This window comes from Oncorhynchus kisutch, linkage group LG11 (genome assembly GCF_002021735.2).
Source record: "Oncorhynchus kisutch isolate 150728-3 linkage group LG11, Okis_V2, whole genome shotgun sequence".
Taxonomy (NCBI): domain Eukaryota; kingdom Metazoa; phylum Chordata; class Actinopteri; order Salmoniformes; family Salmonidae; genus Oncorhynchus; species Oncorhynchus kisutch.
This window is the reverse complement of record NC_034184.2, coordinates 90057349-90169848: the sequence shown is the minus strand read 5'-3', so window position 1 is coordinate 90169848 and position 112500 is coordinate 90057349. Positions and strand designations below refer to the sequence as shown.

The 112500-nt window shown below is 45.5% G+C and overlaps 3 protein-coding genes across 3 annotated transcripts in view; 1 reads left to right on the top strand and 2 right to left on the bottom strand.

The window, feature by feature from the left end:
• zbtb47b (zinc finger and BTB domain containing 47b) overlaps window positions 1-11860 on the top strand; it is a 147226-nt gene extending 135366 nt beyond the window's left edge. The window contains 2 exon segments of the mRNA XM_031836471.1: window positions 9514-9873; window positions 9876-11860. Coding sequence (XP_031692331.1) covers window positions 9514-9873; window positions 9876-9934 — 419 coding nt within the window. The 3' untranslated portion in view covers window positions 9935-11860.
• An 18997-nt stretch (window positions 11861-30857) lies between these two features.
• Window positions 30858-52967, bottom strand: klhl40b (kelch-like family member 40b). Its single transcript, XM_031836470.1, has 7 exons — window positions 51784-52967; window positions 51065-51517; window positions 50419-50582; window positions 48787-48894; window positions 47658-47843; window positions 47257-47406; window positions 30858-31768 (listed from the first exon to the last, which is right to left on the bottom strand). Exons 1-7 carry the CDS (start codon window positions 52486-52488, stop codon window positions 31657-31659), a joined length of 1878 nt encoding a protein of 625 aa, XP_031692330.1. The 5' UTR covers window positions 52489-52967; the 3' UTR covers window positions 30858-31656.
• Window positions 52968-58770: 5803 nt separating this feature from the next.
• On the bottom strand, window positions 58771-99708 carry hhatlb (hedgehog acyltransferase like, b). The gene is made up of 12 exons (XM_031836468.1): window positions 99514-99708; window positions 91086-91268; window positions 90728-90795; window positions 90495-90608; window positions 89632-89826; window positions 82347-82556; window positions 81792-81963; window positions 64354-64498; window positions 64232-64267; window positions 63555-63756; window positions 62812-62953; window positions 58771-59188 (listed from the first exon to the last, which is right to left on the bottom strand). The coding sequence occupies exons 2-12, from the start codon at window positions 91189-91191 to the stop codon at window positions 58977-58979; spliced, it is 1602 nt and encodes a 533-aa protein (XP_031692328.1). The 5' UTR covers window positions 91192-91268; window positions 99514-99708; the 3' UTR covers window positions 58771-58976.
• Window positions 99709-112500: the final 12792 nt, after the last annotated feature.

Sequence of the window (112500 nt, the reverse complement as noted above, 5' to 3'; positions counted from 1 at the left end):
CTGCTGTCCTAGCTTACCCCTTACTCTGCTGTCCTAGCTTACCCCTTACTCTTCTGTCCTAGCTTACCCCTTACTCTGCTGTCCTAGCTTACCCCTTACTCTGCTGTCCTAGCTTACCCCTTACTCTGCTGTCCTAGCTTACCCCTTACTCTGCTGTCCTAGCTTACCCTTACTCTGCTGTCCTAGCTTACCCCTTACTCTGCTGTCCTAGCTTACCCCTTCCTCTGCTGTCCTAGCTTACCCCTTACTCTGCTGTCCTAGCTTACCCCTTACTCTGCTGTCCTAGCTTACCCCTTACTCTGCTGTCCTAGCTTACCCCTTACTCTGCTGTCCTAGCTTCAGGGGGAGATGGACAGGGACTCTGCTGTCCTAGCTTACCCCTTACTCTGCTGTCCTAGCTTACCCCTTACTCTGCTGTCCTAGCTTACCCCTTACTCTGCTGTCCTAGCTTACCCCTTACTCTGCTGTCCTAGCTTACCCCTTACTCTGCTGTCCTAGCTTACCCCTTACTCTGCTGTCCTAGCTTACCCCTTACTCTGCTGTCCTAGCTTACCCCTTACTCTGCTGTCCTAGCTTACCCCTTCCTCTGCTGTCCTAGCTTACCCCTTACTCTGCTGTCCTAGCTTACCCCTTACTCTGCTGTCCTAGCTTACCCCTTACTCTGCTGTCCTAGCTTACCCCTTCCTCTGCTGTCCTAGCTTACCCCTTCCTCTGCTGTCCTAGCTTACCCCTTCCTCTGCTGTCCTAGCTTACCCCTTACTCTGCTGTCCTAGCTTACCCCTTACTCTGCTGTCCTAGCATCAGTGGAAAGATGGACAGGGACTCTGCTGTCCTAGCATCAGTGGAAAGATGGACAGGGACTCTGCTGTCCTAGCATCAGTGGAAAGATGGACAGGGACTCTGCTGTCCTAGCATCAGTGGAAAGATGGACAGGGACTCTGCTGTCCTAGCATCAGTGGAAAGATGGACAGGGACTCTGCTGTCCTAGCATCAGTGGAAAGATGGACAGGGACTCTGCTGTCCTAGCTTCAGGGGGAGATGGACAGGGACTCTGCTGTCCTAGCATCAGTGGAAAGATGGACAGGGACTCTGCTGTGCTAGCTACAGGGGGAAGATGAACAGGGACTCTGCTGTCCTAGCATCAGTGGAAAGATGGACAGGGACTCTGTTGTCCTAGCTTCAGTGGGAAAATGGGCAGGGACTCTGCAACTGCCCTCAGAGTAAATATCATCTCCCCTCAACTGCCCTCAGAGTTAATATCAGCTCCCCTCAACTGCCCTCAGAGTATATATCAGCTCCCCTCAACTGCCCTCAGAGTTAATATCAGCTCCCCTCAACTGCCCTCAGAGTTAATATCAGCTCCCCTCAACTGCCCTCAGAGTAAATATCAGCTCCCCTCAACTGCCCTCAGAGTTAATATCAGCTCCCTTCAACTGCCCTCAGAGTAAATATTAGCCTGCACTGAGAAGCACCACATTAAAATTCACTTAACTTTCTAGAGTTTTTCCCCATTAGTTTTCACTATACATTTACTGTGAGAATTGTGGTTGAATCAAAGCAATATTAGCCACTTCCAATGCAACATACCGAAACAAAACAAACTATGCAAGACTTAGTATGCAAAACTAACTATGCAAGACTTAGTATGCAAAACTAACTATGCAAGACTTAGTATGCAAAACTAACTATGCAAGACTTAGTATGCAAAACTATCTATGCAAGATATTTTGTTGTAGGCAGAACGCATCGGAGTAGGATTCTATTGCATTGATATGCATGACTCAGCCCATACTCTACACAGACCAGTGAGATGTAACCAATCAGAGCTGCAGTAGGTCAGGCCTATACTCTACACAGACCAGTGAGATGTAACCAATCAGAGCTGCAGTAGGTCAGGCCTATACTCTACACAGACCAGTGAGATGTAACCAATCAGAGCTGCAGTAGGTCAGGCCTATACTCTACACAGACCAGTGAGATGTAACCAATCAGAGCTGCAGTAGGTCAGGCCTATACTCTACACAGACCAGTGAGATGTAACCAATCAGAGCTGCAGTAGGTCAGGCCTATACTCTACACAGACCGGTGAGGCGTAACCAATCAGAGCTGCAGTAGGTCAGGCCTATACTCTACACAGACCAGTGAGATGTAACCAATCAAAGCTGCAATAGGCCTTTTTGCAAATAGACCATTACCATATATGGATCTGTGTCATTGACTTTGAACTGGACTGTGTTTACAGTATGAGCGGTCGTGAGTAGATGCACTTGTTTGGAGATCAAGCGAGAGCTGCATGTAGCCACGTGTGCACAGTTATAGATCATTTGTCGTCACCAATGGGGGAGTGATTGCTTCCTACGAGAGCACAAAATGTGGACTTTTCTAAGCATCTTTGAAAAGCGAGTTGGATGAAGAGTGTGTTTTTCTTTAGTTTTTTTGGTTGTTGTATAAACTAAGTAGCCAATAGGCAGAGGGTAGCATAATTTGTCTGATTCTCTGTAATAATGGTATGGGAATAATAATGCATTTTATTTTGTAAAGTGGTTTCTTGTCAAACAACATTTTCAATCACATCCTTATCTGGAGGACATGTGGATAAACTGGTTAATGTCAAGCCCTGCATGTTTATTTCCAAAGTCTCATGGAATGTAGGCCTACATTGAACACCACACATTGGCTGTTACTGTAGGCTGAATGATAGAACAGCTATTTCCATGTTAAAATGTTATGAGATGCATTTTCTCCATTCGTTTTTATGGTAGACCACTCTGTTAGACCTACATTGTGATCAAATAGCCACAGTAGCCTAGTTGATGGCTGTCTGAAACTATAGCTTAAAGCGTGTACAGCCTCAGTGTTCACAATAAAAGTGCACTGGAAGTCGCACAGAATTTTCACAACCTTCATGTTTGCACTCAGCAGACCGGAAATTTGCACAGTGCCGAAAAAAATTAGAGGGAACATTGGTGATGAGTACAATTTGTTGTCTTTATCTGCTGTGGTCTAGTACTGTGTTTTGCTAGCTAGGACCATCTACATTAAGTGTTGCCTGTTCCCCCAATGTCCTACTTAGTGTGTGAACTGCTGACTGATCATAATTTGCAGTTAGTTGTTGATACATCACCCAGGATTAAGGAGCAGGGCAATTTGTTACTGTTGTTGTGTTGGTAATCAGAGAATGTATTGGAGGGGAAGTGGTTTCACCTCTCCTAGGCAATCAGTAATTAGTACAGGGAGGTGTGCTGTCCACCTCTGCTAGACAATTAGGAATTATTTTTAGTACTGCAGTCTCCCCCGGTTTCTCAGCGGTGGTCGTGTAAGCGGTGGTCGTGTCAGCAAAACTAAGACCGTCTTCGAGGAAGGTTCCACACCACTCTCTCACTTGAGTATCTTACCTAGTTATTTTCTGATGATCTCATGTCGCTCTTTTGTAGCTTTGTCAACTCTGTGTGTTTTCTAAACCTGTTCACTCTTCTCCCTGTAGGCTTTACAGATGCTCCCCACCCCTTGGCTGCAACTCTTCTAATTTAGTTCACCCCTGGTGCACAACCCTTTTGGGAACTGCCCTTCAGACCTTTGACTTTTTGGCCCTGACGGAGACATGGATCACCCAAGAGAACACTGCTACTTCAGCTGCTCTCTCTTCATCTCACTATGTTTCTCTCATAGTCTGAGAGCATCTGGTCGTCACGGTGATGGCACAGGGCTACTCATTTCTCCTAAGTGGAGATGACCTCTTTTCTGGCTGTGACATGCTGTCACTTACTTGTCCACTCAAACTTAACATTATTGTCATCTATCTCCCACCAGGTGCCCTTGGAGAGTTCCTCAATGACCTTGACACCTTGGAGAGGTGACTTCAACCTCCTGATGTCTGCCTTTGCTAAATTTCTTTGCAACTGTCCTTGTCTTCCCCTACTTTCCTCTTGACCACACCCTTTCCCAGAAGCCTCCAACTCACAAGGACTTCCTCTTTACTAGAGGTCTACTAATCTAACTGCAACCCCCCCCCCCCAGGCTCCTGAGTGGTGCAGCGGTCTAAGCACTGCATCTCAGTGAAAGAGGTGTCACAACAGTCCCTGGTTCGAATCCAGGCTGTATCACATCCAGCTGTGATTGGGATTCCAATAGGGCGGCGCACATTTGGCCACAGTAGGCAGTTATAGTAAATGAGAATTTGTTCTTAACTGACTTGCCTAGTTAAATAACTACTTTGTTTCCTTTTCTCCAACCCTTAGCCCCTAACCAGATGGTCAAGTGCCGTCGCAATCTTTGCTCGCTCTCCCACTACTCTATCCTCTTCTATCCTATGATCTCTGCCTTCTGATAAATTCTTCTCCCTCCTGTCTCCTGATTTTTGCCTCTTTGACTCAACTCCTTTCCTCCTGGCCAGCTCAGCCCTCCCCTCCTGCTCCGTGGCTGAGTGAGGTTGATGACATCGGCTCCTCATTCACTTAGCCTATTGGGACCAGTGGACTCTACACCACCTCTTTCTCCCCTCTCTCCAGATGAAGTCCTGCAACTAGTGAGGTCTGGCCATACAACAACCTGCCAGCTCGACCCCATCCCCTCTGTTCTCCAGACCATCTCTGGAGGCCTTCTCCCTTCAACTCTTCCCTGGCTGCGTGAACTCATCTGACGTCAAACTATAGACCTGTGTCCCTCCTTTTCTTTCTCTGTTCTCATCCTCCTAGATCTATCCGCTGCCTTCGACACCGTGAACCATCAGATCCTCCTCTCCACCCTCTCAGGGCTGGACGTCTCAGGCTCTATCAGATCCTCCTCTCCACCCTCTCAGGGCTGGGTGTCTCAGACTCCATCAGATCCTCCTCTCCACCCTCTCAGGGCTGGGTGTCTCAGACTCCATCAGATCCTCCTCTCCACCCTCTCAGGGCTGGGCGTCTCAGGCTCTATCAGATCCTCCTCTCCACCCTCTCAGGGCTGGGCATCTCAGACTCTATCAGATCCTTCTCTCCACCCTCTCAGGGATGGGCACAGTGTTGCCCTCCCAGAGTACAAATAACCATGGTGTGACCCTGGACAACACCCTGTTCTCTGCAAACATCAAAGCAGTGACCCACTCCTGCAGGTTCATACTCTACAACATCCGTAGAGTACGACCCTACCTCACACAGGAAGTGGTGCAGGTTGTAATCCAGGCACATGTCATCTCCTGTCTGGACTACTGCAACTCGCTGTTGTCAGGGCTCCCTGCTTGTGCCATCAAACCCCTGCAACTTATCCAGAACGCTGCAGCCCACCTGGTTTTCAACCTTCCCAAGTTCTCCAACGTCACCCCGCTCTTCCGCACACCAAGAGGAACTGTCCCTCCCTACCTTCAGGCTATGCTCAAACCCAACACCCCAACCCGAACACTCAGTTCTGCCACCTCTGGTCTCTTGGCCCCCTACGGGAGGGCAGGTCCTGCTCGGCCCAGTCCAAACTCTTCTTGGTTCTCGCACCCCTGCAGTTAGGACATCAGAGTCCAGGCCCATCTTCTGAAAGCATCATAATTAATCCCTCACCTCGACCTCACCTTAACCCCCCCGGTATGTTCTGGACTGGGAGACCGTGAAGAGAGCTCTGGTGGCTCGTCTTGTGGGGTATGCATGGGTGTCTGAGCTGTATGCTAGTAGTTTAAACAGACAGCTTCATGCATTCAACATGTCAATACTTCTCACAAATACAAGTAGTGATGAAGTCAATCTCTGATAATGTGAAAAGTTGCAGTCTAACAAGATGCTCCCACAATCCTTCTATTATACATTTTTCTCAGTCAATTGTTTTAAGTGTCACACATGTTGACTGTCCTTCCCTATAACTGTGCTGAAAATCTATTAATTTGATTTTAAAAAACAAAACAAATTGTTGGTAACAGTGATTAGTCTGCTGTTTGAGTCAGCATCAAGGGTGCTTTGCTATTCTTGGGAATGACTTTTGATTCCCTCCAAATAGGAGTGGCAATATAGTCTGCTGTCTTCCAAGCTGTCAGACCCCGGTGGCATGTAATTTCTGATAGACCTCTTCCACACTCACTTTACAATGGTTGTCTTTCATAATCTGGTCAGTTATGCATGGATGTGTTGGTTCAGAATTAGTTGTTGGCATTTCGTGCCTAAATTTGCTTGTCTTGCCAATGAAAACTCATTTTGTGACGAATGAGCCCCATCTGATTCAGTGAATGTTGGAGTTGCTTTGTGTGCCCAAGGTTTCATTGACGGTGTTTTTTACTGTCATTCTCTTTAATTTATCTTTGTTTCATAGTGTTTCTTCTTTTTGCTTAGTCACATGATTTCTCAATTTGCAGTATGTATGACGATCAGCTGTGTAGCCTTATTTGCCATTCCTTTTGCCTCATCCCTCAAACATGTTTCAATTCCTCATTAATCCAAGGGGATTAAAAAAAATCTGTCATTTTCTTAATGGGTTTATGCTTATTAGTAACTTCAAGAAGCAATTTCATAAATGTGTCAAGTATGGTGTCTGGTTGCTCCTCATTACAGACCAGCAAATATTCTTTACATCTTCAACTTAGGAATCACTACAACACCTTTTATACGCTTGCTGTTCGGGGTTTTAGGTTTCTGTATAAGCACTTTGTGACATCTGCTGATGTAAAAACATGTATTTGATACATTAGGCCTTTAGAACGGTTTTCTAGATATAATAGGTATGATATTATAATCACTACATCCTATGGATCTGGATACTGCTTGTCTTGCCCGACTCATGCCTCTCCCTTGAGATGAATGAGCTAGCCAAGGTTACCCCAGCTTCAGGCCTATTACCTACGGATGTTGCTGTTCCAGCCCGGTCCCAATTCTAGTGACCCGCTGGTACCAACCGCACCACTGGTTTTACACTCTGCAGCCGACAGCTGGGGTGGGAGAAACCTTTATTAAAAAACCACTCAGCGAGATGTCTAGCTCGGGGGTAGGGCGACCCATAGTTCATCAGGCTCTAGACTGTTTCCCCTCGGCAATGGTTATCATTAAATAAATATTCGTTTGACACCTACGGGTACGCATCACCCAACCTTCATCTGTGGACCTGGAGTTACTCAACGTAATGGGACCTAGTGTCCTACAAAAACAAGAAGGTATCGTTACCGTGTCAGCCTTAGCGTAACATCCTAAAACATTTCTACGTTTCCAAAGACAGAGGAACCCTCTAGTTCGGTCAGCCTGACTGGTTAGGGTCAACAAGCTTGTTCTGGGGGAAATCCACTTTCTTTTTGTTATTCAAGCAAAGCCCTTTACACTTTACTGTCTCTTCTAGAGGAAATGTGTTCCTCCTAAAGAAGAATACGAAAGATATGTCCCTCTGTGGGTAAAGAGCCTCTGATGTCTTAGAAGAATTCAGAAGATGTAACAGACTTCAACACCAATGTTCCAAAAGTTGAATGAAAAAACAACAGTAGTAGAAACCGCAAAAATAATAACAAAACGCTCCTCTAAGCAAAACAACCATTCTAACTGTTAAACAATTACTTATATACTGTCAATCAATCAATCAAATGTATTTATAAAGGCCTTTTTCCATCAGCCGATGCCACAAACTGCAAGCAATGCAGGTGTAGAAGCACGGTGGCTAGGAAAAACTCCCTAGAAAGGCAGGAACCTAGGAAGAAACCTAGAGAGGAACCAGGCTCTGTGGGGTGGCCAGTCCTCTTCTGGCTGTGCCAGGTAGAGAGGAACCAGTCTCTAAGGGGTGGCCAGTCCTCTTCTGGTTGTGCCGGGTGGAGATTATAACAGAACATGGCCAAGATGTTCAAACGTTCATAGATGACCAGCAAATAATAATAATCACAGTGGTTGTAGAGGGTGCAACAGGTCAGCACCTCAGGAGTAAATGTCAGTTGGCTTTTCATAGCCGATCATTCAGAGTTAGAGACAGCAGGTGCGGAAGAGAGAGAGTTGAAAACAGCAGGTCTGGGACTGGTAGCACGTCCGGTGAACAGGTCAGGGTTCCATAGCCGCGGGCAGAACAGTTGAAACTGGAGCAGCAGCATGACCAGGTGGACTGGGGACAGCAAGGAGTCATCATGCCAGGTAGTAATAAGACTTGGTCCCAGGGCTCAGGTCCTCCGGGAGGGAGAGGAAGAGAATTAGAGTGAGCATACTTAATTTCACACAAGACACCGGATAAGACAGGAGAAATACTCCAGACATAACAAACTGAACCTAGACCCCTGTCATATTCCCCTACACAACTCCTCCCTCAAAAGCGGTTACATCTGGTCCATACTGGACACCCCCTCCCCAAACCCCCAGTCCTTGTTGCTCACGTTATCTTCCAGAAGGATGTCAAAGAAGGAGGTTGGTAGAAGTTCATGTTTAATCACACTTCTCTCGGCCTCCGTTCTGGTAATTCCCCCGGCTCCACCTTTGACTCTGCTGGTGTCGAAGGCGAAGGTCCTGTTTTACTTTCACAACGACTTCCTGCCTTTATGGCTTCCTTCTCCCTCTGATCCAGAATCAGCTGTATAGACCTCCGAATACAACAGGTGTAGACCTTACAGTGAAATGCTTACTTTCAAGCCCTTAAACAACAATGCAGTCAAATGAAAATACCTATTAAAAAAAAGTAAGCGATAAGAATGACAACTTATTGAAGAGCAGCATTAAATAACAATAGCGGGGAGAAATACAGGGGAGGGTGGGTGGGTGGGTGGGTGGGGCAATGCAAATACTCTGGGTAGCCGTTTGATTAGCTGTTCAGGAGTCTTATGGCTTGGGGGTAGAAGCTGTTGTGGAGCCTCTTGGACCTAGACTTGCTTGCCGTGCGGTAGCAGAGAGAGCAGTCTATGACTAGGGTGGCTGGTGTCTTTGACAATTTTTAGGGCCTTCCTCTGACACCGCCTGGTATAGAGGTCCTGGATGGCAGGAAGCTTGGCCCCGGTGATATACTGGGCTATACGCACTACTCTCTAGTGCCTTGCGGTCGGAGGCCGAGCAATTGCCATACCAGGCGGTGATGCAACCCGTCAGGATACTCTCGATGTTGCAGCTGTAGAACCTTTTGAGGAGCTGAGGACCAATGCCAAATCTTTTTAGTCTCCTGATGGGGAATAGGTTTTGTCGTGCCCTCTTCACGACTGTCTTGGTGTGCTCAGCAGGAGTGAGGGTTACATCCAAACCTCGGGTCACCATGTGATGTCGTGGATGATGTCGTTATTGTGTTGTTTGTAACTACCCTGGTAGGTTGACTGATAACCTGAACCAGGTTGCAGGAACTGGTTACAGTTGGAAGATTTTTCGTTGAGTGGGCAGCTTGATGAAAGCCAGTCAATATTTAAATCACCCAGAAAATATACATCTCTGTTGATATCACAAACATTATCAAGCATTTCACACATATTATCCAGATACTGACTGTTAGAACTAGCTTGCTGTCTTTTGTGATTTGTGGTTGTGTTGACTTGTATTTCCGTCAGCTTCAACTTAGTGTCTAATTCTAGTGCTTTTTTTCTTTGTTGTGCTAGTCCATAATGTGTGTCTCCCTCCTTCCTAGGAGAGAAGCCGTATATCTGTGAGATCTGTGGGAAGAGTTTCACCAGTCGTCCCAACATGAAGCGTCACCGCCGGACCCATACGGGGGAGAAGCCGTACCCTTGCGAGGTGTGTGGTCAGAGGTTCCGTTTCTCCAACATGCTCAAAGCGCACAAGGAGAAGTGCATCCGGGTCAGCAACCCCATGGTAACTGACAACAACGACTCGCTGGGCGTCGACCCCCCCTCCCCAACTGTTTCTGCGGACCCTGCTGCGATTGGTCAGGTGGTTTTAGGGGCGGTGCTCCCGGGGGCAATGCACCACCATGCCACGCCCCTCTCCCTCCCCCTGATCCACTCCCTGGGGGGGCTGCCCCACACCCCCGCCCCCCACCTCCCCCTTTTCCACCCTTCTTCTCTGGCAGGATGGGCTCCAACATCTAGCTAACGCACTCCGCTCTGCTAACAGACCAGACCGCTAGCATCCATCTACTCTACAACGCTCTGCTAACAGACTGCTAGCATCCATCTACTCTACAACGCTCTGCTAACAGACCGCTAGCATCCATCTACTCTACAACGCTCTGCTAACAGACTGCTAGCATCCATCTACTCCACAACACTCTGCTAACAGACCAGACTGCTAGCATCCATCTACTCCACAAAGCTCTGCTAACAGACTGCTAGCATCCATCTACTCTACAACACTCTGCTAACAGACCAGACTGCTAGCATCCATCTACTCCACAACGCTTTGCTAACAGACGGCTAGCATCCATCTACTCTACAACACTCTGCTAACAGACCGTTGGCATCCATCTAATCAACAACACTCTGCTAACAGACTGCTAGCATCCATCTACTCTACAACACTCTGCTTACAGACTGCTAGCATCCAGTCAGCCAACCCCCCCGCCCCCCCTCCCCGGACCCCCTGAAGTACTCAGACTATCTATGAGAGGAGGGGGTTTTACGGGAGCAGAGCGAGACATGGATGGAAGGAGGATTCCTTCATATAACCGCATCTTAACTCGGCGTTGGTCTCTGTGTGGATTCTGCAGTCTGAAGAACAAGGCATCTTTACTCGGCTCTGGTCTCTGTGTGGATTCTGCAGTCTGAAGAACAAGGCATCTTAACTCGGCTCTGGTCTCTGTGTGGATTCTGCAGTCTGAAGAGGTGAAGGATCATAGAGAGGCTTCTTGTAACATAAACAGTATAAATGCATACACCTACCATGTGGAAATGTTTTTACTGTGTGGAATATTTCACCTCTGCCCTGGCCGTTGAGAGTTCAGAGGGACTTGTAAAATGACAACATACATTACATCTGTAGTTTCATTGTTTTCATTCTGCTTACCACAAAGCCACACCCTTTAATAAGACCATGCTTGTAGCACAATGTAACATTGGTCAGATTAACACCTCCTCCGACAAACTAGTTACTGGTGAGATTAATGACCCCTTCTCATATTAACTAGCTATTTACTGGGTTGATTCTGGGGCATAAACTCCTCCCCTAGTTGGTCTGTGTGGAAGGAGTTCTCTACATAAGGTTATATGTGGAATGATTTTTGTATGACAGAAGGTTCTAGGTGTTCTGTGTGGAATTAGTTCTCTACAAAAGGTTCTAGGTGTTCTGTGTACAGTGAGTTCTCTCTGAAAGTTTACCTCTCTGTCCTAACAGAGGTATATGGTGCCAGACGTCTCCTGCAGAGCCCTGTCTCTCTCTTCTCCTGATCCTGACCCTCCTCTACCCTACCCTTCTCTCTCCTCCCCTCCTCTATCTTCATCCTCCTCTCTCCCCCATCTTCAGACGTCTCCTGCAGAGCCCTGTCTCTCTCTTCTCCTGATCCTCACCCTCCTCTCCCCTCTCTCTTTCCCTCCTCTTCAGACGTCTCCCGCAGAGCCCTGTATCTCTCCTGTCCTCACCAGACGTTGCCTACAGAGCCCTTTCTCCTCCCTTCTCATCCTCCTCTCCCCTCTCTCTTTCCCTCCTCTTCAGACGTCTCCAGCAGTGCCCTGTCTCTCTCCTGTCCTCACCAGACGTTGCCTACAGAGCCCTCTCTCCTCCCTTCTCATCCTCCTCTCCCCTCTCTCTTTCCCTCCTCTTCAGACATCTCCAGCAGTGCCCTGTCTCTCCTCTCCTCACCCTCTATCCTCCTCTCCCTGTTCTCACAGTGAATGGACTCTATTAGCCAAGCCATCAGAACAGAACAGACCAACAGGATAGAACCATCATTCTCTTAGCCACCTGAAGATGAAGCAAACTGTTCTTCTGATCTGTCTGTTAAAACACGTATCTGGCATCGCAATAACCAACTCCCGTGAGCTCACATGCTAGTGAGATTATTATAAAGCCTCTAAAATGAATCCTGCATCTTATTTTGAACCTTAGTGTTATTTAAGATGTACTCTTTTTGTGTGTTAAATGTTAAAATTGTGACAGTTTGTGTAATTTGTGTGTGGCAACATTATGCCATTATATAAGGTGTTTTAGAAGGTTATGACTAGATAGTCACGTTGGAAAGGTTATGACTAGACAGTCACGTTGGAAAGGTTATGACTAGACAGTCACGTTGGAAAGGTTATGACTAGACAGTCACGTTGGAAAGGTTATGACTAGATAGTCACGTTGGAAAGGTTATGACTAGATAGTCACGTTGAAAAGGTTATGACTAGACAGTCACGTTGGAAAGGTTATGACTAGACAGTCACGTTGGAAAGGTTATGACTAGACAGTCACGTTGGAAAGGTTATGACTAGACAGTCACGTTGGAAAGGTTATGACTAGACAGTCAATTTTGCAGTGCACAGGAGAATGCAGTAAAGTGAGTTTGTGTGTGTGTGTGTGTGTGTGTGTAACTACCCGAGACGGATGAGTAGAGGTTGTGTAAAACAGTCAATCTGACCCTGAATAGATGAACAATCAGCCAATCAGCTTGAGATTCCCAAAGTAGGAAGTAAAGTGGAGAGACATTTATCTGACTTGTCGTCTATTGCTGATGTTTAGAAACCACTGTACAGAGCTTGGATTGTAGCCTATTCCTGCTCTTTTCAAGTAGTGTAAAGTACTGAAGTAAAAATACTTTAAAGTACTAGAACTACTGAAGTAGTTTTTGGGTATCTGTACTTTACTATTTATATTTTTGACAACTTTTACTTTTACTTCACTATGTTCCTAAAGAAAATAATGTACTTTCTACTCCATATATTTTGCCTGACACCCAAAAGTAGTCATTACATTTTGAATGCTTAGCAGGACAGAAAATTTTCCAATTCACACACAAGAGAACGTCCCTGGTCGTCCCCTACTGCCTCTGGTCTGGAGGACTCACTAAACACACATGTTGGTGTTGCCCCTGGCAACCATAAATTATTATTTTTTACATTACATTTGTGCTGTCTGGCTTGCTTAATATAAGGAATTTCTTATTATTCGTAATTTTACGTTTGATACTTCAGTATTTTTAAAAATAAATGCTTTTAGACTTTTACTCAAGTAGTATTTCACTGGGTGACTTTCACTTTTACTTGAGTAATTTTCTATTAAGGTATATTTACTTTTACTCAAGTATGACAATTGGAAACGTTTTACTCCACTGATGACATCACAGACGCTAGCCCGAAATCTATCAAATCTCACATATTTTAAAATCCTGTTAAGAAAAACCAATCTTATCTGCTCAATGGTCTACTATCTGAGGAACAGTTTAGATATATTGGAGAAAGGTGAATTATTCCTTATGAAGAAGACACAGTGTAATTGGTTCCACTAGTTTACTCAACTTTTCGGTCAAAGTTTTACATGAACGTAAACATTTTAGTTGGCCCAAACTTAGCTTCAGAAAATGTAAGCAAAAATGTTGCTGACTTAAAAACGTGTTTGCTCAAATTGTCTCATATGTTCATTCAACTATAAGACCTAATAAACGGCTGTGGAACCAGTTACTTAATGATATTTAGTTGGAACAATTCCTTTTTTATTTATTGCAATTTGTATAGTATATTAGATAGAACTCTGGAGAATTTGTATACCTGTAATCTATTGTGCTAATCCCAAGCTAGCTCTGTAAACTTAGTTTAAAAGCAATCATAGCAAACATATTGTCTCTCCAAAATGTGCAATCTTTGGCTTCACAATGGCAAAATGTGTAGAATAGCAGGAAATTAGCTTTAAAACTGCACATTTTTCTCTTTGCACCATGGAAAAATGTGTAGTTGCAGGAAAAATGCTTTAAAACGGAAAATGTCTATCTCAGTCTCATGACACAATGTACAGAATAGCATTATTCAACTGCACATTTTTTTCTCTGTGCCCCATGGCAAAATGTGCTGAAATGTAGAAAGTTAGCAGTAGTCTGGCTCTGGAAGAGCAGGAGAAGAGGAGGAGATGTACAATTATATAATCATCTCCAGAGTACTGTGGGACTGTCATGAGATTTTCCCCATCAATAGACAATAGTAGCTATTATATTATCCATGGGTCTATCTCTATAGTAGATTCTGTTATATTATCTATGAGTCTATCTCTATAGTAGATTCTGTTATACTATCTATGGGTCTATCTCTATAGTAGATTATGTTATACTATCTCTGGGTCTATCTCTATAGTAGATTGTGTTATATTATCTATGGGTCTATCTGTATAGATAGTTGATGGAAATGAGATGCCATGGAACTGAATGTGATGTAGGTGGATATTGGGCTAGTTAGGGCTGGTTGGTGGATATTGGCTTAATTAGGGCTGTTTGGTGGATATTGGGTTAGTTAGGTCTGGTTGGTGGGTATTGGGTTAGTTAGGGCTGGTTGGTGGATATTGGGCTAGTTAGGGCTGGTCGGTGGATATTGGCTTAATTAGGGCTGTTTGGTGGATATTGGGTTAGTTAGGTCTGGTTGGTGGGTATTGGGTTAGTTAGGGCTGGTTGGTGGATATTGGGTTAGTTAGGTCTGGTTGGTGGGTATTGGGTTAGTTAGGGCTGGTTGGTGGATATTGGGCTAGTTAGGGATGGTTGGTGGGTATTGGCTTAATTAGGGCTGTTTGGTGGATATTGGGCTAGTTAGGGCTGGTTGGTGGGTATTGGGTTAATTAGGGCTGGTTGGTGGGTATTGGGTTAGTTAGGGCTGGTTGGTGGATATTGGGCTAGTTAGGACTGGTTGGTGGGTATTGGGTTAATTAGGGCTGGTTGGTGGGTATTGGGTTAGTTAGGGCTGGTTGGTGGATATTGGGTTAGTTAGGGCTGGTTGGTGGATATTGGGTTAATTAGGGCTGGTTGGTGGGTATTGGTTAAGGAGGAATGGTAGTGGTGGTACTACTGGTATAGCACTTTGGGTCAGAATGTGGTTGCAACCTTCCAGGATCCTCCAACCAGGATCTCTAGAATGTATTCAACCTTCCAGGAATGTTGCAACCCCACATCAGAATGATGTAGAAATGTACATCAATAGCCAAATGAGTAACAAGACAAAGTAGTATTGAATAGGTACTATTAGACAGAGAACATTACTTTACAGCCACCTCTTTATAGTCTGTGCACTCTAAGATGCTTGGTGATGGATCGGTGCTTGATTGGCTCACAATCAATATATTTACTGTATCTTAAAGAGTTTGCAGTGCTGTGTTGCCATTAGAGAGAGATAAGCATCCATAGTATCAGATCTGAAGGATTGTGGGTAATGGAACTTGGTATTTAATTGTGTGAGTATGTTTATGTTTTTCATGAAAAAGCACTTACTGGCCAACCCTGTTAATTGATCAAATGCTTTGAATCTGTGTGATCATGTCTAACATGATAATGGATATGTTACACTCGAAGGAAAGAGGTCCCTGTTTAGTTAACATGTCCTTAAACCAGGGTATGTTGGAGCTGATGAGTTGGTTCTCAGAAGTGTGATTGTTTGCGTTTTGCGTTCAATATAAAAAATTAAAAATGTTTGTCAAAAAGTGAAACCAGGCAGGTCCCGCCGGCCAGCTAGGTTAGGGCCGGGACGTTGAGTGTTTTTTGTAAAGCCTGTTGGGATTTGTAGTTCTTGGGATAAGCTAAAAGATAGAGCCTGTAGTCCAGTAGGGTTTATTCTGTGGCCTTCAGCTGGAAGAAAAGTGGTTTTAAATTTCAACCTCTGAGGAATTGACTTTTCTATGTTCCTTCTGGCTGGTGAGAAGACCGTGTGTATATTAAGGCTTATGGAGACAGAGTTAATGTTTTCACAATGGAGGGTCATTGTTTCCTTATGGTCTGTTCTAGTGTTAAATCTAATGTTTCAAAGTAAGAGAGGTTGGGGGTTCTGCACATGTGAGGTTGGGTTAGTGGGTCTAGTAAACGTCCAGTTCTGAGGAAAAGAAAGGCCTACATTTACCATAATAGAAATCAACAATGTAATACCCGAATCAAAGTTGGAAAAGCATCTCTCTCCTCGAACACTTTAAAGGTTTTCATGTACCTAACTACCGCTTCCTACTGCTGCATTAAAACCAGTCATATTGTGTCTACCATTCGTTGATTCTATACATTACAGTGTAAACCCAATGTCTTAGTAGACTGGTCTACATAGACCATGACTATACAGTAGTTGTATGGGCTAGCTATATAAACACCGTACTTAAACAATGAGCACTATAGTGTCTAGAGGTGCTATTAACATGTATCCTATCGGTTCGTGTTTATCATGTGTAACACAGGAGACTAATTCAATATTAAACAATATAGATATATTATTCCAAAACTGTTTCATGTTGTTATTTCTGTGTGTAGAGCGGAGTGATGTTTGAATTCAATGTTTTGGTTTGGTATGTTTGAAATGAATGTTATGTTTTATTGATGGCATTCACTAGCTGAAATTCTTCTATACTGTGTTGATACCCCTGGTGCAGCAGCTGTAAAGACTGCCCACTGTAGGACCCAGCACTACTCTCTCTGAACCCAGGGACGTGTTCAGCAGGACATCTTGGAAACTTCAGACAGAAATATGTTATGTAGAACAAACACGCCTCTCTGACATGTAGACCAAGGAATCATATTGGCTCTATTTGTGGCATTTCTATCTGCAATGATCACAACATTGGAAACTGAAGATGGCCCAGTTCTCATCTGGCTCCTGTGTCATACTGAGGGATTTACTAGTGTCACAGCTGATGGACATTTAATGAATGAATTCAACAATAACACAGATGATTTATCTTCAATTAGACAGTTTTAATTGACACAATGTATCTACACAGTGAAAAGCATTCATTCTTTCCCCACTCCAGAAGTCTGTTCTACGTCTGCTCCCGTGAACTGCTAGCATTATATGTGAGTTAAACTCTGTTAAACTCAGAGGAGTTGATTTGGACACAGCGAGTTTGGGGGGTACCAGAGGGCATCACAGTAGAGTCCTCTAGAAGTGTTGATAATAGAGTCCTCTAGAAGTGTTGATAATAGAGTCCTCTAGATGAGTCCTCTAGACCTGTTGATAATAGAGTCCTCTAGACCTGTTGATAATAGAGTCCTCTAGATGAGTCCTCTAGACCTGTTGATAATAGAGTCCTCTAGAAGTGTTAATAATAGAGTCATCTAGAAGAGTTGATAATAGAGTCCTCTAGATGAGTCTTCTAGATGTGTTAATAATAGAGTCCTCTAGATGTGTCAATAATAGAGTCCTCTAGATGTGTCAATAATAGAGTCCTCTAGATGTGTCAATAATAGAGTCATCTAGAAGTGTTAATAATAGAATCCTCTAGAAGTGTTAATAATAGAGTCATCTAGAAGTGTTGATAATAGAGTCCTCTAGACATGTTGTAATAATAGAGTCCTCTAGATGTGTTGATAATAGAGTCATCTAGACCTGTTGACAATAGAGTCCTCTAGAAGTGTTGATAATAGAGTCCTCTGGAAGTGTTAATATTAGAGTCCTCTAGACGTGGTGTAACTCTAGAAGTGTTAATAATAGAGTCCTCTAGAAGTGTCAATAATAGAGTCCTCTAGAAGTGTTAATAATAGAATCCTCTAGACATGTTGTAATAATAGAGTCCTCTAGATGTGTTGATAATAGAGTCCTCTAGACCTGTTGACAATAGAGTCCTCTAGAAGTGTTAATAATAGAATCCTCTAGACATGTTGTAATAATAGAGTCCTCTAGATGTGTTGATAATAGAGTCCTCTAGACCTGTTGACAATAGAGTCCTCTAGAAGTGTTAATAATAGAGTCCTATAGATGTGTTAATAATAGAGTCCTCTAGATGTGTTAATAATAGAGTCCTCTAGAAGTGTTGTAATAATAGAGTCCTCTAGAAGTGTTAATAATAGAGTCCTCTAGAAGTGTTAATAATAGAGTCCTCTAGATGTGTTAATAATAGAGTCCTCTAGATGTGTTAATAATAGAGTCCTCTAGATGTGTTAATAATAGAGTCCTCTAGACCTGTTGACAATAGAGTCCTCTAGAAGTGTTAATAATAGAGTCCCCTAGAAGTGTCAATTATAGAGTCCTCTAGAAGTGTTGTAATAATAGAGTCCTCTAGAAGTGTTAATAATAGAGTCCTCTAGAAGTGTTAATAATAGCATCCTCTAGATGTGTTAATAATAGAGTCCTCTAGATGTGTTAATAATAGAGTCCTCTAGATGTGTTAATAATAGAGTCCTCTAGATGTGTTAATAATAGAGTCCTCTAGATGTGTTAATAATAGAGTCCTCTAGAAGTGTTGTAATAATAGAGTCCTCTAGAAGTGTTAATAATAGAGTCCTCTAGAAGTGTTAATAATAGAGTCCTCTAGAAGTGTCAATAATAGAGTCCTCTAGAAGTGTCAATAATAGAGTCCTCTAGAAGTGTTAATAATAGAATCCTCTAGACATGTTGTAATAATAGAGTCCTCTAGATGTGTTGATAATAGAGTCCTCTAGACCTGTTGACAATAGAGTCCTCTAGAAGTGTTAATAATAGAATCCTCTAGACATGTTGTAATAATATAGTCCTCTAGATGTGTTGATAATAGAGTCCTCTAGACCTGTTGACAATAGAGTCCTCTAGAAGTGTTAATAATAGAGTCCTCTAAATGTGTTAATAATAGAGCCCTCTAGATGTGTTAATAATAGAGTCCTCTAGAAGTGTTGTAATAATAGAGTCCTCTAGAAGTGTTAATAATAGAGTCCTCTAGAAGTGTTAATAATAGCATCCTCTAGATGTGTTAATAATAGAGTCCTCTAGATGTGTTAATAATAGAGTCCTCTAGATGTGTTAATAATAGAGTCCTCTAGAAGTGTTGTAATAATAGAGTCCTCTAGAAGTGTTAATAATAGAGTCCTCTAGAAGTGTTAATAATAGAGTCCTCTAGACCTGTTGATAATAGAGTCCTCTAGAAGTGTTAATAATAGAGTCCTCTAGAAGTGTTGATAATAGAGTCCTCTAGAAGTGTTAATAATAGAGTCCCCTAGAAGTGTCAATAATAGAGTCCTCTAGAAGTGTTAATAATAGAGTCCTCTAGAAGTGTCAATAATAGAGTCCCCTAGAAGTGTCAATAATAGAGTCCTCTAGAAGTGTTAATAATAGAGTCCTCTAGAAGTGTCAATAATAGAGTCCTCTAGAAGTGTTGATAATAGAGTCCTCTAGAAGTGTTAATAATAGAGTCCTCTAGAAGTGTTAATAATAGAGTCCTCTAGACGTGTTGTAATAATAGTCCTCTAGACCTGTTGTAATAATAGAGTCCTCTAGACGTGTTGTAATAATAGAGTCCTCTAGACATGTTGTAATAATAGAGTCCTCTAGAAGTGTTAATAATAGAGTCCTCTAGAAGTGTTAATAATAGAGTCCTCTAGAAGTGTTAATAATAGAGTCCTCTAGACGTGTTGTAATAATAGAGTCCTCTAGACATGTTGTAATAATAGAGTCCTCTAGACGTGTTGTAATAATAGAGTCCTCTAGACATGTTGTAATAATAGAGTCCTCTAGACATGTTGTAATAATAGAGTCCTCTAGACGTGTTGTAATAATAGAGTCCTCTAGAAGTGTTAATAATAGAGTCCTCTAGAAGTGTTAATAATAGAGTCCTCTAGAAGTGTTAATAATAGAGTCCTCTAGACGTGTTAATAATAGAGTCCTCTAGACGTGTTGTAATAATAGAGTCCTCTAGACATGTTGTAATAATAGCATCCTCTAGAAGTGTTAATAATAGAGTCCTCTAGAAGTGTTAATAATAGAGTCCTCTAGACGTGTTGTAATAATAGCATCCTCTAGATGTGTTGTAATAATAGCATCCTCTAGATGTGTTGTAATAATAGAGTCCTCTAGACATGTTGTAATAATAGAGTCCTCTAGACGTGTTGTAATAATAGAGTCCTCTAGACATGTTGTAATAATAGAGTCCTCTAGAAGTGTTAATAATAGAGTCCTCTAGAAGTGTTAATAATAGAGTCCTCTAGAAGTGTTAATAATAGAGTCCTCTAGACGTGTTGTAATAATAGAGTCCTCTAGACATGTTGTAATAATAGAGTCCTCTAGACGTGTTGTAATAATAGAGTCCTCTAGACATGTTGTAATAATAGAGTCCTCTAGACGTGTTGTAATAATAGAGTCCTCTAGACATGTTGTAATAATAGAGTCCTCTAGACGTGTTGTAATAATAGAGTCCTCTAGACATGTTGTAATAATAGAGTCCTCTAGACGTGTTGTAATAATAGAGTCCTCTAGACATGTTGTAATAATAGAGTCCTCTAGACATGTTGTAATAATAGAGTCCTCTAGACGTGTTGTAATAATAGAGTCCTCTAGACATGTTGTAATAATAGAGTCCTCTAGACATGTTGTAATAATAGAGTCCTCTAGACGTGTTGTAATAATAGAGTCCTCTAGAAGTGTTAATAATAGAGTCTTCTAGAAGTGTTAATAATAGAGTCCTCTAGACGTGTTAATAATAGAGTCCTCTAGACGTGTTGTAATAATAGAGTCCTCTAGACATGTTGTAATAATAGCATCCTCTAGAAGTGTTAATAATAGAGTCCTCTAGAAGTGTTAATAATAGAGTCCTCTAGACGTGTTGTAATAATAGCATCCTCTAGATGTGTTGTAATAATAGCATCCTCTAGATGTGTTGTAATAATAGAGTCCTCTAGACATGTTGTAATAATAGAGTCCTCTAGACGTGTTGTAATAATAGAGTCCTCTAGACATGTTGTAATAATAGAGTCCTCTAGACGTGTTGTAATAATAGAGTCCTCTAGACATGTTGTAATAATAGAGTCCTCTAGATGTGTTGTAATAATAGAGTCCTCTAGACGTGTTGTAATAATAGAGTCCTCTAGACGTGTTGTAATAATAGAGTCCTCTAGACGTGTTGTAATAATAGAGTCCTCTAGACATGTTGTAATAATAGAGTCCTCTAGACGTGTTGTAATAATAGAGTCCTCTAGACATGTTGTAATAATAGAGTCCTCTAGACGTGTTGTAATAATATAGTCCTCTAGAAGTGTTAATAATAGAGTCCTCTAGACGTGTTGTAATAATAGAGTCCTCTAGATGTGTTGTAATAATAGAGTCCTCTAGACATGTTGTAATAATAGAGTCCTCTAGACGTGTTGTAATAATAGCATCCTCTAGATGTGTTGTAATAATAGAGTCCTCTAGACGTGTTGTAATAATAGAGTCCTCTAGACATGTTGTAATAATAGAGTCCTCTAGACATGTTGTAATAATAGCATCCTCTAGACGTGTTGTAATAATAGAGTCCTCTAGAAGTGTTAATAATAGAGTCCTCTAGACGTGTTGTAATAATAGCATCCTCTAGATGTGTTGTAATAATAGCATCCTCTAGATGTGTTGTAATAATAGAGTCCTCTAGACGTGTTGTAATAATAGAGTCCTCTAGACCTGTTGACAATAGAGTCCTCTAGAAGTGTTAATAATAGAGTCCTCTAGAAGTGTTAATAATAGAGTCCTCTAGACGTGTTGTAATAATAGCATCCTCTAGATGTGTTGTAATAATAGCATCCTCTAGATGTGTTGTAATAATAGAGTCCTCTAGACGTGTTGTAATAATAGAGTCCTCTAGACGTGTTGTAATAATAGAGTCCTCTAGACGTGTTGTAATAATAGAGTCCTCTAGACATGTTGTAATAATAGAGTCCTCTAGACGTGTTGTAATAATAGAGTCCTCTAGAAGTGTTGTAATAATAGAGTCCTCTAGACGTGTTGTAATAATAGAGTCCTCTAGAAGTGTTAATAATAGAGTCCTCTAGAAGTGTTGTAATAATAGAGTCCTCTAGAAGTGTTGTAATAATAGAGTCCTCTAGACATGTTGTAATAATAGAGTCCTCTAGACGTGTTGTAATAATAGAGTCCTCTAGACGTGTTGTAATAATAGAGTCCTCTAGACATGTTGTAATAATAGCATCCTCTAGACGTGTTGTAATAATAGAGTCCTCTAGATGTGTTGTAATAATAGAGTCCTCTAGATGTGTTGTAATAATAGAGTCCTCTAGATGTGTTGTAATAATAGAGTCCTCTAGAAGTGTTAATAATAGAGTCCTCTAGAAGTGTTAATAATAGAGTCCTCTAGACGTGTTGTAATAATAGCATCCTCTAGATGTGTTGTAATAATAGCATCCTCTAGATGTGTTGTAATAATAGAGTCCTCTAGACGTGTTGTAATAATAGAGTCCTCTAGACGTGTTGTAATAATAGAGTCCTCTAGACGTGTTGTAATAATAGAGTCCTCTAGACATGTTGTAATAATAGAGTCCTCTAGACGTGTTGTAATAATAGAGTCCTCTAGAAGTGTTGTAATAATAGAGTCCTCTAGACGTGTTGTAATAATAGAGTCCTCTAGAAGTGTTAATAATAGAGTCCTCTAGAAGTGTTGTAATAATAGAGTCCTCTAGAAGTGTTGTAATAATAGAGTCCTCTAGACATGTTGTAATAATAGAGTCCTCTAGACGTGTTGTAATAATAGAGTCCTCTAGACGTGTTGTAATAATAGAGTCCTCTAGACATGTTGTAATAATAGCATCCTCTAGACGTGTTGTAATAATAGAGTCCTCTAGATGTGTTGTAATAATAGAGTCCTCTAGATGTGTTGTAATAATAGAGTCCTCTAGACGTGTTGTAATAATAGAGTCCTCTAGACATGTTGTAATAATAGAGTCCTCTAGACATGTTGTAATAATAGAGTCCTCTAGACGTGTTGTAATAATAGAGTCCTCTAGACATGTTGTAATAATAGAGTCCTCTAGACATGTTGTAATAATAGAGTCCTCTAGACGTGTTGTAATAATAGAGTCCTCTAGACATGTTGTAATAATAGAGTCCTCTAGACATGTTGTAATAATAGAGTCCTCTAGACGTGTTGTAATAATAGAGTCCTCTAGAAGTGTTAATAATAGAGTCTTCTAGAAGTGTTAATAATAGAGTCCTCTAGACGTGTTAATAATAGAGTCCTCTAGACGTGTTGTAATAATAGAGTCCTCTAGACATGTTGTAATAATAGCATCCTCTAGAAGTGTTAATAATAGAGTCCTCTAGAAGTGTTAATAATAGAGTCCTCTAGACGTGTTGTAATAATAGCATCCTCTAGATGTGTTGTAATAATAGCATCCTCTAGAGGTGTTGTAATAATAGAGTCCTCTAGACATGTTGTAATAATAGAGTCCTCTAGACGTGTTGTAATAATAGAGTCCTCTAGACATGTTGTAATAATAGAGTCCTCTAGACGTGTTGTAATAATAGAGTCCTCTAGACATGTTGTAATAATAGAGTCCTCTAGATGTGTTGTAATAATAGAGTCCTCTAGACGTGTTGTAATAATAGAGTCCTCTAGACGTGTTGTAATAATAGAGTCCTCTAGACGTGTTGTAATAATAGAGTCCTCTAGACATGTTGTAATAATAGAGTCCTCTAGACGTGTTGTAATAATAGAGTCCTCTAGACATGTTGTAATAATAGAGTCCTCTAGACGTGTTGTAATAATATAGTCCTCTAGAAGTGTTAATAATAGAGTCCTCTAGACGTGTTGTAATAATAGAGTCCTCTAGATGTGTTGTAATAATAGAGTCCTCTAGACATGTTGTAATAATAGAGTCCTCTAGACGTGTTGTAATAATAGCATCCTCTAGATGTGTTGTAATAATAGAGTCCTCTAGACGTGTTGTAATAATAGAGTCCTCTAGACATGTTGTAATAATAGAGTCCTCTAGACATGTTGTAATAATAGCATCCTCTAGACGTGTTGTAATAATAGAGTCCTCTAGAAGTGTTAATAATAGAGTCCTCTAGACGTGTTGTAATAATAGCATCCTCTAGATGTGTTGTAATAATAGCATCCTCTAGATGTGTTGTAATAATAGAGTCCTCTAGACGTGTTGTAATAATAGAGTCCTCTAGACCTGTTGACAATAGAGTCCTCTAGAAGTGTTAATAATAGAGTCCTCTAGAAGTGTTAATAATAGAGTCCTCTAGACGTGTTGTAATAATAGCATCCTCTAGATGTGTTGTAATAATAGCATCCTCTAGATGTGTTGTAATAATAGAGTCCTCTAGACGTGTTGTAATAATAGAGTCCTCTAGACGTGTTGTAATAATAGAGTCCTCTAGACGTGTTGTAATAATAGAGTCCTCTAGACATGTTGTAATAATAGAGTCCTCTAGACGTGTTGTAATAATAGAGTCCTCTAGAAGTGTTGTAATAATAGAGTCCTCTAGACGTGTTGTAATAATAGAGTCCTCTAGAAGTGTTAATAATAGAGTCCTCTAGAAGTGTTGTAATAATAGAGTCCTCTAGAAGTGTTGTAATAATAGAGTCCTCTAGACATGTTGTAATAATAGAGTCCTCTAGACGTGTTGTAATAATAGAGTCCTCTAGACGTGTTGTAATAATAGAGTCCTCTAGACATGTGTAATAATAGCATCCTCTAGACGTGTTGTAATAATAGAGTCCTCTAGATGTGTTGTAATAATAGAGTCCTCTAGATGTGTTGTAATAATAGAGTCCTCTAGATGTGTTGTAATAATAGAGTCCTCTAGAAGTGTTAATAATAGAGTCCTCTAGAAGTGTTAATAATAGAGTCCTCTAGACGTGTTGTAATAATAGCATCCTCTAGATGTGTTGTAATAATAGCATCCTCTAGATGTGTTGTAATAATAGAGTCCTCTAGACGTGTTGTAATAATAGAGTCCTCTAGACGTGTTGTAATAATAGAGTCCTCTAGACGTGTTGTAATAATAGAGTCCTCTAGACATGTTGTAATAATAGAGTCCTCTAGACGTGTTGTAATAATAGAGTCCTCTAGAAGTGTTGTAATAATAGAGTCCTCTAGACGTGTTGTAATAATAGAGTCCTCTAGAAGTGTTAATAATAGAGTCCTCTAGAAGTGTTGTAATAATAGAGTCCTCTAGAAGTGTTGTAATAATAGAGTCCTCTAGACATGTTGTAATAATAGAGTCCTCTAGACGTGTTGTAATAATAGAGTCCTCTAGACGTGTTGTAATAATAGAGTCCTCTAGACATGTTGTAATAATAGCATCCTCTAGACGTGTTGTAATAATAGAGTCCTCTAGATGTGTTGTAATAATAGAGTCCTCTAGATGTGTTGTAATAATAGAGTCCTCTAGACGTGTTGTAATAATAGAGTCCTCTAGATGTGTTGTAATAATAGAGTCCTCTAGATGTGTTGTAATAATAGAGTCCTCTAGATGTGTTGTAATAATAGAGTCCTCTAGATGTGTTGTAATAATAGAGTCCTCTAGACGTGTTGTAATAATAGAGTCCTCTAGAAGTGTTAATAATAGAGTCCTCTAGACGTGTTGTAATAATAGAGTCCTCTAGATGTGTTGTAATAATAGAGTCCTCTAGATGTGTTGTAATAATAGAGTCCTCTAGATGTGTTGTAATAATAGAGTCCTCTAGATGTGTTGTAATAATAGAGTCCTCTAGACGTGTTGTAATAATAGAGTCCTCTAGACATGTTGTAATAATAGAGTCCTCTAGACGTGTTGTAATAATAGAGTCCTCTAGACGTGTTGTAATAATAGAGTCCTCTAGAAGTGTTAATAATAGAGTCCTCTAGAAGTGTTGTAATAATAGAGTCCTCTAGAAGTGTTGTAATAATAGAGTCCTCTAGACATGTTGTAATAATAGAGTCCTCTAGACGTGTTGTAATAATAGAGTCCTCTAGACGTGTTGTAATAATAGAGTCCTCTAGACATGTTGTAATAATAGCATCCTCTAGACGTGTTGTAATAATAGAGTCCTCTAGATGTGTTGTAATAATAGAGTCCTCTAGATGTGTTGTAATAATAGAGTCCTCTAGATGTGTTGTAATAATAGAGTCCTCTAGAAGTGTTAATAATAGAGTCCTCTAGAAGTGTTAATAATAGAGTCCTCTAGACGTGTTGTAATAATAGCATCCTCTAGATGTGTTGTAATAATAGCATCCTCTAGATGTGTTGTAATAATAGAGTCCTCTAGACGTGTTGTAATAATAGAGTCCTCTAGACGTGTTGTAATAATAGAGTCCTCTAGACGTGTTGTAATAATAGAGTCCTCTAGACATGTTGTAATAATAGAGTCCTCTAGACGTGTTGTAATAATAGAGTCCTCTAGAAGTGTTGTAATAATAGAGTCCTCTAGACGTGTTGTAATAATAGAGTCCTCTAGAAGTGTTAATAATAGAGTCCTCTAGAAGTGTTGTAATAATAGAGTCCTCTAGAAGTGTTGTAATAATAGAGTCCTCTAGACATGTTGTAATAATAGAGTCCTCTAGACGTGTTGTAATAATAGAGTCCTCTAGACGTGTTGTAATAATAGAGTCCTCTAGACATGTTGTAATAATAGCATCCTCTAGACGTGTTGTAATAATAGAGTCCTCTAGATGTGTTGTAATAATAGAGTCCTCTAGATGTGTTGTAATAATAGAGTCCTCTAGACGTGTTGTAATAATAGAGTCCTCTAGACATGTTGTAATAATAGAGTCCTCTAGACATGTTGTAATAATAGAGTCCTCTAGACGTGTTGTAATAATAGAGTCCTCTAGACATGTTGTAATAATAGAGTCCTCTAGACATGTTGTAATAATAGAGTCCTCTAGACGTGTTGTAATAATAGAGTCCTCTAGACATGTTGTAATAATAGAGTCCTCTAGACATGTTGTAATAATAGAGTCCTCTAGACGTGTTGTAATAATAGAGTCCTCTAGAAGTGTTAATAATAGAGTCTTCTAGAAGTGTTAATAATAGAGTCCTCTAGACGTGTTAATAATAGAGTCCTCTAGACGTGTTGTAATAATAGAGTCCTCTAGACATGTTGTAATAATAGCATCCTCTAGAAGTGTTAATAATAGAGTCCTCTAGAAGTGTTAATAATAGAGTCCTCTAGACGTGTTGTAATAATAGCATCCTCTAGATGTGTTGTAATAATAGCATCCTCTAGATGTGTTGTAATAATAGAGTCCTCTAGACATGTTGTAATAATAGAGTCCTCTAGACGTGTTGTAATAATAGAGTCCTCTAGACATGTTGTAATAATAGAGTCCTCTAGACGTGTTGTAATAATAGAGTCCTCTAGACATGTTGTAATAATAGAGTCCTCTAGATGTGTTGTAATAATAGAGTCCTCTAGACGTGTTGTAATAATAGAGTCCTCTAGACGTGTTGTAATAATAGAGTCCTCTAGACGTGTTGTAATAATAGAGTCCTCTAGACATGTTGTAATAATAGAGTCCTCTAGACGTGTTGTAATAATAGAGTCCTCTAGACATGTTGTAATAATAGAGTCCTCTAGACGTGTTGTAATAATATAGTCCTCTAGAAGTGTTAATAATAGAGTCCTCTAGACGTGTTGTAATAATAGAGTCCTCTAGATGTGTTGTAATAATAGAGTCCTCTAGACATGTTGTAATAATAGAGTCCTCTAGACGTGTTGTAATAATAGCATCCTCTAGATGTGTTGTAATAATAGAGTCCTCTAGACGTGTTGTAATAATAGAGTCCTCTAGACATGTTGTAATAATAGAGTCCTCTAGACATGTTGTAATAATAGCATCCTCTAGACGTGTTGTAATAATAGAGTCCTCTAGAAGTGTTAATAATAGAGTCCTCTAGACGTGTTGTAATAATAGCATCCTCTAGATGTGTTGTAATAATAGCATCCTCTAGATGTGTTGTAATAATAGAGTCCTCTAGACGTGTTGTAATAATAGAGTCCTCTAGACCTGTTGACAATAGAGTCCTCTAGAAGTGTTAATAATAGAGTCCTCTAGAAGTGTTAATAATAGAGTCCTCTAGACGTGTTGTAATAATAGCATCCTCTAGATGTGTTGTAATAATAGCATCCTCTAGATGTGTTGTAATAATAGAGTCCTCTAGACGTGTTGTAATAATAGAGTCCTCTAGACGTGTTGTAATAATAGAGTCCTCTAGACGTGTTGTAATAATAGAGTCCTCTAGACATGTTGTAATAATAGAGTCCTCTAGACGTGTTGTAATAATAGAGTCCTCTAGAAGTGTTGTAATAATAGAGTCCTCTAGACGTGTTGTAATAATAGAGTCCTCTAGAAGTGTTAATAATAGAGTCCTCTAGAAGTGTTGTAATAATAGAGTCCTCTAGAAGTGTTGTAATAATAGAGTCCTCTAGACATGTTGTAATAATAGAGTCCTCTAGACGTGTTGTAATAATAGAGTCCTCTAGACGTGTTGTAATAATAGAGTCCTCTAGACATGTTGTAATAATAGCATCCTCTAGACGTGTTGTAATAATAGAGTCCTCTAGATGTGTTGTAATAATAGAGTCCTCTAGATGTGTTGTAATAATAGAGTCCTCTAGATGTGTTGTAATAATAGAGTCCTCTAGAAGTGTTAATAATAGAGTCCTCTAGAAGTGTTAATAATAGAGTCCTCTAGACGTGTTGTAATAATAGCATCCTCTAGATGTGTTGTAATAATAGCATCCTCTAGATGTGTTGTAATAATAGAGTCCTCTAGACGTGTTGTAATAATAGAGTCCTCTAGACGTGTTGTAATAATAGAGTCCTCTAGACGTGTTGTAATAATAGAGTCCTCTAGACATGTTGTAATAATAGAGTCCTCTAGACGTGTTGTAATAATAGAGTCCTCTAGAAGTGTTGTAATAATAGAGTCCTCTAGACGTGTTGTAATAATAGAGTCCTCTAGAAGTGTTAATAATAGAGTCCTCTAGAAGTGTTGTAATAATAGAGTCCTCTAGAAGTGTTGTAATAATAGAGTCCTCTAGACATGTTGTAATAATAGAGTCCTCTAGACGTGTTGTAATAATAGAGTCCTCTAGACGTGTTGTAATAATAGAGTCCTCTAGACATGTTGTAATAATAGCATCCTCTAGACGTGTTGTAATAATAGAGTCCTCTAGATGTGTTGTAATAATAGAGTCCTCTAGATGTGTTGTAATAATAGAGTCCTCTAGACGTGTTGTAATAATAGAGTCCTCTAGATGTGTTGTAATAATAGAGTCCTCTAGATGTGTTGTAATAATAGAGTCCTCTAGATGTGTTGTAATAATAGAGTCCTCTAGATGTGTTGTAATAATAGAGTCCTCTAGACGTGTTGTAATAATAGAGTCCTCTAGAAGTGTTAATAATAGAGTCCTCTAGACGTGTTGTAATAATAGAGTCCTCTAGATGTGTTGTAATAATAGAGTCCTCTAGATGTGTTGTAATAATAGAGTCCTCTAGATGTGTTGTAATAATAGAGTCCTCTAGATGTGTTGTAATAATAGAGTCCTCTAGACGTGTTGTAATAATAGAGTCCTCTAGACATGTTGTAATAATAGAGTCCTCTAGACGTGTTGTAATAATAGAGTCCTCTAGACGTGTTGTAATAATAGAGTCCTCTAGATGTGTTGTGGTGTTGGAAGAGGTGCAGCTCCTGTGGTTCCAGTCTTTTTATTATTTTATTGAATATTTAAACATACAATTTACCTGCAGTTAAGCCACTCAACATTTACATTCCAGTCTTTCAAGCTGTGCTAAAACAGATATGCTATTTTATGTGTATATATATATTATATATATATATATATTTTTTTTTAATTAGAAATATACAGTGGAGAGAACAAATATTTGATACACTGCCGATTCTGCAGGTTTTCCTACTTACAAAGCATGTAGAGGTCTGTAATTTTTATCATAGGTACACTTCAACTGTGAGAGACGGCTGGGATGGGCTACAGGACAATAGGCAAGCAGCTTCGTGAGAAGGCAACAACTGTTGGCGCAATTATTGGAAAATGGAAGAAGTTCAAGATGACGGTCAATCACCCTCGGTCTGGGGCTCCATGCAAGATCTCACCTCGTGGGGCATCAATGATCATGAGGAAGGTGAGGGATCAGCCCAGAACTACACGGCAGGACCTGGTCAATGACCTGAAGAGAGCTGGGACCACAGTCGCAAAAAAAAACATTAGTAACACACTACGCCGTCATGGATTAAAATCCTGCATCACACGCAAGGTCCCCCTGCTCAAGCCAGCGCATGTCCAGGCCCATCTGAAGTTTGACAATGGCCATCTGGATGATCCAGAAGAGGAATGGGAGAAGGTTATGTGGTCTGATGAGACAAAAATAGAGCTTTTTGGTGTATCAAATACTTATGTCATGCAATAAAATGCAAATGAATTACTTAAAAATCATACAATGTGATTTTCTGGATTTTTGTTTTAGATTCCGTCTCTCACAGTTGAAGTGTACCTATGATAAAAATGACAGACCTCTACATGCTTTGTAAATAGGAAAACCTGCAAAATCGGCAGTGGATCAAATACTTGTTCTCCCCACTGTATCTGTATGTACAGTATCAGTCAAATCTACTCATTCCAGGGTTTTTATTTATTTATTGGTTTTTCTTTTTTGGTTTCCACAATGAAGCATGGAGGAGGAGGTGTGGGGGTGCTTTCTGGTGACACTGTCTGTGATTTATTTAGAATTCAAGTCCAACTTAACCAGTATCGCTACCACAGCATTCTACAGTGATACACCATCCCATCTGGTTTGCACTTATTGGGACTATCATTTGTTTTTCAACAGGAAATCAACCCAGCACACCTCCAGGCTGTGTAAGGGCTATTTGACCAGGAAGGAGAGTGATTGACCTGGCCTCCACAATCACTGGACTTCAACCCAATTGAGATGGTTTGGGATGAGTTGGACCGCAGAGTGAAGGAAAAGCAGCATATCTGGGAACTCCTTCAAGAAGGTTGGAAAAGCATTCCAGGTGCAGCTGGTTGAGAGAATGCCAAGAGTGTGCAAAGCTGTCATCAAGGCAAAAGATGGCTACTATGAAGAATCTCAAATATAAAATATATTTTGATTTGTTTAAAATGTTTTGCTTACTACATGATGCCATGTGTTAATTCATAGTTTTGATGTCTTCACTATTTTTCTACTATGTAGAAGATAGTTAAAATAAAGAAAAACCCTTGAATGAATAGGTGTGTCCAAACTTTTGACTTGTACTGTATATATATTTTTGTTGTTGTTAGAATTTAACCCCTATTTCTCCCCGATTTCGTGATATCCAATTGTGATCCAATTACTATTTTGTTTCATCGCTGCAACTCCCCAAAGGGCTTGGGAGAGGCTAAAGTTGAATCATGCATCCTCTGAGAAATTTTACCTGGAAGCCAGCTGCACCAATTTGTCGGAGGAAACACTGTTCAATTGATAACCTGCCGGCACCCGGCCCACCACAAGGAGTGGCTAGGGCGTGATGAGCCCAGTAAAGCCCCCCGGACAACAAACCCTACCCTAATCCGGACGATGTTGGGCCAATTGTGCGCCGCCCTATGGGATTCCCAGTCACGGACAGTTGTGACACAGCTTGGGATCGAATCTGGGTCTGTAGTGATGCCTCAAGCACTGAAATGCAGTGCCTTAGACTGCTTCCTGCGCCACTCGGGAGGCCCCAAAGATGCTTTTCAATGTGACCTCTCACAAACTCCCTCCAGGTCAAACACAACAGAATTGATAAAATAGATGAGTCTCATGGTGTTGAGGAGTGTTACATCTTGGTGAGTCTTGGTGAGTCTCATGGTGTTGAGGAGTGTTACATCTTGGCGAGTCTCATGGTGTTGAGGAGTGTTACATCTTGGTGAGTCTCATGGTGTTGAGGAGTGTTACATCTTGGTGGGTCTCATGGTGTTGAGGAGTGTTACATCTTGGTGAGTCTCATGGTGTTGAGGAGTGTTACATCTTGGTGAGTCGAAGCGTGTTGAGTCGTGCCCCCAAGATGGTGGCCCCAGATGCGTATTGGATCTCCCTCAGAACACCCACCCACTTCCTTTCCCCCTCGTCATACCTGCAGGAGGAGAGGACAGGACATCAGGAAAGAGGACAGGAGAGGAAGTCCGTTAAGAGGACAGAATGAGTGTTAGGTAAGAGGACAGAACAGGATGTTAGGTAAGAGGGCAGAACAGGATGTCAGGTAAGAGGACAGAACAGGATGTCAGGTAAGAGGACAGAACAGGGTGTTAGGTAAGAGGACAGAACAGAATGTCAGGTAAGAGGACAGAAGAGGATGTCAGGTAAGAGGACAGAATAGGATGTTAGGTAAGAGGACAGAACAGAATGTCAGGTAAAAGGAAATAACAGAATGTCAGGTAAGAGGACAGAACAGGGTGTTAGGTAAGAGTACAGAAGAAGGCCTCAGGTAAGGGTACAGAATAGAACGTCAGGTAAGAGGACAGAACAGAACGTCAGGTAAGAGGACAGAACAGAACGTCAGGTAAGAGGACAGAACAGGGTGTCAGGTAAGAGGACAGAACAGGGTGTCAGGTAAGAGGACAGAACAGAACGTCAGGTAAGGGTACAGAACAGGGTGTCAGGTAAGAGGACAGAACAAGGTGTCAGGTAAGAGGACAGAACAGGAGGTTGGGTAAGAGGACAGAAGAGAGCCTCAGGTAAGGGTACAGAACAGGGTGTCAGGTAAGAGGACAGAACAGGGTGTCAGGTAAGAGGACAGAGCAGGAGGTCAGGTAAGAGGACAGAACAGGGCCTCAGGTAAGGGTACAGAACAGCGTGTCAGGTAAGAGGACAGAACAGGAGGTCAGGTAAGAGGACAGAACAGGAGGTCGGGTAAGAGGACAGAAGAGGGCCTCAAGTAAGGGGACAGAACAGAACGCCAGGTAAGAGGACAGAACAGGAGGTCAGGTAAGAGGACAGAACAGAACGTCAGGTAAGAGGACAGAACAGAACGTCAGGTAAGAGGACAGCAGAACGTCAGGTAAGAGGACAAAACAGAACATCAGGTAAGAGGACAGAACAGGAGGTTAGGTAAGAGGACAGAACAGAACGTCAGGTAAGAGGACAGAACAGAACGTCAGGTAAGAGGACAGCAGAACGTCAGGTAAGAGGACAGAACAGGATTCTGCAGTGACAATAGTGAAATGATTTGGAGCATTGGTGGCCCAGTGTGTCAGTCTTGCTATCAGGACTTTAACTATAGCCCTTACCTTCCCTGTCTCCAACCATAGCCCTGACCTTCCCTGCCTCCAACCATAGCCATGACCTTCCCCGCCTCCAACAATAGCCAGACCTGACTTTCAACCATAGCTGTGACCTTCCCTGCCTCCGACCAGAGTCCTGACCTTCCTTCCAATCATAGACCTGACCTTCCCTGCCTCCAACCATAGCCCTGACCTGCCCTGCCTCCAACTATAGCCCTGATTTTCCCTGCCTCCAACAATATCCCTGACTCTCCCTGCCTCCAACCATAGCCCTGACTCTCCCTGCCTCCAACCACAGCCCTGACCTTCCTTCCAACCATAGACCTGACCTTCCCTGCCTCCAACCATAGCCCTGATTTTCCCTGCCTACAACCATAGCTCTGAACTTCCCCACCTCCAACCATAGCCCTGACTCTCCCTGCCTCCAACCATAGCCCTGACCTGCCCTGCAACTACAGCCCTGATTTTCCCTGCCTCCAACAATATCTCTGACTCTCCCTGCCTCCAACCATAGCCCTGACTCTCCCTGCCTCCAACCACAGCCCTGACTCCCCCTTCCTCCAACCACAGCCCTGACTCTCCCTGCCTCCAATCATAGCCATCACTCTCCCTGCCTCCAACTATAGCCCTGACTCTCCCTGCCTCCAACCATAGCCCTGATCTTCCCTGCCTCCAACCATAGCCCTGACCTCCCCTGCCTCCAATCATAGCCCTGACAATCCCTGACTCAAGCCACAGCCCTGACTCTCTCTGCATCCAACCATAGCCCCGATCTTCCCTGCCTCCAACCATAGCCCTGACTCTCCCTGCCTCCAACCATAGCCATCAATCTCCCTGCCTCCAACTATAGCCCTGACTCTCCCTGCCTCCAAACATAGCCCTGACCTTCCTTGCCTCCAATCATAGCCCTGCCTCTCCCTGCCTCCAACCATAGCCCTGACCTTCCCTGCCTCCAAACACAGCCCTGACTCCTCCTGCCTCCAACCATAGCCCTGACTCTCCCTTCCTCCAACCATAGCCCTGACCTTCCCTGCCTCCAACCATAGCACTGACCTTCCCTGCCTCCAACCTTAGCCCTGACCTTTCCTGCCTCCAACCATAGCCCTGACCTTCCCTGCCTCCAATCATATCCTTGACCTACCCTGCCTCCAACCACAGCCATGACTCTCCCTGCCTCCAACCATAGCCCCTACCTTCCCTGCCTCCAACAATAGCCCTGACTCTCCCTGCCTCCAACCATAGCCATCAATCTCCCTGCCTCCAACTATAGCCCTGACTCTCCCTGTCTCCAAACCTAGCCCTGACCTTCCCTGCCTCCAACCATAGCCCTGACCTTCCCTGCCTCCAACCACAGCCCTGACTCCTCCTGACTCCAACCATAGCACTGACCTTCCCTGCCTCCAACCATAGCCCTGACCTTCCCTGCCTCCAACCATAGCCCTGTGCTTCACTGCTTCCAACCATAGCCGTGACCTTCCCTTTCTCCAACCATAGCCTGACTCTCCCTGCCTCCAACAATAGCCCTGACTCTCCCTGCCTCCAACCATAGCCATCACTCTCCCTGCCTCCAACTATAGCCCTGACTCTCCCTGCCTCCAACCATAGCCCTGATCTTCCCTGCCTCCAACCATAGCCCTGACCTCCCCTGCCTCCAATCATAGCCCTGACATTCCCTGACTCAAGCCACAGCCCAGACTCTCTCTGCATCCAACCATAGCCCCGATCTTCCCTGCCTCCAACCATAGCCCTGACTCTCCCTGCCTCCAACCATAGCCATCAATCTCCCTGCCTCCAACTATAGCCCTGACTCTCCCTGCCTCCAAACATAGCCCTGACCTTCCTTGCCTCCAATCATAGCCCTGCCTCTCCCTGCCTCCAACCATAGCCCTGACCTTCCCTGCCTCCAAACACAGCCCTGACTCCTCCTGCCTCCAACCATAGCCCTGACTCTCCCTTCCTCCAACCATAGCCCTGACCTTCCCTGCCTCCAACCATAGCACTGACCTTACCTGCCTCCAACCATAGCCCTGAACTTCCCTGCCTCCAACCATAGCCCTGTCTTTCACTGCTTCCAACCATAGCCTTGACCTTCCCTTTCTCCAACCATAGCCCCGACTCTACCTGTCTCCCACCATAGTCCTGACCTTCCCTGCCTCCAACCTTAGCCCTGACCTTTCCTGCCTCCAACCATAGCCCTGACCTTCCCTGCCTCCAACCATATCACTGACTCTCTCTGCCTCCAACCATAGCCCCGACCTTCCATGCCTCCAACAATAGCCCTGACACTCCCTGCCTACAACCATAGCCATCACTCTCCCTGCCTCCAACCATAGCCCTGACTCTCCCTGCCTCCAACCACAGCCCTGACTCTCCCTGCCTCCAACCATAGCCCTGACTCTCCCTGCCTCCAACCACAGCCCTGACTCTCCCTGCCTCCAACCATAGCCCTGACTCTCTCTGCTCCAACCCTAGCCCTGACTCTTCCTGCCTCCCTGACTCTTCCTGCATCCAACCATAGCCCCGACTCTCTGCCTCCAACCTTAGCCCTGACTCTCACTGCCTTCACCAATAGCCCAGACACTCTCTGCTCCAACCCTAGCCCTGACTCTTCCTGCCTCCAACCATAGCCCTGACTCTCTCTGCCTCCAACCATAGCCCTGACTCTCTCTGCCTCCAACCATAGCCCTGACTTTCCCTGCCTCCAACTATAGCCCCGACTCTCTCTGCCTCCAACCATAGCCCTGACTCTCCCTGCCTCCAACCATAGCCCTGACCTTCCCTGCCTTCAATCATAGCCCTGACCTTCCCTGCATCCAACCATAGCCCTGACCTTCTCTGCCTCCAATCATAACCCTGACTCTCCCTGCCTCCAACCATAGCCCTGACCTTCCCTGCCTTCAAACATAGCCCTGACTTTCCCTGCCTCCAACCATAGCCCTGACTCTCCCTGCCTCCAATCATAGCCCTGACTTTCCCTGCCTCCAACCATAGCCCTGACTCTCCCTGCCTCCAACCATAGCCCTGACTCTCCCTGCCTCCAACCATAGCCCTGACCTTCCCTGCCTTCAATCGTAGCCCTGACCTTCCCTGCTCCCAACCATAGCCCTGACCTTCCCTGCCTCCAATCATAGCCCTGACTTTCCCTGCCTCCAACCATAGCCCTGATCTTCCCTGCCTCCAATCATAGCCCTGACTTTCCCTGCCTCCAACCATAGCCCTGACTCTCCCTGCCTCCAACCATAGCCCTGACTCTCTCTGCCTCCAACCATAGCCCTGACTCTCCCTGCCTCCAACCATAGCCCTGACTCTCCCTGCCTCCAACCATAGCCCTGACCTTCCCTGCCTTCAATCATAGCTCTGACCTTCCCTGCCTCCAACCATAGCCCTGACCTTCCCTGCCTCCAATCATAGCCCTGCCTCTCCCTGCCTCCAACCATAGCCCTGACTCTACCTGCCTCCAACCATAGCCCTGACCTTCCCTGCCTTCAATCATAGCCCTGACCTTCCCTGCCTCCAACCACAGCCCTGACTCTCACTGCCTCCAACGATAGCCCTGACTCTCCCTGCCTCCAACCATAGCCCTGACTCTCCCTGCCTCCAACCATAGCCCTGACACTCTCTGCCTCCAACCATAGCCCTGACTCTCCCTGCCTCCAACCATAGCCCTGACTCTCCCTGCCTCCAACCATAGCCCTGACCTTCCCTGTCTTCAATCATAGCCCTGACCTTCCCTGCCTCCAACCATAGCCCTGACCTTCCCTGCCTCCAATCATAGCCCTGACTCTCCCTGCCTCCAACCATAGCCCTGACTCTACCTGCCTCCAACCATAGACCTGACCTTCCTGCCTCCAACCATAGCCCTGACCTTCCCTGCCTCAAATCATATGCCTGACCTACCCTGCCTCCAACCACAGCCATGACTCTCCCTGCCTCCAACCATAGCCCTGACATTCCCTGCCTCCAACCATATCACTGACTCTCTCTGCCTCCAACCATAGCCCCGACCTTCCATGCCTCCAACAATAGCCCTGACACTCCCTGCCTACAACCATAGCCATCACTCTCCCTGCCTCCAACCATAGCCCTGACTCTCCCTGCCTCCAACCATAGCCCTGACTCTCTCTGCCTCCAACCATAGCCCTGACTCTCTCTGCCTCCAACCATAGCCCTGACTCTCTCTGCCTCCAACCATAGCCCTGACTCTCCCTGCCTCCAACCATAGCCCTGACTCTCCCTGCCTCCAACCACAGCCCTGACTCTCCCTGCCTCCAACCATAGCCCCGACTCTCTCTGCTCCAACCCTAGCCCTGACTCTTCCTGCCTCCCTGCCTCTTCCTGCCCCCAACCATAGCCCTGCCTCTTCCTGCCCCCAACCATAGCCCTGACTCTCTCTGCCTCCAACCATAGCCCTGACTCTCCCTGCCTCCAACCATAGCCCTGACCTTCCCTGCCTTCAATCATAGCCCTGACCTTCCCTGCCTCCAACCATAGCCCTGACCTTCCCTGCCTCCAATCATAACCCTGACTCTCCCTGCCTCCAACCATAGCCCTGACCTTCCCTGCCTTCAATCATAGCCCTGACCTTCCCTGCCTCCAACCATAGCCCTGACACTCTCTGCCTCTAACCATAGCCCTGACTCTCCCTGCCTCCAACCATAGCCCTGACTCTCCCTGCCTCCAACCATAGCCCTGACCTTCCCTGTCTTCAATCATAGCCCTGACCTTCCCTGCCTCCAACCATAGCCCTGACCTTCCCTGCCTCCAATCATAGCCCTGACTCTCCCTGCCTCCAACCATAGCCCTGACTCTACCTGCCTCCAACCATAGACCTGACCTTCCTGCCTCCAACCATAGCCCTGACCTTCCCTGCCTCAAATCATATGCCTGACCTACCCTGCCTCCAACCACAGCCATGACTCTCCCTGCCTCCAACCATAGCCCTGACATTCCCTGCCTCCAACTATATCACTGACTCTCTCTGCCTCCAACCATAGCCCCGACCTTCCATGCCTCCAACAATAGCCCTGACACTCCCTGCCTACAACCATAGCCATCACTCTCCCTGCCTCCAACCATAGCCCTGACTCTCCCTGCCTCCAACCATAGCCCTGACTCTCTCTGCCTCCAACCATAGCCCTGACTCTCTCTGCCTCCAACCATAGCCCTGACTCTCTCTGCCTCCAACCATAGCCCTGACTCTCCCTGCCTCCAACCATAGCCCTGACTCTCCCTGCCTCCAACCACAGCCCTGACTCTCCCTGCCTCCAACCATAGCCCCGACTCTCTCTGCTCCAACCCTAGCCCTGACTCTTCCTGCCTCCCTGCCTCTTCCTGCCCCCAACCATAGCCCTGCCTCTTCCTGCCCCCAACCATAGCCCTGACTCTCTCTGCCTCCAACCATAGCCCTGACTCTCCCTGCCTCCAACCATAGCCCTGACCTTCCCTGCCTTCAATCATAGCCCTGACCTTCCCTGCCTCCAACCATAGCCCTGACCTTCCCTGCCTCCAATCATAACCCTGACTCTCCCTGCCTCCAACCATAGCCCTGACCTTCCCTGCCTTCAATCATAGCCCTGACCTTCCCTGCCTCCAACCATAGCCCTGACACTCTCTGCCTCCAACCATAGCCCTGACTCTCCCTGCCTCCAACCATAGCCCTGACTCTCCCTGCCTCCAACCATAGCCCTGACTCTCTCTGCCTCCAATCATAGCCCTGACTTTCCCTGCCTCCAACCATAGCCCTGACTCTCCCTGCCTCCAACCATAGCCCTGACTCTCTCTGCCTCCAACCATAGCCCTGACTCTCCCTGCCTCCAACCATAGCCCTGACCTTCCCTGCCTTCAATCATAGCTCTGACCTTCCCTGCCTCCAACCATAGCCCTGACCTTCCCTGCCTCCAATCATAGCCCTGCCTCTCCCTGCCTCCAACCATAGCCCTGACTCTACCTGCCTCCAACCATAGCCCTGACCTTCCCTGCCTTCAATCATAGCCCTGACCTTCCCTGCCTCCAACCACAGCCCTGACTCTCACTGCCTCCAACGATAGCCCTGACTCTCCCTGCCTCCAACCATAGCCCTGACTCTCCCTGCCTCCAACCATAGCCCTGACTCTCTCTGCCTCCAACCATAGCCCTGACTCTCCCTGCCTCCAACCATAGCCCTGACTCTCCCTGCCTCCAACCATAGCCCTGACCCTCCCTGTCTTCAATCATAGCCCTGACCTTCCCTGCCTCCAACCATAGCCCTGACCTTCCCTGCCTCCAATCATAGCCCTGACTCTCCCTGCCTCCAACCATAGCCCTGCCTCTACCTGCCTCCAACCATAGCCCTGACCTTCCTGCCTCCAACCATAGCCCTGACCTTCCCTGCCTCAAATCATATGCCTGACCTACCCTGCCTCCAACCACAGCCCTGACTCTCCCTGCCTCCAACCATAGCCCTGACCTTCCCTGTCTTCAATCATAGCCCTGACCTTCCCTGCCTCCAACCATAGCCCTGACCTTCCCTGCCTCCAATCATAGCCCTGACTCTCCCTGCCTCCAACCATAGCCCTGACTCTACCTGCCTCCAACCATAGCCCTGACCTTCCTGCCTCCAACCATAGCCCTGACCTTCCCTGCCTCCAACCATAGCCCTGTGCTTCACTGCTTCCAACCATAGCCGTGACCTTCCCTTTCTCCAACCATAGCCTGACTCTCCCTGCCTCCAACAATAGCCCTGACTCTCCCTGCCTCCAACCATAGCCATCACTCTCCCTGCCTCCAACTATAGCCCTGACTCTCCCTGCCTCCAACCATAGCCCTGATCTTCCCTGCCTCCAACCATAGCCCTGACCTCCCCTGCCTCCAATCATAGCCCTGACATTCCCTGACTCAAGCCACAGCCCAGACTCTCTCTGCATCCAACCATAGCCCCGATCTTCCCTGCCTCCAACCATAGCCCTGACTCTCCCTGCCTCCAACCATAGCCATCAATCTCCCTGCCTCCAACTATAGCCCTGACTCTCCCTGCCTCCAAACATAGCCCTGACCTTCCTTGCCTCCAATCATAGCCCTGCCTCTCCCTGCCTCCAACCATAGCCCTGACCTTCCCTGCCTCCAAACACAGCCCTGACTCCTCCTGCCTCCAACCATAGCCCTGACTCTCCCTTCCTCCAACCATAGCCCTGACCTTCCCTGCCTCCAACCATAGCACTGACCTTACCTGCCTCCAACCATAGCCCTGAACTTCCCTGCCTCCAACCATAGCCCTGTCTTTCACTGCTTCCAACCATAGCCTTGACCTTCCCTTTCTCCAACCATAGCCCCGACTCTACCTGTCTCCCACCATAGTCCTGACCTTCCCTGCCTCCAACCTTAGCCCTGACCTTTCCTGCCTCCAACCATAGCCCTGACCTTCCCTGCCTCCAACCATATCACTGACTCTCTCTGCCTCCAACCATAGCCCCGACCTTCCATGCCTCCAACAATAGCCCTGACACTCCCTGCCTACAACCATAGCCATCACTCTCCCTGCCTCCAACCATAGCCCTGACTCTCCCTGCCTCCAACCACAGCCCTGACTCTCCCTGCCTCCAACCATAGCCCTGACTCTCCCTGCCTCCAACCACAGCCCTGACTCTCCCTGCCTCCAACCATAGCCCTGACTCTCTCTGCTCCAACCCTAGCCCTGACTCTTCCTGCCTCCCTGACTCTTCCTGCATCCAACCATAGCCCCGACTCTCTGCCTCCAACCTTAGCCCTGACTCTCACTGCCTTCACCAATAGCCCAGACACTCTCTGCTCCAACCCTAGCCCTGACTCTTCCTGCCTCCAACCATAGCCCTGACTCTCTCTGCCTCCAACCATAGCCCTGACTCTCTCTGCCTCCAACCATAGCCCTGACTTTCCCTGCCTCCAACTATAGCCCCGACTCTCTCTGCCTCCAACCATAGCCCTGACTCTCCCTGCCTCCAACCATAGCCCTGACCTTCCCTGCCTTCAATCATAGCCCTGACCTTCCCTGCATCCAACCATAGCCCTGACCTTCTCTGCCTCCAATCATAACCCTGACTCTCCCTGCCTCCAACCATAGCCCTGACCTTCCCTGCCTTCAAACATAGCCCTGACTTTCCCTGCCTCCAACCATAGCCCTGACTCTCCCTGCCTCCAATCATAGCCCTGACTTTCCCTGCCTCCAACCATAGCCCTGACTCTCCCTGCCTCCAACCATAGCCCTGACTCTCCCTGCCTCCAACCATAGCCCTGACCTTCCCTGCCTTCAATCGTAGCCCTGACCTTCCCTGCTCCCAACCATAGCCCTGACCTTCCCTGCCTCCAATCATAGCCCTGACTTTCCCTGCCTCCAACCATAGCCCTGATCTTCCCTGCCTCCAATCATAGCCCTGACTTTCCCTGCCTCCAACCATAGCCCTGACTCTCCCTGCCTCCAACCATAGCCCTGACTCTCTCTGCCTCCAACCATAGCCCTGACTCTCCCTGCCTCCAACCATAGCCCTGACTCTCCCTGCCTCCAACCATAGCCCTGACCTTCCCTGCCTTCAATCATAGCTCTGACCTTCCCTGCCTCCAACCATAGCCCTGACCTTCCCTGCCTCCAATCATAGCCCTGCCTCTCCCTGCCTCCAACCATAGCCCTGACTCTACCTGCCTCCAACCATAGCCCTGACCTTCCCTGCCTTCAATCATAGCCCTGACCTTCCCTGCCTCCAACCACAGCCCTGACTCTCACTGCCTCCAACGATAGCCCTGACTCTCCCTGCCTCCAACCATAGCCCTGACTCTCCCTGCCTCCAACCATAGCCCTGACACTCTCTGCCTCCAACCATAGCCCTGACTCTCCCTGCCTCCAACCATAGCCCTGACTCTCCCTGCCTCCAACCATAGCCCTGACCTTCCCTGTCTTCAATCATAGCCCTGACCTTCCCTGCCTCCAACCATAGCCCTGACCTTCCCTGCCTCCAATCATAGCCCTGACTCTCCCTGCCTCCAACCATAGCCCTGACTCTACCTGCCTCCAACCATAGACCTGACCTTCCTGCCTCCAACCATAGCCCTGACCTTCCCTGCCTCAAATCATATGCCTGACCTACCCTGCCTCCAACCACAGCCATGACTCTCCCTGCCTCCAACCATAGCCCTGACATTCCCTGCCTCCAACCATATCACTGACTCTCTCTGCCTCCAACCATAGCCCCGACCTTCCATGCCTCCAACAATAGCCCTGACACTCCCTGCCTACAACCATAGCCATCACTCTCCCTGCCTCCAACCATAGCCCTGACTCTCCCTGCCTCCAACCATAGCCCTGACTCTCTCTGCCTCCAACCATAGCCCTGACTCTCTCTGCCTCCAACCATAGCCCTGACTCTCTCTGCCTCCAACCATAGCCCTGACTCTCCCTGCCTCCAACCATAGCCCTGACTCTCCCTGCCTCCAACCACAGCCCTGACTCTCCCTGCCTCCAACCATAGCCCCGACTCTCTCTGCTCCAACCCTAGCCCTGACTCTTCCTGCCTCCCTGCCTCTTCCTGCCCCCAACCATAGCCCTGCCTCTTCCTGCCCCCAACCATAGCCCTGACTCTCTCTGCCTCCAACCATAGCCCTGACTCTCCCTGCCTCCAACCATAGCCCTGACCTTCCCTGCCTTCAATCATAGCCCTGACCTTCCCTGCCTCCAACCATAGCCCTGACCTTCCCTGCCTCCAATCATAACCCTGACTCTCCCTGCCTCCAACCATAGCCCTGACCTTCCCTGCCTTCAATCATAGCCCTGACCTTCCCTGCCTCCAACCATAGCCCTGACACTCTCTGCCTCTAACCATAGCCCTGACTCTCCCTGCCTCCAACCATAGCCCTGACTCTCCCTGCCTCCAACCATAGCCCTGACCTTCCCTGTCTTCAATCATAGCCCTGACCTTCCCTGCCTCCAACCATAGCCCTGACCTTCCCTGCCTCCAATCATAGCCCTGACTCTCCCTGCCTCCAACCATAGCCCTGACTCTACCTGCCTCCAACCATAGACCTGACCTTCCTGCCTCCAACCATAGCCCTGACCTTCCCTGCCTCAAATCATATGCCTGACCTACCCTGCCTCCAACCACAGCCATGACTCTCCCTGCCTCCAACCATAGCCCTGACATTCCCTGCCTCCAACTATATCACTGACTCTCTCTGCCTCCAACCATAGCCCCGACCTTCCATGCCTCCAACAATAGCCCTGACACTCCCTGCCTACAACCATAGCCATCACTCTCCCTGCCTCCAACCATAGCCCTGACTCTCCCTGCCTCCAACCATAGCCCTGACTCTCTCTGCCTCCAACCATAGCCCTGACTCTCTCTGCCTCCAACCATAGCCCTGACTCTCTCTGCCTCCAACCATAGCCCTGACTCTCCCTGCCTCCAACCATAGCCCTGACTCTCCCTGCCTCCAACCACAGCCCTGACTCTCCCTGCCTCCAACCATAGCCCCGACTCTCTCTGCTCCAACCCTAGCCCTGACTCTTCCTGCCTCCCTGCCTCTTCCTGCCCCCAACCATAGCCCTGCCTCTTCCTGCCCCCAACCATAGCCCTGACTCTCTCTGCCTCCAACCATAGCCCTGACTCTCCCTGCCTCCAACCATAGCCCTGACCTTCCCTGCCTTCAATCATAGCCCTGACCTTCCCTGCCTCCAACCATAGCCCTGACCTTCCCTGCCTCCAATCATAACCCTGACTCTCCCTGCCTCCAACCATAGCCCTGACCTTCCCTGCCTTCAATCATAGCCCTGACCTTCCCTGCCTCCAACCATAGCCCTGACACTCTCTGCCTCCAACCATAGCCCTGACTCTCCCTGCCTCCAACCATAGCCCTGACTCTCCCTGCCTCCAACCATAGCCCTGACTCTCTCTGCCTCCAATCATAGCCCTGACTTTCCCTGCCTCCAACCATAGCCCTGACTCTCCCTGCCTCCAACCATAGCCCTGACTCTCTCTGCCTCCAACCATAGCCCTGACTCTCCCTGCCTCCAACCATAGCCCTGACCTTCCCTGCCTTCAATCATAGCTCTGACCTTCCCTGCCTCCAACCATAGCCCTGACCTTCCCTGCCTCCAATCATAGCCCTGCCTCTCCCTGCCTCCAACCATAGCCCTGACTCTACCTGCCTCCAACCATAGCCCTGACCTTCCCTGCCTTCAATCATAGCCCTGACCTTCCCTGCCTCCAACCACAGCCCTGACTCTCACTGCCTCCAACGATAGCCCTGACTCTCCCTGCCTCCAACCATAGCCCTGACTCTCCCTGCCTCCAACCATAGCCCTGACTCTCTCTGCCTCCAACCATAGCCCTGACTCTCCCTGCCTCCAACCATAGCCCTGACTCTCCCTGCCTCCAACCATAGCCCTGACCCTCCCTGTCTTCAATCATAGCCCTGACCTTCCCTGCCTCCAACCATAGCCCTGACCTTCCCTGCCTCCAATCATAGCCCTGACTCTCCCTGCCTCCAACCATAGCCCTGCCTCTACCTGCCTCCAACCATAGCCCTGACCTTCCTGCCTCCAACCATAGCCCTGACCTTCCCTGCCTCAAATCATATGCCTGACCTACCCTGCCTCCAACCACAGCCCTGACTCTCCCTGCCTCCAACCATAGCCCTGACCTTCCCTGTCTTCAATCATAGCCCTGACCTTCCCTGCCTCCAACCATAGCCCTGACCTTCCCTGCCTCCAATCATAGCCCTGACTCTCCCTGCCTCCAACCATAGCCCTGACTCTACCTGCCTCCAACCATAGCCCTGACCTTCCTGCCTCCAACCATAGCCCTGACCTTCCCTGCCTCAAATCATAGCCCTGACTCTCCCTGCCTCCAACCATATCACTGACTCTCTCTGCCTCCAACCATAGCCCCGACCTTCCATGCCTCCAACAATAGCCCTGACACTCCCTGCCTACAACCATAGCCATCACTCTCCCTGCCTCCAACCATAGCCCTGACTCTCCCTGCCTCCAACCATAGCCCTGACTCTCTCTGCCTCCAACCATAGCCCTGACTCTCTCTGCCTCCAACCATAGCCCTGACTCTCTCTGCCTCCAACCATAGCCCTGACTCTCCCTGCCTCCAACCATAGCCCTGACTCTCCCTGCCTCCAACCACAGCCCTGACTCTCCCTGCCTCCAACCATAGCCCTGACTCTCTCTGCTCCAACCCTAGCCCTGACTCTTCCTGCCTCCCTGCCTCTTCCTGCCTCCAACCATAGCCCTGACTCTCCCTGCCTCCAACCATAGCCCTGACCTTCCCTGCCTTCAATCATAGCCCTGACCTTCCCTGCCTCCAACCATAGCCCTGACCTTCCCTGCCTCCAATCATAACCCTGACTCTCCCTGCCTCCAACCATAGCCCTGACCTTCCCTGCCTTCAATCATAGCCCTGACCTTCCCTGCCTCCAACCATAGCCCTGACCTTCCCTGCCTCCAATCATAGCCCTGACTTTCCCTGCCTCCAACCATAGCCCTGACTCTCCCTGCCTCCAACCATAGCCCTGACTCTCTCTGCCTCCAACCATAGCCCTGACTTTCCCTGCCTCCAACTATAGCCCCGACTCTCTCTGCCTCCAACCATAGCCCTGACTCTCCCTGCCTCCAACCATAGCCCTGACCTTCCCTGCCTTCAATCATAGCTCTGATCTTCCCTGCCTCCAACCATAGCCCTGACCTTCCCTGCCTCCAATCATAGCCCTGCCTCTCCCTGCCTCCAACCATAGCCCTGACTCTACCTGCCTCCAACCATAGCCCTGACCTTCCCTGCCTTCAATCATAGCCCTGACCTTCCCTGCCTCCAACCACAGCCCTGACTCTCACTGCCTCCAACGATAGCCCTGACTCTCCCTGCCTCCAACCATAGCCCTGACTCTCCCTGCCTCCAACCATAGCCCTGACTCTCTCTGCCTCCAACCATAGCCCTGACTCTCCCTGCCTCCAACCATAGCCCTGACTCTCCCTGCCTCCAACCATAGCCCTGACCTTCCCTGTCTTCAATCATAACCCTGACCTTCCCTGCCTCCAACCATAGCCCTGACCTTCCCTGCCTCCAATCATAGCCCTGACTCTCCCTGCCTCCAACCATAGCCCTGACTCTACCTGCCTCCAACCATAGCCCTGACCTTCCTGCCTCCAACCATAGCCCTGACCTTCCCTGCCTCAAATCATATGCCTGACCTACCCTGCCTCCAACCACAGCCATGACTCTCCCTGCCTCCAACCATAGCCCTGACATTCCCTGCCTCCAACCATATCACTGACTCTCTCTGCCTCCAACCATAGCCCCGACCTTCCATGCCTCCAACAATAGCCCTGACACTCCCTGCCTACAACCATAGCCATCACTCTCCCTGCCTCCAACCATAGCCCTGACTCTCCCTGCCTCCAACCATAGCCCTGACTCTCTCTGCCTCCAACCATAGCCCTGACTCTCTCTGCCTCCAACCATAGCCCTGACTCTCTCTGCCTCCAACCATAGCCCTGACTCTCCCTGCCTCCAACCATAGCCCTGACTCTCCCTGCCTCCAACCACAGCCCTGACTCTCCCTGCCTCCAACCATAGCCCTGACTCTCTCTGCTCCAACCCTAGTCCTGACTCTTCCTGCCTCCCTGCCTCTTCCTGCCCCCAACCATAGCCCTGACTCTCTCTGCCTCCAAACATAGCCCTGACTCTCCCTGCCTCCAACCATAGCCCTGACTCTCCCTTCCTCCAATCATAGCCCTGACCTTCCCTGCCTCCAACCATAGCCCTGACCTTCCCTGCCTCCAATCATAGCCCTGACTCTCCCTGCCTCCAACCATAGCCCCGACATTCCCTGCCTTCAATCATAGCCCTGACATTCCCTGCCTCCAACCACAGCCCTGACCTTCCCTGCCTCCAATCATAGCCCTGACTCTCCCTGCCTCCAACCATAGCCCTCACTCTCCCTGCCTCCAATCTTAGCACTGACCTTCCCTGCCTCCAATCATAGCCCTGACCTTCCCTGCCTCCAACCATAGCCCTGACTCTCCCTGCCTCCAACCATAGCCCTGCCTCTCCCTGCCTCCAACCATAGCCCTGATCTTCCCTGCCTCCAACCACAGCCCTGACTCCTCCTGCCTCCAACCATAGCCCTGACTCTCCCTTCCTCCAACCATAGCCCTGACATTCCCTTTCTCCAACCATAGCCCCAACTCTCCCTGCCTCCAACCATAGCCCTGACTCTCACTGCCTCCAACCATATTCCGACCTTCCCTGCCTCCAATCATAGCCCTGACCTACCCTGCCTCCAACCATAGCCCTGACTCTCCCTGCCTCCAACCCAACGTCAGTTTGTTCCTCACCTCCAGATGTCATTCATCTCCTTGGGGAGGAGTTCCTCCTTGTCCTCGCTGGGCATCATGGCGAAGCCTCCAACAGCGTAGAGACCCCCGGCCACCGATGCCAGACTGAGTGAGCTACGACCCTGAGGGAACTCCACAAAGTCTGACCACCTGGAGACACGGAATATGGGTTTAACAGCCATATGAGTAAAGGTAAATCAGGCACTGTTCATTGTTGTCTTGAATCATCATCAGCTCCCAGAGAGAATATGTTGGCAGCACAGTGAACTCAGACTTCGGAACACTTTCAGTAATGTGAAATCTAACTTGTTGGTGTTACTATCGTAGACCTCCATGAAGTCTGTCACACACACACAAACACACACACACACACACTTTGAGGCTGCAGGCTTGCTACTGACTTGTTGGTGTTGATGTCGTAGACCTCCATGGTGTCTGTCAGGCCGGTGTCTGTGACGCCTGCTGCTACGTAGATCTTGTCTTTATGGATGGTGGCTCCAAACAGAGAGCGGGCCAGCTGCATCGGAGCCAGCTCCTTCCACTCAAACCGCTGTGCATAGTACACACACATCCTCTTCGTCACCTTCCTACAGGACAGACACACATCCTCGTAGTAGCAGCAGCAGTAGTAATAGTTGTTGTTGTTAGTGATCATACTGTCCTAACTGAGCTCTACACCGTGACTGAGCTGTACACTGTGACTGAGCTGTACACTGTGACTGAGCTGTACACTGTGACTGAGCTGTACACTGTGACTGAGCTGTACACTGTGACTGAGCTGTACACCGTGACTGAGCTGTACACCGTGACTGAGCTGTACACAGTGACTGAGCTGTACATCGTGACTGAGCTGTACACGGTGACTGAGCTCTACACCGTGACTGAGCTCTATACCGTGACTGAGATCTACACTGTGACTGAGCTCAACACCGTGACTGAGCTCTACACCGTGACTGAGCTCTACACCGTGACTGAGCTGTACACCGTGACTGAGCTGTACACCGTGACTGAGCTGTACACGGTGACTGAGCTCTACACCGTGACTGAGCTCTACACCGTGACTGAGCTCTATACCGTGACTGAGCTCTATACCGTGACTGAGATCTACACTGTGACTGAGCTCTACACCATGACTGAGCTCTACACCGTGACTGAGCTGTACATCGTGACTGAGCTGTACACGGTGACTGAGCTCTACACCGTGACTGAGCTCTATACCGTGACTGAGATCTACACTGTGACTGAGCTCAACACCGTGACTGAGCTCTACACCGTGACTGAGCTCTACACCGTGACTGAGCTGTACACCGTGACTGAGCTCTACACGGTGACTGAGCTCTACACGGTGACTGAGCTCTACACCGTGACTGAGCTCTATACCGTGACTGAGCTCTATACCGTGACTGAGATCTACACTGTGACTGAGCTCTACACCGTGACTGAGCTCTACACCATGACTGAGCTCTACACCGTGACTGAGCTGTACACCAACAGTGTGGAAGAGAATGCAGTATCACGTTAATAACTCACTTGCTATCCGATTTTCCTCCGATCACATAGATAAGTCCGTTGTGAGACACAGTAGCGTGGCCGTAGACTGGGTACGGTATGGGGTCAGACTCGCCCCATTTAAAAGACCTGAGGAGGACAAACACAGAGAGGTACACATTAGACTGCTAGCTCAGACTACATTCTAACAATTTGACAACATCCTGATTACATCACTCCTCTGAGGCAGCAGGTTGAATGACTCTTCCATTGTGTTGTGATTCATATCTCTATTGTTTATTATTTTTTATTTATTTCACCTTTATTTAACCAGGTTGTCCAGTTGAGAACACCTTTATTTAACCAGGTAGGCCAGTTGAGAACACCTTTATTTAACCAGGTAGGCCAGTTGAGAACCACTTTATTTAACCAGGTGGCCAGTTGAGAACACCTTTATTTAACCAGGTAGGCCAGTTGAGAACACCTTTATTTAACCAGGTAGGCCAGTTGAGAACACCTTTATTTAACCAGGTAGGCCAGTTGAGAACAAGTTCTCATTTACAACTGCGACCTGGCCAAGATAAAGCAAAGTAGTTTGACACAAACAACAACCCTGAGTTACACATGGAGTAAACAAACGCACAGTCAATATCACAATAGAGAAATCTATATACAGTGTGTGCAAGTGGAGTAAGATTATGGAGGTAAGGCAATAAATAGGCCGTAGTGGCGAAATAATTACAATTTGATGATGTGCAAGTAGAGATACTGGGGTGCAAAAGAGCAAAAATAAATAACAATATGGGGATGTGGTAGTTGGATGGGCTATTTACAGATGGGCTATGTATAGGTGCAGTGATCGGTAAGTGTCACGACTTCCGCCGAAGTCGGCTCCTCTCCTTGTTTCGTTTGACGTCACCGGCTTTCTAGCCATCGCATCTCCATTTCTCATTTATCCATTTGTTTTGTCTTGTTCCCTGCTGGTTTTCATTCCCCAATCACACTGCATTCCTCTGTTCCCCCTCATGTCTTTGTGTGAGATTGTTTTGTGTTACGTGTCTATGTTGACGCTCTTTACTGGTATGTGTTTATTCCGTGTTTTATTTCACGAGGTATGTTATTGTGTTTATATAGTATTATTGTGACTGTTTTCACGTTTGCACTTTTGCCTGTGGGCTGGAGGTTATGACGCAGTGGCGTCAGTCTGTTGGTTTCTTCTGCCTAAATAAAGTGTGAGCCTGTTCACAACTCTCTGCTCTCCTGCACCTGACTCCGCTCCCAGTACGCACACACCTGACAGTAAGCTGCTCTGACAACTGATGTTTAAAGTTAGTGAGGGAGATATGAGTCTCCAGCTTTCAGTGATTTTTGCAATTCGTTCCACTCATTGGCAGCAGAGAACGGGAAGGACAGGCGGCCAAAGGAGGAATTGGCTTTGGGGGTGACCAGTGAGATATACCTGCTGGAGCGCGTGCTACGGGTGGGTGTTACTGTGGTGACCAGTGAGCTGAGATAAGGCAGGGCTTTACCTAGCAAAGACTTATAGATGACCCGGAGCCAGTGGGTTTGGCGACGAATATGAAACGAGTGCCAGCCAACGAGAGCATTCAGTTCACATAGACAGGACAGTTACTGGGTGCTTTTACTGGTGCTGTCACATAGACTGTAACTTACTGTCTGTCATAGACCAGCACTGAGTCCAGTGTACTGGACTCCTGCTCCTTCAGCTCCTTCCCTCCCACCATGAAGATGCTGTTCTCCGCCTCAGCCAGGCCGAACAGGAAACGGGGCGAGGGGATGGGGGGCATGCCCAGCCAATCAGCACTCACTGGGTCGTACTGGGAGGTCACAGATGTCAGAGGTCAGAGACAGGGCAGCTGTCTACATGCTGAGATATTGACAGGACAGACAGATCTATGGACAGCCAGACAGCCAGACAGACAGCCAGCCAGGCAGCCAGCCAGCCAGTCAGCCAGCCAGCATCTCTGTAATGGAAACAGCCACATTATAACATCTATAATGAGGAGGAGGGAGGTCTCCCCCGCTCTATGGCATCTTCAATAGGATCCCAGAGAGCGAGAGAGAATGGTGTAACTAGGCCTACTGGTGTGTTGACTTGGTGACCATGCAGAAGATACCTCTACTCAATGACTTGGTGACCATGCAGAAGATACCTCTACTCAATGACTTGGTGACCATGCAGAAGATACCTGTACTCAATGCAGATCCAAAGGAATTATCCAAGTAAAATTTGATAATAACATGATAATAACATCATACCTGTATTAATAACATGTGCATAATAATTATAACATCCTACCTGTAAGAAGTAGGAGCTGAGAGGATCCTCCTTGTTCAGCTCATTGTAGAACAGCCCCCCAGCAACAAAGATCTGGTTCTCTTTGGTGACAAGGGAGGCATGGTTCTTGGGGATCTGAGTGGAGAGCGAGGCGACGTAACAGTCGTTCCCTGTGGGGTCGTACGCCACCGCCCCCGTGTCACTCACCATGAACACCAGGTCTCTCAGGAACATCCCAAAACGCAGTTGATCATTCAAGATCCCCGGGAGTAGAGCCTCCTCCTCCTCCTCCTCCTCCTCTTCCTCTCCCTCCTTCTCCTCTCCTCCCTTCTGCTCTGTCTTATTTTCTTCTGTCTTCTTCTTTGTTTTCTTCTGAGGCGGGAGGTCAGGCAGTTTTCCAGCACGAGCGTCTCTGACCATTTGAAGCCTCTTCTCCATTTCAGGGTTGGAGCAGATCCACTCATGCTTCTCCACCTGGTGGGACAGGGAGATTGATCAGAATCACCTGCTTCTCCAACTGGTGGGACAGGGATATTTAATAAAACAATCACCTGCTTCTCCACCTGGTGGGAGAGGGAGGTTTAATACAACAATCACTTATTTCTTCACCTGGTGGGACAGGGAGATTTAATACAACAATCACCTGCTTCTCCACCTGGTGGGACAGGGAGATTTATCAGAATCACCTGCTTCTCCACCTTGTGGGACAGGGCGATTTAACACTAGACCATACTGCTCACCATCTCAGTAAAGTAGTCCTTGTGGACCAGTCTGAGTCTGACACAGTCCATCAGTCCGGGTAGTTCCTTCAGCCTGTTCTCCACATCTTGACCGACCCACTTCTCCACGGCCTCAAACACCTCTTCCTCCGTTTCTACATTCAGTGTGTCCGCTGTCAAGATAGCTGCCAGCTCGCTGGGCCCCAGCGTCAGGAACTCATCGTCACGGGAGATGAGCTGGAAGCGTTCGCAGGCGTAGTTGCGAGCGGAGACAGCGAGGCGAGGACAGTCCAGCATCAGGCCCAGTCGGAATATAGCCAGACAGTTACTGAGACTGAGTTTCTTCTGGAGGAAGGAGACACACACTGTGAAGATCGAGGGGATCTGGAACATGTTGGCTACAGAGAAGATGTCCTGGACATTCTGCTCTGTCACGTTAATGGTGGAGGTATAGAGGTACTTCAGAATCAGACCCATGACCCCCGGCTCTACATCCTCCAACACCACCTCTCTCTTCTTCTCCTCTTCCAGATCTGACAGGAACAGGGCCCTAAAGAAGGACGAGCAGGCACACAGCACCAGACGGTGGCAGGGGAACTCCTTGCCCTTGATCTTCAGGACACAGTCCACCAGCTTGTCATTCTCCAGTAGATCATAGAGTCCGTCCTGCAACAGGGTCTGCTGGTACATCCTGGGCTCCTCCGTTGGGTCGATGGACAGAGCCATGGTGCCTTCGGTCCAGGGGGACAACTCCCAGTCGATAAGCAGGGAACAAGAGACCTAGGGCGTCTTGGTCCTTGGTGTCTGTCCTGTCTGTCTCCTGTCCACACGGCAGAGCTCCGAGCTTAGGCTCTCTTCACTGCCCAGCCTGGAAAGAGGAGTTAAGGGTTCTGCCTTTGTGGTATAAGGAGGCTCGGCCTTTGTGATTTGAACCATAAGGAGTGTACTCCGGGGCGGCTGGTCTCTCTCCCTCAGCTGTCCCGACCCTTTAACTCCTGCTGCAACTGGTAGGTTATATATAGCCTTGTTCTCAGTGTGGGGCACTCTGTGGAATCCATTCTGGAACATGTGAAATGTAATAGACCCCTCATCACCACCCGCCGTCCCCCTCCCCGCTCGGACAGCTGACACTGCCTCATGCGAGATCAGTTCTTCCTGAGTCATGTGGGGTTAAGTTCCTCTCTCCACTCCTTCCCTTCCACCTTCCTCCTCTCCATTCCTTCCCTTCCACCTTCCTCCTCTCCACTCCTTCCCTTCCACCTTCCTCCTCTCCACTCCTTCCCTTCCACCTTCCTCCTCTCCACTCCTTCCCTTCCTCCTTCCTCCTCTCCACTCCTTCCCTTCCACCTTCCTCCTCTCCACTCCTTCCCTTCCACCTTCCTCCTCTCCAGTCCTTCCCTTCCACATTCCTCCTTTCCACTCCTTCTCTCCCACCTTCTTCCTCTCCACTCCTTCCCTTCATCCTTCCCCCTCTCCTCTCCAATCCTTCCACCTTCCTCCTCTCCACTACTTCGCTTCCTCCATTCTCCTCTCCACTCCTTCCCTTCCACCTTCCTCCTCTCCACTCCTCCCCTTCCTCCTCTCTACCTTCCCTTCCTCCTCTCCACTCCTTCCCTTCATCCGTTCCACTCTTTCCCTTCCAACAACCTCCTCTCCACTCCTTCCCTTCCTCCTCCCTCCTCTCTACCTTCCCTTCCTCCTCTCCATTCCTTCCCTTCCTCCTTTCTCCACTCCTTGCCTTCCTCCTCCCTCCTCTCTACCTTCCCTTCCTCCACTCCATTCCTTCCCTTCCTCCTTTCTCCATTCCTTCCCTCCACCTTCCTCCTCTCCATTCCTTCTCTTCCTCCTCTCCATTCCTTCCCTTCCTCCTTTCTCCACTCCTTCCCTCCACTTTCCTCCTTTCTCCATTCCTTCCCTCCACTTTCCTCCTCTCCATTCCTTCCCTTCCTCCTTTCTCCACTCCTTCCCTCCACCTTCCTCCTTTCTCCATTCCTTCTCTCCACTTTCCTCCTCTCCACTCCTTCCTTTCCACATTCCTTCTCTCCACCCCTTCTCTACCCCCTCTCCACTCCTTCAATTTCTCCTCTCCACTCCTTCTACCTTCCTTCCTCCTCTAAACTCCTCACACCTTCCTTCTCTCCACTCTTTCCCTTCCTCCTTTCTCCTCTCTGCTCCTTCCCTTCCCCCTTCCTCCTCACCACTCCTTATACCTTCCTTCCTCCTCTAAACTCCTTTGCTTCAGATATGCAGTGATGTGACAGAAGTGGACAGGTGAAAGTAGAGACCTGGTAGTTGTCCATCCACCATATTGCGTTCAACTCTTCATATATGTTTAGATGAGCGATGATGGAGTAGCGATGAGATGAGGAAGCCACTGTCGAGTATTCAGTGGCTCTCCGCCAGGTTCGAGCACACCAGATACTGACTGTTACTTTTTATTTTAACACCCCCCCCCCCCCCCTTTGTTCAGGACACATTAGTCCATCTCTGTTAGTCACATGTCTGTGGAACTTGTTCAGTTTATGTCTCAGTTGTTGAATCTTGTTATGTTCATACAAATATTTACACATGTTAAGTTTGCTGAAAATAAACGCATTTGAGAGGATGTTTCTTTTTTTTCTGAGTTTATCTATAGCTAACATCAGTTAACATGGTCGATTGTTGAGCAAAACAGTGTCTGATAATGGTATCAGTTGTGTCACGCCCTGACCTTAGAGAGCCTTTTTATGTCTCTATTTGGTTTGGTCAGGGTGTGATTTGGGATGGGCATTCTATGTTTTGTTATCTATCATTTTTGTATTTCTATGTTTTGGCCGGGTATGGTTCTCAATCAGGGACAGCTGTCAATCGTTGTCTCTGATTGGGAACCATACTTAAGTAGCCCGTTTTCCCTCCTTTCTGTGTGGGAAGTTGACTTTTTTTAGGGCACATAGCGTCACGGTTTGTTTTTGTAGTGTTATTTCTTTGTTCGGCGTCACTTTGATTAATAATAGAAAATGTACGCTCACCACTATGAACCTTGGTTCTCCTCCTTCAACAGCTGTGACAAGTTGTTTCTGAGCTGATCATACTTTTAGGATTAACTTAGTGGGTAATGTCAGTGTCAGAGGCCATAATAATGTAGCTTAGACAGGCTTTTCTTGCCATATAATGAAGCAACTTAGTGTCCAGCTTGAAACTCGGTAATACTGCTTGCAGATTTAATCTTGTTTTATACATTTTGGTTTTGAAATAGGTGTACTACCGGGCAAATTTTTTAGAACACCTACTCATTCAAGGGTTTTTCTTTATTTTTACTATTTTCTACATCATGGAATAATAGTGAATACATCAAATAGCCACCCTTTGCCTTGATGGCAGTTTTGCCAACTCTTGGCATTCTCTCAACCAGTTTCATGAGGTAGTCACCTGGAATGCATTTAAATTAACAGGGGAGCCTTCTTAAAAGTTAATTTGTGGAATTTCTTTCCTTCTTAATGCATTTGAGCCAATCAGTTGTGTTGTGACAAGGTAAGGTGGTATACAGAAGATATCCCTATTTGGGAAGTCAATTTTATGGCAAGAACAAGCAAAGAGAAGAAGGAAGACGTTTTTTGTGTCCCCAACTGATTGTGTTTTTTTGTTTGTTTATTTGTGTTTCTTGGCCCGAAGACAGCATTCAATGAGCTGTATTCTGCCATAAGCAAACAAGAAAACACTCACCCAGAGACGGGTGCTCCTAGTGGCCGGGGACTTTAATGCAGGGAAACTTCAATCCATTTCAACAAATTTCTATCAGCATGTTAAATGTGCAACCAGAGGGAAAATAACTCTGGACCACCTTTACTCCCCACACAGAGACGCGTACAAAGCTCTCCATCACCCTCCATTTGGCAAATCTGACCTTAATTCTATCCTCCTGATTCCTGCAAAAATTTTATTATTCCACGATGTAGAAAATAGTACAAAAAAAGAAAAACCCCTAAATGAGTAAGTGTTCTAAAACTTTTGACCGGTAGTGTAGATTAAGTCAGGGTTACATCGAATTTTGTTGTATTTTGTTTTCCTGTTTTTACGGACTCCTGAACCGTGAGGAGGACTTCAATGGATTGTGAGCTGGCAGTGATTAATTCATCGCTCAGTCTGAGGATTCCTATGAAGTTTTGTGCTCATCATTGAGTGGGACCTTAACAACAAACTTAATCTCGTACAAGACTTAGTCAACGGCTACGGAGAACTTGCTGTCAGACGGGGGTATTGGGGCTCGTGGGTCCCCCGCCTTGCGGAGTCTGTGGGGGGTGTGGGCCACGCCAGTGAGAGTATTGAGATTGAGGTCATTCTCCATATTAGAGGGTGTAAGCGTGGACTCTGAGTCAGACGCAGGATCTACTACAGTGACTCAGTCATATTTATAGTGCTTATTAAGCCTCTTTCTCTTTGTTTCTCACGGTCTCTCTCATTGTCTCTCTTTCTCCCTCACACTGTCTCTCTGTTTCTCATTGTCTCTCTGATTCTCATGGTCTCTCTCATTGTCTCTCTGATTCTCATGGTCTCTCTCTTTCTCCCTCACACTGTCTCTCTGACTCTCACGGTCTCTCTCATTGTCTCTCTTTCTCCCTCACACTGTCTCTCTGACTCTCACGGTCTCTCTCATTGTCTCTCTTTCTCCCTCACACTGTCTCTCTGACTCTCATTGTCTCTCTTTCTCCCTCACACTGTCTCTCTGACTCTCACGGTCTCTCTCATTGTCTCTCTTTCTCCCTCACACTGTCTCTCTGACTCTCACGGTCTCTCTCATTGTCTCTCTTTCTCCCTCACACTGTCTCTCTGACTCTCACACGGTCTCTCTCATTGTCTCTCTTTCTCCCTCACACTGTCTCTCTGACTCTCACGGTCTCTTTCATTGTCTCTCTTTCTCCCTCACACTCTCTCTCTGACTCTCTCACGGTCTCTCTCATTGTCTCTCTTTCTCCCTCACACTCTCTCACAGTCTCTCTCATTGTCTCTTTCTCCCTCACACTCTCTCTCTGACTCTCTCACGGTCTCTTTCATTGTCTCTCTTTCTCCCTCACACTCTCTCATTGTCTCTCTTTCTCCCTCACACTCTCTCATTGTCTCTCTTTCTCCCTCACACTCTCTCACAGTCTCTCTCATTGTCTCTTTCTCCCTCACACTCTCTCTCTGACTCTCTCACGGTCTCTTTCATTGTCTCTCTTTCTCCCTCACACTCTCTCTCTGACTCTCTCACGGTCTCTCTCATTCTTTCTCTGTCTCTTTCTTTCTCCAGAGGTGGGGATCTTAGATAAAACCACAAGACTCCCAGAGGTGTGTATCTTAGTTAAAACCATAAGGCTCCCAGAGGTGTGTATCTTAGTTAAAACCAGAGGTGTGTATCTTAGTTAAAACCAGAGGTGTGTATCTTAGTTAAAACCAGAGGTGTGTATCTTAGTTAAAACCAGAGGTGTGGATCTTGGTTAAAACCAGAGGTGTGTATCTTAGTTAAAACCAGAGGTGTGTATCTTAGTTAAAACCAGAGGTGTGTATCTTAGTTAAAACCAGAGGTGTGGATCTTAGTTAAAACCACAAGACTCCCAGAGGTGTGTATCTTAGTTAAAACCAGAAGTGTGGATCTTAGTTAAAACCATAAGACTCCCAGAGGTGTGTATCTTAGTTAAAACCAGAGGTGTGTATCTTAGTTAAAACCAGAGGTGTGTATCTTAGTTAAAACCAGAGGTGTGGATCTTGGTTAAAACCAGAGGTGTGGATCTTAGTTAAAACCAGAGGTGTGTATCTTAGTTAAAACCAGAGGTGTGTATCTTAGTTAAAACCAGAGGTGTGGATCTTAGTTAAAACCACAAGACTCCCAGAGGTGTGTATCTTAGTTAAAACCAGAAGTGTGGATCTTAGTTAAAACCATAAGACTCCCAGAGGTGTGTATCTTAGTTAAAACCAGAGGTGTGTATCTTAGTTAAAACCAGAGGTGTGTATCTTAGTTAAAACCAGAGGTGTGTATCTTAGTTAAAACCACAAGACTCCCAGAGGTGTGGATCTTAGTTAAAACCATAAGACTCCCAGAGGTGTGTATCTTAGTTAAAACCAGAGGTGTGGATCTTAGTTAAAACCATAAGACTCCCAGAGGTGTGGATCTTAGTTAAAACCAGAGGTGTGGATCTTAGTTAAAACCAGAGGTGTGTATCTTAGTTAAAACCAGAGGGTGGATCTTAGTTAAAACCAGAGGTGTGTATCTTAGTTAAAACCACAAGACTCCCAGAGGTGTGGATCTTAGTTAAAACCACAAGACTCCCAGAGGTGTGGATCTTAGTTAAAACCAGAGGTGTGGATCTTAGTTAAAACCACAAGACTCCCAGATGTGTGGATCTTAGTTAAAACCAGAGGTGTGGATCTTAGTTAAAATCACATCTTTGAACACCACCTAGAGGATTTAATTACAATAAAGGCAGTTTTACATGATTAGCAATGAAACACAACTTCTGATTAAAACATTGTAGAAAATCTATATTGATGACAGCACTCTCAGGGTGTTTTAGGCAGTAGACTGAGTAGAAATCTTAGATATTGCTCTTTGTCGATATTACAGTAGATACAGTGCCTTGCGAAAGTATTCGGCCCCCTTGAACTTTGCGACCTTTTGCCACATTTCAGGCTTCAAACATAAAGATATAAAACTGTATTTTTTTGTGAAGAATCAACAACAAGTGGGACACAATCATGAAGTGGAACGACATTTATTGGATATTTCAAGGAGGAATGGGAAAAAATGTCAGTCTCTCGATGTGCAAAACTGATAGAGACATACCCCAAGCGACTTACAGCTGTAATCACAGCAAAAGGTGGCGCTACAAAGTATTAACTGAATAATTTTGCACGCCCAATTTTTCCGTTTTTGATTTGTAAAAAAAGTTTTAAATATCCAATAAATGTCGTTCCACTTCATGATTGTGTCCCACTTGTTGTTGATTCTTCACAAAAAAATACAGTTTTATATCTTTATGTTTGAAGCCTGAAATGTGGCAAAAGGTCGCAAAGTTCAAGGGGGCCGAATACTTTCGCAAGGCACTGTAGATATTGCTGCTCAATAGATTTGATTGCTATGAAGAACATCTAAATATACCTGGTCGATTAACTGTAGCCTCGCCATCTCCATGATGACACAGAGGAAACCATGACTCATAAAGACATTTGGGACTTTGACAGACACTGTCACCCTCCAATCACTACTCTGCTTTCTCCTTGCTGGGGTCCACCACCGGCTGAATGGGGGCTGTGGACGTGACTGTTGTGGGGGCGGGGGCGGGGGGAGGGACGGGGGCGGGGGGAGGGATGGGGTCGGGGTCATCGATCAGAGCCTGTCTTCTCTCTCTCTCCTTGATGAGCTGGACAAGACAATAGGTCACTATGAAGACAGTGATGGTGGTGATGGGGAAGCCTGTAGGGGGTGGAACAAGTCAACATGGGACACTAATAACTATATATACATTAACATACTAGTTATCATCACAGTGATGGTGGTGATGGGGAAGCCTGGAGGGGGTGGAACAAGTCAACATGGGACACTAATAACTATATATACATTAACATACTAGTTATCATCACAGTGATGGTGGTGATGGGAAGCCTGGAGGGGGTGGAACAAGTCAACATCGTCTAATAACTATATATACATTAACATACTAGTTATCAACACAGTGATGGTGGTGATGGGGAAGCTTGGAGGGGGTGGAACAAGTCAACATGGGACACTAATAACTATATATACATTAACATACTAGTTATCAACACAGTGATGGTGGTGATGGGGAAGCTTGGAGGCGGAGGAACAAGTCAACATAGTCTAATAACTATATATACATTAACATACTAGTTATCATCACAGTGATGGTGGTGATGGGGAAGCTTGGAGGGGGTGGAACAAGTCAACATAGTCTAATAACTATATATACATTAACATACTAGTTATCATCACAGTGATGGTGGTGATGGGGAAGCTTGGAGGGGGTGGAACAAGTCAACATAGTCTAATAACTATATATACATTAACATACTAGTTATCAACACAGTGATGGTGGTGATGGGGAAGCTTGGAGGCGGAGGAACAAGTCAACATGGGACACTAATAACTATATATACATTAACATACTAGTTATCAACACAGTGATGGTGGTGATGGGAAGCCTGGAGGGGGTGGAACAAGTCAACATCGTCTAATAACTATATATACATTAACATACTAGTTATCATCATAGTGATGGTGGTGATGGGGAAGCTTGGAGGGGGTGGAACAAGTCAACATGGGGCACTAATAACTATATTTATACAACGGGTGGGTCTAATCCTTAATGCTGATTGGTTAACACCTTATTCCAGCTGGTGTTTATTCCACAAGTTACCACAGTCTAAATCTATGATGTTAAAATGCCTATTTGCTCTGTTCCATTTGACTGCGCAATGTCTCATCAGCCCAGCCAGGTAATTTATAAACTTGATCTCCACTATAAAAAGCATCAAGACATTATCTCACATTTCTTTTAGACTAACATTTAGTTTCCAACAGCTGAGATTTGTATAAACCTTGCTGTCTGTCTCTCCGACATTTGCAACATTGTTTCAATATTGAACTTCGATCTCCAGCTGTAATGAACGTGTAGGGCTCGGGAGTCGGGAAGAGACCATTTTTATGGATTTATACAAGGAAATGTAAATTGAAAAAAGGTGAAATGAAACAAAGTGCAGCTAGTTTTCAGTCTTTCCAGCTTCAGTTTGAAGTTATTGTGTTAGCTGTGTTGTTGGCTGTGTTGTTGTCTGTGTTGTTGCTGTGTTGTTGGCTGTGTTGTTGCTGTGTTGTTGGCTGTGTTTTTGGCTGTGTTGTATTACTGTAGCTGTGTTGTTAGCTGTGTTGTTAGCTGTGTTGTTAGCTGTGTTGTTGGCTGTGTTGTTGTCTGTGTTGTTGCTGTGTTGTTGGCTGTGTTGTTGCTGTGTTGTTGGCTGTGTTGTATTACTGTAGCTGTGTTGTTAGCTGTGTTGTTAGCTGTGTTGTTGGCTGTGTTGTTGGCTGTGTTGTTGCTGTGTTGTTGGCTGTGTTGTTGCTGTGTTGTTGGCTGTGTTGTATTACTGTAGCTGTGTTGTTAGCTGTGTTGTTGCTATGTTGTTGGCTGTGTTGTTGCTGTGTTGTTGGCTGTGTGGTTGCTGTGTTGTTGGCTGTGTTGTTATCTGTGTTGTTGCTGTGTTGTTGGCTGTGTTGTTGCTGTGTTGTTAGCTGTGTTGTATTACTGTAGCTGTGTTGTTTGCTGTGTTGTTTGCTGTGTTGTTAGCTGTGTTGTTAGCTGTGTTGTTGTCTGTGTTGTTAGCTGTGTTGTTAGCTATGTTGTTGCTGTGTTGTTGGCTGTGTTGTTACTGTGTTGTTGGCTGTGTTGTATTACTGTAGCTGTGTTGTTAACTGTGTTGTTAGCTGTGTTGTTAGCTGTGTTGTTACTGTGTTGTTGGCTAGCTCCTCTGAACAACAGTATCCTAATGAGAGAACACATTTTCTATACCAGGTGAAATCGCACCCCATTAGTTCATAGTTATGGATGTATCCAAATAAATGTCACTAGAAAACTGCTTAAACAAATGCAAATGTGGCTACTTTGCAGTTATTCTGGCTGCACTTTTTGACGTGACTGTAAGTTAGCCGTAGTTGGCTAGTTAGCAACGGATACGAATGTTGCCAGCCAGTATGGCAATCGAACATGTATAATGAACATCTGGGTCGCATCCATAGATACAGAACAAAAAGACTGAAAGGCTGGGTCGCGTCTCTGGCAACCGAACCTATAGAACGAACGACCAGCTAGCTTGGGTAGCAACCCTAGATTTGTGTCGGGACTAAATCTTGTGGAAGGATGAAATAGTATGAATAAATTCTTCAAAATAATGTTTTTAATGAAAATATGTCAAGTCATTATTTGAATGTGTTGTTCTCCCGTTGTATAAACATGAAAATGCCCTTTAAGCCGACGTTTGGAGGATATATTGGCAGCTTCTCGGGCATTATCACTTAAGTGTAATAGCTATATATAAAGTAACATACTAGTTGTCATCATAGTGATGGTGGTGATGGGAAGCTTGGAGGCGGAGGAACAAGTCAACATAGTCTAATAACTATATATACATTAACATACTAGTTATCATCACAGTGATGGTGGTGATGGGGAAGCTTGGAGGCGGAGGAACAAGTCAACATAGTCTAATAACTATATATACATTAACATACTAGTTGTCATCATAGTGATGGTGGTGATGGGAAGCCTGGAGGGGGAGGAACAAGTCAACATGGGACACTAATAACTATATATACATTAACATACTAGTTATCAACACAGTGATGGTGGTGATGGGGAAGCTTGGAGGCGGAGGAACAAGTCAACATAGTCTAATAACTATATATACATTAACACACTAGTTATCATCACAGTGATGGTGGTGATGGGGAAGCTTGGAGGCGGAGGAGTCAGTCATAGTATGTCTACTGTTACTCAAGGAAATACTAGGTCTAGTTACTATATAACATAGTAACATATAGTGTGATCATAGTATGCCAGTACCAAAACCAAAACAGTTGTTCAATATCATGTTCAGTATGAGCATTGACGATCTTCAACATCGAGATCAAGAGACAGGTCAGAAGGAAATCTAACTGTTACCTTTAAGCAGCAGTCTCCTGGCGACCAGCTTAGTGAACTCCAGGCTGTTGAGGGGAAATCTAACTATCTGTTACCTTTAAGCAGCAGTCTCCTGGCGACCAGCTTAGTGAACTCCAGGCTGTTGAGGGGAAATCTAACTAACTGTTACCTTTAAGCAGCAGTCTCCTGGCGACCAGCTTAGTGAACTCCAGGCTGTTGAGGGGAAATCTAACTAACTGTTACCTTTAAGCAGCAGTCTCCTGGCGACCAGCTTAGTGAACTCCAGGCTGTTGAGGGGAAATCTAACTATCTGTTACCTTTAAGCAGCAGTCTCCTGGCGACCAGCTTAGTGAATTCCGGGCTGTTGAGGGGAAATCTAACTATCTGTTACCTTTAAGCAGCAGTCTCCTGGCGACCAGCTTAGTGAACTCCAGGCTGTTGAGAGCGATGATGTTGTAGAGGACGATGGTCCAGAAGTTAAAGGTGTTGAACACAGCTCTGATCCTACGAGACATGGCAGGAGACATCGCCATCTAGAGGAGAGGACAGGATGAGGGAGAGGAAGAGAGAGAGATGTTAAACAGAGCTCTGATCATACGAAACAGCAGGAGACATCACCATCGAGAAGAGAGGAGAGGGAGAGGGAGAGATGTTAAACAGACTTTTGATCATAGGAGACACAGCGCCATCTGGAGGAGAGGAGAGGAGAGGAGAGGAGAGGAGAGGAGAGGAGAGGAGAGGAGAGGAGAGGAGAGGAGAGGAGAGGAGAGGAGAGGAGAGGAGAGGAGAGGAGAGGAGAGGAGAGGAGAGGAGAGGAGAGGAGAGGAGAGGAGAGGAGAGGAGAGGAGAGGAGAGGAGAGGAGAGGAGAGGAGTTAAAACAGAGCTCTGATCATACAAGACACAGCAGGAGACATCGCCATCTAGAGAGAGAGAGAGTTAAAGGTGTTGAAGTGATTTTGTCAGAGGCCCTTTACCTACTTCCCTAGAGTCAGATGAACTCGTCGTGGATACCATTTTAATGTCTCTTGTGTCCAGTACGGAGGAAGTTTATGGTTGTTTGCGAGCCAATGTTAACTAGCAATAGCGCATTGATTGGAAGTTTGTAGGTATCGACTAGCATTGCTCTCTCTTACCTCTACAGAAGCAAAGGGTTCCATGCAGACGAACTTGGCGGTCCAGAGCTCGAAGTTGAGTCCGAAGCAGTTGAAGAAGGCCCAGATGAACACCACCTGACAGGGTCCCAGCCACAGCACAGTGATGCCAAAAGTACACAGCGTAGCAATGGCCTCATCCCACACAGTGTCATGCTTCCCTCCCAGGTAGTTATACACATACCTGGAGACACAGACACAGGTAATCATACACATACCTGGAGACACAGACACATATCTGGAGACACAGACACATACCTGGAGACACAGACACATACCTGGAGACACAGACACATACCTGGAGACATAGACACATACCTGGAGACATAGACACATAACTGGAGACACAGACACATACCTGGAGACACAGACACATACCTGGAGACACAGACACATACCTGGAGACACAGACACATACCTGGAGACATAGACACATAACTGGAGACACAGACACATAACTGGAGACACAGACACATACCTGGAGACACAGACACATACCTGGAGACACAGACACATAACTGGAGACATAGACACATAACTGGAGACACAGACAGACACAGCTCTGAGATTACAGCTCTGAGATTACAGCTCTGAGATTACAGCTCTGAGATTACAGCTCTGATGTTTGCTATGAATGAATGAACATGCCGGTGACTTACTTGCACAGCCAGTCATTTATTCCTCTGTCAAAGTGTCTATGAGGGAGAGAAATAACAAATGATTTGGTTGAAAACAGAAAGATGTGGAGAAGGGAGAAGGTGTGATAGGTCTGTTGACATACGTCTCAGAGAAGACGTAGAGCATTGTGATACATTTTGGAGGTTGAGGAGGGTCCAGATGATCCAGTCTAGACACAGTGTTGATCACCCCAAACATCACCGCTGCCTTCACCCAGTCGTACACCAGGTTACAGTAGGCCAGACCAACTACAGGAGAAAGAGAGACCAGTCAGACACCAGGTTACAGTAGGAGAGACCAACTACAGGAGACAGAGAGACCAGTCGTACACCAGGTTACAGTAGGACAGACCAACTACAGGAGGCAGAGAGACCAGTCAGAAACCAGGTTACAGTAGGACAGACCAACTACAGGAGGAAGAGAGACCAGTCAGACACCAGGTTACAGTAGGCCAGACCAACTACAGGAGACAGAGAGACCAGTCAGACACCAGGTTACAGTAGGCCAGACCAACTACAGGAGACAGAGAGACCAGTCAGGCACCAGGTTACAGTAGGCCAGACCAACTACAGGAGACAGAGAGAACAGTCAGGCACCAGGTTACAATAGGCCAGACCAACTACAGGAGACAGAGAGACTAGTCAGACACCAGGTTACAGTAGGCCAGACCAACTACAGGAGACAGAGAGACCAGTCAGACACCAGGTTACAGTAGGCCAGACCAACTACAGGAGACAGAGAGACCAGTCAGACACCAGGTTACAGTAGGTCAGAGCAACTACAGGAGAGAGACCAGACATACACCAGGTTACAGTAGGCCAGACCAACTAGAGGAGACAGAGAGACCAGACATACACCAGGTTACAGTAGGCCAGACCAACTAGAGGAGAGAGAGAGACCAGACATAAACCAGGTTACAGTAGGCCAGACCAACTAGAGGAGACAGAGAGACCAGACATACACCAGGTTACAGTAGGCCAGACCAACTACAGGAGAGAGACCAGTTAGACACCAGGTTACAGTAGGCCAGACCAACTAGAGGAGACAGAGAGACCAGACATACACCAGGTTACAGTAGGCCAGACCAACTAGAGGAGACAGAGAGCAGACATACACCAGGTTACAGTAGGCCAGACCAACTAGAGACAGAGAGACCAGACACACACCAGGTTACAGTAGGCCAGGCCAACTACAGGAGACAGAGAGACCAGTCATACACCAGGTTACAGTAGGCCAGACCAACTACAGGAGACAGAGAGACCAGACATACACCAGGTTACAGTAGGCCAGACCAACTACAGGAGAGAGACCAGACATACACCAGGTTACAGTAGGCCAGACCAACTAGAGGAGACAGAGAGACCAGACATACACCAGGTTACAGTAGGCCAGACCAACTAGAGGAGAGAGAGAGAACAGACATACACCAGGTTACAGTATGCCAGACCAACTAGAGGAGACAGAGAGACCAGACATACACCAGGTTACAGTAGGCCAGACCAACTACAGGAGAGAGACCAGACCTACACCAGGTTACAGTAGGCCAGACCAACTACAGGAGAGAAACCAGTCATACACCAGGTTACAGTAGGCCAGACCAACTACAGGAGAGAGACCAGTCATACACCAGGTTACAGTAGGCCAGACCAACTACATGAGAGAGACCAGTCAGACACCAGGTTACAGTAGGCCAGACCAACTAGAGGAGACAGAGAGACCAGACAAACACCAGGTTACAGTAGGCCAGACCAACTAGAGGAGACAGAGAGCAGACATACACCAGGTTACAGTAGGCCAGACCAACTAGAGGAGACAGAGAGACCAGACAGACACCAGGTTACAGTAGGCCAGGCCAACTACAGGAGACAGAGAGACCAGTTATACACCAGGTTACAGTAGGTCAGACCAACTACAGGAGACAGAGAGACCAGACATACACCAGGTTACAGTAGGCCAGACCAACTACAGGAGACAGCGAGACCAGAAAGACACCAGGTTACAGTAGGCCAGGCCAACTACAGGAGACAGAGAGACCAGACATACACCAGGTTACAGTAGGCCATACCAACTACAGGAGAGAGACCAGACATACACCAGGTTACAGTAGGCCAGACCAACTACAGGAGAGAGACCAGTCATACACCAGGTTACAGCAGGCCAGACCAACTACAGGAGAGAGACCAGTCATACACCACGTTACAGTAGGCCAGACTAACTACACGAGAGAGACCAGTCATACACCAGGTTACAGTAGGCCAGACCAACTACAGGAGAAGAACAGTCATACACCAGGTTACAGTAGGCCAGACCAACTACAGGAGAGAGACCAGTCAGACACCAGGTTACAGTAGGCCAGACCAACTACCGGAGAGAGACCAGTCTGACACCATGTTACAGTAGGCCAGACCAACTACAGGAGAGAGACCAGTCAGACACCAGGTTACAGTAGGCAAGACAAACTACAGGAGAGAGACCAGTCATACACCAGGTGACAGTAGGCCAGACCAACTACAGGAGAGAGACCAGTCAGACACCAGGTTACAGCAGGCCAGACCAACTACAGGAGAGAGACCAGTCATACACCAGGTTACAGTAGGCCAGACCAATTACAGGAGAGAGAGAGACCAGACATACACCAGGTTACAGTAGGCCAGACCAACTACAGGAGAGAGACCAGTCATACACCAGGTTACAGTAGGCCAGACCAACTACAGGAGAGAGACCAGTCAGACACCAGGTTACAGTAGGCCAGACCAACTACCGGAGAGAGACCAGTCTGACACCATGTTACAGTAGGCCAGACCAACTACAGGAGAGAGACCAGTCAGACACCAGGTTACAGTAGGCCAGACCAACTACAGGAGAGAGACCAGTCATACACCAGGTGACAGTAGGCCAGACCAACTACAGGAGAGAGACCAGTCAGACACCAGGTTACAGCAGGCCAGACCAACTACAGGAGAGAGACCAGTCATACACCAGGTTACAGTAGGCCAGACCAATTACAGGAGAGAGAGAGACCAGACATACACCAGGTTACAGTAGGCCAGACCAACTACAGGAGAGAGACCAGTCATACACCAGGTTACAGTAGGCCAGACCAACTACAGGAGAGAGACCAGTCATACACCAGGTTACAGTAGGCCAGACCAACTACACGAGAGAGACCAGTCATACACCAGGTTACAGTAGGCCAGACCAACTACAGGAGAGAGACCAGTCATACACCAGGTTACAGTAGGCCAGACCAACTACAGGAGAGAGACCAGTCATACACCAGGTTACAGTAGGCCATACCAACTACAGGAGAGATACCAGTCAGACACCAGGTTACAGTAGGCCAGACCAACTAGAGGAGACAGAGAGACCAGACATACACCAGGTTACAGTAGGCCAGACCAACTAGAGGAGACAGAGAGACCAGACACACACCAGGTTACAGTAGGCCAGACCAACTAGAAGGAGACAGAGAGACCGGACATACACCAGGTTACAGTAGGCCAGACCAACTAGAGGAGACAGAGAGACCAGACATACACCAGGTTATAGTAGGCCAGACCAATTACAGGAGAGAGAGAGACCAGACATACACCAGGTTACAGTAGGCCAGACCAACTACAGGAGACAGAGAGACCAGACATACACCAGGTTACAGTAGGCCAGACCAACTACAGGAGACAGAGAGACCAGACATAAACCAGGTTACAGTAGGCCAGACCAACTACAGGAGAGAGACCAGTCATACACCAGGTTACAGTAGGCCAGACCAACTACAGGAGAGCGAGAGACCAGTCAGACACCAGGTTAAAGTAGGCCAGACCAACTACAGGAGACAGAGAGACCAGTCAGACACCAGGTTACAGTAGGTCAGAGCAACTACAGGAGAGAGACCAGACATACACCAGGTTACAGTATGCCAGACCAACTAGAGGAGACAGAGAGACCAGACATACACCAGGTTACAGTAGGCCAGACCAACTAGAGGAGAGAGAGAGACCAGACATACACCAGGTTACAGTAGGCCAGACCAACTAGAGGAGACAGAGAGACCAGACATACACCAGGTTACAGTAGGCCAGACCAACTACAGGAGAGAGACCAGTCAGACACCAGGTTACAGTAGGCCAGACCAACTAGAGGAGACAGAGAGACCAGACATACACCAGGTTACAGTAGGCCAGACCAACTAGAGGAGACAGAGAGCAGACATACACCAGGTTACAGTAGGCCAGACCAACTAGAGACAGAGAGACCAGACAGACACCAGGTTACAGTAGGCCAGGCCAACTACAGGAGAGAGACCAGTCATACACCAGGTTACAGTAGGCCAGACCAACTACAGGAGAGAGACCAGTCATACACCAGGTTACAGTAGGCCAGACCAACTACAGGAGAGAGACCAGTCATACACCAGGTTACAGTAGGCCATACCAACTACAGGAGAGATACCAGTCAGACACCAGGTTACAGTAGGCCAGACCAAATAGAGGAGACAGAGAGACCAGACACACACCAGGTTACAGTAGGCCATACCAACTAGAAGGAGACAGAGAGACCGGACATACACCAGGTTACAGTAGGCCAGACCAACTAGAGGAGACAGAGAGACCAGACATACACCAGGTTACAGTAGGCCAGACCAATTACAGGAGAGAGAGAGACCAGACATACACCAGGTTACAGTAGGCCAGACCAACTACAGGAGACAGAGAGACCAGACATACACCAGGTTACAGTAGGCCAGACCAACTACAGGAGACAGAGAGACCAGACATACAACAGGTTACAGTAGGCCAGACCAACTACAGGAGAGAGACCAGTCATACACCAGGTTACAGTAGGCCAGACCAACTACAGGAGAGCGAGAGACCAGTCAGACACCAGGTTAAAGTAGGCCAGACCAACTACAGGAGACAGAGAGACCAGTCAGACACCAGGTTACAGTAGGTCAGAGCAACTACAGGAGAGAGACCAGACATACACCAGGTTACAGTATGCCAGACCAACTAGAGGAGACAGAGAGACCAGACATACACCAGGTTACAGTAGGCCAGACCAACTAGAGGAGAGAGAGAGAGAGACCAGACATACACCAGGTTACAGTAGGCCAGACCAACAAGAGGAGACAGAGAGACCAGACATACACCAGGTTACAGTAGGCCAGACCAACTACAGGAGAGAGACCAGTCAGACACCAGGTTACAGTAGGCCAGACCAACTAGAGGAGACAGAGAGACCAGACATACACCAGGTTACATTAGGCCAGACCAACTAGAGGAGACAGAGAGCAGACATACACCAGGTTACAGTAGGCCAGACCAACTAGAGACAGAGAGACCAGACAGACACCAGGTTACAGTAGGCCAGGCCAACTACAGGAGACAGAGAGACCAGTCATACACCAGGTTACAGTAGACCAGACCAACTACAGGAGACAGAGAGACCAGACATACACCTGGTTACAGTAGGCCAGACCAACTACAGGAGAGAGACCAGACATACACCAGGTTACAGTAGGCCAGACCAACTAGAGGAGACAGAGAGACCAGACATACACCAGGTTACAGTAGGCCAGACCAACTAGAGGAGAGAGAGAGACCAGACATACACCAGGTTACAGTAGGCCAGACCAACTAGAGGAGACAGAGAGACCAGACATACACCAGGTTACAGTAGGCCAGACCAACTACAGGAGAGAGACCAGACATACACCAGGTTACAGTAGGCCAGACCAACTACAGGAGAGAAACCAGTCATACACCATGTTACAGTAGGCCAGACCAACTACAGGAGAGAGACCAGTCATACACCAGGTTACAGTAGGCCAGACCAACTACAGGAGAGAGACCAGTCATACACCAGGTTACAGTAGGCCAGACCAACTACATGAGAGAGACCAGTCAGACACCAGGTTACAGTAGGCCAGACCAACTAGAGGAGACAGAGAGACCAGACAAACACCAGGTTACAGTAGGCCAGACCAACTAGAGGAGATAGAGAGCAGACATACACCAGGTTACAGTAGGCCAGACCAACTAGAGGAGACAGAGAGACCAGACAGACACCAGGTTACAGTAGGCCAGGCCAACTACAGGAGACAGAGAGACCAGTCATACACCAGGTTACAGTAGGCCAGACCAACTACAGGAGACAGAGAGACCAGACATACACCAGGTTACAGTAGGCCAGACCAACTACAGGAGACAGCGAGACCAGAAAGACACCAGGTTACAGTAGGCCAGGCCAACTACAGGAGAGAGAGAGACCAGACATACACCAGGTTACAGTAGGCCATACCAACTACAGGAGAGAGACCAGACATACACCAGGTTACAGTAGGCCAGACCAACTACAGGAGACAGAGAGACCAGTCAGACACCAGGTTACAGTAGGTCAGAGCAACTACAGGAGAGAGACCAGACATACACCAGGTTACAGTATGCCAGACCAACTAGAGGAGACAGAGAGACCAGACATACACCAGGTTACAGTAGGCCAGACCAACTACAGGAGAGAGACCAGTCAGACACCAGGTTACAGTAGGCCAGACCAACTAGAGGAGACAGAGAGACCAGACATACACCAGGTTACAGTAGGCCAGACAACTAGAGGAGACAGAGAGCAGACATACACCAGGTTACAGTAGGCCAGACCAACTAGAGACAGAGAGACCAGACAGACACCAGGTTACAGTAGGCCAGGCCAACTACAGGAGACAGAGTGACCAGTCATACACCAGGTTACAGTAGGCCAGACCAACTACAGGAGACAGAGAGACCAGACATACACCAGGTTACAGTAGGCCAGACCAACTACAGGAGAGAGACCAGACATACACCAGGTTACAGTAGGCCAGACCAACTAGAGGAGAGAGAGAGACCAGACATACACCAGGTTACAGTAGGCCAGACCAACTAGAGGAGAGAGAGAGACCAGACATACACCAGGTTACAGTAGGCCAGGCCAACTACAGGAGAGAGACCAGACATACACCAGGTTACAGTAGGCCAGACCAACTACAGGAGAGAGAGAGACCAGACATACACCAGGTTACAGTAGGCCAGACCAACTAGAGGAGAGAGAGAGACCAGACATACACCATGTTACAGTAGGCCAGGCCAACTACAGGAGACAGAGAGACCAGACATACACCAGGTTACAGTAGGCCATACCAACTACAGGAGAGAGACCAGACATACACCAGGTTACAGTAGGCCAGACCAACTACAGGAGAGAGACCAGTCATACACCAGGTTACAGCAGGCCAGACCAACTACAGGAGAGAGACCAGTCAGACACCAGGTTACAGTAGGCCAGACCAATTACAGGAGAGAGAGAGACCAGACATACACCAGGTTACAGTAGGCCAGACCAACTAGAGGAGACAGAGAGACCAGACATACACCAGGTTACAGTAGGCCAGACCAACTACAGGAGAGAGACCAGTCATACACCAGGTTACAGTAGGCCAGACCAACTACACGAGAGAGACCAGTCATACACCAGGTTACAGTAGGCCAGACCAACTACAGGAGAGAGACCAGTCATACACCAGGTTACAGTAGGCCAGACCAACTACAGGAGAGAGACCAGTCAGACACCAGGTTACAGTAGGCCAGACCAACTACCGGAGAGAGACCAGTCTGACACCATGTTACAGTAGGCCAGACCAACTACAGGAGAGAGACCAGTCAGACACCAGGTTACAGTAGGCCAGACCAACTACAGGAGAGAGACCAGTCATACACCAGGTTACAGTAGGCCAGACCAACTACAGGAGAGAGACCAGTCAGACACCAGGTTACAGCAGGCCAGACCAACTACAGGAGAGAGACCAGTCATACACCAGGTTACAGTAGGCCAGACCAATTACAGGAGAGAGAGAGACCAGACATACACCAGGTTACAGTAGGCCAGACCAACTACAGGAGAGAGACCAGTCATACACCAGGTTACAGTAGGCCAGACCAACTACAGGAGAGAGACCAGTCATACACCAGGTTACAGTAGGCCAGACAAACTACAGGAGAGAGACCAGTCATACACCAGGTTACAGTAGGCCATACCAACTACAGGAGAGATACCAGTCAGACACCAGGTTACAGTAGGCCAGACCAACTAGAGGAGACAGAGAGACCAGACACACACCAGGTTACAGTAGGCCAGACCAACTAGAAGGAGACAGAGAGACCAGACATACACCAGGTTACAGTAGGCCAGACCAACTAGAGGAGACAGAGAGACCAGACATACACCAGGTTACAGTAGGCCAGACCAACTAGAGGAGACAGAGAGACCAGACATACACCAGGTTACAGTAGGCCATACCAACTACAGGAGAGAGACCAGACATACACCAGGTTACAGTAGGCCAGACCAACTACAGGAGAGAGACCAGTCATACACCAGGTTACAGTAGGCCAGACCAACTACAGGAGAGAGACCAGTCATACACCAGGTTACAGTAGGCCAGACCAACTACAGGAGAGACACTAGACATACACCAGGTTACAGTAGGTCAGACCAACTGGAGGAGACAGAGAGACCAGACATACACCAGGTTACAGCAGGCCAGACCAACTACAGGAGAGAGACCAGTCATACACCAGGTTACAGTAGGCCAGACCAACTACAGGAGAGAGACCAGTCATACACCAGGTTACAGTAGGCCAGACCAACTACAGGAGAGAGACCAGTCAGACACCAGGTTACAGTAGGCCAGACCAACTAGAGGAGACAGAGAGACCAGACATACACCAGGTTACAGTAGGCCAGACCAACTACAGGAGACAGAGAGACCAGACATACACCAGGTTAAAGTAGGCCAGACCAACTACAGGAGCCAGAGAGACCAGACATACACCAGGTTACAGTAGGCCAGACCAACTACAGGAGACAGAGAGAACAGACAGACACCAGGTTACAGTAGGCCAGACCAACTACAGGAGACAGAGAGAACAGACAGACACCAGGTTACAGTAGGCCAGACCAACTACAGGAGACAGAGAGACCAGTCATACACCAGGTTAAAGTAGGCCAGACCAACTACAGGAGACAGCGAGACCAGAAAGACACCAGGTTACAGTAGGCCAGGCCAACTACAGGAGACAGAGAGACCAGACATACACCAGGTCACAGTAGGCCATACCAACTACAGGAGAGAGACCAGACATACACCAGGTTACAGTAGGCCAGACCAACTACAGGAGAGAGACCAGTCATACACCAGGTTACAGCAGGCCAGACCAACTACAGGAGAGAGACCAGTCAGACACCAGGTTACAGTAGGCCAGACCAATTACAGGAGAGAGAGAGACCAGACATACACCAGGTTACAGTAGGCCAGACCAACTAGAGGAGACAGAGAGACCAGACATACACCAGGTTACAGTAGGCCAGACCAACTACAGGAGAGAGACCAGTCATACACCAGGTTACAGTAGGCCAGACCAACTACACGAGAGAGACCAGTCATACAGTAGACAGTAGGCCATACCAACTACAGGAGAGAGACCAGACCTACACCAGGTTACAATAGGCCAGACCAACTACAGGAGAGAGACCAGTCAGACACCAGGTTACAGTAGGCCAGACCAACTACCGGAGAGAGACCAGTCTGACACCATGTTACAGTAGGCCAGACCAACTACAGGAGAGAGACCAGTCAGACACCAGGTTACAGTAGGCCAGACCAACTACAGGAGAGAGACCAGTCATACACCAGGTTACAGTAGGCCAGACCAACTACAGGAGAGAGACCAGTCAGACACCAGGTTACAGCAGGCCAGACCAACTACAGGAGAGAGACCAGTCATACACCAGGTTACAGTAGGCCAGACCAATTACAGGAGAGAGAGAGACCAGACATACACCAGGTTACAGTAGGCCAGACCAACTACAGGAGAGAGACCAGTCATACACCAGGTTACAGTAGGCCAGACCAACTACAGGAGAGAGACCAGTCATACACCAGGTTACAGTAGGCCAGACCAACTACAGGAGAGAGACCAGTCATACACCAGGTTACAGTAGGCCATACCAACTACAGGAGAGATACCAGTCAGACACCAGGTTACATTAGGCCAGACCAACTAGAGGAGACAGAGAGACCAGACATACACCAGGTTACAGTAGGCCAGACCAACTAGAGGAGACAGAGAGACCAGACACACACCAGGTTACAGTAGGCCAGACCAACTAGAAGGAGACAGAGAGACCGGACATACACCAGGTTACAGTAGGCCAGACCAACTAGAGGAGACAGAGAGACCAGACATACACCAGGTTACAGTAGGCCAGACCAACTAGAGGAGACAGAGAGACCAGACATACACCAGGTTACAGTAGGCCATACCAACTACAGGAGAGAGACCAGACATACACCAGGTTACAGTAGGCCAGACCAACTACAGGAGAGAGACCAGTCATACACCAGGTTACAGTAGGCCAGACCAACTACAGGAGAGAGACCAGTCATACACCAGGTTACAGTAGACCAGACCAACTACAGGAGAGACACTAGACATACACCAGGTTACAGTAGGTCAGACCAACTGGAGGAGACAGAGAGACCAGACATACACCAGGTTACAGCAGGCCAGACCAACTACAGGAGAGAGACCAGTCATACACCAGGTTACAGTAGGCCAGACCAACTACAGGAGAGAGACCAGTCATACACCAGGTTACAGTAGGCCAGACCAACTACAGGAGAGAGACCAGTCAGACACCAGGTTACAGTAGGCCAGACCAACTAGAGGAGACAGAGAGACCAGACATACACCAGGTTACAGTAGGCCAGACCAACTACAGGAGACAGAGAGACCAGACATACACCAGGTTACAGTAGGCCAGACCAACTACAGGAGCCAGAGAGACCAGACATACACCAGGTTACAGTAGCCCAGACCAACTACAGGAGACAGAGAGAACAGACAGACACCAGGTTACAGTAGGCCAGACCAACTACAGGAGACAGAGAGACCAGTCATACACCAGGTTAAAGTAGGCCAGACCAACTACAGGAGACAGCGAGACCAGAAAGACACCAGGTTACAGTAGGCCAGGCCAACTACAGGAGACAGAGAGACCAGACATACACCAGGTTACAGTAGGCCAGACCAACTACAGGAGAGAGACCAGTCATACACCAGGTTACAGCAGGCCAGACCAACTACAGGAGAGAGACCAGTCAGACACCAGGTTACAGTAGGCCAGACCAATTACAGGAGAGAGAGAGACCAGACATACACCAGGTTACAGTAGGCCAGACCAACTAGAGGAGACAGAGAGACCAGACATACACCAGGTTACAGTAGGCCAGACCAACTACAGGAGAGAGACCAGTCATACACCAGGTTACAGTAGGCCAGACCAACTACACGAGAGAGACCAGTCATACAGTAGACAGTAGGCCATACCAACTACAGGAGAGAGACCAGACATACACCAGGTTACAATAGGCCAGACCAACTACAGGAGAGAGACCAGTCAGACACCAGGTTACAGTAGGCCAGACCAACTACCGGAGAGAGACCAGTCTGACACCATGTTACAGTAGGCCAGACCAACTACAGGAGAGAGACCAGTCAGACACCAGGTTACAGTAGGCCAGACCAACTACAGGAGAGAGACCAGTCATACACCAGGTTACAGTAGGCCAGACCAACTACAGGAGAGAGACCAGTCAGACACCAGGTTACAGCAGGCCAGACCAACTACAGGAGAGAGAGCAGTCATACACCAGGTTACAGTAGGCCAGACCAATTACAGGAGAGAGAGAGACCAGACATACACCAGGTTACAGTAGGCCAGACCAACTACAGGAGAGAGACCAGTCATACACCAGGTTACAGTAGGCCAGACCAACTACAGGAGAGAGACCAGTCATACACCAGGTTACAGTAGGCCAGACCAACTACAGGAGAGAGACCAGTCATACACCAGGTTACAGTAGGCCATACCAACTACAGGAGAGATACCAGTCAGACACCAGGTTACATTAGGCCAGACCAACTAGAGGAGACAGAGAGACCAGACATACACCAGGTTACAGTAGGCCAGACCAACTAGAGGAGACAGAGAGACCAGACACACACCAGGTTACAGTAGGCCAGACCAACTAGAAGGAGACAGAGAGACCGGACATACACCAGGTTACAGTAGGCCAGACCAACTAGAGGAGACAGAGAGACCAGACATACACCAGGTTACAGTAGGCCAGACCAACTAGAGGAGACAGAGAGACCAGACATACACCAGGTTACAGTAGGCCATACCAACTACAGGAGAGAGACCAGACATACACCAGGTTACAGTAGGCCAGACCAACTACAGGAGAGAGACCAGTCATACACCAGGTTACAGTAGGCCAGACCAACTACAGGAGAGAGACCAGTCATACACCAGGTTACAGTAGGCCAGACCAACTACAGGAGAGAGACCAGTCAGACACCAGGTTACAGTAGGCCAGACCAACTAGAGGAGACAGAGAGACCAGACATACACCAGGTTACAGTAGGCCAGACCAACTAGAGGAGAGAGAGAGACCAGACATACACCAGGTTACAGTAGGCCAGACCAACTACAGGAGAGAGACCAGTCATACACCAGGTTACAGTAGGCCAGACCAACTACAGGAGAGAGACCAGTCATACACCAGGTTACAGTAGGCCAGACCAACTACAGGAGAGATACCAGTCAGACACCAGGTTACAGTAGGCCAGACCAACTAGAGGAGACAGAGAGACCAGACACACACCAGGTTACAGTAGGCCAGACCAACTAGAAGGAGACAGAGAGACCAGACATACACCAGGTTACAGTAGGCCAGACCAACTAGAGGAGACAGAGAGACCGGACATACACCAGGTTACAGTAGGCCAGACCAACTAGAGGAGACAGAGAGACCAGACAGACACCAGGTTACAGTAGGCCAGACCAACTACAGGAGCCAGAGAGACCAGACATACACCAGGTTACAGTAGGCCAGACCAACTACAGGAGACAGAGAGAACAGACAGACACCAGGTTACAGTAGGCCAGACCAACTACAGGAGACAGAGAGACCAGTCATACACCAGGTTACAGTAGGCCAGACCAACTACAGGAGAGAGACCAGTCATACACCAGGTTACAGTAGGCCATACCAACTACAGGAGAGATACCAGTCAGACACCAGGTTACATTAGGCCAGACCAACTAGAGGAGACAGAGAGACCAGACATACACCAGGTTACAGTAGGCCAGACCAACTAGAGGAGACAGAGAGACCAGACACACACCAGGTTACAGTAGGCCAGACCAACTAGAAGGAGACAGAGAGACCGGACATACACCAGGTTACAGTAGGCCAGACCAACTAGAGGAGACAGAGAGACCAGACATACACCAGGTTACAGTAGGCCAGACCAACTAGAGGAGACAGAGAGACCAGACATACACCAGGTTACAGTAGGCCATACCAACTACAGGAGAGAGACCAGACATACACCAGGTTACAGTAGGCCAGACCAACTACAGGAGAGAGACCAGTCATACACCAGGTTACAGTAGGCCAGACCAACTACAGGAGAGAGACCAGTCATACACCAGGTTACAGTAGGCCAGACCAACTACAGGAGAGAGACCAGTCAGACACCAGGTTACAGTAGGCCAGACCAACTAGAGGAGACAGAGAGACCAGACATACACCAGGTTACAGTAGGCCAGACCAACTAGAGGAGAGAGAGAGACCAGACATACACCAGGTTACAGTAGGCCAGACCAACTACAGGAGAGAGACCAGTCATACACCAGGTTACAGTAGGCCAGACCAACTACAGGAGAGAGACCAGTCATACACCAGGTTACAGTAGGCCAGACCAACTACAGGAGAGATACCAGTCAGACACCAGGTTACAGTAGGCCAGACCAACTAGAGGAGACAGAGAGACCAGACACACACCAGGTTACAGTAGGCCAGACCAACTAGAAGGAGACAGAGAGACCAGACATACACCAGGTTACAGTAGGCCAGACCAACTAGAGGAGACAGAGAGACCGGACATACACCAGGTTACAGTAGGCCAGACCAACTACAGGAGACAGAGAGAACAGACAGACACCAGGTTACAGTAGGCCAGACCAACTACAGGAGACAGAGAGACCAGTCATACACCAGGTTAAAGTAGGCCAGACCAACTACAGGAGACAGCGAGACCAGAAAGACACCAGGTTACAGTAGGCCAGGCCAACTACAGGAGACAGAGAGACCAGACATACACCAGGTTACAGTAGGCCAGACCAACTACAGGAGAGAGACCAGTCATACACCAGGTTACAGCAGGCCAGACCAACTACAGGAGAGAGACCAGTCAGACACCAGGTTACAGTAGGCCAGACCAATTACAGGAGAGAGAGAGACCAGACATACACCAGGTTACAGTAGGCCAGACCAACTAGAGGAGACAGAGAGACCAGACATACACCAGGTTACAGTAGGCCAGACCAACTACAGGAGAGAGACCAGTCATACACCAGGTTACAGTAGGCCAGACCAACTACACGAGAGAGACCAGTCATACAGTAGACAGTAGGCCATACCAACTACAGGAGAGAGACCAGACATACACCAGGTTACAATAGGCCAGACCAACTACAGGAGAGAGACCAGTCAGACACCAGGTTACAGTAGGCCAGACCAACTACCGGAGAGAGACCAGTCTGACACCATGTTACAGTAGGCCAGACCAACTACAGGAGAGAGACCAGTCAGACACCAGGTTACAGTAGGCCAGACCAACTACAGGAGAGAGACCAGTCATACACCAGGTTACAGTAGGCCAGACCAACTACAGGAGAGAGACCAGTCAGACACCAGGTTACAGCAGGCCAGACCAACTACAGGAGAGAGAGCAGTCATACACCAGGTTACAGCAGGCCAGACCAATTACAGGAGAGAGAGAGACCAGACATACACCAGGTTACAGTAGGCCAGACCAACTACAGGAGAGAGACCAGTCATACACCAGGTTACAGTAGGCCAGACCAACTACAGGAGAGAGACCAGTCATACACCATGTTACAGTAGGCCAGACCAACTACAGGAGAGAGACCAGTCATACACCAGGTTACAGTAGGCCATACCAACTACAGGAGAGATACCAGTCAGACACCAGGTTACATTAGGCCAGACCAACTAGAGGAGACAGAGAGACCAGACATACACCAGGTTACAGTAGGCCAGACCAACTAGAGGAGACAGAGAGACCAGACACACACCAGGTTACAGTAGGCCAGACCAACTAGAAGGAGACAGAGAGACCGGACATACACCAGGTTACAGTAGGCCAGACCAACTAGAGGAGACAGAGAGACCAGACATACACCAGGTTACAGTAGGCCAGACCAACTAGAGGAGACAGAGAGACCAGACATACACCAGGTTACAGTAGGCCATACCAACTACAGGAGAGAGACCAGACATACACCAGGTTACAGTAGGCCAGACCAACTACAGGAGAGAGACCAGTCATACACCAGGTTACAGTAGGCCAGACCAACTACAGGAGAGAGACCAGTCATACACCAGGTTACAGTAGGCCAGACCAACTACAGGAGAGAGACCAGTCAGACACCAGGTTACAGTAGGCCAGACCAACTAGAGGAGACAGAGAGACCAGACATACACCAGGTTACAGTAGGCCAGACCAACTAGAGGAGAGAGAGAGACCAGACATACACCAGGTTACAGTAGGCCAGACCAACTACAGGAGAGAGACCAGTCATACACCAGGTTACAGTAGGCCAGACCAACTACAGGAGAGAGACCAGTCATACACCAGGTTACAGTAGGCCAGACCAACTACAGGAGAGATACCAGTCAGACACCAGGTTACAGTAGGCCAGACCAACTAGAGGAGACAGAGAGACCAGACACACACCAGGTTACAGTAGGCCAGACCAACTAGAAGGAGACAGAGAGACCAGACATACACCAGGTTACAGTAGGCCAGACCAACTAGAGGAGACAGAGAGACCGGACATACACCAGGTTACAGTAGGCCAGACCAACTAGAGGAGACAGAGAGACCAGACAGACACCAGGTTACAGTAGGCCAGACCAACTACAGGAGCCAGAGAGACCAGACATACACCAGGTTACAGTAGGCCAGACCAACTACAGGAGACAGAGAGAACAGACAGACACCAGGTTACAGTAGGCCAGACCAACTACAGGAGACAGAGAGAACAGACAGACACCAGGTTACAGTAGGCCAGACCAACTACAGGAGACAGAGAGACCAGTCATACACCAGGTTAAAGTAGGCCAGACCAACTACAGGAGACAGAGAGACCAGACAGACACCAGGTTACAGTAGGCCAGACCAACTAGAGGAGACAGAGACCAGTCGTACACCAGGTTACAGTAGGCCAGACCAACTACAGGAGACAGAGAGACCAGTAATACACCAGGTTACAGTAGGCCAGACCAACTACAGGAGACAGAGAGACCAGACATACACCAGGTTACAGTAGGCCAGACCAACTACAGGAGACAGAGAGACCAGACATACACCAGGTTACAGTAGGCCAGACCAACTACAGGAGACAGAGCGACCAGACATACACCAGGTTACAGTAGGCCAGACCAACTACAGGAGACAGAGAGAGCAGACATACACCAGGTTACAGTAGGCCAGACCGACTAGAGGAGACAGAGAGACCAGACAGACACCAGGTTACAGTAGGCCAGACCAATTACAGGAGAGAGAGAGACCAGACATACACCAGGTTACAGTAGGCCAGACCAACTACAGGAGACAGAGAGACCAGACATACACCAGGTTACAGTAGGCCAGACCAACTACAGGAGACAGAGAGACCAGCCATACACCAGGTTACAGTAGGCCAGACCAACTACAGGAGACAGAGAGACCAGTCAGACACCAGGTTACAGTAGGCCAGACCAACTACAGGAGACAGAGAGACCAGTCAGACACCAGGATACAGTAGGCCAGACCAACTACAGGAGAGAGACCAGTCAGACACAAGGTTACAGTAGGCCAGGCCAACTACTGGAGATAGAGAGACCAGTCAGTCATGTTACTGTTACAGACCTACAGCCCAGTCAGTCATGTTACTGTTACAGACCTACAGCCCAGTCAGTCATGTTACTGTTACAGACCTACAGCCCAGTCAGTCATGTTACTGTTACAGACCTACAGCCCAGTCAGACGTGTTACTGTTACAGACCTACAGCCCAGTCAGTCATGTTACTGTTACAGACCTACAGCCCAGTCAGACATGTTACTGTTACAGACCTACAGCCCAGTCAGACATGTTACTGTTACAGACCTACAGCCCAGTCAGACGTGTTACTGTTACAGACCTACAGCCCAGTCAGACGTGTTACTGTTACAGACCTACAGCCCAGTCAGACATGTTACTGTTACAGACCTACAGCCCAGTCAGTCATGTTACTGTTACAGACCTACAGCCCAGTCAGACATGTTACTGTTACAGACCTACAGCCCAGTCAGACATGTTACTCTTACAGACCTACAGCCCAGTCAGACATGTGTTTGAGCAGCTTCATGTCCGTGGGGATGCTCAGGATGTACAGGAAGTGGAAGAGGATGTCCACTGTTAATATGGCCCCCAGGTGAATGAGTCCCTGCAGAGATATGTTCCATATCGCCCCCTCCTGACGGGTCAGGTCAGCCTTGTTGGCCTGGAGGAGAGACACACACACACACATGCGCACGCACACACAAACACACACACACACACACACACACACACACACACACACACACACACACACACACACACACACACACACACACACACACACACACACACACACACACACACACACACACACACACACAGGTAAGATGAGCCTATAGATGACAGGAGACATCAAAAATGCCAGTCACCGATGCTCTCTGCATTTTGCATATCATATTCTGTGTGCATATACGTGATATGTACCTGAACATAGCACTGAATCCGTAGGTTACATGATGTTTACCTGAACATAGCACTGAATCCGTAGGTTACATGATGTTTACCTGAACATAGCACTGAATCCGTAGGTTACGTGATGTTTACCTGAGCGTAGAACTTGTCGAAGGTCATAATTGGTCCGAAGTAGAAGTAGGGCAGGTAGAAGTTGTACTTGAGGAGTTCCAGGATGCTGTAGTTTCCTTCTTTCTTCTCACAGTTCTCCAGAGCAAAACTCATACAGCGCATGATGGTGAACCCACAACCGCCGTAGAACAGGACGGAACGGAGCTCAAAATCCCCCGTCACAAAACCAGCCTGGTGGAGAGGGAGAGGAAGAGGAGGGTTAGAGTGGAGGAGGGAGAGGAAAGAGAGGAAGAGGAGGGTTAGAGGGGAGGAGGGAGAGGAAGAGAAGTGTTAGAGGGGAGGAGGAAGAGGAAAGAGAGGAAGAGGAGGGTTAGAGGAGGGTTAGAGGGGAGCAGGGAGAGGACGGAGAGGGAGACAAAAGAGAGGAAGATGAGGGTTGTTGGAGAGGATAGAAGGAGGTGAAAGAGAGGAAGAGGAGGGTTGTAGGAGAGGATGGAGAGGATGGAGAGGGAGAGGAAAGAGAGGAAGAGGATGGTTAGAGGGGAGGAGGGAGAGGAAGAGAAGTGTTAGAGGGGAGGAGGAAGAGGAAAGAGAGGAAAAGGATGGTTAGAGTGATAGTACAACATTACAGTTTTAATAAAGTAATAGCATAGTGGTATTATAGTAGTAGTATAGTAGGAGTGTAGTACAGCGGTAGTATAGTCATATTACAGTAATAGCATAGTGGTATTATAGTAGTAGTATAGTAGGAGTGTAGTACAACATTACAGTTTTAATAAAGTAATAGCATAGTGGTATTATAGTAGTAGTATAGTAGGAGTGTAGTACAACATTACAGTTTTAATAAAGTAAGAGCATAGTGGTATTATAGTAGTAGTATAGTAGGAGTGTAGTACAACATTACAGTTTTAATAAAGTAATAGCATAGTGGTATTGTAGTAGTAGTATAGTAGGAGTGTAGTACAACATTACAGTTTTAATAAAGTAATAGCATAGTGGTATTGTAGTAGTAGTATAGTAGGAGTGTAGTACAACATTACAGTTTTAATAAAGTAATAGCATAGTGGTATTATAGTAGTAGTATAGTAGGAGTGTAGTACAGCGGTAGTATAGTCATATTATAGTGTACGTATAGTAATCGTTTAGCTGTAGTATGTTAGTAGTATGGTAATAGTACAGTGGTAGCAGTAGAGTAATATTACAGTAATAGTATAGTGGTAGCAGTAGAGTAATATTACAGTAATAGTATAGTGGTAGCAGTAGAGTAATATTACAGTAATAGTATAGTGGTAGCAGTATAGTAATATTACAGTAATAGTATAGTGGTAGCAGTAGAGTAATATTACAGTAATAGTATAGTGGTAGCAGTATAGTAATATTACAGTAATAGTATAGTGGTAGCAGTAGAGTAATATTACAGTAATAGTATAGTGGTAGCAGTACAGTAATATTACAGTAATAGTATAGTGGTAGCAGTATAGTAATATTACAGTAATAGTATAGTGGTAGCAGTAGAGTAATATTACAGTAATAGTACAGTGGTAGCAGTATAGTAATATTACAGTAATAGTATAGTGGTAGCAGTATAGTACTATTACAGTAATAGTATAGTGGTAGCAGTATAGTAATATTACAGTAATAGTATAGTGGTAGCAGTATAGTAATATTACAGTAATAGTATAGTGGTAGCAGTATAGTAATATTACAGTAATAGTATAGTGGTAGCAGTATAGTAATATTACAGTAATAGTATAGTGGTAGCAGTATAGTAATATTACAGTAATAGTATAGTGGTAGCAGTATAGTAATATTACAGTAATAGTATAGTGGTAGCAGTAGAGTAATATTACAGTAATAGTATAGTGGTAGCAGTATAGTAATATTACAGTAATAGTATAGTGGTAGCAGTATAGTAATATTACAGTAATAGTATAGTGGTAGCAGTGCAGTAATAGTATAGAAACAGAATAGTAATAGTATAGTAAAGTATTAAAAGTAGTACAGTAATAGTAGAGTAGTAGCAGTGCAGTAATAGTATAGAAACAGAATATCAATAGTATAGTAAAGCAGTGCAGTAATAGTATAGTAGTAGCAGTGTAGTACTGTTATAGTAATAGTATAGTAGCAGTATAGTAATAGTAGAGTAATAGTATAGTCATATTAGTACACCAATAGTATAATGGTAACATATTAAAAGTATGGTTGCAGTTTAGTAATAGTATGGTGATAGTATAGCAGTATCATAATGGTAGCATAGTAATAGTATAGCAGCAGTACACTAAGAGTATGGCAATAGTGTAGTAATAGTATAGGAGCAGTACACTAAGAGTATGGCAATAGTGTAGTAATAGTATAGGAGCAGTACAGTAAGAGTATGGCAATAGTGTAGTAATAGTATAGCAGCAGTACACTAAGAGTATGGCAATAGTGTAGTAATAGTATAGGAGCAGTACACTAAGAGTATGGCAATAGTGTAGTAATAGTATAGGAGCAGTACAGTAAGAGTATGGCAATAGTGTAGTAATAGTATAGCAGCAGTACACTAAGAGTATGGCAATAGTGTAGTAATAGTATAGGAGCAGTACACTAAGAGTATGGCAATAGTGTAGTAATAGTATAGGAGCAGTACACTAAGAGTATGGCAATAGTGTAGTAATAGTATAGCAGCAGTACACTAAGAGTATGGCAATAGTGTAGTAATAGTATAGGAGCAGCATATTCAGTTTATTAATAGTATATTAGCAGTATAGCTATAGTATCGTGGCAGCATATTAATAGTATAGTGGCAGTATAGTAATAGGGCATTAATAGTATATCAGCAGTATATTATTAGTATAGTGGTAGATTTTAATAGTATAGTGGTATCATAGTGATAGTATAGTTGCAGCAGTAGTAATAGTGGTAGTATAGTGGAAGCATAGTATTTGTATAGTAGCAGCATAGTAATAGTATAGTAGCAGTATAGTAGTAGTACAGTGGCAGCATAGCAATAGTATAGTAATGGTACAGTGATAAAATAGTGGTAGCATAGTGGTAGCATAGTAGTATAGTAGTAGTGCAGAAATAGTATAGTGGTAGTATAGTAGCAGTAGTGGTAATGGAATATTGGCAGTATAGTATAGTGATAGATAGTGCTAGATAGTAATGGTAGTGGTAGCAGTATAGTAATATTACAGTAATAGTATAGTGGTAGCAGTAGAGTAATATTACAGTAATAGTATAGTGGTAGCAGTATAGTAATATTACAGTAATAGTATAGTGGTAGCAGTATAGTAATATTACAGTAATAGTATAGTGGTAGCAGTGCAGTAATAGTATAGAAACAGAATAGTAATAGTATAGTAAAGTATTAAAAGTAGTACAGTAATAGTAGAGTAGTAGCAGTGCAGTAATAGTATAGAAACAGAATATCAATAGTATAGTAAAGCAGTGCAGTAATAGTATAGTAGTAGCAGTGTAGTACTGTTATAGTAATAGTATAGTAGCAGTATAGTAATAGTAGAGTAATAGTATAGTCATATTAGTACACCAATAGTATAATGGTAACATATTAAAAGTATGGTTGCAGTTTAGTAATAGTATGGTGATAGTATAGCAGTATCATAATGGTAGCATAGTAATAGTATAGCAGCAGTACACTAAGAGTATGGCAATAGTGTAGTAATAGTATAGGAGCAGTACACTAAGAGTATGGCAATAGTGTAGTAATAGTATAGGAGCAGTACAGTAAGAGTATGGCAATAGTGTAGTAATAGTATAGCAGCAGTACACTAAGAGTATGGCAATAGTGTAGTAATAGTATAGGAGCAGTACACTAAGAGTATGGCAATAGTGTAGTAATAGTATAGGAGCAGTACAGTAAGAGTATGGCAATAGTGTAGTAATAGTATAGCAGCAGTACACTAAGAGTATGGCAATAGTGTAGTAATAGTATAGGAGCAGTACACTAAGAGTATGGCAATAGTGTAGTAATAGTATAGGAGCAGTACACTAAGAGTATGGCAATAGTGTAGTAATAGTATAGCAGCAGTACACTAAGAGTATGGCAATAGTGTAGTAATAGTATAGGAGCAGCATATTCAGTTTATTAATAGTATATTAGCAGTATAGCTATAGTATCGTGGCAGCATATTAATAGTATAGTGGCAGTATAGTAATAGGGCATTAATAGTATATCAGCAGTATATTATTAGTATAGTGGTAGATTTTAATAGTATAGTGGTATCATAGTGATAGTATAGTTGCAGCAGTAGTAATAGTGGTAGTATAGTGGAAGCATAGTATTTGTATAGTAGCAGCATAGTAATAGTATAGTAGCAGTATAGTAGTAGTACAGTGGCAGCATAGCAATAGTATAGTAATGGTACAGTGATAAAATAGTGGTAGCATAGTGGTAGCATAGTAGTATAGTAGTAGTGCAGAAATAGTATAGTGGTAGTATAGTAGCAGTAGTGGTAATGGAATATTGGCAGTATAGTATAGTGATAGATAGTGCTAGATAGTAATGGTATAGTAATAGTAAGTAACACATTGTAATAGTATGGTAACATTATATTAATATATAGTTGTGGAATAGTAATAGTATTATATCAGTAAAAATAGTACAGCGATTGTATAGTAGTAGTAGTAGTAGTAGTAGTAGTATAGTAATATCATAGTGGTAGCATAGTAATAGTATAGTAGCAGTATAGTAGTGGTTTGGTAATAGTATAATACTAGTATATCAGCAGTATAGTAACAGTACAGTAGCAGTATGGTAATAGTATAGTAATATCATAGTATCAGTATAGTACATCGGTAGCATAGCATTACTATAGTACCAGTATATCAATAGTATAGTGGTAGTACCGTAACAGTATAGTACACATGTAGTAATAGTATAGTAGTAGTATAGTAATAGTTTAGTGGTGGCGATATAGTAGTAGTGCAGTAGCAGTTCAGTAATATTATTATAGTAGTGTATTAATAGTATGGTTGTATATAGTAATGCTATAATGATAGTATAGTACCAGTGTAGTTGTACCATGGCGTTAGTATAGTAGAAATAGTATAGTAGCAGTATAGTAGCAGTATGGTATTATTATAGTAATAATACAGCAACAGCATAGTAATATTGTTGTAGTATAGCGGCAGTGTTGTAATAGTGTAGTAATAGTATTGCCATAGTATAGTATTAGTTTACTAGTATATAGCTTTAGGGTGGTGGTAGTGTAGTAATAGTATTGCCATAGTATAGTATTAGTTTACTAGTATATAGCTTTAGTGTAGTGGTAGTGTAGTAATAGTATTGCCATAGTATAGTATTAGTTTACTAGTATATAGCTTTAGTGTAGTGGTAGTGTAGTAATAGTATTGCCATAGTATAGTATTAGTTACTAGTATATAGCTTTAGTGTAGTGGTAGTGTAGTAATAGTATTGCCATAGTATAGTATTAGTTACTAGTATATAGCTTTATTACAGTGGTAGTGTAGTAATAGTGCAGTAGTAGTTTAGTAACAGTATAGTGGTATTACAGTGATAGTACATTAATACTGTTGTAGTAGTATAGTCATGGTATATTAGTAATAGTATAGTAGCAGTATGTTACTCGTATACTGTTAGGTTCTAATACAACCTAGTAAAACTCACTGACGATTAGTAAAGTTTAAACCAAGTTTATTCACCCATTGGGTCGATACAGCTGCATAAGACAAAGACATATTTCCACCAGTGGTAAAAAAACCTGACTTGGGTCTCCTCCTTCCTTCTAAACAGCTTTATTACTAGGCAGGAAGTTAAGTAATACGGCCCTCAAACTGTTCATTCTCCCTTAAGGTGACCTGACATGACCTAAACCCCCTTCCTCACTACTCCACAGCTCTCCTGCCATTATCATCAGTGACTGCAATCATGCGATTGCCTCTCCTCTACTCAGCATCTCCCAAAGCCCCCTGGCTCCTATCCAACTTGACCCTCCTACAGATACCCATTCACTTCTGGTGTAGAAACCAGACTATGGCACTCCTCATGTCTCTAGTTTAGCTGATGATTAACAATATTTAAAGTTTGAAATACGAACCCATCAATAGTAATAGTATAGTAAAAGGATAGTATTAAAACAGTAATAATATAGTAGAAGTATAATAATAGGGTTAGCCTAGTAGTAGTATAGTAGTAATATTACATTAATACTATAGTAGTAGCAGTATAGTAATATGATAGTAGTAGTAGTATAGTAGCAATAGTACAGTAATAGTAGTAGCAGTATAGTAGCATTATAGCAATATGATAGTAGTAGTATAGTAGTAATAGTACATTAATACTATGGTAGTAGCAATAACCCTAACCCTAACCCAACACTGGACGCCCCAACCCTAACTCTGACCTCTAACCCTAACCTCTACCCTGTAACCCTAACCCTAACTCTAACCTCTAATCTCTAACCCTAACCCAACACCGGACGCCCTAACCCTAACCCAACACTGGACGCCCTAACCCTAACCCTAACTCTAACCTCTAACCTCTAACCCTAACCCTAACCCAACACTGGACGCCCTAACCCTAACCCTAACCCTAACCTCTAACATCTAACCCTAACCCTAACCCTAACTCTAACATCTAACCCTAACCCTAACCCTAACCCTAACTCTAACCTCTAACTTCTAACCCTAACCCTAACCCTAACTCTAACATCTAACCCTAACCCTAACCCTAACTCTAACCTCTAACCTCTAACCCTAACCCTAACCCAACACTGGACGCCCTAAACCTAACCCTAACCCTAACCCTAACCTCTAACATCTAATCCTAACCCTAACCCTAACTCTAACCTCTAACCTCTAACCCTAACCTTAACCCAACACTGGACGCACTAACCCTAACCCTAACCCAACACTGGACGCCCTAACCCTAACTCTAACCTCTAACCTCTAACCCTAACCCAACACTGGACGCCCTAACCCTAACCCAACACTGGACACCCTAACCCTAACCCTAACCTCTAACCCTAACCTCTAACCCAACACTGGATGCCCTAACCCTAACCTCTAACCTCTAACCCTAACCTCTAACCCAACACTGGAAGCCCTAACCCTAACCTTTAACCTCTAACCCTAACCTCTATCCTCTAACCCTAACCCTGTTGAGGGGGGTTAAGTGTTTTACTCAAGGGTACAAAGGCAGGCAAAGGCATCTTGGATTTGATACCAGCAGCCTTCCGGTTGCTCACTTCCCGTCAGATTTCTCCCCTCCAGTTGCTGGCTCACCTCTCTAACCACGAGGCTACCTGCCACCCAGTAGTAATGCATTGTAGTGTATTCTTCTTACCTGCCAGGATATGAATGGTTCCATCTTGAATGTGGACAGGGTGGTGAGTCCAGCTAGGAAGCAGAGCCAGCGCAGTTTAACCAGAGAGATACTGTAGAGCAGCACACAGTGGGACAGGATCAGAGTGGTGTAGGTCCAACCCATAGTGACCAGCACCGCCAGGGTACCGTAACACAGGTACATCAGGCTCCTATGCTGTGGACAGACAGACAGACAGACAGGGGTACCGTAACACAGGTACATCAGGCTCCTATGCTGTGGACAGACAGACAGACAGACAGACAGAATCAACATGTACAACCGGGACCTATGATGTGGACAGACAGACAGGCTGTCCTTGATTCAGTCCTCTGTGTACATCATGATATTGGGTGTAGGTACCTTGATTCAGTCCTTGATGTGATGCACCAATTATAAACTGTTTTCTCTTTTCTCCAAGGTCCAAGGTCCACAAATCTATGGATAGATCTTCATGTACTGTATATATTCAAACGTATGGATATATATATATTTCTGAAGAGCCTTGTCCTCTATAGAATGAGTTTGCTGACATGGCAGTCACACAGACACAACCAAGTTAGCTCCCTCCCTCCCTCCCTCCCTCCCTCCCTCCCTCCCTCCCTCCCTCCCTCCCTCCCTCCCTCCCTCCACCTGTCCCCCCCCATCACTAAGTATCTAAAGATATTAAAAGCTACTGTACAATGTAGCATGGCTTTGGAGGGTGACAAAACTGGTTCCAAAGGATGATGAAGCTGATATTCTTAACTGGAAAGATGGTGCCTGTGTCCTAAATGGTACCCTATTCCCTACATAGGGCACTACATTTGACCATGTTGGATACAGAGTTGCAGATGTAAATCCACCTGTGGAGCCAGCATGGAGCAGATCTTAGCGAAGATCACATGACCAGACAGGGCGAAGAGGATGTGGTCCCGGAACGTAGAGAACCACATCACCCACTCAAAGTCAGCCGTATCCTGCAGCCAGATAAAATAGAGTAGGGATCTCAGTCATATCAGATGATGAGTTGGATCTTAGTTGTTACTCACATATAAAAGGTCCACAGGTCAGCCTGAATCTAAAGCGTTCCTCTCACCATCCTCCTGCCGAAGTAGTACCATCCTGGTGTCACGCTGGACTTGAACGTCTTTCTGTTTGCATTCGCTGGAAAAATAATACTTTCATTAGCTTAGATTTTCAGTTAGAAAAATGTGACAAAAAAATCCATTCTGTAATGCTTAGGACCGTGTCTGTGTGTGTGTGTGTGTGTGTGTGTGTGTGTGTGTGTGTGTGTGTGTGTGTGTGTGTGTGTGTGTGTGTGTGTGTGTGTGTGTGTGTCTGTGTGTGTGTGTGTGTGTGTGTGTGTGTGTGTGTGTGTGTGTGTGTGTGTGTGTGTGCGTGCGTGCGTGCGTGCGTGCGTGCGTGCGTGCGTGCGTGTGTGTGCGTATACTTACAGCTGGACACATCAAAGATCCAGCTGGCAGCCCACAACAAGCCCAGATAGACCACTGTGTTATAGAAGTACAGCTCATATCTGGGCAGGGCTGCCTTGATCCCCATGGTGACCGATCAGCTGGTGGAACCCACACACTCAGAACCTGGAGGGTAGGGACAGACACCCTCCACTCAGAAGGGACCTGCAGAGGTGGAACAACCACTAACATCAGTTAACATCACTATCATTGGTTAACATCAGTTAACATCACTAACATCGGTTAACATCAGTTACATCATCAACATCAGTAGTAGTATAGTAGTAATATTACATTAATACTATAGTAGTAGCAGTATAGTAATATGATAGTAGTAGTAGTATAGTAGCAATAGTACAGTAATAGTAGTAGCAGTATAGTTGTTGAATCTTGTTATGTTCATACGTATTTTTACACATGTTAAGTTTGCTGAAAATAAATGCAGTTGACAGTGAGAGGACATTTATTTTTTGCTGAGTTTATGCACAGTATATATGTACAGGATGTACTGTATTCTAGTCAGAGACTTGATTGATCCAAGAAACACGCACAATGGACATTAGACTGGTGGAAATCTGTCCTTAGGTCTGATGAGACCACATTAGATGGACATTAGACTGGTGGAAATCTGTACTTAGGTCTGATGAGTACACATTAGATGGACATTAGACTGGTGGAAATCTGTCCTTAGGTCTGATGAGTCCACATTAGATGGACATTAGACTGGTGGAAATCTGTCCTTAGGTCTGATGAGTCCACATTAGATGGACATTAGACTGGTGGAAATCTGTCCTTGGGTCTGATGAGTACACATTAGATGGACATTAGACTGGTGGAAATCTGTGCTCGGGTCTGATGAGTCCACATTAGATGGACATTAGACTGGTGTCAATCTGTCCTTAGGTCTGATGAGTCCACATTAGATGGACATTAGACTGGTAGAAATATGTCCTTAGGTCTGATGAGACCGCATTTGATGTTTGTTTACAACCGCCGTGTCTTTGTGAGAAGCAGAGTAGGTGAACAGATGATTACCACATGCGTGGTTCCCACCGTGAAGCATGGAGGAAGAGGTATGATGGTATGGGGGTGCTTTGCTGGTGACACTGTCTGTGATTTATTTACAATTCAAGGCACACTTAACCAGCATGGCTGACACAGAATTCTGCAGCGATATGCCATCCTAACTGGTTTGCGCTTAGTGGGACAATCATTTGTTTTTCAACAGGACAATGACCCAACACACCTCCAGGCTGTGTATGGGCTATTTGACCAAGAAGGAGAGTGATGGAGTGCTGCATTACCCAACCTCAGCCCAATTGAGATGGTTTGGGATGAATTGGACCGCAGAGTGAAGAAAAAGCAGTCAACAAGTGCTCAGCATATGTGGGAACTACTTCAAGACTGTTGGAAAATCATTCCAGGTGAAGCTGGTTGAGAGAATGCCAAGAGTGTGAAAAGCTGTCATCAAGGCAAAGGGTGGCTACGTTGAAGAATCTGTATTTTGATATGGTTAACACTCTTTTTGGTTACTACATGATTCCATATATGTTATTTCATAGTTTTAATGTCTTCACTATTATTCTACAATGTAGAAGATAGTAAAAATAAAGACAAACCCTGGAATGAGTAGGTGTGTCTAAACTATTGACTGGTCCTGTATATCTATTCCAGACTCTGATATTTGTAACTTTGTGTATTCAGTGTGTTATTGTGTTGATATATATTATTGCTCTATTGGAGCTAGAAAAATGAGCATTTCACAACATCTGCGATAACAAGTTCCTTTGATATGATTTGAACATCTGTAAATCTGTGTAGGCGACCAATAAACGTTGATTGAATTGGACTTCCTCTTTCCTAAACCTTTTCTGACCTTAGGGCTCTATTCAATCCATATAAATTGAGCTTCATAGTGAAATTGACAATTATTGGCAATGTTCCCGTGGTTTCGGAGACGACTGTACATTCACGGTAAATGCTGCATATGTCAGCTCAATGGGAAATTACCTTCACATTTCTAGCGGGCAATCTGTAACGCTTCAGTGACCCCGATTGAATAGAGCCATGAGTCTCTCTCACTCTCTCAAAGTGAACAAATGTCACATTGTTGCTCAGCTATCTGTAAAGCTAGCAATTCTCTCTGTTAGCACCAGCCCCATGTCGTCAACAGGCTAGGGCTGTGTCCCAAATGGCACCCTATTTCCTAAAGGTCTTGGTCAAAAGTAGTGCACTAAATATGGAATAGTGTCCCGTTTGAGATGCAGTCAGGCCTGGTCTATAGTTACCACTGTTTCAATCAGAGTCAGATATCAATGTGATGGAGCGGCAGGCTATGACTTAAAAATAGTCCCTCGCCCTCCAGTTTACATTCAGGTCAGTGTCACGTTTGGACAAACTACTGTATTTGGCTGCAGTACTAGTAGACTAATGACTACTGTATTCACAGTAACTCTCCCTCTCTGAGTCATAAAAAGCGGTCATTTATATACACTAGTGTTATCAGAGATGGTAGAGAACCTAGAGACCTTTCTCTCTTTCTCTGGAATTATATACACTAGTGTTATCAGAGATGGTAGAGAACCTAGAGACCTTTCTCTCTATCTCTGGAATTATATACACTAGTGTTATCAGAGATGGTAGAGAACCTAGAGACCTTTCTCTCTTTCTCTGGAATTATATACACTAGTGTTATCAGAGATGGTAGAGAACCTAGAGACCTTTCTCTCTATCTCTGGAATTATATACAGTAGTGTTATCAGAGATTGTAGAGAACCTAGAGACCTTTCTCTCTATCTCTGGAATTATATACACTAGTGTTATCAGAGATGGTAGAGAACCTAGAGACCTTTCTCTCTATCTCTGGAATTATATACAGTAGTGTTATCAGAGATGGTAGAGAACCTAGAGACCTCTCTCTTTCTCTGGAATTATATACACTAGTGTTATTAGGTACGTCCTTTCATGGGCAACGTTATCTAGTTAACATTAGCTTTCTACATCTAGCTACATATTGAACTTCCATCCTCTCAGTCCAGGGGCACAATGTATTTTACGGGTGGATCAGAGTCGCTGATGGACATTTCAGCTAGCTAGCTTTTGCTAGCTATTTTGTCCTGGGAGATGAACATCGGGTTGTTATTTTACCTTGACATGCATATGGTCCGATGTACAGCACTTCTTCTTCCATTTAGATGTTGTGTAGATACTAGATCATATTACCATATTATTACTACAAGATACTGATCACTTGTCAATGTTTGTCCAGACACAGAACGGATAGGCTGTCATCAGCTTTATATCTGACTGGACCTTTAATATAATGTCTTTGAACATGGTTCATGTGTATCTAGAAGGAGAGGAACAACAGGACAGACAAGGACTCTGAGAGGTCATCTATTCCTATACAGCAGCTGTTGCCTATTTGGAGCTAACTGCTGAACATTTCTGACACTGATTTGTTATATATATATATAGACTACCATTCAAAAGTTTGGGGTCACTTAGAAATATCCTTGTTTTTGAAAGAAAGGCATTGTCCATTAAAATAACATCAAATTGATCAGAAATACAGTGTAGACATTGTTAATGTTGTAAATGACTACTGTAGCTGGAAATGGCAGATTTGTTATGGAATATCTACATAGGCGTACAGAGTCCCATTATCAGCAACCATCACTCCTGTGTTCCAATGGCACGTTGTGTTAGCTAATCCAAGTTTATAATTTTAAAAGGCTAATTGATCATTAGAAAACCCTTTTGTAATTATGTTAGCACAGCTAAAAACTGTTGTTCTGGTTAAAGAAGCAATAAAACGGGCTTCTTTAGACTAGTTGAGTATCTGGAGCATCAGAATTTGCGGGTTCGTTTACAGGCTCAAAATGGACAGAAACAAATACATTTTTTCTGAAACTCGTCAGTCTATTCTTGTCCTGAGAAATGAAGGCTATTCCATGTGAGAAATTGCCAAGAAACTGAAGATCTCGTACAACGCTGTGTACTACTCCCTTCACAGAACAGCGCAAACGGGCTCTAACCAGAATAGAAAGAGGAGTGTGAGGCCCCGGTGCACAACTGAGCAAGAGGACAAGTACATTAGAGCGTCTAGTTCGAGAAACAGACGTCTCACAAGTACTCAACTGGCAGCTTCATTAAATAGTACCTGCAAAACACCAGTCTCAACGTCAACAGTGAAGAGGCGACTCCGGGATGCTGGCCTTCTAGGCAGAGTTGCAAAGTGAAAACCTATATCTCAGACTGGCCAATAAAAATTAAATATTAAGATGGGCAAAATAACACAGACACTTGACAGAGGAAGATTGGAAAAAAGTGTTATGTACAGACGAATCTAAGTTTGAGGTGTTCGGATCACAAAGAAGAACATTCGTGAGATGCAGAAAAAATGAAAAGATGGTGGAGGAGTGACGTCATCTGTCAAGCATGGTGGAGGAGTGACGTCATCGGTCAAGCATGGTGGAGGAGTGACGTCATCTGTCAAGCATGGTGGAGGCAATGTGGTGGTCTGGGGGTGCTTTGGTGGTGGTAAAGTGAGAGATTTGTTCAGGGTAAAAGGGATCTTGAAGAAGGAAGGCTATCACTCCATTTTGCAACATCATGCCATACCCTGTGGACGGTCCTTAATTGGAGACAATTTTCTCCTGCAACAGGACAATGACCCAAAGCACAGCTCCAAACTATGCAAGAACTATTTAGGGAAGAAGCAGTCAGCTGGTATTCTGTCTATAATGCAGTGGCCAGCACAGTCACCGGATCTCAACCCTATTGAGCTGTTGTGGGAGCAGCTTGACCGTATGGTACGTAAGAAGTGCCCATCAAGCCAATCCAACTTGTGGGAGGTGCTTCAGGAAGCATGGGGTGAAATCTCTCCAGATTTCCTCAACAAATTGACAACTGCAATTGCTGCAAAAGTAGCATTCTTTGACGATAGCAAAGTTTGAAGGACACAATTATTATTTCCATTAAAAATCATTATTTATAACCTTGTCAACACCTTGACTATATTTCCTATTCATTTTGCAACTAATTTCATGTATGTTTTCATGGAAAACAAGGACATTTCTAAGTGACCCCAAACTTTGAAACGGTGGTGTATGTTCATTACATTGATTATTAGTGCTTTTTTGGTCTCAAATGACATTGTAACATATATGGAACTGCCTAAACTGCTAAACCAAGTGTTTACGATCTGAACATATAACTAAACGCTTTTATGAAACTCTATTTAAACGCTTCAAGGCATTTAGAATTGCAATGCAAACGCGTCAGTGTTTAGATTGTAAACACCAAAACATGTAGCATTTCTTAAACACATGAACACGTTTATTCAGCACAAGGCATTTTAAACACTAAATACTGGGGGTGTTGTTTTAACACTGTAGGGTATAAAGCTGTATTTGCGTATATCCAAGCGTTCCTTTCGAGTGAATGTGAGAGATACCCACCCATGACTGTGTTTGTTAGTGACAGAGTCATGGTTGTTGCATTTAGTAAGATCTACTCCGGAAGCCTTTTATCAGAAACCGTCTAAGTGAATGTCTTTCAATAAAAAGTTAACCTTTTATGACCACATATTAGACAGGTCCTAAGGCCTTTAGTTATGGACTAGTTAGTCTTTAGTTATGGTCTAGTTATCCTCAGTCTTTAGTTATGGATTAGTTAGTCTTTAGTTATGACCTAGTTATCCTCAGTCTTTAGTTATGGACTAGTTATCCTCAGTCTTTAGTTATGACCTAGTTATCCTCAGTCTTTAGTTATGGACTAGTTAGTCTTTAGTTATGACCTAGTTATCCTCAGTCTTTAGTTATGGACTAGTTATCCTCAGTCTTTAGTTATGGACTAGTTATCCTCAGTCTTTAGTTATGGACTAGTTGGTTATCCTCAGTCTTTAGTTATCCTCGGTCTTTAGTTATGGACTAGTTATCCTCATTCTTTAGTTATGGACTAGTTATCCTCAGTCTTTAGTTATGGACTAGTTATCCTCAGTCTTTAGTTATGACCTAGTTATCCTCAGTCTTTAGTTATCCTCAGTCTTTAGTTATGGACTAGTTATCCTCATTCTTTAGTTATGGACTAGTTATCCTCAATCTTTAGTTATGGACTAGTTATCCTCATTCTTTAGTTATGGACTAGTTATCCTCAGTCTTTAGTTATGGACTAGTTATCCTCATTATTTAGTTATGGACTAGTTATCCTCATTCTTTAGTTATGGACTAGTTATCCTCATTCTTTAGTTATGGACTAGTTATCCTCAGTCTTTAGTTATGGACTAGTTATCCTCATTCTTTAGTTATGGACTAGTTATCCTCAGTCTTTAGTTATGGACTAGTTATCCTCAGTCTTTAGTTATGGACTAGTTATCCTCAGTCTTTAGTTATGACCTAGTTATCCTCAAAATTGTGTCCTAAAAATCCAGGATAAAGGGCCACATCAGAAAAAGTCCAAATACACTGGTTTGTGAAGTGAGAGAGTATCCAACAATTGAAATATTTGTATCACCCACAATCTGCACTCATTATTACTGCTATGGCAATTGACTTAACAAACAGTACTAGCTCAACCATCTCAACTGGAACAACCATCTCAGTAATGGGTGCAATAAATCCAACCCCTTTCAGATTGGATTAGTTTTCAGGTGCAATAAATCCAACCCCTTTCAGATTGGATTAGTTTTCGGATGCAATATGTCCAACCCATTTCAGATTGGATTAGTTTTCAGGTGCAATATGTCCAACCCCTTTCAGATTGGATTCGTTTTCAGGTGCAATATGTCCAACCCCTTTCAGATTGGATTCGTTTTCGGGTGCAATATGTCCAACCCCTTTCAGATTGGATTAGTTTTCGGGTGCAATATGTCCAACCCCTTTCAGATTGGATTAGTTTTTGGGTGCAATATGTCCAACCCCTTTACAGATTGGATTCGTTTTCGGGTGCAATATGTCCAACCCCTTTCAGATTGGATTCGTTTTCGGGTGCAATATGTCCAACCCCTTTCAGATTGGATTCGTTTTCGGGTGCAATATGTCCAACCCCTTTCAGATTGGATTCGTTTTCGGGTGCAATATGTCCAACCCCTTTCAGATTGGATTCGTTTTCGGGTGCAATATGTCCAACCCCTTTCAGATTGGATTCGTTTTCGGGTGCAATATGTCCAACCCCTTTCAGATTGGATTCGTTTTCGGGTGCAATATGTCCAACCCCTTTCAGATTGGATTCGTTTTCGGGTGCAATATGTCCAACCCCTTTACAGATTGGATTCGTTTTCGGGTGCAATATGTCCAACCCCTTTCAGATTGGATTCGTTTTCGGGTGCAATATGTCCAACCCCTTTCAGATTGGATTCGTTTTCGGGTGCAATATGTCCAACCCCTTTACAGATTGGATTCGTTTTCGGGTGCAATATGTCCAACCCCTTTACAGATTGGATTCGTTTTCGGATGCAATATGTCCAACCCCTTTACAGATTGGATTCGTTTTCGGGTGCAATATGTCCAACCCCTTTACAGATTGGATTCGTTTTCGGATGCAATATGTCCAACCCCTTTACAGATTGGATTAGTTTAGAAAAATGTAAGTTATTTATATTTGTATAGTAAAAGATCAATACATCAATCAAAAACAAATGATAAAACAATAGATATTAAAACAAATTATTCTAAAATCTAACCTGCAACAAAGCACGCTGGGAAATATGATAATTAGGCCCCTTTCACGTCTTTTTCACTCTAGAAAGTTCATGGTAATTAACTCAATACAGTCAAGTAAAAACAACAACATGCGGTTAAACCTATTTATTGAATCAAATGTCCTGTTCAGTTGTCCTGAAATGTAGATAAGGTGACAGACATTCATAACACTGATCTGAAAAAAAAAGCCATGGAAAGTCACGTACATTTCTAATGACTAAATACACTCTAAGCAGGACCATGTGAAAGTAAACACTAATGTTTAAAATCTGAATACTTTGCAGATGTAGGTGTTATCCTGGTTGGAAACGGACTGGAAAAAGCTGACTGTAGTGTTTAATCTAACATGCTAAACACTTGTTGGCTAATATAAATGCTTTATCTTTACGTTTTAAACACTGATATTTAGGTTATGAACGTGTCACGTTTCATGGTTTTCCAGTGTAGCCTATTGTATTAGTCGAAGGGTCATTGACTATTGACCAATTTTAGTCTACTTAATATTTTTACTAGGCTACTTTATTCTGCTTGCTAGGAATAATAGCCCACATTGCATTAAACATGCACATTTGATCTCCATAATGAAAACTGTTGCTGCTATTAAAATCACTTCTCTGTGATGTTAGCTGGTTAAATGTCACATGGTCATGCATTGCAATTTGTAACCTTATTGCGCTTATAATAGCAACACCTGTTGCGGTACTGACCTTGAAGAGGCAAAGTAGCTGTAACCCCCAAACAAGTCAACAAAGTAAATGCAATCTCCCTTAAAACTAAATAAAAAGAACAAATGGAAAATGAAGGTGGGGAAAGAAAGCAGTCTCGTGAATCTGCAGTGTTGTTATCGGTCCAGTGGTGTGGTCAGAGCGCGGGACCACTGACTCCCGGGGAGGAAGCGGACAACAATTAAAGGTGCATCTGGATTTATTTATTTTCTCAGAGGGGGCGGACCCGTTTTAGTGCCTGTCACAACAAAATATAGTGGTAACTGTAGCTCACTGTTATATCTGTTGCCCAGTAATATCTCTAATTGAACTATTATTATCTGTCAATTCATCCCGTATCAAATAGATAAAGGTTCATTGGGTTTCCATGACAAGTCCAGGTTATACAGAAGAGCTCTGTTGGTTAACGAAATCATGACCAGGATGAGCTGAAACAAGGAAGAGAGGGTCATGACCAGGATGAGCTGAAACAGGGGAGAGAGGGTCATGACCAGGATGAGCTGAAACAGTGGAGAGAGGGTCATGACCAGGATGAGCTGAAACAGTGGAGAGAGGGTCATAGCCAGGATGAGCTGAAACAGGGGAGAGAGGGTTATAGCTAGGATGAGCTGAAACAGGGGAGAGAGGGTTATAGCTAGGATGAGCTGAAACAAGGAAGAGAGGGTCATGACCAGGATGAGCTGAAAAAGGGGAGAGAGGGTCATAGCCAGGATGAGCTGAAACAATGAAGAGAGGGTCATGACCAGGATGAGCTGAAACAGTGGAGAGAGGGTCATGACCAGAATGAGCTGAAACAATGAAGAGAGGGTCATGACCAGGATGAGCTGAAACAGTGGAGAGAGGGTCATAGCCAGGATGAGCTGAAACAATGAAGAGAGGGTCATGACCAGGATGAGCTGAAACAGTGGAGAGAGGGTCATGACCAGGATGAGCTGAAACAGGGGAGAGAGGGTCATAGCCAGGATGAGCTGAAACAATGAAGAGAGGGTCATGACCAGGATGAGCTGAAACAGTGGAGAGAGGGTCATGACCAGGAAGAGCTGAAACAGTGGAAAGATGGTCATGACTAGGATGAGCTGAAACAGTGGAAAGATGGTCATAGCCAGGATGAGCTGAAACAGTGGAGAGAGGGTCATAGCCAGGATGAGCTGAAACAGTGGAGAGAGGGTCATGACCAGGTTGAGCTGAAACATGGGAGAGAGGGTCACGGCCAGGATCAGCTAAATCATGAGAGAGAGGGTCACGGCCAGGATGAGCTGAAACAGTGGAAAGATGGTCATAGCCAGGATGTGCTGAAACAGTGGAGAGAGGGTCATGACCAGGATGAGCTGAAACAGGGGAGAGATGGTCATGACCAGGTTGAGCTGAAACATGGGAGAGAGTTTCATAGCCAGGATGTTTCCAAAACAAGGGAGTTAGTTGCATAGCCAGGATGTGCTGAAACAAGGGAGATAGTTTCATAGCCAGGATGTTTCCGAAACAAGGGAGTTAGTTGCATAGCCAGGATGTGCTGAAACAAGGGAGATAGTTTCATAGCCAGGATGTTTCCGAAACAAGGGAGTTAGTTGCATAGCCAGGATGTGCTGAAACAAGGGAGATAGTTTCATAGCCAGGATGTGCTGAAACAAGGGAGATAGTTTCATAGCCAGGATGTTTCCGAAACAAGGGAGTTAGTTGCATAGCCAGGATGTGCTGAAACAAGGGAGATAGTTTCATAGCCAGGATGTGCTGAAACAAGGGAGATAGTTTCATAGCCAGGATGTTTCCGAAACAAGGGAGTTAGTTGCATAGCCAGGATGTGCTGAAACAAGGGAGATAGTTTCATAGCCAGGATGTGCTGAAACAAGGGAGATAGTTTCATAGCCAGGATGTGCCTAAACAGGGGAGAGAGGGTCATAGGGGTATCAATGTCAGGATTCAAATTTTAAGTCTTCCTTCCTCTGATGTCCCGAGAAAATTTTCAGTTTCTTTGCTTGTTGAATTATCTCAAAATAATTTTCATTACAATAAATAATTGACTAAAAGATGAGGAAATAACTTGAAGCTAACTGTACACCAGCTGCCTAACAGTTCATTACTTTCTATTGATAATCTATTCAAAATATATTGTGTCTCAACAGAACAGTGCAAACCACAGTTATCTATGCAGCAGGACAGGAGCAGGTGCAAATACCGTTCTGATCTGTAGTTCTCTATGTTGCCAGGTCTGTTTGGGGAGGGTCTGAACCTGTAATGCTCTGTGTTGCCAGATCTGTTTGGGGAGGGTCTGAACCTGTAGTTCTCTGTGTTGCCAGGTCTGTTTGGGGAGTGTCTGAACCTGTAGTTCTCTGTGTTGCCAGGTCTGTTTGGGGAGGGTCTGAACCTGTAGTTCTCTGTGTTGCCAAGTCTGTTTGGGGAGGGTCTGAACCTGTAGTTCTCTGTGTTGACTGGTAGAGTGATACACACTGCCTACTGGTGAATCCAATACAATGTTACATTATAGCTTTATCAATACAGTGCTACAATACATCCTTATCAATACAGCCTTATCAATACAGCAATACATCCTTATCAATACGGTGTTACAATACAGCAATACAGCCTTATCAATACAGTGTTACAACACAGCCTTATCAATACAGCCTTATCAATACAGCCTTATCAATACAGTGTTACAACACAGCCTTATCAATACATCCTTATCAATACAGCCTTATCAATACAGTGTTACAACACAGCCTTATCAATACATCCTTATCAATACAGCCTTATCAATACATTGTTACAACACAGCCTTATCAATACATCCTTATCAATACAGCCTTATCAATACAGTGTTACAACACAGCCTTATCAATACATCCTTATCAATACAGCCTTATCAATACAGCAATACAGCCGTATCAATACAGCCTTATCAATACAGTGTTACAACACAGCCTTATCAATACATCCTTATCAATACAGCCTTATCAATGCAGCAATACAGCCTTATCAATACAGCCTGATCAATACAGTGTTACAATACAGCCTTATCAATTTTTATTTTTATTTTTTTATTTCACCTTTATTTAACCAGGTAGGCAAGTTGAGAACAAGTTCTCATTTACAACTACCTGGCCAAGATAAAGCAAAGCAGTTCGACACATACAACGACACAGAGTTACACATGGAGTAAAACAAACATACAGTCAATAATACAGTATAAACAAGTCTAAATACGATGTGAGCAAAAGAGGTGAGATAAGGGAGGTAAAGGCAAAAAAAGGCCATGGTGGCAAAGTAAATACAATATAGCAAGTAAAACACTGGAATGGTAGATTTGCAATGGAAGAATGTGCAAAGTAGAAATAAAAATAATGGGGTGCAAAGGAGCAAAATAAAGAAATAAATTAAATACAGTAGGGAAAGAGATAGTTGTTTGGGCTAAATTATAGGTGGGCTATGTACAGGTGCAGTAATCTGTGAGCTGCTGTGACAGTTCAAATCAAATCAAATCAAATTTATTTATATAGCCCTTCGTACATCAGCTGATATCTCAAAGTGCTGTACAGAAACCCAGCCTAAAACCCCAAACAGCAAGCAATGCAGGTGTAGAAGCACGGTGGCTAGGAAAAACTCCCTAGAAAGGCCAATACCTAGGAAGAAACCTAGAGAGGAACCAGGCTATGTGGGGTGGCCAGTCCTCTTCTGGCTGTGCCGGGTGGAGATTATAACAGAACATGGCCAAGATGTTCAAATGTTCATAAATGACCAGCATGGTCGAATAATAATAAGGCAGAACAGTTGAAACTGGAGCAGCAGCACAGTCAGGTGGAAGTTGAAACTGGAGCAGCAGCATGGCCAGGTGGACTGGGGACAGCAAGGAGTCATCATGTCAGGTAGTCCTGGGGCATGGTCCTAGGGCTCAGGTCAGTTGAAACTGGAACAGCAGCATGGCCAGGTGGACTGGGGACAGCAAGTAGTCATCATGTCAGGTAGTCCTGGGGCATGGTCCTAGGGCTCAGGTCAGTTGAAACTGGAACAGCAGCATGGCCAGGTGGACTGGGGACAGCAAGGAGTCATCATGTCAGGTAGTCCTGGGGCATGGTCCTAGGGCTCAGGTCCTCCGAGAGAGAGAAAGAAAGAGAGAAGGAGAGAATTAGAGAACACACACTTAGATTCACACAGGACACCGAATAGGACAGGAGAAGTACTCCAGATATAACAAACTGACCCCAGCCCCCCGACACATAAACTACTGCAGCATAAATACTGGAGGCTGAGACAGGAGGGGTCAGGAGACACTGTGGCCCCATCCGAGGACACCCCCGGACAGGGCCAAACAGGAAGGATATAACCCCACCCACTTTGCCAAAGCACAGCCCCCACACCACTAGAGGGATATCTTCAACCACCAACTTACCATCCTGAGACAAGGCTGAGTATAGCCCACAAAGATCTCCGCCACGGCACAACCCAAGGGGGGGGCGCCAACCCAGACAGGATGACCACAACAGTGAATCAACCCACTCAGGTGACGCACCCCCTCCAGGGACGGCATGAGAGAGCCCCAGCAAGCCAGTGACTCAGCCCCTGTAATAGGGTTAGAGGCAGAGAATCCCAGTGGAAAGAGGGGAACCGGCCAGGCAGAGACAGCAAGGGCGGTTCGTTGCTCCAGAGCCTTGCCGTTCACCTTCCCACTCCTGGGCCAGACTACACTCAATCATATGACCCACTGAAGAGATGAGTCTTCAGTAAAGACTTAAAGGTTGAGACCGAGTTTGCGTCTCTGACATGGGTAGGCAGACCGTTCCATAAAAATGGAGCTCTATAGGAGAAAGCCCTGCCTCCAGCTGTTTGCTTAGAAATTCTAGGGACAATTAGGAGGCCTGCGTCTTGTGACCGTAGCGTACGTGTAGGTATGTACGGCAGGACCAAATCAGAGAGATAGGTAGGAGCAAGCCCATGTAATGCTTTGTAGGTTAGCAGTAAAACCTTGAAATCAGCCCTTACTTTGACAGGAAGCCAGTGTAGAGAGGCTAGCACTGGAGTAATATGATAAATTTTTGGGGTTCTAGTCAGGATTCTAGCAGCCGTATTTAGCACTAACTGAAGTTTATTTAGTGCTTTATCCGGGTAGCCGGAAAATAGAGCATTGCAGTAGTCTAACCTAGAAGTGACAAAAGCATGGATTAATTTTTCTGCATCATTATTGGACAGAAAGTTACGTAGATGGAAAAAAGCTGTCCTCGAAATGGTCTTGATATGTTCTTCAAAAGAGAGATCAGGGTCCAGAGTAACGCCGAGGTCCTTCACAGTTTTATTTGAGACGACTGTACAACCATTAAGATTAATTGTCAGATTCAACAGAAGATCTCTTTGTTTCTTGGGACCTAGAACAAGCATCTCTGTTTTGTCCGAGTTTAATAGTAGAAAGTTTGCAGCCATCCACTTCCTTATGTCTGAAACACATGCTTCTAGCGAGGGCAATTTTGGGGCTTCACCATGTTTCATTGAAATGTACAGCTGTGTGTCATCCGCATAGCAGTGAAAGTTTACATTATGTTTTCGAAAAACATCCCCAAGAGGTAAAATATATAGTGAAAACAATAGTGGTCCTAAAACGGAACCTTGAGGAACACCGAAATTTACAGTTGATTTGTCAGAGGACAAACCATTCACAGAGACAAACTGATATCTTTCCGACAGATAAGATCTAAACCAGGCCAGAACATGTCCGTGTAGACCAATTTGGGTTTCCAATCTCTCCAAAAGAATGTGGTGATCGATGGTATCAAAAGCAGCACTAAGGTCTAGGAGCACGAGGACAGATGCAGAGCCTCGGTCCGATGCCATTAAAATGTCATTTACCACCTTCACAAGTGCCGTCTCAGTGCTATGATGGGGTCTAAAACCAGACTGAAGCATTTCGTATACATTGTTTGTCTTCAGGAAGGCAGTGAGTTGCTGCGCAACAGCCTTCTCTAAAATTTTTGAGAGGAATGGAAGATTCGATATAGGCCGATAGTTTTTTATCTTTTCTGGGTCAAGGTTTGGCTTTTTCAAGAGAGGCTTTATTACTGCCACTTTTAGTGACTTTGGTACACATCCAGTGGATAGAGAGCCGTTTATTATGTTCAACATAGGAGGGCCAAGCACAGGAAGCAGCTCTTTCAGTAGTTTAGTTGGAATAGGGTCCAGTATGCAGCTTGAAGGTTTAGAGGCCATGATTATTTTCATCATTGTGTCAAGAGATATAGTACTAAAACACTTGAGCGTCTCTCTTGATCCTAGGTCCTGGCAGAGTTGTGCAGACTCAGGACAACTGAGGTTTGGAGGAATACGCAGGTTTAAAGAGGAGTCCGTAATTTGCTTTCTAATAATCATAATCTTTTCCTCAAAGAAGTTCATGAATTTATCACTGCTAAAGTGAAAGTCATCCTCTCTTGGGGAATGCTGCTTTTTAGTTAGCTTTGCGACAGTATCAAAAAGGAATTTCAGATTGTTCTTATTTTCCTCAATTAAGTTAGAAAAATAGGATGATCGAGCAGCAGTAAGGGCTCTACGGTACTGCACGGTACCGTCCTTCCAAGCTAGTCGGAAGACTTCCAGTTTGGTGTGGCGCCATTTCCGTTCCAATTTTCTGGAAGCTTGCTTCAGAGCTCGGGTATTTTCTGTGTACCAGGGAGCTAGTTTCTTATGATAATTTTTTTTAGTTTTTAGGGGTGCAACTGCATCTAGGGTATTGCGCAAGGTTAAATTGAGATCCTCAGTTAGGTGGTTAACTGATTTTTGTCCTCTGGCGTCCTTGGGTAGGCAGAGGGAGTCTGGAAGGGCATCAAGGAATCTTTGTGTTGTCTGTGAATTTATAGCACGACTTTTGATGTTCCTTGGTTGGGGTCTGAGCAGATTATTTGTTGCAATTGCAAACGTAATAAAATGGTGGTCCGATAGTCCAGGATTATGAGGAAAAACATTAAGATCCACCACATTTATTCCATGGGACAAAACTAGGTCCAGCGTATGACTGTGACAGTGAGTGGGTCCAGAGACATGTTGGACAAAACCCACTGAGTTGATGATGGCTCCGAAAGCCTTTTGGAGTGGGTCTGTGGACTTTTCCATGTGAATATTAAAGTCACCAAAGATTAGAATATTATCTGCTATGACTACAAGGTCCGATAGGAATTCAGGGAACTCAGTGAGAAACGCTGTATATGGCCCAGGAGGCCTGTAAACAGTAGCTATAAAAAGTGATTGAGTAGGCTGCATAGATTTCATGACTAGAAGCTCAAAAGACGAAAACGTCATTTTTTTTTTTGTAAATTGAAATTTGCTATCGTAAATGTTAGCAACACCTCCGCCTTTGCGGGATGCACGGGGGATATGGTCACTAGTGTAGCCAGGAGGTGAGGCCTCATTTAAAACAGTAAATTCATCAGGCTTAAGCCATGTTTCAGTCAGGCCAATCACATCAAGATTATGATCAGTGATTAGTTCATTGACTATAATTGCCTTTGAAGTAAGGGATCTAACATTAAGTAGCCCTATTTTGAGATGTGAGGTATCATGATCTCTTTCAGTAATGACAGGAATGGAGGTGGTCTTTATCCTAGTGAGATTGCTAAGGCGAACACCGCCATGTTTAGTTTTGCCCAACCTAGGTCGAGGCACAGACACGGTCTCAATGGTGATAGGTGAGCTGACTACACTGACTGTGCTAGTGGCAGACTCCACTATGCTGGCAGGCTGGCTAACAGCCTGCCGCCTGGCCTGCACCCTATTTCATTGTGGAGCTAGAGGAGTTAGAGCCCTGTCTATGTTGGTAGATAAGATGAGAGCACCCCTCCAGCTAGGATGGAGTCCGTCACTCCTCAGCAGGTCAGGCTTGGTCCTGTTTGTGGGTGAGTCCCAGAAAGAGGGCCAATTATCTACAAATTCTAACTTTTGGGAGGGGCAGAAAACAGTTTTCAACCAGCGATTGAGTTGTGAGACTCTGTTGTAGAGCTCATCACTCCCCCTAACTGGGAGGGGGCCAGAGACAATTACTCGATGCCGACACATCTTTCTAGCTGATATGCACGCAGAAGCTATGTTGCGCTTAGTGATCTCTGACTGTTTCATCCTAACATCGTTGGTGCCGACGTGGATAACAATATCTCTATACTCCCTACACTCGCCAGTTTTAGCTTTAGCCAGCACCATCTTCAGATTAGCCTTAACGTCGGTAGCCCTGCCCCCGGGTAAACAGTGTATGATCGCTGGATGATTCGCTTTAAGTCTAATACTGCGGGTAATGGAGTCGCCAATGACTAGAGTTTTCAATTTGTCAGAGCTAATGGTGGGAAGCTTCGGCGTCTCAGACCCCGTAACGGGAGGAGTAGAGACCAGAGAAGAATCGGCCTCTGACTCCGACCCGCTGCTTAATGGGGAAAACCGGTTGAAAGTTTCTGTCGGCTGAATGAGCGACACCGGTTGAGCGTTCCTACAGCATTTCCTTCCAGAAACCGTGAGAAAGTTGTCCGGCTGCGGGGACTGTGCCAGGGGATTTACACTACTATCTGTACTTACTGGTGGCACAGACGCTGTTTCATCCTTTCCTACACTGAAATTACCCTTGCCTAACGATTGCGTCTGAAGCTGGGCTTGCAGCACAGCTATCCTCGCCGTAAGGCGAGTACAGCGGCTGCAACTAGAAGGCATCATGTTAATGTTACTACTTAGCTTCGGCTGTTGGAGGTCCTGACGAATCGTGTCCAGATAAAGCGTCCGGAGTGAAAAAGTTGAGGAAAAAAAATATATATATATGAACGGTAATTAAAAAGTGAAAACAGTAAAGTTGTCAGGTAGCAAAACAGGTTGGCAACAAAACGCACAGCAACTCGAAAACAAGCCTGCAAGTTGTGACCGGAAATGACGTCAGACGTAGATAAGGGGGGACTTTACCTAGCAGGTTCTTGTAGATGACATGGAGCCAGTGGGTTTGGCGACGAGTATGAAGCGAGGGCCAGCCAACGAGAGCGTACAGGTTGCAATGTTGGTTAGAATATTTGGGGCTTTGGTGATAAAACTAATTGCACTGTGATAGACTGCATCCAATTTGTTGAGTAGGGTTTTGGAGGCTATTTTGTAAATGACATCGCCAAAGTCGAGGATTGGTAGGATGGTCAGTTTTACAAGGGTATGTTTGGCAGCATGAGTGAAGGATGCTTTGTTGCGAAATAGGAAGCCAATTCTAGATTTAACTTTGGATTGGAGATGTTTGATATGGGTCTGGAAGGAGAGTTTACAGTCTAACCAGACACCTAAGTATTTGTAGTTGTCCACGTATTCTAAGTCAGAGCCGTCCAGAGTAGTGATGTTGGACAGGCGGGTAGGTGCAGGTAGCGATCGGTTGAAGAGCATGCATTTAGTTTTACTTGTATTTAAGAGCAATTGGAGGCCACGGAAGGAGAGTTGTATGGCATTGAAGCTTGCCTGGAGGGTTGTTAACACAGTGTCCAAAGAAGGGCCAGAAGTATACAGAATGGTGTCGTCTGCGTAGAGGTGGATCAGAGACTCACCAGCAGCAAGAGCAACCTCATTGATGTATACAGAGAAGAGAGTCGGTCCAAGAATTGAACCCTGTGGCACCCCCATAGAGACTGCCAGAGGTCCGGACAACAGACCCTCCGATTTGACACACTGAACTCTATCAGAGAAGTAGTTGGTGAACCAGGCGAGGCAATCATTTGAGAAACCATGGCTGTCGAGTCTGCCAATGAGGATGTGGTGATTGACAGAGTCGAAAGCCTTGGCCAGATCAATGAATACGGCTGCACAGTAATGTTTCTTATCGATGGCGGTTAAGATATAATTTAGGACCTTGAGCGTGGCTGAGGTGCACCCATGACCAGCTCTGAAACCAGATTGCATAGCAGAGAAGGTATGGTGAGATTCGAAATGGTCGGTAATCTGTTTGTTGACTTGGCTTTCGAAGACCTTAGAAAGGCATGGTAGGATAGATATAGGTAGCAGTTTGGGTCAAGAGTGTCCCCCCCCTTTGAAGAGGGGGATGACCGCAGCTGCTTTCCAATCTTTGGGAATCTCAGACAACACGAAAGAGAGGTTGAACAGGCTAGTAATAGTAATCAATACAGCAATACATCCTTATCCGTATTAATACAGTATTAATACAGTGTTACAATACAGCCTCATCAATACAGCCTCATCAATACAGCCTCATCAATACAGCCTCATCAATACAGCCTTATCAATACAGCCTTATCAATACAGCAATACAGCCTTATCAATACAGCAATACAGCCTTATCAATACAGCCTCATCAATACAGCCTCATCAATACAGCCTCATCAATACAGCCTTATCAATACAGCAATACAGCCTTATCAATACAGCCTTATCAATACAGCCTTATCAATACAGCCTTATCAATACAGCCTTATCAATACAGCCTCATCAATACAGCCTCATCAATACAGCAATACAGCCTTATCAATACAGCCTTATCAATACAGCCTTATCAATACAGCCTTATCAATACAGCCTTATCAATACAGCAATACAGCCTTATCAATACAGCCTTACCAATACAGCAATACAGCCTTATCAATACAGCCTTATCAATACAGCCTTATCAATACAGCCTCATCAATACAGCCTTATCTATACAGCAATACAGCCTCATCAATACAGTGTTACAATACAGCCTCATCAATACAGTGTTACAATGCAGATAATCGTGGACTAGAATAAAACAGCAGAGGGAGCATCACCCCTATCCACATTGACAGGACAGCAGTGGAAAGTTTTAAGTTCCTCGGTGTACACATCACAGACAAACTGAAATGGCCCACCTACACAGACAGTATGGTGAAGAAGGCGCAACAGCGCATCTTCAACCTTAGGAGGCAGACTCAAATCATTGGCCACTTTAAGAGACAACGATAAACAGCTGCCTCTGATTGGGAACCAATCAAGGCAACCATAGACATATAAACACCTAGATATACAAAAAACCCATGACATACAAAAACCCCTAGTGTTAGGAATTTTATGAATAATGACTAAATATCTACATTTGAAATAGAACAATAACTAATGAAACTTATACTCTGTTTTATTATATCTGATTGATAATATTAATTCACAAGGAAGGGATTGTGGAGCATGAAACAGGGGGTAATTAAATTAAATAAATACCATTCCAGCCAGGTTGGAGGGGACTGGAATTGTGGGTTTTTAAGTAAGCAAAAAGGGTCGTTAACCTATGGTTGAACCGACTTAACTTAGCTCTGGGATGTTTAGATAGGCAGAGAGTGTTTTCCTGGGTTTTCCATTATCTGGAACTGTCTTCTAAATAGTGATGGATGAAGGTGAAGATTCCAGAAGTTAATCTAGATAAGTGTGTGTCTGGAGTGAGCGAGCTAGGGGGTTGGAATAAACTGTTGAACCTGTTCTGTCCTTGTCGATAGGAGGAAGGACATTTTATAACCTATGATGTCCTATAACCTATAACCACAGTGTCTCCTGACCCCTCCTGTCTCAGCCTCCAGTATTTATGCTGCAGTAGTTTATGTGTCGGGGGGCTGGGGTCAGTTTGTTATATCTGGAGTACTTCTCCTGTCCTATTCGGTGTCCTGTGTGAATCTAAGTGTGCGTTCTCTAATTCTCTCCTTCTCTCTTTCTTTCTCTCTCTCGGAGGACCTGAGCCCTAGGACCATGCCCCAGGACTACCTGACATGATGACTCCTTGCTGTCCCCAGTCCACCTGGCCATGCTGCTGTTCCAGTTTCAACTGACCTGAGCCCTAGGACCATGCCCCAGGACTACCTGACATGATGACTCCTTGCTGTCCCCAGTCTACCTGGCCATGCTGCTGCTCCAGTTTCAACTTCCACCTGACTGTGCTGCTGCTGTAGTTTCAACTGTTCTGCCTTATTATTATTCGACCATGCTGGTCATTTATGAACATTTGAACATCTTGGCCATGTTCTGTTATAATCTCCACCCGGCACAGCCAGAAGAGGACTGGCCACCCCACATAGCCTGGTTCCTCTCTAGGTTTCTTCCTAGGTATTGGCCTTTCTAGGGAGTTTTTCCTAGCCACCGTGCTTCTACACCTGCATTGCTTGCTGTTTGGGGTTTTAGGCTGGGTTTCTGTACAGCACTTTGAGATATCAGCTGATGTACGAAGGGCTATATAAATACATTTGATTTGATTTGATTTGATGTCATATTTTGTATATAAACTGTTGTTCGTGGTTACATGGGAGTGCGCTCTGACAATAAGTACTATCATCTAATTTTGATAAGACTGGTCTCTGTCTATTTTATGCAAATAAGAATCTTAGAAATTGGGAATTCAATTAATGAAAACGTATTGGAATTATGAAATTACATTAACACCAATACAAAAACTACACATACCACCCTCGTCACACCCTGACCTAACCAAAATAAGAAATAAAATGTGTTGCTGCCTTGCTATGTTGTTGTCTTAGGTCTCTCTTTATGTAGTGTTGTGTTGTCTTTCTTGTCGTGATGTGTGTTTTGTACTATATTTACATATTTTTTATATTTTTAATTTTTAATCCCAGGTTTCTCCTCCTGGTACGACGACAGAGGCGGACAAAAAACATCTGGGTAGAAGGTATGCCGACCTCGTCTTCCTGCTCAGGGAAGAGCGGGGAATGATACCCCAGGGAAAACTCAAAGGGAGATAGGCCTGTGGCAGAGCAGGGAGGGGTGTTGCGGGCGTATTTGACCTAAACAAGCTGCTGTCTTCAGGTGGTGGGGTTGGTGGAGACCAGGCAGCGCGGTCTCGAGGTCCTGGTTTGTTCGCTCTGACTGGCCGTTGGACTGGGAGTGGAACCTGAAGGACAGTCTGGCCGACGTCCCAATGAAGGTGCAGAACGACTTCCAGAACTGGGACGAGAACTGAGGACCCCGGTCGGAGACCATGTCCACAGGCAGTCCATGGGCCCGGAAGATGTGCTGCACCATGAG

Excerpts from the sequence above, each read along its gene's own strand:
- hhatlb (XM_031836468.1), bottom strand. The coding sequence starts at position 91,191 with ATGGGGATCAAGGCAGCCCTGCCCAGATATGAGCTGTACTTCTATAAC. Across the intron at positions 90,796-91,085 it reads GATCTTTGATGTGTCCAGCT|CGAATGCAAACAGAAAGACG; the intron begins GTAAGTATACGC and ends TTATTTTTCCAG. Across the intron at positions 82,557-89,631 it reads AACCATTCATATCCTGGCAG|GCTGGTTTTGTGACGGGGGA; the intron begins GTAAGAAGAATA and ends CCTCTCCACCAG.
- klhl40b (XM_031836470.1), bottom strand. The coding sequence starts at position 52,488 with ATGGCTCTGTCCATCGACCCAACGGAGGAGCCCAGGATGTACCAGCAG. Across the intron at positions 51,518-51,783 it reads AGGACTACTTTACTGAGATG|GTGGAGAAGCATGAGTGGAT; the intron begins GTGAGCAGTATG and ends CTGTCCCACCAG. Across the intron at positions 48,895-50,418 it reads GTGCTGGTCTATGACAGACA|GTCTTTTAAATGGGGCGAGT; the intron begins GTAAGTTACAGT and ends TGTCCTCCTCAG.